The 138,654-nt window shown below is 48.3% G+C and overlaps 1 protein-coding gene across 1 annotated transcript; it reads left to right on the top strand.

The window, feature by feature from the left end:
* Positions 1-65,391: 65,391 nt before the first annotated feature.
* On the top strand, positions 65,392-105,523 carry LOC119448274 (uncharacterized). Its single transcript, XM_049666062.1, has 5 exons — positions 65,392-65,515; positions 71,386-71,525; positions 83,631-83,704; positions 94,401-94,478; positions 105,337-105,523. The coding sequence occupies exons 1-5, from the start codon at positions 65,438-65,440 to the stop codon at positions 105,483-105,485; spliced, it is 519 nt and encodes a 172-aa protein (XP_049522019.1). The 5' UTR covers positions 65,392-65,437; the 3' UTR covers positions 105,486-105,523.
* Positions 105,524-138,654: the final 33,131 nt, after the last annotated feature.

Genomic DNA, 138,654 nt, shown 5'->3' with positions numbered 1-138,654 from the left:
TCTGAATATCCCAAGTTGGCGTCAAAGACGTTCATTGAAGAGCACCACACACCTACAGGCACGTATACCCAGTGACCCAAGTTGGCATCAAAGCGGTGCTTTGGTGACAAGCACAGACCGAGTGGCACTTATGCCCAACACACAAGTCGGCATCAAGGAGTTTCTTCAAACAACGGCACCTACCCATTCCCGCGTCTACAGTCCCCCGTGGCGTGAAGGAGGCTCGTTGAAGATTGGCACGTGTGTACAGACTGCCACATACTCAGCCACCCAAGTTGGTTCCACAATTGGTTTCGAACCCTCTTACCTCAGCACAGCTGCGGGATGCACTACCAATTCGACCACCGACTGCCCAATGACCCAGGTGGGCGGCAAAACGTTAGATTCAAACATTAGACACATAGGTAAATAGATAGTCCCGGAAAGTGCGGGAAATACCTTAAGAATACCTTTCCTTCCTTCCTTCTTTTCCTTCTCCTCCTCCTAAGAATGCTAACGCATTAAAAACGAAGCGATATCTGCGTTGGCGTATTTTCGTTCGACAACATAGCTTATCCGCAAAGTCAAAAGAGACGTTCGTGAAACAAAAATGATCTTCAGTGTCAGATATGCATGCATAAGCTCACCCGACAAGCGACGGACTTGACCGACACCGATCAATGTCGCGTCGCTTGTCGCCGTCGCGCCCTGGATCGCTTACATGGGGTGCATACTTTATTCCAAGATGCGACACTAAACGGACATTCAGGACCTTGAAATATAGCGTTATTTAGGAGAGAAGACCAGTGTATCCCGATAAAATTTCACCAGTAATTTAATATTCAACAGTGCCTGTTCCTTGCGTACTTCAACCAGCGCAGTTTTCAGTACGCGTCTGCGAACTCCAGCGATTTTCAGCGAGAACCAGCGCCGTTAATTACAGCACATACCAGTGCACCCCAGCGTTATAACACTGAAACCAACGTCTCATCCAGCGTGAATTCTTTTCCAGTGACCTCACCGGTGCCCCAGTAACTCCTAAACTGACTCCTAAGGACTCGCCTGTCCAATCCAGTGTCAAAAAACGCGCTGGTTTCACATTAGAAGGCACTCAAGGGTGGGACTTCCCAAAGTCCAATTGGAGCAATTTTTTGAGGAAGTAAATTGGCGCTTTGGAGCAATTTGGAGTAGACACAATTGCATGTTGGAGCATCTTGGAGCCAACTCAATATCATTTTGTAGCACTTGGGAGCAGATAGAATTTAATTTTGAAGCAGTTTGGAACAGTCCAATTTGCATTTTGATGGAATATGCATTTTGATGGAATTTGAATTGATGGAATATGATGCCATATGGAATATGGCGCCGCACTTCGAAACTACGACGAAACACAGAATAAACCGACACGAAGCGCGTAGCAGAAGCGCGCTTTGTAGCTATAGTGTACTAGAATATGGAAGAGTGGGTCGAACACAGAGCATGCTTTCCTGTAAAGCCGAAAACATCGGTGGCACTACGATCGGATTATATATTCCCGCGCCGACGCTCATGATGACAGCAGAAAATGATCTGAAATTATGCGGTCCAATCGACGCGGCAACATAATTTCTGGATCACCATATGTCACCGCAGATCCCGACAGCCGCAATCAACCCTGGGCTGGTATAACGCAAAAATATTTCAATCATCTTTTATTGCGATAGAAATTATATGGACAATCGAGGCGCATTTCTGCCGTCGTCGTCGCCTTGATGTTTCGTATGAAGTCAAGGGGCGATAACATCGTCGCCGCGCGCCGTATGCAATATGTGCGAATGAAAGCATGCGAGGGTGAACCGACGATGGCGGCTCAATCTCTCGCGCGCGCAAGGGAGGAAAGCGGGGAGAAAGCGCGCCGTCTTGCGTTGCGCTTCCTTGGGGGGAGGGGGGGGGGAGCGTTCTACTGCTGCGTATGGCGCACCGCGCGCGGCCGCAGGTGCCCCATCTTGAAAGCGATTTGCACTATCCGCACTCGCACTCTCTGTGCGAGTGCGGATAGCTTCGTATCCGCGGTGTTCTCACCGCTTAGTTCGCGTTGAAGCGATCGAGACAGCATGACGGCCAATTCACTCGCTGCTGCCGCGCGCTTCCTCCCTCCAGCGTTTTGACAGCGAGTTTACGCGGTTATCGAGTGAGTTGAGTTCATGTTTGGTCGTGCGCGCGTGTAGTAATAGTTAGTTAGTAAGCGAATTTTTACAAGCTTATACGGCTGATAAAACTACTATCCTTACTTCGTATAGCTGCGTAGAAGTTTGCTATCAGAATCGATGCTTTACCTGTTGGGTGAAACTGGGACTTTTTATTCTAAATCCGCCATTAGCTCTTCTCGGTAGGCTTGCCTCAGGCCTCACCCACATGGGCATAAAAACAGATTAGAATAGTCTTACGTGATACCAACTCTGGCCACAGAGACGCCCCTGGCTGAACCGGCTGCAGCGCGCGCCTTCCTAATATCGAGTTCACTAGCAGTGCCCTCAGCCTAGTTTTCTTTTTGCGCCTCAGCTAGGGAGCGCCGCGCCGCTCGGCCCACTCAACCGTATTCTAGCACACTCTAAAAAAATCACAGCATATCCACGGGGTGAATGATGATGAGTGGGCGAAGCTCCGGAGGGAATCATCGGATCTCCCGCTTAAGGGGACGCTAGCACAAACGCGTTGGAGACGTGCAGTACTCCCTAGTAAGGGGGAGCGGCCACAGCGTCTTACGCAGCCATTTACACATGCCGGAACGTGCACCGCGTTTGCCGACGCCATCACATGACTGCTGAGAGAGTATACCCCCCGTATTCATAAACGCTCCTCGACTTGAACTTGACTTGCCACCGCCTTGGGCAGCGCGTTCGAAACGCGTTGAAGGTAAGGCGGAGAGGCCACAGCGTCTTACACCAGCTTCTTACACGGGCCGTAACGCGCTAGCACAAACGCGTTAGAAACGCGCTAGAAACGCGGCCTTTCGTTAATGTTGGGTATTTATTGCCATTGTGGTGCTTGTGTCTATGTGTGCTTCGTGGCGTAGTGGGCTAACGCCGCGCGCTCTGAAGCGAGGGGTCCCTGGTTCGATTCGGCGCTACGGACACAACTTCGGAATTTTTTTTCTCATTTTTCTCAGACTGGTTACACACTACTACTACGACGAGGGACGAACGGGTGCCGCCTTAAGGAGCTTCGCCCCTAAAAATTGCTTCTGTTTAGCTCAGCTAACCCTGGATATGTAAAGCGAAAGCTTGGTTTTTTTTTTCCTCCAAAGCCTGCCTCACATCCTTCCTCAGTTTCCGACGCTATAGCTTCAGGCGCTTGGCATTCCAGACCCTCTCCAGGGAGGCAGTTCGCCGGGCGATATCAGCTGGGTGGTCAGACGCCGCTTGTCGACGACGGCTCAAAGGCTCCCGCTCCCGCGCAACGCTCAGTGAACACCTCGTTCTCATCCATGGCCAAGGTCGCGCTGACTTTTTTTTTTTTTTTTGTTGGCGAGCGCGGCGCTCGTTTTAGCCAGGCGCTCGGCGCGTAACGTGGTCAGGTGGCGACCCAGCTGCGGAGAGCGCGTGCGCCAAGCCGGCGGCGGAGCTCGGCGTGGCGAGTCACGTGATGCGTTGCCAAGGCTACGACGCAGCTGCGGTCAAATGAAGGTCAAATTGCTGGCGACGGCGAAACTCGGCTTGACTAGGTTAGTAAAGGTTTTGCTGTAATACAGCCGCCCTGGCTGTTCCGACCCCAGTAACAACAGTGGCCGCGGGCGCGCAGGTTACTTGTAGGAAGCGCCGAAAGGTCCAGTGTTATAAACGTGAAAATTACGAGAAAATGTGAGGGAGGCACCGTCGCACGGTGGGCGGAATGTGAACGGCTGCACTCTTTTTCGGTGAAAGAATCTGCTCGCTGTTCGCGGCCACTGCCGGAGCGCACATGCCGAAGCCGTTCTGGCAAAGCCTGGAGCAATATCAGTCAATTATCTGTGTTTGGCGCAGTTTGTCGCAGTTTGGCGCAGGAATTTGCGTTTGTATCAAAATGGCGCAATTGGCGCAAGTCACATACCCCTGGGCACTGGAAGACGCTGGATTTTGCAATATAGTTCTTTAACACCTTTATTTTTTTTTCGCTCGAGGACATCTTAGGTATAGTGATGGCTTGGGTAAGGTATTAGAAACGAGTAGCTCAGAGGGAGAATTGCTCTTAGTTGCTGCATATGGTATTGCTGTTCGATTTATTCTCACTGAAAAATTCACGCCATGTTTGTGAAGACTTCACACTTTATAGCTGTCTGAGTAAACCTAACTAAAATTAATTACATTCTAGAGTTTCACATGCTAAAACCACGACATGATTATGAGGCACGACGTAATGCGGGGCTGGGGATTAATTTGTACCACCTCTGGTTCTTTAACGACAACGCTCTTTGCGATGCCTGCCTTTGCGAGGAGACACTGGAACACATTCTATGCGACTGTCCTGAATATAATGTTCAGAGACAGTCCCTGGCGTCCGTTCTAGCGCACCTTGACAACAGACCAATGTCAGCTAAAGTGATTTTCACATGTCGTCGACACAAGACATCGCAGCTGAAGGCGACGAAGGGACTACTTCGGTTCTTAAAAGCAACGGGCTTGTACAAGCGGCTGGGACAGTGATGTCAGGTACCACGCAAGAGTGACGGACTGTGACTGACGATGTGTGTTCTGTGCTGTGTGCTCTCTCTCTCTCCTCCCCATCTTACATTCCCCCTCATCCCGCCCCCATGTGTAGGGTAGCAAACCGGTTGTGCTGAACTGGTTAACCCCCCTGCCTTTCCTTCTCCACTTTTTCCTTCCTTCCTTCTGGTTCTTTAACGTGCACCCAGACACGTTACACGGGCGTTTTAAAGCGAAGTATTATATGTCTAAGCAAAACCGTTTATCGCTTGGCGAAATCACCTGTTCGCAGAAAACTATCATCATTAGCATTGGCTCGAGCGTCGTCTTCTTCCGCAGCTGGCTCGTTGGCGTCTCTCGGGTTTCGCATGTGCTCGGCACGCGCTCATGCCACTGCTACCGCGTTCGTCGTCGTCGTCGTCTTCTTCCACAGCTGGCTGCGTTGCTGCTCATCATTCCAGCGTAGAATTTCACTTCTCTGTCGTCGTAACGGGGAGGTCGCGTTTACAGGTGTATGAGCCATTGCTTAAGGGTACGTGTATGAGCCATTCGTTGTCTTATGCATCGGACAGATTTAATTTTGAAGCAATTTAATTTTGAAGAATCGCAAGCGGCAATGGCGGGCGAATGCTGCTAACCACGCCGCCAAGCAAACTCGAGACTTCGAACGCAAGCGACAAGGGTGGTCTGCGGGCGTACCGTCAGTGACGTCGTTCTCTCCGTCGCAGCCGAACGTGTGTGTAACCTCGTAATTGAGAAATACTTTAATGAACCCTCGGGATTTAGCCAGTGATAAAAACCGAGGCCACCTGTTTCAGCTTCGCTGGTTAACCATCTTAACGGAGTGGAATGGCCGACGAATGTTTTGCATTTCACCCTGATCGAAATGCGGCCGCTATGGCTGGCATTCGATCCCGTGCCATCGGGCTTAGTAGCGCAACACCATAGCCGCAACGCCACCACGACGGGTGAGTATACTTATCCTCGCAGAGTGCGTTGTTTGTTTCCCAGCTGAGTGCCTTCCTGCGTGCGCATTTTGTACTTTGAATTCGTTCTTATTACCCTTAGCAGCGTAGGAGTGCAATGCCTGCGTAACAAGAGACTAAACCCGGCCTTGCCGGCATTGCCCACCTGCCTTGGCCAGTGTTGCTCCACATTTAAGTATATCGTGTTGATTCTCTCCTCCGTAATAGTAAAGAAATCCGGCAAAACCCAACCTACGTTGACTGTCGATGGTAATGCGTTTAGCATGTAACCATTATGGCAACACAACGTATTGCCTCCGTCGAAACGTGCCATGTATGACGCGTCTACGCCTTCGCGCTTCTCTAAAAACACTCGACGCCATCTAGTGCCGCGGCCCTGATGCCTGCGCGTGGTCTTCGAAATGAGTGGCGCGCCAGGGAGAACGAACGCTTAGGAACGCGTCATGGAGCAACGGGGCTCCTCCCTCGCCCTTCTTTTTGGACACACTGCGCCCCCTAGTGGCACAGTCAAAAGCCCTTGCGTGGCATCCCAGACCAAAAGCGTGGCACGCAGGTGCTTGCGAACGCTGAGAATTAAAGCATTCCTTGCCCAGACGCAATGGCACATACTCAGTGATCCAAGATGGCAAAAGGTTCATTAAGAGCGGCACATTTCCCACGTAGCCTGCTAAAACGCTGGGTTGCTGCGTTGAGCAACACTTCTGACGTGGGTTCGATTCCACTCAGCGTCATATAAACTTAGGTGACCTTTTTCGACACTGTAGAGAGGCACTTTCCGAGTGGGGCACGCCTACTTTCCCGAGTTGGTGTCAAAGACGTTTATTGAAGAGCAGCACACACGTACCCTACCCAGTGGTCCAGTCGGCGGCAAAGCGTTTCATTGAACCTACCCAGACGGCATCTACGGTGACCCGTGCCGGCGTGAAATAGGTTCGTTGTAGAGCCTATTTCACGCCGACATGGGGTCACCGTATACATGCGGTCTTGCCACATAATTAGCAACCCAAGGTTGCCCGATTATTGGTTTCGAAGCCAGCTCAGTTGCCCGATGCACTGCTCATTCGACCATGGATATCCCAGAGACTCAGGTACGCAGGAAAAGTATCCTAATAAGCTGATGTTTAAATAAAATTCTTCGGCCCTTCTACTCCATGAAGATGGTTAACCAGCGAAGCTGAAACGTGCGGCCTCGGCGTTTATCACTGGGTTAATCCCGAGCGTTCATTAGAGTATTTCTGAATTCTGAGGTTGCACACACGTTCGGCTGCGACAGAGAGAACGATGTCACTGACGGTACGCTAGGAGTCCGCCGTTGTCGTTTGCGTTCGATATCTTGAACTTGCTCAGCGGCGTGGTTAGCAGCATTCGCCCACCATTCCCGTTTGCGATTCGTCGAAATTAAATTGATTCAAAATAAAATATGTCCGTTTCGTGAGACAATGAGTGGCTCATATATCCCCGTAAACGCGGCCTCCCCATCACGACGACAGAAGAGAAGTGAAATTCTGCGCTGGAACGCTGAGCGGCAACGCAGCCAGCTGTGGAAGCAGACGACGACGAACGGGTGGCACGAGCGCGTGCCGAGAACGAGCGCGACCCGAGGGGCGCCATCGTGCCAGCCGCGGAAGAAGACGACCACGCTCGAGGCAATGCTGATGATAGTTTTCTGTGCACAGGCGATTTCGCCTAGACATGTAACGCTTCGCTTTAAGAAACGATAATGCAATAAGAGTGGCACATACCTATAGTTACACAAGTCAACGTGAACCGGGCTGACTCATGAGCGGCCCATGCGCAGTGTAACATACTAGAGACCTAATTTTTCATGACGACTGGCATCTCACCAGCTCGATTGTTTACCCATTAAGCCATAGACAACCCAGTGACCCAAGTTGTCAGGAAAACAGTTAGAGACACAGACAGACTAAAAGTACCGTAATATTGCTGCTCGCATTAATATTCAGTAACACAGTCCCCTAAAAGTGCGCGAAATTCCCAAAGATGCGAATAGCAAGAAAAAGTACCTTCGCTCTTTATTAAGGCAACCAGAAGCCGAAGTAGAAGAGTGCGTTTATTCTCCGAGATCTACGCTTGCTTTTCATGAAAGTGCAATAGTAATACCTATAAACATGCTGCTTAAATTTTTGAATGAAATTTCCCAGCAAACTTATATTGTTGTGCATGAATGCTTAAATAAAACGTGCTTATAGTTGTAATTAGAGCTTTAGCAGTGCTCAGAAAATTCGATTCAGATCATCCTTGACTTGCCGAAGGAGCATTTAGTGAAAAGTTCAATGCAGAAACCTAAATGAAATGTAAATTCTGGGTTTTAAGTGTGAAAACCTCAACATGGTTATGAGGTAGGGTCTAGTCGAGGACTCTGGATTAATTTTTACCTCCTGGGCTTCTCACTGGCGATTGTACGGGGAGGTATATTTTCCTATTATGAAAGCGCTATGAATAGTGCTGCGCATAGTGCCACAATTAAGTGTATTGCTTGTTTTTTCGTCCGTGCTTGGCTTCTAAAATTATCACAGCTATTGCTCTATGTCTATCGCCAAAAAACACGTTTTACGCTCCGAAATCTGCATGAGTGACACGAATCGCTCTCAAGTGTTCAATCGTGCGTTTGAGCACTGTCACTGCATTGGGCGGCAGACAAGCGTGATCACCGCTATCAGTGTTTCATAGCTTCCTTTTGTGTATTCGCACGCTAGAGTTACAATGTCCCATTGATCATTTCTGCTAGTGCTTCTGCATAGTCGCGACAATGTCATAGTAGTCATTCCTTAAGCGCCTTTCCAATTACATTTCAACGTATTTTGCTAACACAAGTTCAGAAGCTACACGAAGCAATATGAATATGCTAACTCGGAAGAGCGCAGGCTTCTGTTGAACTACACTGTACCTGTGTGTGTGTGTGTGTGTGTGTGTGTGTGTGTGTGTGTGTGTGTGTGTGTGTGTGTGTGTGTGTGTGTGTGTGTGTGTGTGTGTGTGTGTGTGTGTGTGTGTGTGTGTGTGTGTGTGTGTGTGTGTGTGTGTGTGTGTGTGTGTGTGTGTGTGTGTGTGTGTGTGTGTGTGTGTGTGTGTGTGTGTGTGTGTGTGTGTGTGTGTGTGTGTGTGTGTGTGTGTGTGTGTGTGTGTGTGTGTGTGTGTGTGTGTGTGTGTGTGTGTGTGTGTGTGTGTGTGTGTGTGTGTGTGTGTGGTGTGTGTGTGTGTGTGTGTGTGTGTGTGTGTGTGTGTGTGTGTGTGTGTGTGTGTGTGTGTGTGTGTGTGTGTGTGTGTGTGTGTGTGTGTGTGTGTGTGTGTGTGTGTGTGTGTGTGTGTGTGTGTGTGTGTGTGTGTGTGTGTGTGTGTGTGTGTGTGTGTGTGTGTGTGTGTGTGTGTGTGTGTGTGTGTGTGTGTGTGTGTGTGTGTGTGTGTGTGTGTGTGTGTGTGTGTGTGTGTGTGTGTGTGTGTGTGTGTGTGTGTGTGTGTGTGTGTGTGTGTGTGTGTGTGTGTGTGTGTGTGTGTGTGTGTGGTGTGTGTGTGTGTGTGTGTGTGTGTGTGTGTGTGTGTGTGTGTGTGTGTGTGTGTGTGTGTGTGTGTGTGTGTGTGTGTGTGGTGTGTGTGTGTGTGTGTGTGTGTGTGTGTGTGTGTGTGTGTGTGTGTGTGTGTGTGTGTGTGTGTGTGTGTGTGTGTGTGTGTGTGTGTGTGTGTGTGTGTGTGTGTGTGTGTGTGTGTGTGTGTGTGTGTGTGTGTGTGTGTGTGTGTGTGTGTGTGTGTGTGTGTGTGTGTGTGTGTGTGTGTGTGTGTGTGTGTGTGTGTGGTGTGTGTGTGTGTGTGTGTGTGTGTGTGTGTGTGTGTGTGTGTGTGTGTGTGTGTGTGTGTGTGTGTGTGTGTGTGTGTGTGTGTGTGTGTGTGTGTGTGTGTGTGTGTGTGTGTGTGTGTGTGTGTGTGTGTGTGTGTGTGTGTGTGTGTGTGTGTGTGTGTGTGTGTGTGTGTGTGTGTGTGTGTCCCACACCCCTACGCACATGCGCTGTAGGGGTGTGGGACGCGGGCGCCGCTCCGTAGAGGATTCCTAGAGGAGAGAAAGGGGGAGCGTAGGAGAGGAGAGGGAGGGGGAGGGGACGCGCATGCGCTGTGGGGGTTTGGGACGCCGCGAGACGGAGGGACTGACAAAGCCCCCGCCATAAGCTGCTTCGCATCTAAAAAATGCAGAGCGCGGCTAGGATACCCTGCTGTGAACATTTAACGCACATTTTGCAGTCATGCGCGGAGCGTGGAGCTCGCAAGCGGAGCGTGAAGTCACCTTTCTCTCAAACCGAAGCCTGCTTGCTCACTCGTTTCGGGCTATAAATTTCACCATATGGCATGTTGGCATACGTGGCCGAAATCAGCCATTAGCTGACATTAATCAACAAGGGTGCTTGGATCAGTGCGCTTCTTCCTAGTGTTACCATGTATGTTTACTGACGACGTTTAATAAACAGGTTGAAGTAAGCGAAAATCTGGTTTGAAATCTTGATAAGAATTACACACTTCTTGAAGAGCCGACTATCGTCTGTTCCCACTCGTCCGTGGCCGCCCGCGTAGGAACTAAACTTTGACCAGACAGCCTATTGGTGTCGTATCCGTCGTATCTCACCAATTTCGATTGGTTTTGATCACTCAACCAGCCTCTAACCATGCGAAACTCAATGTCTGACCACGCACACGCTTGCCAGCGTGCGCTCACTCCAGGCCACTCCCAGCTAGACGCCTTGGCAGACTTCGCTTCGTATTGAGCTATTGACAGCGCTTCAAAATGCGAACGGAGGATGTGGCTACTATCCGTCGGTAAAGCTGGTTCAGCCCAAAGCCGGTCCGCACCACGTAGCACGGTCAGACAGGAGCATATGAGCGCGAGCGTACACTCAAATCCTTTTGTGCCCAAAGCAAACACTGCACATACGCACATACAGTTGCATGTAGCTGCGGCCTGACTACTTAGCGTGGACAACGCAGCCGCCGCCAGGTGCCGCGACGAGTATGCTGCCTGAGCGCACTGCAGCTCGCTGAGGACAGCCGCGTCTAACGCGTCTTAGGCGGCAAAATTGGGAATAGTGGCGTCTAGGTGAACATCCAGAATCAAATTTGAACTGCGCGTCACGATGACGTTCAGTAGGCGGAGCTTTTTGGGCACGCCGATTCCACCGTAGCCTTCGCTGTACACGGCATTGAACAAGGAGCGGGAGTACCCCGAAGGGCAACTTTGATTGCCAATGACATCGCATCTCCAATAAATTAAATCGATAAATAAAATCAAAGCATTCTGCTGAACACACTGAAGTATGTTTTGCGGCAAAGTATTTGCAAATGCTCTATTTTACCTTCGAATGGATTTTTGAGTTCAATAAAGTGTGATTCAGGGCACATTTACTGTGCACCCAGTGAACGGTACAAGGGAGTTTTTTTTTTTTTTTTTTTTTGCATTTTACCCCCCATTGAAATGCGGCCGCCACGACAGGGATGCGATCCCTCCACCTCGGGCTTAGCCGAGCAGCGCTGAAGCCACTACGCCTCCACAGCGGGTTGCTGTGATTCTCCAATATCGGCAGGAAGCTGCTGTCTCTTTTACAGGCGTTGCGTTTACTTGCCGACGTCGGGTTTCCGTACCGGCGAATCTGGGCCATCGTAAAGCAACACAAGTCTCTTTCGGAGGTTTGACGTGAACATACGAGCCACTTAGATCCACTGCGAAGTGATCATCAACGTAAAGGCAACTTGGAGTAGGTTTCGGTTTCAAAGAACTACACCTATTGCGAATGCTCTCTCGATGAGCATCCGAAGGGTGCAGATAAGTTTGCGGTTCTGTAATCGCTGAGAGACGAAGATGATTGTTGCATTTTATACTCTTCAGCAGCCGCACAACGACATGTGGATCCAGCCAGACCATTCAGCTGCACTGTAAAAAATGTTCGCCTAAAAAATATAATTTTTTGGAAGCTGCCTTGCCAGGAATTTTCTGTAAAGGCCTGTTTCATATTTTTTATTTTTCTGTTACTTTATACTTTTTATTGGGATAGCAATTATATGGACACTCCAAGCGCATTTCTGCCGTCTCCACGAGGTTCCGTATAAAGTCCAGCGGCGATAAGACCGTCGCCGCGTGCCATACGTTGTTTGTGCCAGTGAAAGCATATGTCGGTGAGCCGGCTACCGCAGCTTAAACTCGCGCACGCGAAAGAGGAAGGCGGCCGGAAGCACGCGCCTTCCAATTTGTGAACAATTTGGACCATTTATTTCTCATTTTCGCGGTCCGTCCTTCATATATTTACTTATTCTTTGCAAGAGTTAGGAAGTGAGGCTAGCAGACGAAATAGGAGCAATACTTTGTTGTCACGAGCGTGATGGCAGCATGTCTTCGCGGCTCGGGTATTAGCGCGTCCTGCGCTGTGCTTTGAACATGCGCAGATAGTACAACAGGCCACGCAGTCCAGTGTTCAGGTTAGCTATTTTGAAAATAAAACGACGTAGTCAGTGGCCAGGCAAAATACTTTCCCGACATTAACGCACTAAAACACTAGACCCACAGCAAACGAAGCAACAAAACCAGTACTGGAGCCATGTGCCCTCATATTCGGCGCATTTATTTGCCAGCATCCAAACAAATAAAACTAAATAAAATATACAGCAACAGAAACAAGTCGCACTTTCCAGTGACTTCAACACACTATACACATGATCGTCGCTAATAGCTAACGTCTCTCAAGGAGCCATCACGCGCACTTTTTTTTTCTTCTTGCAGCCACGTACAGCATGAACACATTCCGAAAAGACGAGAATAGACAATAAGACATTTGTCAAGCACGCTGGCTTCCCCTTACGTGTGCTATAACAAAATACTGACGATATATTTAAGACCCATAGCACACATGGTATCATAAAGCGGTGCGACCGCTGAAATGTCAGAATACGTAGTTGCTAAATTTGGTTACAGCCTGAAATTCCTTTGCGGGCATTGCAGTCTTTTCCTATGTAATAAACACGTGGAAAGAAACGGGTAAAAAAATACGTCGTGCACTCTTTGTAATCTACTTGAAAAGAGAACCCTTCGCCTCCTAAGATTGGCCTAAGAAGAAGAGGAGCCGTGCAGACATGCGTTGACTCGAAGAGCAGCCATCTTGAATTTGGAGCGGGCTTCAAAGCTGACAGCGCATCGTGCATGTTGTATTAAAAAAATGTCATGCATGAAAAGAAAAAAATCTAAAGTATCATTTCATAGTTCTTTATGCAGTGACAATTATGTAGAATGGTTATATTTTAGTTTTGACTCAATTAGAGGCTAGAGATTAAGAATACCAAAAAAATGTCTGTTTTTTCTTCTTTTACCAGGTTCTCTCAAAGAAATCTCACAGAAATTTCTTTTGCGGTACAGAAAAATTCATTAAATTTTCTCTAAATTTACAGCTACTTTTGCAGTGTACCTTGCAAACACTTCGTAACTAATATGACTTACAGGCCTTAAGGAAGGCATTGGGTAAGGGGGAAACTACGGTTACGTCTACGTCAATCAAGCCTTATTTAACAAAAAAAAATGCATGTGTAAGAAAAGCTTTATTTGGACGCCGTAATAGCGTGCAAAAACAATACAATCAATACAAAATGTACATTTGAAATTAAAACTAAAAACAAGAAAATGTACTCACGGTAAGACACTAGTAAATATTACACGAAGATCACCGCACTCCATAGTAGGCCTACATCGCGGAAATGGCCATATCAACTGCTGAATTATCACAATTCAGCGCCAACAAAGATAGAATGAAACAAAATAAGACCAGAAAAAAAGTAACAAATTCTTCAATCTACGATAAGCTACAGTTTCAGAGACAATGATTGATGTGTGAAACCACATATGATTGGTTTATGAAAATAAATAATTAAACATAAGCACTACAACATCTGTGAACCAAACTGTCGAAAAGTACTAGAAAAAATGAAGGCAATAGAGAACTAGATGGTTGAGACGGCAAAGTGTTCGAGGCAGAGCTCAACAAATGCCTGTGAGATACCCTGTGAGAATCTTCTGCCACACGAGAAAAGAGAAGCAATGCGCACGTTGAGATCGCCCGCGTTCTGCGTTCAACGACCAACTCCGCGTGCGTGGGATGATGATGATCATTTGATGACAATGATTTATTGGCATCCCAATATCAACCATTGGCATCCGTGGTTAATATTGGCACGACTACCTGTTTAACTTTCCTGGTGACATTCTTTCACCGGCTAACAAATGTTGATGGTTATCGCACAGCGCAAGACACGCCTTTCTGTATGTGAAGCTTCTCGAATATTATCACTGGTTAGAACGCGGCCCTTAGGCGCCTGTTCTGGCGGCGAGCGTCGGCATCGGCGTTGTCGCTCGTTGCCGAGCAAACGAACGCAGCGAAGAATGAAAGCAAACGCTGGGCGCAGCGTGAGATGAGTAACGCGAGGAGGAAAGCGGAGGGGGGAGGGTATGGCGAAAGCGTGAGAAGAAAAGCATAGTGCTGTGACGATGGCTGCGAGATTGCGCCAGAATAGTGTGCGTCGTCTGGGAGATCGGTGGGCGGCGGTTGAGGTGAATCGTATCCACGCGTCACCAACGCGCTGGCTCTCGCCATCTCCATATTAGCGAGGCAGTTGCGCCGCACTTCGTTCCGTTTGAAACGTGTCGCACGAGACAGATTGTCCGCGCCAGCCAATGCATCGCGAAATGAAAAACACGTATAGAGCTGCGCTCAACTAATGGATTACGGAGTATCGTAATCATCGTGAATTTTTATGTTGTGTTTAAGTCGTCGCCGATCCTTGTGCATTCAAATTCTGTGTGCAACGAGAATGTAGCTGTACACTTCAGAATTCATGCGAGCCCGAGCGATTACGCTGAAAAATTCAATGATTGAGGAATAAATAGCCTATGCCTATGTTTTGCCCATCATATTTTCGAAGATTCAGGAGCCACTGTGGTTTCTCCCCGTCACTGCAACGTGACAATGTTTATGCATTGCAACGAGGGGGAGGAACGTGTATTGCAGAGGAATCCTGCTAGGCGACACTTTCAGCCGATGGTATCTTGTGCGCTATTGCAATGCCCTCGATAAACAGATTCAATGCCCCCCATATTTTATTGCGATAATAATTATACGGACACTCCAAGCGCATTTCTGCCATCGACGTTGCCGTCGCATGATGTTCCGTATCAAGTCCAATGGCGCTAAAATCATCGCCGCGAGCCGTATGCTGTGTGTGCGAGTGAAAGCGCACAAGGGTGAGCCGGCAATCGCGGCAATCGCGGCTCAATGTAGCGCACTCGAAGGAGGATGGCAGGGAGAAAGCGCGCGGTCTTCTTTCGCGCGCGAGGCAAGGGGGCGAGGCGACGGAGAGGGAGGGGGTTGCGTTTTGCTCCGTCAGCTGCTGCTCACAGCGCGGCCGCGCGGGCGCCGTACCTCGAACGCGATCTGCGATGTGGGCGAAGTGCGCGCCCACGTGGACCTCATCTTCGAAGCGATCTGCGATGGGGACAAAGTGCACGTGCGAGTGCCGGTAGCTTCGTATGCGCTGTGCTTTCAACGTTTAGTTCGCGTTCAAGGGAGACGAGACACAGCGCCAAGGTGAATTTGCCCGCTGCAGCTGGCGCACTATCTCACTCCAGCGTTTTCACATCGAGTTTCCGGGTCATCGAAAGAGACGTGTTCATGTTTACCTGTGCACGCGTGACATCGTGCTTGTCTATTTAGCTAGTAAGCGAAAGTTTACAACTTTATACGGCTCATTAAAGTAGTATCCTTGCTTCGTATAGCTCTCTACTAATTTGCTATCGAAATCGACGCTTCGCCTTTCGGGCGAACCTGCTAAATTTTCTTTGTGATCTTTGGTGTGCAAATGATCTAAAGGATTTCTTCTGCAAATATATTTTGGTTTTGGCGTCAGACGTTTGTGCTGTATGCTGTGCGTCATCGATAAAGCTCAAGAAAAATTTTTATTCCTTGTATCGTTGCTTAACCTACACATTAATTCTTCTAGCTAAGCCGAAGTCCGCGAAAGTTAATGTTCGTAAATAGCAAAAACAAGAAATGTCCTCCTCTGCGCTTGCATCCTGCTATGATGTATTATAGAACATTGTTTTCTGCGTAGCAGGAAGGAGTGGAGGAAGGTTTGGGTATTCATCTGACATTCAAAAGTAAAAAGAAAAGCAATTTGGAGAACGCTAACGCTTCGTGGAATGCGATTGCATTAAAAGATCCCTGACTGTTTCTCGCGAATCCCGGCAGCTGCAGCTTCTGTAACCGTAAAGTTTACCAGGAAACACTGCAGGCGAACTCTATGCACGAAGGCGAGATTTCTGGTAGAAACGTGGCCTCTTCCGTGGTTCGATCCCGGAGTTTGTGCACAGCTGAGCCAAAAAAAAAACATCATTTTCAGGTTTCTGTTATTTTTTCGCACTTTTAATGGTTGAGTCTAAGAAGATGCAACATAAAAGGCATGCCCTGTCGGTGTGTTTTTTTTTTCATGACATTTGTTTGTCGGCTGTAATTTTCAGCATTGCCGAGGAATACACTCTAAAAAAAATTTACACCCTTTAGGTCCTATCTTGTCCCCAAACAAACATGCCTTGCTTACGTTTCCTTTCTTGAAAACTCAGTGCTCGTACTTTCCTGCCGCGAATGCTGTGTCACGCTGAAAACGCGCAAGCCTTTCGTGACTGGGAAGTACCCTGCTCGCAGCCTTAAAAAAGGAAATGCGGTGAAGACAGATGATTATTGTTTGGGTACAAGACACGAGCCAAAGGGTGTAAACGTTTTTTAGAGTGCAGCTTTCTCAAGGATGTAAGACAAGGTGTGAGCAACTTTACTGATAGAATGATGTGGCAATAAAATCCGCATATACCGCATGTCATATAGCAAGGCGGGGCATATACATAAACCTATGCATATACGAAAATTTTAGCTCACGGGAAGTCCGCCGACGCCGGTGACGACGCCGACACCGGACTTTCTACGACACGGGGCCCTTAACGCTATCGTGTTAATACAAATGCGCCTCCCTTGAAAAGTGTCATTAAGCCATCCGACATTCGGCTTAGAAGACACCAAGTATTGGGCCTATTCTACAAAAATTGCGGATAAGGCACGTTCTGATTATTCATTGCACTATTTCATATCACTAAGAGGTCAAAGAAAGCAACATTTTGCGGAAAGTCAATATTGTAAGCATGCTATCCTTAAGCTAGCTATGTTAGATTAATAAAGAAAGCAGATTTTCTTCGCTACCGTGAAACGACGGTTCTTTTAGAATTACGGCTACATTCAAAGGAAGAAATATTGCCGCGTCGGTATTCGTGCAGAAGTGCGCTCTGGCGCCGACAAAGACGACGACCAGGCTGCTCGAGATTCCGGAAGGAATCTAGAGAAGAAGAAGAGATTCTTGTTGTTGGCACCTCTCTGGTTCCTTCTCCCGAGAAGAATTTTTTTAGCTACCTACTGCCGCCAGATTCTTGGCCTATCCCCCTCAGTGGGTGCGAGCCATGATAAAGGATCATCATCATCATCATCATCATCATCATCATCATCATCATCCTTCTCCTGAGTACGGCGCGGTGCTTCTATAATAAAGCTCCTGAGCTTTGTGCATCGCGACACTGGTGGAGGTGCGGGGTACCGTCGCCTCATGATCGGCACTCCTACGAGCAGCCCGGCATCTAGCCCCACAAGACACCCACCCGTCGAGACGCCTGTTCACCGCACGAGCCGCCGCCTACAAGGTTTGAGCCCCGAACTTGGCGTCTTGCAAACATCGTCTTCATCAACGGCCGCCACCCCAGCTCCAGCAATGGCACTTCCAAGCAGCCCAACTCAGGTAACAGTTCAAAACCTTCGGAATCCTGAACCATTTCACGGTGATGAGCATGAAGATGCGGTGGACTGGCTGGAGAAATATGAACGGGTAGCGAGATCGAATCACTGGCGCCCCGACCAGAAGCTTTTCAATGTCTATTTCGCACTCGAAAAAAGTGCAAAGACGTGGTTTGAAAACCGCGAGGGAAGTCTGACAACGTGGGAGGACTTTTCGCGTCGGTTTCTCGACACATTCGGGGACACAAATCGATGTGAAAACACACTGCGCCTTCTCGATACGCGCATCCAAAAGTTAAATGAAGGTGTCGCATTGTTTGCCGAAGACACGGCGCGTTTGTTTCGCCGGGCAGATCCCAACATGCCGGAGGCTAAAAAGCTCAGCCATCTCATGCGTGGTGTCAAGGAGCAGCTGTTCGCTGGCCTTGTGCGCAATCCGCCGACAACAGTGGACGAGTTCATTAAAGAGGCCACAGCAATCGAGCGGGCGCTGCAGCAGCGGTACCAACAGTGCGATCGTCTGATTGCCGGGGCACTGACAGGAACCACAGCACTGGTTACGGGCGATGAAACCTGCTTGCGCCAGTTGATACGCCAGCTATTGTGCGCGAGGAAATTGCGAAGGAGAACGCTAAGCTCGCACCGCCGCACGAGTTCCCGGTTGACTCCGTCGCTGAAGTGGTACGACAGGAACTCCGACAGGTGCTTGCCCCTTCCGAGCCTCGTACCGAGCTGTCATACCAGCCGAATGCATACAGCTACGCAGACGCGGTCCGCCGTCCGTCGCCGTCTGAGCCACCGTACCAGCCGAACACATACAGCCATACAGACGCTGTTTACCGTCCCTTGTCTTCCCTGCCGGCGCCACAATACCGTCAACGGCCTCCGGTCGCAGCCTGGGCCCAACGGGAACCTGTCAGACGGCCCCAGCTCCGTAGGACCGATATATGGCGCACTGAAGATCGGCGACCATTGTGCTACAATTGTGGAGAACCAGGACACATCTATCATTTCTGCCCTCATCGCCCAGTTGGCTACCAGGGCGGCCCATATGCCACTACGCGTCGCCTGGCTGATGAAACTCGTGTCCCCTTCGACGACAGCTGCACTGGCCGGCAAGTGAGCTCTTCGAATCTCCGGTCGCGCTCACCGTCTCCAGTACGTTTCGCCTCGCCGAAAAGCCGCACCTTTGCTGACGTTGTGAGAGGTCGTTCTCCCAGCCCATGACGGGGAAACTGAAAGCAGCGACCTCAAGGGGGAAGGTTGCAAGTCCTCAAATAGCCGAAAATCCCCCCTTGTTGCCGAGAAAGGAAGACGCCGATCAAAACGTAAATAATGCCGACAAAACTGTGACTGCCGACCTCGCTGTTACGATTGACGGGCACGAAGTGACGGCCTTAGTAGACACTGGCGCGGACTTTTCAATTATGAACGAGAAGCTGGCACACAAACTCAAGAAAGTCAGGACAAAATGGACGGGCCCTTATATTCGCAATGCTGGCGGCCAGATTATGACTCCTACAGGCAAATATACTGCAAGGCTCACGATCGGGAATGCAGCTTTTGTCGCCACATTCGTGATTCTGCCGGAGTGCTGCAAATCACTCATTTTAGGCATGGACTTCTTAAGGGAGTATGGCGCCGTTATCAACATACGCGACGGCGTAGTAACGTTTTCCGCTGCTAACGACACGATCAATGGAACAGAGCGACAGCGCCGCACCTTACGTATTATCGACGAGGACGTCTGCATACCGCCACTGTCTTGCAGCCTTGTTTCCGTCAGTTCTGGCACACAGCTCACCGAAGAAGCGGTCGCGGAACATGCAACCGCCCTTCTCGTCCGCCAAGGAGTCGCCATCGCCCGTGGCATCGTCTCCTTAGTCGACGGGCGTACAGAGGTTCTATTGACAAATTTCACAAACGAACGTCGGTATATCAGTAAAGGCACCGCTGTCGCGTATCTCGATGAAATCGACCACACTGAAGACTGTTTTGCTATGCAAGGAGAAGCCAAGGCTCCTACAACGCCATGCACACCCGCCATCGACATTGGACCGAGCTTAACACCTGCAGATCGACACTGGCTTTTGGAACTGCTTGAACAGTTTAAGGACTGCTTCTCGTCTACGTCGCGAGTTGGTCAAACGCCGCTGACAAAGCATCGCATCATCACGGAGGAGACAGCAAGACCCATCCGACAGAACCCGTATCGTGTAGCTCAGAAAGAACGCGAGGCGATACAGCAGCAGGTTGAAAAGATGCTACCGGATGATGTCATCCAGCCTTCGAACAGCCCATGGGCATCACCTGTGGTGCTTGTCAAAAAGAAAGATGGTAGCTTGCGGTTCTGCATTGATTATCGCAAGCTGAATCATGTTACAAAGAAAGATGTGTATCCGCTGCCGCGGATTGACGACTCTTTAGACAGGCTATGGCATGCGCGCTACTTCTACTCTATGGACCTTAAGAGTGGATACTAGCAAATAGAGGTAGACGAGCGTGATTGAGAGAAGACGGCATTCGTGACACCTGATGGGCTTTATGAATTCAAGGTTCTGCCTTTCGGCTTATGCTCGGCCCCAGCCACGTTTCAAAGGCTCATGGATACTGTCTTATCCGGTCTGAAGTGGAAGACATGCCTGGTGTACCTCGACGATGTCATTGTTTTTTCCGCCACGTTCGAAGAACATCTAAAGCGGCTGCTGTCAGTTCTTCAAGCCATACGGTCCGCGGGACTCACATTGAAACCTCAAAAATGTCACTTCGGGTTTGAAGAGCGTCAGTTTCTAGGTCATGTGGTTAGTCAAGAAGGAGTTAAGCCTGACCCCGATAAAACTGCAGCAGTCGCAAAGTTCCCTCGGCCTACGGATAAGAAGGCGGTCAGACGCTTCATGGGTCTCTGCGCTTATTACCGACGATTTATTGCCAATTTTGCGCATCTCGCCTCTCCCCTCACCCGCCTCACAAGAGACGACGTTGCGTTTGTATGGGGAGAGGAGCAAGAAGAGGCATTCAACGAGTTACGGCAGCGTCTACAAACTCCGCCAGTACTCGCTCACCTTGACGAGGATGCGTCAACAGCGATCCACACCGATGCCAGCAACGTGGGCCTCGGAGCTGTCCTTGTTCAGTGGCAAGACGGTGCCGAGAGAGTAGTTGCTTATGCAAGTCGAACTAGAGCACTGCACGGGCCGATTTTCGCGGCCCGGGCCCGGCCCGGGCCCGTTTTCAGATTGGGCGGCCCGGCCGAGCCCGATCAAAACTTTTATGGCGAGACCCGGGCCAGGCCCGGGCCCGGAAATAATCTACGTTACCCGCCCGGCCCGGCCCGCCACCGCTTTACCTTAAGCCCGAGCCCGGCCCGAGCCCGACTCGAAACCGGCCCGAACCCGCCCGAGACCCAAAAATACATGTTTTTCAGAGTTGACAAGCCCGAGAATAACTCGCAAAAAGCCCGAGCCCGGCCCGGGCCCGCGTCAAAAAATCCGAGCCCGACCCGGGCCCGGGTCCAAAAGCACACGCCGTGCCCGAGCCCGGCCCGAGCCCGTGAAAAAACTCCTCTACCCAGCCCGGCCCGGGCTTTCGGGTAAGCCCGAGCCCGTGCAGTGCTCTAAGTCGAACATTGTCACGTGCCGAGTCCAACTACTCAACCACGGAGAAGGAATGTCTGGCCGTCGTATGGGCAGTCACGAAGTTTCGCCCGTATTTATACGGTCGCGCCTTTCAAGTAGTAAGCGACCATCATTCGCTTTGCTGGCTGACCAATATGAAAGACCCGTACGGACGTTTGGGACGCTGGAGCTTACGGCTTCAGGAGTACGATATGACAGGGGTGTGCAAATCGGGAAGACAGCACCTCGATGCCGACTGCCTCTCCTAATCACCTTTTGAATCACCGAGCGCAGATGCGGATGAATGCGCAGACTTTTTAGGTATTGTTGATGCGGCCGCCATCTCTCGGCAACAGCAAGCCGACCGAGAGCTCAACACCTTGATCTAGTTCTTGGAAGCGCGAGCTACGAAGGTGTCGAGATTATTTTCACGGAGTCTACCTTCATTCTGTTTGCGCGATGGCGTTCTCTATAGGAAGAACTTCTCTCCAACAGGGAAGAGCCATCTGCTAGTAGTTCCCGAAGTTCTCCGCCGCGAAAGCTTGCAAGCCTGCCACGACGAAGCCACCTCGGGCCACCTTGGTTACACGTGAACACTAGCACGAATCAAACAAAACTACTATTGGCGTAGGCTCGCAGAAGAGGTGAAGCACTACGTGAGGACATGCCTTGAGTGTCAGCGACGCAACGCACCACCGACTAAACCCGCTGGGCTATTGCACCCCGTTCCAGTACCGGAAACGCCGTTTGCTCAAATTGGCATAGACCTCCTGGGCCCCTTTCCACTATCTGACAGCGGCAACAGATGGGTCATAGTCGCGACGGACTATCTAACCCGATATGCGGAAACCAAGGCAATTCCGAGCGGCACGGCAGCTGAAGCAGCACGATTCTTTATCGAGAACATTGTCCTCAGACACGGTGCTCCCGCGATCATTATAACCGACAAAGGAGCCGCATTCACAGCTGAGCTTCTGCGCATTGTGCGCACGCTGAATGGCACAGCCCATAGGAAGACGACGGCCTATCATCCACAAACAAATGGGCTTACCGAGCGCCTCAACAAGACCATCGCAGACATGCTTTGCATGTATGCAGATGTGGAGCACAAGAACTGGGACACAATCTTACCATACGTCACATTCGCATACAATACGGCACGCCAAGAAACAACGAAAATGACGCCGTTCGCTCTGGTCCATGGTCGAGAAGTCACTACAATGCTTGACGCTATGCTGCCTCATGACTGCAATGGTTCAGATGCAGATGCCACAGATTTAACTGAACGCGCCGAGGAAGCACGTCAGCTCGCCCGCGTCAGGATAACTAGTCAGCAAGAACGCGACGCACGACGCTACAATCTCCGCCACCAATTTGCCGCTTATACGCCCGGGGAAAGAGTATGGATTTGGTCTCCCGTCCAACGCCGAGGGCTCTCGGAGAAACTTCTACGCCGGTAATTCGGACCATACAAGGTTATACGCCGTATTAGCGACGTGACCTACGAGGTGGTTGGTGATGGTTCATGCTGCTCGAAACGCCGTCAAGAGCTGCCTGAGGCAGTGCACGTAGTGCGCATGAAGCCATATCATTCAGAGTGAAGTGGACACCGCCAAGCTGTCAACTACGAGTCTTTCCACCACAATCTGATCAGCATCGGGACGATGCTCGCTCTGGTGGGAGGGTAAATGCGCGTCGGTATTCGTGCACAAGTGCGCCCTGGCGCCGACAAAGACGACGACCAGGCTGCTCGAGATTCCGGAAGGCATCTAGAGAAGAAGAGATTCTTGTTGTTGGTGCCTCTCTGGTTCCTTCTCCCGAGTACGGCGCGGTGCTTCTATAATAAAGCTCCTGAGTTTTGTGCATCCCGACAATATTACTGTTGTTTCTCCCCGTCACTGCAACGTGACAATGTAACAAGGGGGAGCCACAGATGTTGCAGTGGAATCCTGCTAGCCGACGCTTTCAGCCGATCGTATCTAATGCGCTATTGCAATACTCTCTATATATAGACCGGTTCAATGCCTCCCATATATATTTTATGTTCTTTCTTGGACAAATGTCTTAAAGCATTTTTTCTGCAAATATATTTTGGCTTTGGCATCAAAAGGGTCTCCTGTCACTCCATGCCTCATTGACAAAGCTCGAGGCGGAATTTTCTTCCTAGTATCGTTGTTTAAACTACACATTACGTCTTCTAGCTAAGCGGAAGTTATTTTATTAGTTTGCGAAAGCCAATGTTCGTAAGTACCAAATTCAAAAATGTCCTCTGTGTTTGCATCCGGCTATGATGAATTATGGCACATTGTTTTATGCGCCTGTATCAAGGCGTGGAAAAACGTTTTGTATTTGCATCTGACATTTAAAAGTAAATACAAAGACGCTTCACCTCAAGAGCGCGCTCTAGCCATTCCTTATTGTGCTTACAAGTCACCAAATCTTGGTTGTCTGCACAAAAATTACGGAGGAGTGATGCTCGTGTTATTCATTCCACTATTTAATATCAGTAAGAATTGAAAGAAAGCAACATTCCGTGGAATGTCAATCTTGTAAACAGGCTATGCTTAACCCGTTAAGGCCCAAGAAAAATCTAACAGTTATATTTTGATGACTTTTTGTGTCTGATGATATTTCCACACAGGAAATACATCAAGACATGTAGCAGTCAATCAGAAGGCAGGCATGACAGACTTCCCGCGTCACGACGTGTATGCGACGTGCGGCCACGCTGTCTGCACGCACGATCCGCATAGTGCGGCGACATTCTAACGTCTTCACTCTTTAGATGCAGGAGCCCATATAGCGTACCGCAAAATGTCTTACTCTGTGGACCCCTGTGCCATAAGCGCGTTTTCTGGAGCGTGTACCATCAGCGCAGAAGATTCCACTGAGGCACACAGCACTTGAAAGACAAAACTATATTCACCGTCAGGACCTTGTAATCCGAGCTCTCTAGTATCGTCTGCGCTATATATGTCTCGTCTACTCTAACATCGAACAGCGGAAACGAAAAAGATACGAAATTTACTTCAGTACTAAGATATTGACAGCGTTTACCATATACACCACCTACACGACTTTTCCAGTGCAGCATACGTCGCGAACAAGTCAGATTTCAGCTAATTTCCTAACAATATCAAACAATATGGCACAAAGTAGAAAATAGTCATGATAATGTAAAGCGGTGGGCGCATTACGTTAGCTGTATAGCATTAGTTACTTGAAATAATGACACATCCTGCCTTTTCCGTTTCTTTTACTAAACGTTTTGCTGCATTTAAATTTGTGATCAATTTTGACCATTTAGTTCTCATTTTCGCTGTCCGTTAATCATAAATTTAGTTATTCTTTGTCCGAGTCAGGAAGTGAGGCTAGCAGACTAAATACCAGCAATACTTTGTGGTCACGAGCGTGATGGCAGCATATCTTGGCGGCTCGGGTATTAGCACCTTTTGCTCTGTGCTTTGAACATGTGCAGATAGTACAACAGGCCACGCAGTCCTGTGTTCCCGCTAACTATATAGAAAATAAGACGATGTAGTGAGGGGCCAGTGAAAATATTTTCCCGACATTAACGCACTAAAACACTTTAACCGCAGCAAACGACGCAACAAAACCAATAATGGAGCCATGTGCCCCCATATGCGGTGCGTTTATCTGCCAGCATCCAAACAAATAAAACCAAATAAAATTTTCAGCAACAGAAAAAGTCGCACTTTCCAGTGACTTCAAGACACCAAACGCATGGTCGTCGCTAAGAGCTAACGTCGCAGAGGGAGCTTTTTTTTAGAAATGATCATCATCACCATCATCATCAGCCTATTCATGTCCACTGCAGGACGAAAGCCTCTCCCTGTGATATCCACTTATCCCTCTCTTGCGCTAGACGATTCCAACTAGCACCTGCAAATTTTCTAACTTCATCACTCCTCCTAGTTTTCTACCGTCCTCGACTGCGCTTCCCTTCTCTTGATATCCATTCTGTAACTCTAATGGTCCACCGGTTATGCATCCTATTCATTACATGGCCTGCCCAGCTCCATTTATTCCGCTTAATGTCAACTAGAATATCGGCTATCCCCGTTTTTTCCCTGAACCACACTGCTCTCTTCCGGTCTCTTAACGTTAGGCCTAAGATTTTCCGTTCCATCGCTCTTTTTTCTTCTTGCACCCGCAGCAAAAAACATATTCCGAAAGTGCGAGAATATACAATAAGACATTTGTCAAGCAAGCTGGCTAGCCCTTACGTGCTCTGTAACAAAATGCTGACGATATATTTAAGACCCATATCACACATAGTCTCATAAAGCGGAGCGACCGCTGAAATGTCACAATACGTAGTTGCTAAATTTGGTTACAGCCTGAAATTCCTTGGGGGGCATTGCAGTCTTTTTCTATGTAATGAACACGTGGATAGTAACTGGTAAAAAAAACATACGTCGTGCACTCTTTGTCATCTACTTGAAAAGAGAACTATTCACCTCCTAAGATTGACCTAAGAAGAAGAGGAGCCGCGCAGACATGCGTTGACTCGAACAGCAGCCATGTTGAATTTGGAGCGGGGCATCAAAGCAGTACTGCTGCCAGCGCATCGTGGATGTTGTATGCAAAAAACAGCGTGCATGAAAATAAAAAAAATCTAAAGTGTCATTTTATAATGCTTTTATGCAGGTGCAATTATTTAGAACGGTTATATTTTAGTTTTGACTCCCTTTATAAGCTGGGCACGGAGAAGAACAGAAAATGAGTGTTTTTTTTTCTTTTAACAGGTTCTGTCACAGAAATTTCACAGAAATTTGCTTTAGTGGTACAGAGAGAGAGAGAAAAAAACATTTATTTAGACCATCGAGTTGATCTTGAGGACGAGTGGGTGCTTTAGTGGTACAGAAAATTTCGTAGAATTTGCTCTAAATATACAGCTATTTTTTCAGTGTGCCTTGCAACCACTCCATAACTAATATGACGGACGTAGCAAAGTTCAGAAATGATAAAGCAATATAAATATTTCTTACTGCCATTTGTAAAGCACCAAAATGCTTAGGCACGCCCCGTAAGGCGGGGAAAAATGCCTCAAAAATGTGCACATCATGCATATATTTTTCTGTTATTCATTCGCCATAAAACAACGAGACAGGAACTTTCTTTCGAGCAACTTTCTTTCGAGTATTTGATTTGTGGTATATAAAAATACTCATGTTCGCGCAGTTCAAATTATAATAAAACAGAAAGAAGAAATGTCGCAAATGTCTCATTGGGACTACAACAGCGCCAGGCACGGTTTGGATTTAGAGCGTTGTGTTTAAAGGGTGGGACTCTCTCGTTTTGCCCCCATGCAGCGTCTCATTTCGCCCCAATTTGCGGGGTAAAATGAGACGCTGCATGGGGGCAAAACGAGACAGTCCCACCCTTTAAACACCACGCACTGAATCCAAAAAGAGCCTGGCGCTGTGGTGGTCCAAAACTACTTGCAGAAGCACTGCCAGTCCTTTTTTTGAGTTATTGTTGCACATTGTTGAACATTGTGTTTTACTGGCTCATTCAAATAATGAAAGCTCGATTTGTCCGTACGAGACTGCTTTGCCTTTGCCTGTCTTCTGATAGCAGAGCTGCACGGTCATTTCCCGGCTTTTATCATTGTCAATTTGGCTTTGTGAGGTGGTCACGTTAGAACTGTGTTACCGTCAGAGTTATTGCTTTGGCTTTTCTCTAGTTCGGCAATCGAGAAATTTCCTGGAATGTAACACCTGTCACAACAGCTTTCTCGTTGTCCTTGGTGCTAGTCGATGAGGTCAGCGTTAGTGTCTTCATCTTTTTCTACATTCTCTCCTCTACAGCTGGCTGGCGGCGGCTCGTGAAACTAAGGGTAATCTAGAACATCGACGGAAAATGGCCACAGACCACAATGTCAAATCCAGCACTAATGTTGCTGATATTGCCCGATATTCTGTAAGCCTTTGCCACTAATGCGCCAATGTGGTCCATGGTGATCCGTTTCCCTTGGTTGCTAACCAACCATTCGCGGCAGGCATGGTTGTATGCTGCCTTGAATGCCTTCAAAAAGCAGACGTCAAGCGGTTGTCGTACCTGATGTGCACTGTCTGTGCAGGAAGGGGCAGCGTAATCATCCCGTTGTCCCGGAATTATTTAATAGCATCCACATTTATGGTATGGTTCGAATGACCATCGATAAGAATCAGAATTTTTCATCACTTCCACAAAGCGCTTCAAAATGCGAAGAAAAATACCTTCGTTCACTCAGACATTGTCTGACATTCATTGCACTGTGCCAAGGGGGGGGGGGGGGGGGGGGGCGCGTACAAAACTAAACTTTTGGCGTGGTGTAGGTATTGAAAACAGGCAACGATACAAATATTTATCTTGTTGATGTGACGCTGGAGTACCTTTTCGCACAGCTCCGAAAATTTCACCTAGCAGAATTTCACAGCTTTCCGGCGGGTCGCAATCTCACTGACAACCACTGCCCATTTTTTCCCACCCGAGTTCTCCGAGCAATCACGAACTTTTACAGTGAATCTGTCTATGGCTAGGATCGTGGAATCTTTTCATGGCGTAACGCCATCAGAAAACTATAATCATCTATGGCTCATGCTCCCAAAAGGAAAGGCTCGTACCCCCGTAAGGCCGAGGCTACAAGCTGTCAGCAAAGGGAAGCGAACAGTGCGTCGATTCTTTGGAACCAAGCACACAACATACATAACAGTATACGTTTCAATAAAGAACAAGTTGAGAACAAGCATTCGAACCACATAATTGCTGATAAGGCGCTCCTGCGCCTACATGCAATGCGTAAAAACAGCGTTTTGTCACTAGCAGGAATCTCACTGCGCTGAAGAGCACCTAAGCAGCGTTGCAGGCGTCGATTCTGGATTGTGCACTAGAACATACCGGAGAAGGATCGTTAGTGATCACTGACACAGCTGCTCAGCAACGCTAGTGTTTTCGCGAGCAACGTGAGTGTCTAACTTACCTGGAGACGTTTAACCCTCCGTGCTCCACCAGAGTACGGGACGTCTATTCCGTGATGTCTCGAGAGCGGCGGCATCGCAGAAGGCGCAAACGCCCCTCGAGTTTGTGTATAACTGCCACCACAATGAAATTGTGAGGGGACCTTACCAAGAAACAGTATTGCAAGAAAAACCTAGAGGTACAGTTTTTTGCAACGTTCTGGTTGGAAACACTGCGTCCTAAGGTTTCTGGCTAAACGTTGCATAGCGGGCTTAACAAACGCAGGGCGGCAGATGGGCATATATATATATATATATATATATATATATATATATATAGCTGAGAAAGAAGGACCACACGAGTACATACGAGCAATGCTTGTTTACGTGCTTACGTTTTGCCAGTGGCGCGGCCAAACCGGAGTGAGCGCAGGCTCAGTCCTAGGCGTTCCTGGCTAGACGCCTTGGAGGACTTCACTTCGTATTCATCTCTTGTGCAAATGTCCACTTTGGATGGGGCTAGTATCCATTGGTCAAGGTGGTGCAAGACGAAGCTGGTTGGCACCATATTGAACGACAAGACTGAAGCACATGAGCGCGATCGCTCTGCAGATCTGTAGTGCACATAGTCAGCCACTACAGTTCATTGTAGCTGCGTCTGCAGCGTAACGGAGATACCGTAGCCGCCACTGGGGGCCGCAACGGAAGCGCTCGCTGAGCTCCTACGGCTCGCAGAGGACAACAACGCGCTCAGTTGGTATCTGTGGGCTACGTGACTCAAAGCCTCAGGGCCAACATCTGTCAACAGGTCGTCTGCTTCCCGAGGCCATCATCATGGTCGAAACTCGTAAGCTAAGGAATCCTTTCAACGTGAACACCAGAGGCATCCTTGACCAGGCCGATGTGCGCCTGCCGACGTACTCGCACGAGCGAACATGATGTTTCCGCCACCCTTGCAAATTGTGTGATTGTTGTAGAAATAAGTGCGAAAGGAAATGTACTACTCATGGCACTCACGGCAGAATAGTTCACGTTACTGTCTAGCACACTGTATATAGTAAAGCAAAGGTATTAAATTTACACCGTCTACTCAACCGTATGCTAAGGGGCAGCCTCTCAGTTTGGTGCGTCGTAGGCGCCAGAATTGGCAGTGGCGCCAATGTGAACATCGAAAATCAAATTATGGCCTGTGATATTTGCGCGTGCTGGCAGGTTTTGTTCGGGCCGTTTCACTCGCACACAGAGAGTGTATGTTCAGTGGTGGGCGGGGCGGGCTCGTTCTCCGAAATTCGGCACTCGCACCCGAGGGCCTTTCATGCGTCGAGGAGGCTTTCACGCGCTCGGGAACTGTTCCTGCGACTTAGATGAGGCTAAAAAAAACTGAACTTTGCACCGCTGTATGACCCCTTACCGATTACGAAATGACGGTTGAAGATTTACTATGGGAAAATCGCGGACTGGTTTCTGTTTATTCTCAAACGCGTTATTTTTTCGTGCCTACATACTCCTACAATATTCACGTGGGTATGTGGATGTGGTATATCTCTGCAAGAGTTCGCCATGAGGCGGGTAGAAACTATGAAGAGCCACCAACTAGCCCCTTTTATTGACCTTTTGAACTGCGTAGCTGGTGTTGACTTTGTTAGTGAACGAACCAACCTAATTCGGAGAAATAAGTTTGCCAGTTCAAAAGCCAATATTCAAGGTGAAGTGTCACTAAAAGTTCCATCCCACAATGAATGTTTCAGCTAAAGCGCTGCAAGCTTTAACAAAGGTTTAATTGCTGACAGACAGACAGGCAAAGAACTTTTTTTGACACGGTCTCGCTGATTAAAGAAAATGCGTGTGTTCTGATGCGTGCGCGTTTGTGCCATTGCCTGCGGCGTGCCGCAGTTTCACGGGTGGATAAAGCGAAAAATTGTGCGCGAAGCGTGAAATCAGAAATTATGCAATTATTTACTACTTATTAGTAATTATACTTACTGCCCAAGCAGGCATCATCATAATTATGAATATGAACAGTATGATTGCAAAGTTAATGACACTGAACACAAGAAACCGCGTCTCTCTCATTCATGTGTCTGTTTATGGCGTGGTTATATTATTTATTTTTAGAACATACAATACAGACGGTAGTCTTTCTTGGGCTACCTAAACGCGAAAAACTTTGTCTGTCTGTCTGTCTGTCCGTTCGTCCGTCACACCAATTCAACCACCCGGCCAAAACCAACCAAGCTACTAGGACAGGTGGCACAGGGTCATGCAAGTCAACATTATAGAGCGCCAAGGAAACCTCAGGGCTATTTGAGTAAAAATATATGTATATAACCGTGATCCGCCTCGTTCATTTAATTACGAATACGTATAGGACTGGTTTTTACGTTAGTAATGAAAAATCAACGCGTTAGAAATTGTGTCGAGGAGACGCTACGCGTTCAAAAGAAGCCGATTAAAGCCGTGGCTCTGCAGCCAGCTTTAAGCCAACAGTAATAAAAGGTCCCAACAGATGGCGCGAGAGCAGGGCGAACGCGGCAAATTTGAATTGAATTAAACTAAAGCACCATTGCATCCATCATGGGTGGAGTGAGAGGGGAGGGGAAGAGCCTGAGGGGTGGGAGGGGGAGAAGAGAGGGTGTTACGTATCAGGGGCGGCAGAAGACTGTCGTCTTTCGACATCATTTGCAGCGAAGCAAGCAGATATGCGGCCAATTTTTTATTTACGAATTCCTTACAGGCATTAAGGAAGGCATTGGGTAAGGGGGAAACTACGGTTTCGTCTACGTCAATCAAGCGTTATTTAACAAGAGAAGAAATGCATATGTAAGAAAAGCTTTATTGGCGCAACGTAATAGCGTGCGAAATCATAACAGTCAATACAAAATGTACAATTGACATTAAATATAAAAAATTTCGCAGTTTCACCCTAAAAGCGAACCATCAATTGCGATTGTAACTTAGTAGATAGCTATACGGAGTAAGCATAGTAGTTTTATCAGCTGTATAAACTTGGACATGCAGCAGCACCAGCAACATGGAAAATTGTTGTCGACGCCGTGCGTTCGGTCCCCGTGAAAGCACGCGGCCCTCGCGCCCTTTCACTCGCACATACAGCGTCCGGCACGCGGCGACGATTTCATCGCCATTGACGTCATACGGAACCTCACGGCGACGGCGACGCCGACGGCAAGAATCCTCTTTGAGTGTCCGTATAATTGCTATCGCAATAGAACAAGAAAATGTACTCATGCTAAGACAGTATAAATATTACACGAAAATCATCGCACTACACAGTAGGCCAACATCGCGGCAATCGCTTATCAATTACGGAATTATCGCAGTTCAGCGCCAACAAAAATAGAATGAAACAATATAAGACAAAGGAAAACAATTTAATTCTGCGATCTACGATAAGCTACAACTTCAAAGACAATGAATGATGTGTGAACCCACATATAATTGGTTTATGAAAATAAATAAATAAACATAAGCACTAAAACATCTGTGAACAAAACTCTTGAAACGTACCATGAAGAGCCGGCAGATCCCACGCACTGTGGGAATCGATGTTATGCGAAGCAGTGTGCGGAGAGCCTACCAAGTTGACGAAACGACCATGAGAGCACCAAGACGTAGGCGGCTCTTTCATGACCTACATGACACGCATGTCATGACATTCATGTCCTGACTCCTCAGGAGTCCCTTTAGCTACGCCTAAGAGACCTTAAGGCGAAAGCATTAGTCATGCTCCTGAATATGACTTCTACCATCATCCTTTAGTGTTGCCTTGACTTAGTACCCTCGTCCGAACCCATTCCATTGGTTTTTGAGCGTTAATCCTTTTTCGCTGAGCCATTGTCATTTTTGCTGAGTCATGCTCACGGCTATGATTTCTTCAGTGCTTCCTTTACTTAGTACCGACGTCAGAACCGATTTCAGCGGCTTTTTAATGTTACTCTTTTTCGCGGAGTCATTGTCATTTTTGCTGAGTCATGCACATGACTATAATTTCTACCACCATCCTTTAGTATTTCCTTCACTTAGTGCCCACGTCCGAACCCATTTCAGTGGTTTTTGAGGATTATTCCTTCTTCGCAGAGTCATTTTTATTTTTGCTGAGTCATGCTGACGACTGTGACTTCTACCATCATGCTTTAGTGTTTCATTCACGTGGTACCCACGTCCGAACCCATTTCAGTGGTCTTTCAGGGTGAATATTTTTCGCTGGGTCATTGTCATGACCTACATGAAACGCATGTCATGACATTTATATCATGACCTATCACTTATGTTCGTCATACAGTCTTGTCATACTATGCCAATTTTGGTACATGCCAAGTTAACGAAACGACCATGAGAGCACAAAGTTATAGGCGGCTAGATAGATAGATAGATAGATAGATAGATAGATAGATAGATAGATAGATAGATAGATAGATAGATACTGTCAAAGTGGCAAATGTTCGCCAAGAAATGCTTCGCATTTAATAAAGGCACTAGAGAACTTGATGATGGAGACAGCAAAATGTTGGAGGCACAGCTCAACAAATGCCTGGGAGATATCCTGTGAAAATCTTCCGTAACACGTGAAAAGAGAAGCAATGCGCACGTTGAGATCTCCCGCGTTCCGCGTTCAACGGCCGCATCAGCGTGCAGTGGGATGATGATGATGATGACGATAATTTATTGGCATCCCAATATCAACCATTGGCATCCGTGGTTAATATTGCCACGACTACCTGTTTATCTTTCCTGGTGACCGTCTTTCACCGGCTAACTAATGTTGAAGGTTACCGCACAGCGCAAGACACGCATTTCTGTATCTGAAGCTTCTCGAATATTATCACTGGTTTAGATCGCGGCTCTTAGGCGCCCGTTCTGGCGGCGAGCGTCGGCGTTGGTGTTGTCACTCGTCACCGAGCAAACGAACGCAGCGAAGAATGAAAGCAAAAGCTGAGCGCAGCGTGGGATGAAAGACGCGAGGAGGGAAGCGGAGGAAGAGGGTGCAGCGGAACCGAAACTAGGAGGAAGGTATTGCGAAAGCGTGAGAAGAAAAGTGTAGTGCGGCGACGATAGCTATGAGATGGCGCCAGAGTAGCACGCGTCGTCTGGGATATCTGTCTGGGGCGGCTGAGGTGAATCGCACCCACGCGTCACCAACGCGCTGGCTCTCACCATCTCCATATTAGCGAGGCAGGTGCGCCCCACCTCGCTCCGTTTGAAACGTGCTGAACGAGACAGATTGTCCGCGCCAGTCAATGTACAGCAAAATGAAGACACGTATAGAGGTGCACTCAAACCATGCATTAGGGAGTATCGTAATCGCCAGTGAAAATTTTATGTTGGGTTTAAGTTGTCGCCGAGCCTTGTGTAATCAGATTCGGCTTGCGACGAGAATGGTGGTCTACACTGCAGAACTCACGCGAGCCGTAGCGATTACGCTGGAAGGTTCAATGAGTAAGGTGAAAAGAGCGATGCCTCTGATCTGCGCATCAGATTTTCGACGGTCGATGAGTGTGCTCGCAATTATTATGGTGCTGAGTGTTACTTATGGTACTTATGTCACATCCACTGTGGTTTCTCCCCGTCGCTACAACGCGACAATGTTTATGCTTTGTAACGAGAGGGATTCACAGGTGTTGCAGTGGAATCCTGCTAGCCGATGCTTCCATCCAATGGTATTCTGTGCGCTATTGAAATGCCCTTTATAAATATATTCGATGCCTCCCATATTTTTTTATGATCTTTGGGGTGCAAATGACTTAAAGGATTTTTTCTGCAAATATATTTTGGCTTTGGCGGCAGATGCTTCTGCTGTCAGCCCGTGCGTCATTGGCAAAGCTCAAGACAGAATTTTATTCCTTCTACTGTTGTTTAACCTACACATTAGGTCTTCTAGCTAAGCCGAAGTTTATGTATTAGTCCGCGAAAGGTAATATTCGTAAATAGCAAAGGCTAGAAGTATCCTCCTCGGCGCTTGCATCCTGCTATGATCTATTATAGGACATTGTTTCCTGCAGCTGTATCAAGTTGTGGAAGGAAGGTTTGGATTCATCTGACAATAAAAAGTAAAAACAGGAAAACATGAGAGAACCTTAAGCTTCGCCTTTAAGAGTGGAATGCGATAGCGTTCAAAGATCCCTGACATTTTCTTACACTTCTCGGCAGCTGCAGCTTATGTAACCCGTAAAGTTTACCGGGAAATGCTGCAGGCGAATGCTATGCACGAAGGCGAGCTTTCTGGTAGAAACGTGGCTTCTTGCGTGGGCTGATCACGGCAGCCGCGGCAAGAAACTACACCATTTTCAAGTTTCTGTTATGGTTTCGCACTTCTAATATTTCAGTCTGAGAAGATGTAACATAAAAGGCATGCCCTGTCCGTGTCTTTTTTATTTTTGTCATGACATTTGTATGTGGGCTGTCATTTACAGAGTTCTTCCTTTTCTTTCTGGGGTTTTACGTTCCAAAACCAGTTCTGATTATGAGGCACGCCGTAGTAGAGGGCTCAGGAATAATTTTGACCAGCTGGGGTTCTTTAACGTGCACTAGAAAGCAAGCACACGGGCATTTTTGCATTTCGGCTCCATCGAAATGCGGCCGCCGCGGCCGGGATTCGATCCCGCGATCTCGTGCTCAGCAGCGCAACGCCTTAGCTGACTGAGCCACCCCGGCGGGTTCTCAGAGTTCTGAAGAACAGCTTTGTTTGTGAAGAATGTAAGACAAGGTGTGAGCAACTTTAGTTATTATAATATTTCTGGAGTTTTACGTGCCAAAATCAGTTCTGATTATGAGGCACGCCGTAGTGGAGGGCTCCGGATTTATTTTGACCACCTGGGGTTCTTTAAAAAGAACGTGCACAACAACGCAAGCACACATGGGTGTTTTTGCTTTTCGCCTCCGTCGAAATGCGGCCGCCGCAACCGGGATTCCATCCCGCGACCTCGTGCTCAGCTGCGCAACGCCTTCGCTAACTGAGCCACCGCAGCGGGTAACTTCAGTGATAGAATGGTGTGGCAATAAAACCCGCATATAACGCCTGTCATATTACAAAGCGTGGCATATACATATACCTAAGTATATAGGGAAATTTTGGCTCATGGGAAGTCCGCCGACGCTGACACCTTATTTTCTGCGACTGTGGGCCCTTAACGCTGTCGTGCTAATACAAACGCGCCTTTCTTCAAAAACGCCATTTTGCCATCCGATGTTGTGCTTACAAGACACCAAATCCTCGCCTATGGTACAAAAAATACTGGATGAGGCACGTTCGAGTTATTCATTGAACTATTGAATATGTGTACTATTGAATATGTGTAGGTGGACGACGACGAAGTGTTTGTTGTATGGAACGCTGCTTTTCTGTCTCTGCGAATTCCAAGCTACTTTGTGGGAGACGCCGCTCCCATAACTACGGCGATGGATGTGAAGTCACCTGGAGGGGTGCCGGGTCCTTCCACGTCAACAGCGGCCGCGCCCAGGAAGCGGTCTAGTCACCCGAGTGACACTGACAGCGAGGACACTGTGATCTACTCAGCGACCAGTGATGATACCTCGGATGACAGTGACTTCGTGCCCGTAGCAAAGCGCAAAGCAAAGAGAAGACTCATCAGGACATCTCCTTCCGCAAGTAAGGCTACTGTGATCCCGACGCGAAAGTCATCGGAGCACACAATTTTATTCGTGCCTGTGGATGCGAGCGACAATATAAACCGGCTCAACCGTCAGGCTACATCTGTGGCGCTAGAGGCCCTTGCTCCGGGCCAGATCAAAGATGTTAGAATCAACGCCCGTAAGAACATTCTCGCTATAGATGTCGCGGACCGCAGCGCGCTAGACGTTTTGAGTAACGTCAATGTGCTGGAGAACATCAACGTACGCTGCTTCAAACAAGATGAACCTACCTCTACGGCCGGTGTTGTATATGATGTAGACAATTCCATAAGCGATGCCGACCTGCCGATACTCATCAAGCCGGCGACAGAGGGAATTGCCATATTGCAAGCCCGTCGACTAGGGAAATCGAACTGCGTGAAGCTAACTTTCAAAGGAGACAGCCTACCATCACACGTCAAGGTCGGTCACTTTCGACAAGTAGTACGACCTTTTGTGCCAAAGCCGCTTCAGTGCCGGAAGTGTCAAAGGATAGGGCACGTTAGTGCAGTTTGCACAAAGACAGCCGTGTGCTCACGATGCTCTGGGTCACACAGCTCCGACACCTGTCGTGCAGAAAACCAAAAGTGCGCCAATTGCCAAGGCTCTCACGACGCATCTTCCAAGAATTGCCCACGTGTGAAAAAGGAGATGAAAGTCTTGAAGCAAATGGTCAGGGATGGTTCGTCGCACAGGGAGGCTGCCGCTAAGGTGCGACGCCGGCGTTCAGATCGCCGGAGATCTTCGAGGAAACCTACTGCTATTGCTAAGGATGCACCGCGTCCGCCGACAGTCCACATACTTCCACAGACAACTAGCAATACTAGCAGCGAGGATCCTACGCAGAAAACTTCGAATGTCATTGCCTCACGCGAGGAGTGGCCTCCGTTGCCGAGGCTAGACCAACCAGCGGAGAAGCTACATGACGCACGCTCGCCGAATCATGCTTCACCTTCGGACAGCCGCCAAGAAGACGACAAACAAGTTGTCACCATGATGAGGGCCCTTATGAACACGTTCCGTGTTCTCCTGACGTCCATACACACTCCGGCGGCTCGAGGTGCGCTTCAGATACTGGATGCGCTGAATCCGGTACTGACCAGTCTTGAGAAGCACCATGGCTGCTCCTCGGCACTCGTTCCTTAAACAAGTCAAGGAAGCGTCTATCTTCCAGTGGAATGCCCGTGGCCTTAAATCCCGCATTTCGGACTTTCGTCCCTTTGTTTTTAAGAACAAATTTCCAATCATAGTTATTTGTGAGCCAAACATTGAGAGCGCGATCCGTTTATCAGGATATGAAGCTTTCATGTCTGACACCTGTAGCGACCGCAGCAAAGTCATCGTCTATGTCAGATGTGATTTCACTTATGTTTTACACCCAGTGGCACCTGATGACGACAATCAGTACGTATGCTTGACGGTAAAATGCAAGAACGTCACACTCACGCTCGTAGGTGCCTACATTTCACCTTCGAGCCGATTTAACAACGCAAGACTAAGTGCAATTTTAAAAGCGACACCTGGACCATGGATTGTTACCGGCGATTTCAATGCGCATCATCCGCTATGGGGAAGTTTAAAGATGAATTGCCGAGGACGACGTGTACTAACTTTCGCGTCGAACCATGAACTCTGCTGCCTAAATGATGGAAGTCCCACTTTTCTGCGGGGATTGACTTACAGCAGCTGCCTGGACTTAACTTTTGTTTCAAGATCCCTCAGTAGCAGTGTGCAATGGTTCCCAGACAACGAAACGCATGGTAGTGACCATGTTCCAACATATGTTAAGGTCGAAGGCATCGGCAAGTCACACTATACCAGAGTTCAACGCATCGACTGGCCGAAATACACACTCCTCATGGAGCAGATGTGTCAAAATTCTCAGAACTGTATACCTGGAAACATCGAAGAGCTAATTAATGACGCTGCTCAAAAGGCCACAAGCGTCTTTAGGCCTATACCAAAATTTTCTGAATTCGAAGCGGAATTGGAACGCCTCCGAGCAATTCGCCGTCGCGCTGAACGACGCTACCGGCGCACCAAGTCCATATACGACTTAAGGGAGTCGAGACGCATACAGAAGAAGATCCAGCGTCGGATCAACTTACTGCAGTCTCTAAGGTGGAAGACTTTTTGTGATTCCCTTGACCCACATAAACCACTGTCATATATATGGAGGACGGTGCGTGGTCTTCGAACATCGCCGCAACAACGCCACCCCTTCAAATGCCTGGCTCTCTACCAAGGTCGGCGAGAGATCGACGTAGCGGAGGACTTCTGTTTGAGGGTTGCCGGCCAACCATCCTCATTCACCGCACCTGATCCCTATGACGTTCCCATCTCGAAGGATTCTCGTATGGACAATCTGTTCTCCATCGAGGAGTTGCAAGCAGCATTGGCAGCGTGCAGACGTTCCTCATCGCCCGGACCTGACGGGGTGACGTACGCAGCTCTTGCCAACCTCGGTCAAACAGCCCGGCATGCTCTTCTGGACGTCTACAATAATTCGTGGCGTGAAGGAGTGGTTCCTGCTGCATGGAAGTCCAGCCGCCTTGTGCCTCTGCTAAAACCAGGCAAATCACCTCTAGACGTGGCGTCTTATCGTCCCATTGCTCTGGCCAGTTGTCTAGGAAAGGTGATGGAGAGGATGGTGCTGACACGTCTGGAGTGGTACCTAGAGCGGTACGAGATATACCCCGACGCTATGGCAGGCTTCCGACGTGGACGTTCTTCTATAGACAACGTCATAGATCTTGTCTCGTTGGTTCAGCACGAAAAAACCCGAAAGAGACTGTCAGCGGCGATGTTCCTGGACGTCAAAGGCGCTTATGACAACATAACTCATCGAGCCATCCTGGACGCTTTGGGCGATGTCGGCCTAGGTGGCCTTGTTTTTCGATGGATACACAGCTATTTAAAGGACAGGTCGTTCTTTGTGCAAACAGAGGACGGTGTGACATCGCAGCACAACACCTACCGTGGCGTACCGCAAGGTGGAGTCTTGAGCCCCACTCTATTTAATCTAGTGCTCATCGACCTGGTTCATTCCCTTCCGCAATCCGTCCATGTGTCGATCTATGCGGACGATATATGCATTTGGTCATCAGGGGTTACGCGTCCCCAGGTGCGCGCCAGACTCCAAAAAGCGGCCACAATTACATCAGGTTATCTTCGAGTACGAGGTCTGGAGGTGTCATCAGAGAAGTGCTCTATAGGTCGCTTTCACGCGCAAAGCAATGAGACCGTATGTTGTCAAAATTAATGGACAGCCAATCATCTACGAGAAGACGCACCGTTTTCTAGGAGTGACAATCGATCGAGACCTCTCCTGGAGTCCTCATATCTGCTACCTAAAAAAGAAGCTGGCCATGGTAACCCATATTCTCAGTTTTCTCGCGGGAAAGTCATGGGGTGCATCTGTGAGGGCGATGCTCCAGCTCTATAACGCACTTTTCTTGGGTCTCCTACGCTATAGCTTACCTGTACTAAGTGGGACCGGTAAGACCAACCTCCGTGCCCTCCAGTCTGTGCAAGCTCAAGCTCTGAGAATATGTCTTGGCCTTCCCAGGTGTGCATCAACGGCAGCAACAATAGCCATCGCGCATGATCACCCCATCAATACGTACATTCAAGTAGACGCTTTAAGGATGCACATCAGGCACTTCGCCCGACTTCCATCGCATCATCTCGCCTCCCTTCCTGCCACTCGACCTCGTTCAGCGTTTAGCAGGACTATTGCCGCCAGCCATGGAACTTTACCATCGAACTTCACGCCTGCAGCACGACCATCTCTACCTCTGTGGTGCCTGCATCCAATCCAAGCCCTTCTTGTAATTCCCGGTATCAAAAAGAAAACCGAGATGTCGTCATTCGCCCTCAAACAAACCGTGCTTTCATTCATGCATGAAAAGCACAGAGAACGCACCCACGTTTACACGGACGGTTCTGTCTCCTCCAAAAGTTCAGCCGGAGCAGTGGTAATTCCCGTGAAATCTGTCACCATCCTATTCAAGACGTCTCACATTACATCATCGACGGCTGCAGAACTCGCAGCTATCCGTGCTGCTCTGGAATTTATTGGTCCCAAATCACCACAGTCATGGTCCATCTTTTGTGACTCGAAGGCAGCTCTCCAGTGCCTGCTGTCCCCTTTCAACCACGGACCTAACACACAATTAGTCGCAGACATCCGACTACTTCACCATCACGCTACCGACAAGGGGCACAACATCATCTACCAGTGGATACCGGGTCACTGCGGAATTTCGGGAAATCACAGTGCGGATGACGCTGCCCGATCGGCCCACGATGGTGCCCCTATTGTATCGATACCACTGTCGAGAACAGACGCAGCCACAAAACTTCGTTCCCTCGCACGCGAGCTTACGCAGACTCTGTGGAACACCAGTGACTTCAGCAACGCACGCCTCCACAGACTGGATCCACGTCTGCAACTCCGTCTTCCACCAGGGTTACCACGAGCGGAAGCAACACTTCTGTGCCGCCTGTGGCTCGGCGTGGCATTCACGAACGCCTATTCCTTCCGCATTGGAATGGCCGACAGCCCCGCTTGCAACAACTGTGACTGCGAGGAGACAATCAAGCACCTCCTCTGTGAATGTCCCCGCTACAATGTGGCAAGAAAAGCGCTCGCGACTGCGCTTGAAAAACTGGACAATCGCCCCTTCACAGAGGAAAAAGTTTTAGGACACTGGTCTAGACGGGCTTCGGCACTCAAGTCCTTAAGGGCTCTGCTGAAGTTCTTAAGGACTTGTGAATTGTGCGACCGGCTTTGAACGTTGTAGCGCGTAGGGTAGCGTTATTGCGCGAATTTTATTTTATTTATTTATTTATTTTATTTTATTTCTTATTTTTTATTATTATTGTTTTTTTTGTTTTTTTTTGTTTCTTCTATCACCTTTCATTCCCTTTACCCCTTTCCCCAGTACAGGGTAGCAAGCCGGTATTTACACTGGCTAACCTCCTTGTCTTTCCTTCCCTTTCTTTCTCTCTCTCTCTTGAATATGTGTAAAAGGTAAAGGAAAACAAAAAAATTGCGGAAGGTCAATATTGTAAGCAGGTTCAGCATGTTCAGTTAGCTATGTTATAATAATATAGAAGGCAGTTTTTCTTCCCTACCATGAAACGACGGTTCTTTTGTAATTACGGGCACACTGGAAGGAAAATATTACTGTTCTTTCTCCCCGTCTCTACAACGTGACAATGTTTATACATTGTAACAAGGGGCAGCCACAGGTGAGGCAGCGGTATCCTGCTAGCCTACACTTTCAGCCGATGGTATCTCGCGCACTTCGCAGTGCCCTCTAAACAGAGGTTCAAGCCCTCCCATATTTATTTTATGGTCTTACTTGTGGCGCAAGCTTTACTATTTTTACCTTTACTATTTACGAGCTTATGCTCGTAAATAGTAAAGGCAAAAATGTCCTCTGCGCTTGCATTCTGCTATGAATTATGGCTCATTGCTTTATGCGCATGTATCAAGGTGTGGAAGGACGTTTTGTATATGCATCTGACAGTTAAAAGTAAATACAAATACGCTTCATCTCAAGAGCACCATCCGGCCATTATATGTTGTGCTGGCAAGACACCAAATCTTGGTCTACTGTACGAAAATTGCGAAGGAGCCATGTTCGGGTTATTCATTCCACTATTTAATATCGGTAAGAAGTCAAAGAAAGCAATATTGTGTGGAATGTCAATCTTGTAAACAGGCTATGCTTAACCTATTAAGGCCCTAGAAATATCTACCAGTTATACTTTGTTGATTGGTTGCTTCAGATGACATTTCCACACTGAAAATTCATTGTGAAGATTTTATGAGCGGCGTTTTATTCTTTGAAACGCGACAATAGTGTAATTTATAAAGTATGCTGGGCCCTTGTGGGAGCAAAACCTGATGTAGGTCACCAAAGATATATGCTATATTTTGGAGCTTTCTAAAACAAAATGTCTTTTAGCGAAGGGTCAAACAAAACTTTGCGCAAGCCCGCGCAAAGTTTCTTGCTGTGAAGTGCTTTTACTGTTGAAGTGTGTAGCATGACTCCACCAAGTAACGGGGACGGACTTTAATGATGCTTTCGGAGCCGCGTGTGTTGAAAATACATTATTGACCCAGATCTAGACGTGATATTTTAGAAGGAATGCACGCTTTCAAGACTAAAACATTCAGCACTTGGTTGAATGGTAGTTGAAACCTGTTGTATTATTTTCTCGGCGATGTTTTCGTTAGAAATTTCTCACTTTCAAGTCTACGTCTGGTTCTCCAATGTGGGTTACCCTACTCTCGCTGCATAACTCATCTCGATTGGCAAAGGAACACATATCGTCTTTGTTGTCTTCTGTTTCCTCTCACCTATTTAGCAGTTTGTAATAAAATTCTGCATAAAGTATCTGTCTGTATAAGTAATGTTCATATATTATATAAATGGTTTTTCATTTGTCTAAGTCTACTGTAACTGCTCGCTATTTTATTTACTGAGGAGATAAGAGTGTCTTCATCTTTGTCGGCAGCAAGAACAAAACCAGGAGGAATAATAACAATGTTGATGTAATCCTTCATATATTTTTTTTACCTGCTATGGTCTCTGAAGTTCTTGTAATTAGCAAAAAATATTCTGTCACAACACAGGTAAAAATACTTCGAGAACCAGCACACCTCTCTAGCATGCACATTGGCCAAGTGTACTTTACAAAGTACACCTGCAATAATTTTATTTCGATGCAATACATATGTTTAGTATATGGAATGTCATGCATTCATCCTTTACGCCTGTACTTTCTAAAACTTCGACACAAACTTCAGCTTCGAGAAGCATATGGTATCATTGACAAAAATAAAGGTGCATATACAGCAGCACCTCCTATGTTCAGCACATCTTCAAGTTGGACGACGAGTACATCAGATACGTCACGCAGCTGACACAAAACTACAATGTGGTGGTCGTAGCAGGACCATTGTTAGCAAAATGGCGCACTGAGAAACACAGTATGTTTATTATTTATTATTTACAAATGAAAAAGGTACGGCACTTTTAAAAGCAAAATAGTCGTAATGGTTTAAGCTAGCTCTGTTTGAGTAATATAGAACGCAGTATTTCTTCCCTACAATGACACGATGGTTCTTTTATAGTTACAGCTTCATTCGAAGGAAAAATATTACTTTTTTCAGACTTAACAAAACGTATGTCCGGTTTTTATTCTGTGAACTGGCCCACAAGGCACATGTCGTGCAAAGTGAACGCAGGGACATGAAATAAACGCATGCCGTCCTGTGGGATGCCTGTATTGCAGCAGTAGTGTTCCTACCTCTGTTGTCCGTCATCGAACGGCTAAAGTCATTTAGAACCTGATGTTTCCTCCCTGATCATCTTGAGTCGAATGCCCGGAGCACCAGGAAATGTCGACAGAAGGGTATGAATGTCCGCCGTAGAAGCAACAGCTGTGCATGCAAGACGTGTTCAAGGGTTGTCAGCTATATATTTACAGACCCAGGCCACAGCATGGTGTGGGTTACCCCAGCCAAAAATCTACAAATACATACATCTACAATATGTGCATCCGGGCATGTAACATGCAAGGACGAATACATTCGGGTAACAATGACCGCACGCAACACTATATTGGCCAATCAGAACAACTTATCAGGTCGTAGAAAATCCCACAGCAATCACAGCTTGGCTGACAAGATGCAAGCACTTTTTTGGCACAGAGGGAAGGACAGAAACCGCATACTATCAGCGGGCCTTTGCACTGCGGCCTTTGAAAAACTTTCGTTTTTGAGAAATACGCACGTCGCATTCAAACGAGTGAACAATGAAACCGTGGTCATGATGACATTACCGCTTATAACTCGACAACTTTGAACTTGTAGCACTAGGCTTGGAAAAACAAAAAGAAAACATTATAAATCTTTCTCTTTGCGGTCATGGGGAGAGACAGGGAATTTTTGTGGTCATGTGCTATGCTACGCTATACAATGCTATGTGATGCGACGCTGTGCTATGAATGGTCATGTGCTACACGGAGATTTTTTTCACGGTCATGTGCTATGAAAATGTCTATGGTGTGGCAGGGACACTCACGGATCGTACAGCAAGGAATTAAAGTTCGTGAAGCGTCGAAATGCGCTCGCGACCACGTGCAACGACACGACTCTCAGCTCCGAATTCCGGAATGCAGCCAACAACGGCGATGCTTGCAGCGGCACCGGTGCCAGCGTCCACCAGAGGCTTGGTGCCAACAGAACACAATCTACAGAGTTCAGCAAATAATCTGGTTCACAGATTACTAGCTGCAACAGCATTATCTACCATCCGACACCTCCATCTGCTCACGAACTACTTCATTCTGATAAACACATAATTGTCCCCGAGGTCTACAATATTGCATCTTTTGGCCTTCGAAGTAGACATAGAAACATTACCGTTTTGCTATTGTTTATTTGTCCGCGAAATTGTGCGCACATTGCTAAACGCCAAATTTCGTAGTAATCACCAAAATGACTGGTTTGTGCACTTGCCGAGACGGAAAACGGCATTTTGTTGACTATCTAAGTAGGTGCTGAATGATTTTACAATATCGATCCTACGAGCGCTGATAATAGAAAACTAAAAGGGCAAAAAGGAGAAGACGTCACGCCATGCCTCATTCGTTTCTGTTCGTGGTCAATCGTATGACACTCTCATGCTGCTTCGTTTACGACTCCTGGAGACCTGAAATATGTTTGAGTAACTTGAGCTGAGAAATCCCGCGGTTGACTGCATAAGTTTTTTCGTTAAACTGCAGTGTTATCATCATCATCGGCGTATTTTGCTGTCCACTGCAAGACGAAGGCCTCTCCTACCATCTTTAATTACCCCTTTCTTGAGCTAGCTGATTTCAAGCTCCACCTGCAATTTTCCTAATTTCATCACCCCACCTAGTTTTCTGCCATCCTCGACTCCGCTTCCCATCTCTTGGCACCCATTCTGTAACTCTAATGGCCCACCGGTGATCTACCCTACGCATTTGATGGCCTACCCAGCTCCATTTCATTCTCTTAATATGAAATAGAATAACTGCTATGCCCGTCTGCTTTCTGATGCACACCGCTCTCTTTCTGTCTCTTAACGTTACGCCTACCATTTTTCAATCCATCGCTATTTGCGCGGTCCTTAACTTGTTCTCGAGCTTCTTTGTTATCCTCCAAGTTCCTGCTCCATATGTCGGCACGGGTAGAATGCAATGATTGTCCACTTTCCTTTTTAACAACAGTGGTAAGTTCCCAGTCAGCAATTGGCAATGTCTGCCGTATTCACTCCAACCCAATTTTATTCTTCTATAAGTTTCCTTCTCATGATCAGGATCCCCTGTGAGTAATTGACCTAGACAAACGTACTCCTTTACAGACTCTAGAAGCTGACTGGCGATCCTGAATTCTTGTTCCCTTGCCAGGCTATTGAACATAATCTTTGTCTTCTGCATATGAGTCTTTAGCCCCACTATTACATTTTCTTGGTTAAGGTCCTCAATGATATGTTGTAATTCGTCCTCAGTGTTGTTGAACAAGACAATGTCATCGGCAGTTTATTGATGCATATTACTTGGATATAAGCTTAGTTGGAAATCAGCTGGAACAGTTCGAATCATGCGTCTTCTGCTACTTCATTTCACGTCTATATTATAATGGTGACTTTAATGGTGACAATGACTCTTTTTTCTCACGTGTCACTGTTATCGACTTAGCACTCCGCAAAAGACGCGCACGGTGTATTCGACATTCTTATGTGCTCCCCGGTTCCATAGCGAGAAAATTCTGTCTCATCAAATTGTCTACGCAACGGCAATATCGGTGTAGTTTCGAAAATGTACGTCAGCACGAGGAATGGCTGGAAGTTACGGTGATACATGTTAAACAGCAGCCTGATAGAACGGAAACAAACCACAGAGTTAAGCAACCAATGCGGTACTTAGACCACTTACTGCGAAAATAACAGACGGTACTAGATCCGCAAGTTCAGATTCGACAAACGAGGAGTGTGCTGCTTCCTATTTTGTGATTTGCATGTTGCTCATTTTTCTGTTTTGAAGTTCATATATTGAAGTGTCAGATTCTTACTTCACGCAATTGGCAGCAGTTACAATGATTCACTTTCACTTCAGCGTCACGATTGGTGAAACTTCCTCGTCACTCACTTGCAGGACATTCCCAGCAATCCGTGGGCCAAGCCAAAACCGTGAAGATGATGTCAACGTCGCCTCGGACCAGCGAGTAAGCCTTAGCCAGAAAGGACTGTTTCATCGATAGAGGGATCGACCTATCTTCTGTAGATCTTATTCTCATGACCCCAAGACCCGGCTGTACGCATTTTACAGCCTCGCTACTTCAAAGAACGGGAACTCTGCACATAAGCTCCACTATATATGCATCTCTTTGGAGGAAGCCGCTAAGACATCTATCGAGCATCGAGAGTCCAAGACACCGCCAACCAATCTAGCGGGCACCAAAAGCTAATAAATGGCGCTCACACCCGTTCCAGCAAATCCAGAAGGACCATCATGGCTCCCTCCCCACATCAAAATGCTGGTGCAAGTGGATCGACGAAGGTACGTAACCCATTACGCTAAAATAAAGGTCCTGCCCAAATGCAGTGTGGCCTAAATGAGTAAATATTTTGCCGAGAACGTCCTGCTACGATTTAGTTCCGTAGAACTTATCACCGACAGATGAACGGCGTTTACGGCAGAGCTTACACAAACGAGCAAATTATCGGCATCGTGTTGATTTTGCGTGAAAATGAGTGCGTGACGACGTACGTACATGGAACAGATTTTTTGTGCAAGAAGGCATAAAACGCTTTCTTGTTAAAAACACAGACATTCATCTGCTCGAAATCTGGTCTGCCTACCGAATTTGGTTCTAAATCACTTCAGTCTGCTCAGCATTGCTACACGGGACCGCTTCCTGACGACACTACAATGATTAACAGGATCTTTGACGCGCCACGTTCCTTCAGCAATGAAGGAATTATATTTTTTTTTCTCAGACTGTGCGCATCACATATTTATCTTGTGCATATGTACCTGGAGCCTGTGATTAAATTCTTTTCGTTTTCAACTCGATTTGTATCACTGTATAATAATCGAAAGGTGTACTCACTCCGTAATTCTGACGGCTCACTTCGAAATGCCCGAAATAATTTGCGTAATTTTCACGCTTGTATTGTCAGTCACCCATAATTTAAATCGAAGCATCACTTTGCACTCGTGTTTATTTTTTTTTTCTGAATTAGGCCACTGTGCATATAATCCCCCACAAATATAGGCGGCATTGATAGCTCAATTCCCGCCTACAATCTAACCGCAGTTGTTGGTGCTGAAAACTTTGTAGAAAAATTCATCGGCCCTTCCCCTCCGTGAAGATGGTAAACCAGCGAAGCTGAAACGTGCTGCCCCGGTGTTTATCACTGAGTTAACCCCGAGGGTTCATTAATGTATTTCAATTATGAGGCTACACACACGTTTGGCTGCGACTGAGAGAACGACGTCTTTGACGGTATGCATGCAGTTCACCATTGTCGCTTGCGTTCGATGTCTTCAGTTGGTCGGCGGCGTGGTTAGCAGCATTCGGCCGCCATTGCCGCCATTGCCGCTTGTGATTCTTCGACATTAAATTGCTTTACAATTAAATTTGTCCGTTACGTAAGACAATGAATGGCTCATACCCCCGTAAGCACGACAGCCTCATTACGATGAAAGAAGTGAAATTCTACGCTATAATGTTGAGCGGCTGCGTAGAAGACGACCCCGACGGACGCGGAAGCAGTGGCATGAGCACGAGCGCGAGCGCCACCCGAGGGGTGCCAACGAGCCAGCTGAGGAGGATGACAAGGTTCAAGTGAATGCTGATGCTGATAGTTTTCTGTACACACGATAGTTTTGTGCTCGAATAGCCATGTACGATTTCGCCTAGACATATAAAGCTTCGCGTTAAAGCGGTCAAGGCAATTCAGCTACTTTCTGATCTTCGACAGCACCTGTCTAAAGAACATCTTGCAGTGCAGTAGGAGGCTGAGAACTTTAGCTTGGCAGCTTTAATGCATGTAGCAATGCAGCCGTGGAACTTATCGCGGAGGTAAACGTCTCCTAATGGCAGGAAAGCAATTGCGCCCATAGTGAAGACGTCAGTCATTTTCAGGTGCCCGGCTGGACGAACTTCTGCGAGTGGATCATCTGCCCCAATTACTGAACGACTTCATGACTGGATAAGCCAAAACTTTATTCTTTTAGGCACATTTTACAGTTGGATTTATTAGCTCGCCAGATTCTACCAATTTTCTAAGGTTTCCCAGAGTATTCTTTTAGTTCTCTCAACATTCTAGGCTATTATGCCGAAACTCCATATATTGTTTAGAAAAATTCGCATTGCAGCCGGAAGAGAAAAGAATGGAATATTCTAGCGCGGCTTAGCGTTGCGCTGGAGCTTCTTGGACGGTGTACAACAGCGCGTGAAACGACATGTTGGCATGACACAGCACGCAAGGCACTTGCTGCAGCGCAGCAGAAACAGGGCCTTGTGTGGTACACGGCGTCTCAAAACACTGGCGTGATGAAGAGCGCCTCCGGTGGGGTTGCAGGCATCACTCCTCGTTGCTGCCCGATATGATGCCAGAGGAGAACCATCTGCGTTCGTAGCTTCATGCTTATTCTCTATTCCGCTCGGGACACTGTATGCACACAGCTACTCAACTGGAACGCTGGTGTTACTATGAACAACGTTCATGCGAGCAGTGGAAGGCAGAAGGCTGCCCTGTCTCTAATCGTAACTTGTGTACCTGGAAACGTTTTCACCATTCATGTGTGAGCGGAGAATACGGCATCGAATACCATGAGCCCGTGATATTACGACGCAGGCGCTGGCACCGCCGAACGCGTCTTCGCTGTCCGTATAGCTTTATCCCAATACAAGTGTCGGAAGGCCTTACCCAGCAGCGAATTAGCACTGAAACCCTAGAGGTAGGGTAAGTACCATAACGATAAAAGTGCTGCGTCCCACGTTTCCTCGGCGGTTGCATAGTACTGTAGCGAAATTTGTCGCTGATGGAATTGCTTACTGGTACTGTGAGTAGAATAAAACCTGTAACTGTTACAGGTACTGCGAGCAGAATAAAATCTGTTATTTGGCCGCAGGCAGTGGAAGCAGTGAGCCTTTAATCGCGCTTAGGAATTACCGAGCCATGACATCGCCACGGCAGTACACCCGGTGATCGCGAGACAAAGGTGATCGTTGATAGTCAAGAAGAGTGATTGTCGCATGACTGAAGAAACAAAACTTCATAAAATGGCTTGTACCGCATCTGCAGGAAGCAAACGCTTCAGGCAACAGCTGCTTGTCACTGATAAATGATTATCGCGAGGGCAAGAACGCTACCCTAGCGCCGTCGGAAAAGCCACGGCTGTTGTCAAAAGCGTATGGCGCGATCGCTGCAAATGTGTGTTTCGGGCATTTTCCAAGGTCGATCTAACAAGGGGTATTCAAGTATGCAGCCATTCCAAACTTTTCTATTCTATTTGTGCAATCAGCCCTCCATGATTGTTGAATATTTTTTTTCGGATCGCGCCCACTTCACTTGTGTATAGCACGTCCACGTATTCAGTGCCAGTTGATCGCTATGGCACTGCCTACTCGGAGCCACACACACACACACACACACACACATACACACACACACACACACACACACACACACACACACACACACACACACACACACACACACACACACACACACACACACACACACACACACACACACACGCACGCACGCACGCACGCACGCACGCACGCACGCACGCACGCACACACACACGCACACACGCACGCACGCACGCACGCACGCACGCACAAAAAGAAACAAGTGCGAACAACATTTCAGAAAAGGTCAACCAGGGTACTGGCAAATAAAGTAACCATTTTGCGTGAATAAATTTGGCTGATGAAAATTTTCTTATTTTGTATAAGTTGATTTTATTGACCGCTACTAAACAGTGCTTCTGGCGGAAGAGATAGATGGCAGGCGCACGCTTCAGTGCAGCTATTTTGCCGAGTGCAATGACGATGCTCACTTGAGCGCGGTGGTTTCGTCAGAGAGCATTTATTTGCGTCTTTGTTCAAGTCGTCGCTTCACTTGAAGTTTTGCGTGAGCTAGCACAAGACATTTATTGGCAATACGTGTGAGTGCAGACTCTTCCTTATCGTGCGTGTACATGTTGCTGCACCCGACGCGTTGTATCGCGCCAATTATGATGAATCCGTAGCACACGGAGTCAAAATATCGCGCTGCGTTCTTTCATTGTCGACAACACAGGTTCTGCGTGCACTACAGGCAGAGAAATGAGCATGCTGAAATACTTCGTAATATGGCACAATGCAGTCTTCTTTGATGACGGTTAAATATGAGTGCGTGGTATCGCACAGAATTTCGACTGCTTCCAGAATTTTGTGGGACGGTATGGCAAATATTGCAATATTGTGACTTTGAGATGGTCCTAATACTCTTTGCGCATTCAAACACATTTTTTTGCTTGCTCATGTATACTGGGTGCAGAATTATATGCGAATAAAAGTGAAGTTGCTTTTCAAACCTCTCTTACTTGGTCATTCATTCCCATTCTATTTTCTCACGTTCTTAAGGAACGTGAGGAAATAGTGCCGATTAGAAATTTCATTGTGGTATATAGGATACATCCAGCGCTCATAGGCTTACGCACAAAGCTGTCTTGTACTTAAACGTGAATGCCTCACGAATTCTCAAATTTAAAATAAAAAGGTTAGCTTCTCAACCTGTTGTGTTCTAGTTGCGCGCATGTCTGAATGATTTTCAGAGTAACTACCCGTAATTGAAAGAAGGAAGTTATGTGTTCGGGCATTTTAGACATGAGTGCACGTTAAAGAACAGTTGCAAAAGCTCTTCCGCTCAAACGGTCAAGCACGGCGGTGTACTGTCAGGTAAGAATCTGGGCGCACGTGCCTCAAAAGGAGCGTTGAATTGCTAACGCGCAATCGCAGCATGTGCCGCTACGACTGCATCGTCCACTCGCTATACTCTGTGTGTCGAGGCAATCGTTTTCGTACGCGAAGCTCCGGCGGTGGGTGCTAATAGAATTGCCGAAAAAATAAGGAAATTTCGAACAAAGTAGGCGAGTCTATTGCCACGCGATAACTTCGCGACAGTGATAATGCGGTGAAAAGCAGTGACCAAGAAAAAAAAATACAACGTACGTTTGACAGTATTTATAACGGGATGTATATACCTGGAAAGTGCGCATCTGTTGCGTATAGTGTCGATTGTGTGTACTGAAGAGCAACAGCAACACGGTCTATAGCACCAGCCAGCACAAACCAGATAGCCCGGCCTACCGCAGTAGACCATAGGCTATGCCACTCCGCTGCTGAGCTCGAGGTCCTGGGTTCGATGTCGGAGGGGGCGGCCGCATTTCCATGGGTGCGAAATACAAAATCGCTCACGAACATCGATTCAGGTGCACGGTAAATAGCGCCAGTGGACCTTAATTATGTTAATCGTAGTTCGCCACTATGGCGGGCCTCATAGTCATATTCTGGTTTTGCCAGGTGAAACCCAAAAATTTAGATATTTACAGCGGAGCTTTCTGTGGAAACTCTGCCGCACTTCCCTGACATTGGCTGCTGGTTGAGTGGGTGATGCTGCTGTCTTGACAGGTATCACGCAGCACAGCATTCCCATTTTTACTACCCTCACAGATGTGTAGTCTGCTGGCCTTATTTCGTACAGCATGAATGAGTGGTACTCAATGATACATTACTCCGCTGCGCCGCATGTATATCACCACAAGGACTTGGGGTCTGGCAATCGAGAAAACGGAGACTGTCCGAGCGCGTCTAAGTTAGTGACACGTAACGCAGGGCAACTGCTTATTATGAGCCTTGCATTTGGACCTGTGGTTTCATTCTGCTTTTTCAATGCACTTATTAGGTTCAATGACCGCATGTTTGCTTACACTTTTGACGCGAGGAAGCAATAAAAGGATTTTTTTTTTTTTTTGCGGCGCACGTGTCGGCTTTCACGCGGTACCTTCACGGCATCACATCGCGCGTTGCTCTCAAGGATCAGGCCAGCATGTTCAATTCCCGGGAGCTTTGTTCATTCTTCACATGAAGCCTCCTACACAATTCATTTAATACGTCAGCAGGAGCACATGTTTGCGCGAAAAGCAAGGATTGAAATATATTCTTTGCGTTTAGGAGAAAGCGCTCCGAAGCGTTATGAGTGTTTGTTTACGAGTGGCGCAGAGCGCCACTGAATTATTTATAGGAAAATGTGTTGGGGGAGGTGATATATGGATAATCTGTGAAAAAAATAAAATGCGTGTAGATGAGATAGCGTGTTTTTAAAGATGTTTCTCTACCAAGTGCTCGGAACGGTGTAAGGTGATCTCACGCTATTTCGCAGTGTTCCTGAAAACTTTATGCTACACCAAGCTCACGTTTAGTAGAAAAGGGGGGAATTTTATGTGTAATGTGTAGACACACATTCCTTTTTCTGGCTTAATTTATAGCTTTTTGAAGTAATTAGTCAACTATCGTTTTTACAGCGAAGCTGTTAAGGGCTCAGTCTTCGGTGGTCGTGCGGCCGTGCCCGCGTGTAGAAAAAACTATCATTGGCGTATGCTGTATGTGCGAGTGAAAGCGCACTCGCACTATTTTCATTTTCATTTAGAAGTGCGTTTCATGCATGTGTGTTCTATGATTGATCCTTCATAATATATTCACAAGTACCCACCCACAGCTCTCTTCGTCCGCTGAGTGGCACATACGTGTTCTCCCGGAGCATCTGCATTGACATCAACTAATAATAAACAGAAATGGGTAGACATGAGACATGGTAGTGCAAACAAAATGTGACAAAGCATACATTTCATGCAACACTTTTTCAGCAGGCGATGGGCTGGGCCAACTGCATATAAGATTTTTCTCTGCTGAATGAATATTTGTGAGAGTACCACATGCAGGTCCAAGTACGTAAAGAGAAAGAAACAAAATACCAATCGCCTGCAGCACTACTGGTTGAGAGTGCCTCTTCAGCCTGCTGTAGGTGTCTGTGAGGGCAGAAATCATTGTGTAAACACCTAATTTAAGCCTTCAAGAATATCGGTAACTATAGGATTACCACCTACCCATTTTGTAGCAGTGGGATATTCGTGGTTAATATGGAAAACAACCACACATGGAGTCAATATTGTATTCCACGATACACGCACATAGGTTAACATTTCTCAATTATGTGGCTATACGCAAACAATAAACGCTGTTGTGCATCGTACCGTAAGACCCCCAAGCAACAAAACAAGGAAACGAAAAAGTGAAAGTAATTTATTAGTTTTATAATAACTGCTTCGATAATGTCGGCTATGCAAGAGCAGCGAAATAGGAGTTTGCAAGCACGGGATATCGCAGCCATCAGACGAGGGCAGGAAAATATAGGAAATTGGAGTGGTACGTATGTGGCTACAAATGCAGTCACTAAATGCAGCAACATGGAGAAAGGCTGCGGGTACGGCGGGCAGAAAACAAAACCTCGAGCTGTTATTTAACCGCGTTTAATTTTTCTACCTGAAAATGACACGTATGAATGTGTTCTAGGACCAAAACTCTCTATTCAACGAAGAAATACAGAAATACGTCCGGTCGTGCGACGCATGAATGCGCCTCGTGCACGGTGCGCGTCGGACACATGCCTCTTCGAAGTATTGACCAACACAGCACCATTCTTGAGCATGATAAGAGAGTGGCCGTATTCAGAAATTAATTTCGCGACTGGGCTTGGTCAACATAATATTAAGAATTGCCTGCAATGAACATGCCCGAGAGGGTCATTTCGTTTCCTTTGGTGCGTCAGCCGTTCACGTGAGCCACGGCAAACTAAACCGCATTTCTGAACACGGTAGTAAATGTACCCATATAATAGCGAGCATACATTTACCCAGTGAGCAAATATTCCAATATATGCACCAGATCAGTTCCCCGTACGAGCAGGAACAGAGGTGAACGACACTTCACAAGTGCATCTTACTTTTCCGCGTAGCACGGTGTGTTCCACAGTATGCTGTCGACAATGTCATAGCATGTCCACTCAGTTTTCACTTTCCCGTCGTTTGCCAACCCAAATGGTGGGCGAACTTCCCGGCCCATAGTAGTGACGATATCATCGCACGACTTCGTTACTTAATAACTCAAACCTACATTCCTTTAAGCATGTACTCTCAGTTTCAGCGACTACGCCGCTGGCAAGGTTCCGTGCATTTCCTATGGTTTCCCAAGGTTTCCTGTGGAGTTTCCAAAACGTCCAGGGCTATGATGAAGAAACCGTAAATTTCACATGAAAAAATGGCGTTTTTTTGCGTTCACCAGTGAAAGTGATAGCGATGCCAAGCGTTGCGCAGCACATTTTCCGATGGTGTGCAACAATACGGGGAGGGGGGGGGGGGTAGTGTGACGTCGCCAATACGCAGCACTTGAGGGAACTGCTGTCACGGCGACACAGAAACAGGTCCTTGTCCGCTACAAGGCGTCTCGCAACGATGGGTTAGTGTCCCCGTACATGCTCCCTTTGCGAGCAGAGTTGCTCAAATATCCACCATTTTGATCCAATGCTATGTAGTAAAGCGACTCCATACGCCCGCAGAGGCGAAAGCTAGCACGGTGTCAGAAGCCTAAAGTCGCTTATTCATTCTTTTTTCGTTTTTATGTTGTAAGTGCGATCAACAAATGCACGGTACTTGTTTGCACGCAGCGTGCAAGTGTGCGCTGATGAGTGCAAAATGCGCTTCAGCCGTTGAACTCTTCGTGTGTCCAGTTGCAATGTTACCAAATGGCGAATCTTTTATCTGGCACGCATGCAAAATTTTCACACCGTGCCGCAATGCACGATATATTTCTTATTAAAAAAAACTTCAATAAGGCAGCGGGGTCAACGTGTTCGTGTTTGTTCCGTGGCATCATTGCCGACAGAAGTTAGAAAATCGGTTCGCGCATTTGGCCCCCTGCTGCATCTGGCCGAATGAAAACCATTGCCAGAAGTAAAGCGAGATTCAGGTAAGATAGCGAGCGTTGGTTCACAATCAGTTATCGCTAACCGTCGTTCACAAATAATAATGATGATGATGATGATAATATAATGTCCATCCCATTGTTAGGCTTCTTCAGCCATTTTCAGCCTATCTATATTTCTCTCTGTTTATCTAGTCTCTTACGCCGACCCAGAGGGCCAAGTTGCCTACCTGCTTGGGCCACAAGGTATGTGCTCCTGGTCATGATGAGTTCTGGTAGTTTCATTGTCGTCATTCCAACTTCGGGATTAGTTGCTCTTTTCACGACGTCATCGTCATGCCTTCTGCCCCGACCCAGTGGCCCAAGTTGTCTAATAGTTTTGGTCACTAGGTGTGGGCTCGTGGTCCTGATGCCGTCATCCGACACTTACCCTGTCGTCATTGTCGTCACGCCGTAGTCGTCATAGAGTCGCCGTGAATTCGTTGTCACACCGCCATAGTGATACCATCGTGGTTGTTCAATCGTCGTCATTACAGTTTCGGGATCTGACTTTTGTCATTCTGCCGTCATCATGCCTTCAAATACGACCTAATGGTTCAAGTTGCTAATAGCTTGGGCCACTAGGTATATGTTCAGTCGTGATGCCGTCGTGGCTCTTGCATGGTCGTCATTTCAGCTTTACCATCAGAGTGTCATTATACCATCGTCATCCCGCTGTCGTTTTATCATTGTCATCACTTCAGGTACGTCATCATCATTGTTTTATCATTGTCATCATACCGCCGTTGTCGTACTTGCAGACACGATTATCAGCGCGTCATATGTAGCTACTTGTTTGTATAAAAGGGTCAAACATTGTAAGGGGCCATTTAAGACTGATTCCCTGTTACACCTTTACTTTCGTGTCCGCTCATTAGTAATATGCTCCTCCCCCCCCCCCCCCCCCGTACTATATAAGTAGACTGAACTAAACAGTGAAAATGTTTAGATCCATTAGTGTCCTGGTCTGCCCCATTAATAACATCCTTACCATTAAAGCTTTAGAGTTATTTTGTGATACACGACCCCGAGCTTGAATTCTCAATGAGAAAAGCTGTAGTTGAAGATTGTATTCTGGCCACCTCGTGGACACCGAAATATTTGGCACGAAAGGTTCACGGTGCTTCCTATCAAAGTTTATTTCATGCAGTTTTCTTCTTTCCTAGAAAACGTTGCCATTAAAAGAAAACCTAAATTGTCTCCATCGACGACTCGATATTACGCTTTAAGCGTAAAGTTGTTAGACATATGGCGCACCTAGCAAGCTTTAGACACCCGTAAATGTAGTAAAATGTTTAGTGCGTAAACAAATAAAAATGCACCGATGTGATGGTACAGGAGAAATATCAGAAAAGTTTGGTCAATGATGGCAAATACAGCACGGAAAAAAGGATAAAAAAGAGCAGCCACGAAAAGGCGCTTACTACCAACTAAGGCATTTTTGTGTGAGCAGAGTTTATGCACCGAGGGTTACGAATTATCCAGTTTTCTATCCTGTAACTGTCGTCATGACACCGCACAAACTTGCTCAGTTTCAGACACTACATCCTACATATGCAAAGCTATATGCCCCTTCACTTGGCATCACACATCACTTAAAGCTGCATGAAATAACATGATGTAAAACTATCAGTTAGGCCATGCATGCTGTTTCAAGATATTTCTGCAAATAAGTACCTCCTTCAAACTTTCCTTGTTATGGTTTTTGAGATATTAACCTCAATATAAATGGTTATTTGTGTGACTATTCCAAAAAATTTGAGTAGCTTTGACCCTATTAGTAGGATAGATCTCTTGTGCTGCTTCTTATCTTTTTTATAGAAGCATCACTTCAATTTTGATGTGAGCCTTCGTGTCTCCTAGAGGGACGCACGAAGCCCGCAACACTTCCACCGTTTGATCGGAGGCGTTCTCCAAAAAAAGGGGGAAAAAACTTAATGGGGCTTTATGTGCAAAACCACGATATGATTATGAGGCACGCCGTAGTGGGGGACTCCGGAAAAATGTGCACCACCTGGGGTCCTGTGACGTGCACCTAAATCTAAGTACACGGATGCTTTCCCATTTCGCCCCCATCCAAATGAGGTCGCCGTGGCTGGTGTTTGATCCCGCGACCTCGTCCTTAACAGCCCAACACCATAGCCACTAAGCAACCACGGCAGGTTGGGAGGCGTTCTCTCCTGGAGCCGTAGATTAAAGACCAAGCATCAACTTATAATTCGAGCAGCATTTTTTCATATACATACTCCTAAGTTCTTTTATAGCGTCGGTATCTCTGTAGAGTGCGAAGTGAATCTGCATTTGTGGCTGCTATCAGCAAGTGATTGGTCGTGATAAAAAAATATAGATGACAACTTTGCTTATTTTTTATTATTGATTTTACGTGGCATCTTCTGCTCTCTTAACTAATAGTGTAGAAGCCTTGAGCAGGTGGGGGCTCACTATTGCTCCGAAACGCACTTTTGCATGTCATATTTCTTGAATTGTATTGAATTCTAGGATCTTACGTGCACAACCCCGATTTGATTAGGAGGCATACATTAGTGGTGGATTATGAAATAATTTTGGCCACCAGGCCGTGGCCCCAATGCACGGGACACAGGCGTTCTTCCATTTCCACCACATCGAAAGGCGGCCGCCATCGCCAGGATTTGATCACGCGACCTTGTATTGAGCGGCGCAACAAAATAACCGCTAAGCCACCGCTGCGGTAACGAACTTTAAGCCTTTAAATCAAGCGAATCTGAGCGCATATTTATCTTCAATTTGGACGTTATTTCAGATAAATGCTTTCTCACCGTGGATCATCAAAGCAACGTGATTCAAATGAAAACGTATCAGAAGAGTGACCAATTTTGTAAGAAGCTTTAGTATTTTCTCTAAATTTTAACTGAGAGACGTGGAGTCAAGTTCAGGCGACGATACGTCAAATTCTACAAGTACTCGAGTAATTGGTTTCTTATTTTGCAAAATAGAGTTATGCGTCCTGTGTAGCTTATATTTCTTAAAATCATTCTCTTTGATGCTTGTTCGGAGTGTCCAGCATCATGCTACGATGCTTTGATGTTGCACTCAGTGTGAGGCGGCCCGGTTCCCCTGAAGCTGTAAAATTTGTTTGTTTTACGTGTTTCGCAAGCATATTCGTTGCCGAATAAAGGTGATTATATTCAATTTCAAGAGTTTCCGATGGTGGTTTCATATTATATTGTTGCGGTGAAGGGAAAGAATACGGGGATACTAAAGAGAGGAAGACGAAGACTCTGGTCGTTGCCTGAACGCCATATACATCGCTTGTAAATATAAATTCTCTACAATCGTGGGCCTGCTTTCATCCTGTAACATTTTGGTGGAGGTGCGGGGTACCATAACGAAACTTCGCAGGGACGTCATCTCCCTGACGCCACAATGGCAGATCAACCGCCGACACAACCGACAACGCCTCAGCAGTCAATGCCAACGGTCATGCTCACTCATCCGCAGGACCCGTCCGAGGGTCCGCGGGATCCGAGGACTGCCTTGCGATGTACGAGCAAGTGTGCGACAACAACAGGTGGGATCCTACATTGATGCTAGCAAACCTGATGTTTTATTTGAGAGGAACTGCGAAGCAATGGTACGATACGCATGAAGCTAACCTAACGAGCGGGGATGTCTGCAAAGAAAAGATGCGAGACCTGTTTGGAAGACCTGTCGGTCGTCAGTTGGCAGCAAGAAAAGAACTTGCATGCCGCGCTCACACGTCCACACAATCCCATGTCGTTTACATACAGGATGTGCTGGCCCTCTGCCGCAAGGCTGATAACAACATGACCGAGGGAGACAAGATTGGTCACATAGTAAAAGTTATTGCAGACGATGCCTTCAACCTCCTGATGTGTAAGGATTGTGCCACTGTGGATGCAATTATAAAGGAGTGTCGGCGCTCCGAACAAGCGAAAGGCCGCCGCGTCCCTCAAAATTTCGACAGATTGCCCAATACCGCTGCGAAATCTTCGTGCGAAGACCCACCGCGGTTCGTTCAGCAGACAGGACCGGAAGATATAACGCGTATCGTTCGCCGTGAGCTTGAGGCCATGGCTCCGGCTCCAGTTCATTCCGACTGTCGGGAAAGCTTGCCCGCTATCTCGCTAATACAAGCGGTCGTTCGGGAGGAAATAGCGAGTTTGGGCATTCCATCTCTCTGCTCGGTCCGCCATACGAACACCTACCAGATTTCTCCGGCCGCTCGCTCCCAGACGCAAAGTTTTCCGCCACTCCGTCGCAACCCAGCTGACTGGCGCACAGAGGATGACAGACCAATCTGTTTTAATTGTTCCGGTATTGGACACATCAGCCGTCATTGCCGTAACCACTGGTCATCGCCTCCTCGGTGGTTGTCTCCGAGTCACTACCGCCAAGTACCAGACAATCGCACTTTCTCGCCCTACACGCCGCCTAGAAACATCAACGCCGACAGTGCTCCACCAAGATCCAGCCGCTCCCCGTCCCCTCAAGGCCATCGGTCCCGTTCGCCTCTAGTTCACCGTTCCTCGTCCCCGTCTGCCACCGGTCGCTTCCCTTCGGTAAACTAGGTGGTGCAGCTCCAGGAGGTGAAGCTGCAACTCCGACCCGGCCCACAAATCCTCTGTTGACGCTGCCTACACGTGGAAACCTACTGGACATTGAAGTTGATGGTGTTCCTCTAACATCTCTCGTTGACACAGGAGCGCAGCTTTCAGTTATGAGCGCTGCTCTCCGCCGAAGGCTCAAAAAGGTTCTGACGCCCGCCGTACCATGCACTGTGCGAGTCGCTGATGGGAGTACTTCACCTGTTCTTGGAATGTGCACAGCACGTTTGATCATTGCGGGCCATTATAGTGTTGTTTTATTTATCGTCCTTGAGCAATGTCCACACAACCTGATTCTCGGCCTCGACTTCCTTTCGAAACACTCTGCCGAAATTGACTGCTCCGCAGGTGTTGTACAGCTGGATCTGCCGCTTCCTGCCGATGCAGCAACTTGTGCGTCACCCCGCTTATGTTCTGCTGAGTTTGCAAGGCTGTCTCCACAGGCGGCTATAAATGTCCTCCTGACACCCTGTCATCCCGTACCTGATGGCGAGTACGTCGTGTCGCCACTTACTGACTTGGTTTTGTCACGCAATATTGCCCTACCGAGCACCTTAATCCGGATCCTCGAAAACTGCGCTCGCGTGCCCATCCTCAATTTTAGATTTTCGGCGCATGTGCTGCCACACGGTATTGCCATAGCACGTTTGGTATTGCTGTTGCAAACGTTTGCGTTTGCGTGCTATTGCCATAGCACGGTAATACCATAACACGGTATTGCCATAGCATTCCTTTGGACGAATTTGAGATTTCTTCTTTGGCCTCTGAATCCTTCCTCAGTACCAACGGACCATTGTCACCCACTCCTTCGTGCTCGACGCCTCGGGACGATGTTTGTAAGATGATTGCCCCTGACCTTCCTTCCAAGCAAATAACAGCTCTTCATCACCTCCTGTCATCTTATCGGGATACCTTTGATTTGGACGACCGTCCACTTGGTCAGACATCTGTTGTCATGCATCGCATCAACGCCGGTGACGCCAGCCCCATTCATAGGCGGCCATATCATGTCTTCGCAACAGAAAGGGCCATCATACAGAAAGAGGTCGACAAGATGATAGACAAGGACATCATTGAACCTTCCAGTAGCCCGTGGCCATCACCGGTTGTCTTAGTAAAGAAAAAAGACAACTCGTGGCGCTTCTGCGTTGACTACCGTCACCTCAACAAGATAACAAAGAAGGATGTTTATCCCCTGCCTCGCATTGACGACGCTCTTGACTGTCTTCACGGATCCCAATACTTCTCATCAATTGACCTCCGCTCCGGCTATTGGCAGATTAGCGTTGATGAGATGGACCGCGGGAAAACCGCCTTCGTCACACCGGACGGTCTGTACCAATTTAAGGTCATGCCTTTTGGATTATGCAATGCGCCAGCTACATTCGAGCGCATGATGGACTCTCTCCTGCGCGGCTTGAAGTTGTCTACATGCCTCTGTTGCCTCGACGATGCGATTGTGTTTTCGCCGAACTTTGATAGCCACCTGAGGCGCTTCACGACCATACTCTCCGTGTTTCCCAGCGCTGGCCTTCAACTAAACTCCTCCAAGTGCCATTTTGGTCGCCGCAAAATTACCATGCTCGGCCATCTCGTAAACGCCGCCGGCGTCCAACCTGATCCACAGAAAGTTCACGCCATGCGAAATTTTCCTGTACCTTGTTCAACAAACGATGTCCGTAGTTTTCTGGGCTTATGCTCTTATTTCCGGCGATTTGTGAAAAATTTTGCCGACATCGCTCGCCCTCTCACTGACCTTCTTAAGAAAGATATCTCTTTCTCTTGGGGACCACTGCAGGCGAAAGCCTTCTCTACCCTGATCGAGCGGCTTACAACTTCTCCGATTCTGTCACACTTTGACCCTTCTGCGCCCACTGAAGTACGAAATGACGCAAGTTGTTATGGCATCGGCGCTGTCCTCGCTCAACGTCAACGGGGCCAAGACCGTGTCATCGCTTACGCCAGCCGCCTTCTTTCCACGCCCGAGCGAAATTACTCCATTACTGAGAGGGAATGCGCTGGTATGGGCGGTCGCGAAATTTCGGCCGTACCTTTTTGGTCGGAGCTTCTGCATCGTAACCGATCATCACGCCTTCTGCTGGCTCTCCTCTTTGAAGGACCCTACTGGACGACTTGCACGTTGGACATTGCGTCTACAAGAATATATATTTTCTATTATGTATAAGTCAGGACGCCTACATAAAGACGCTGACTGCCTGTCCCGCAATCCCGTGGATCAACCGGACCATACCGATGCAAACTCGGACATCAGTATTCTATCCCTCTCCGACTTTCTCCATATTGGCGACGAGCAACGCCAAGATCCTCTTCTTCGCACACTTATGGAACGCCTAAACTCCTCGCCTAATGACCCGTCCCTGCGGATGTTCACCTTGCGCGATGGAACATTATGCCGTCGTAGCGTTCGTCCTGATGGCCCGGAGCTCCTCGTAATCGTTCCAAAGCACCTTCGACTGGCCGTGCTCCAGCAACTTCACGATGCTCCTACTGCTGGACATCTAGGCATCACTCGTACTTATGACAGCCTGCGACGCCGCTTCTTCTGGCGCGGCATTTATCGCTCTGTGCGCCGTTATGTCGCTTCTTGCGACCTGTGTTAGCGCCGGAAGACGCCTGCTATGCCTCCTGCTGGTTTGCTTCAACCAATTGATATCCCTACAGAGCCCTTCTTCCGTGTGGGCCTCGACCTCCTTGGCCCCTTTCCGATTTCCATGAAAGGAAACAAATGAATTGCTGTAGCAACACATTGTGCCACGAGATATGCCATCGCACGAGCGATGCCAACCAGCTGCGCTACAGATGTCGCCGACTTCTTACTATACGACGTCATCCTGCACCACCGTGCCCCTCGCCAGTTACTCACGGATCGCGGCCGCTACTTTCTATCGAAGGTTTTCGATGATCTGCTCCGCTCCTGTTCTACAGAACACCAACTTGCTACCGCATACCACCCTCAAACAAACGGCCTCACCGAACGACTCAACCGCACACTAACTGAAATGCTTGCCATGTACGTTTCCGACGATCACCGCGACTGGGACGTCGCTTTACCATTCATCACTTTCGCATACAACTCGTCCCGTCACGACACAGCCGGATTCTCACCATTTTACCTTTTGTATGGCCGCGACCCTACCTTGCCCTTCGATCGACACGTTGCTACCTTCCGCAGTACAATCACCCAGCACTGGTTACGCTCGCGATGCTATTGCCTTAGCCGCCCAGGCCCGAGAGGTCGCCCGTCATCGCCTCACAGTCTCGCAAGGTTCTCAAAAGCGACGCTACGACCTTCGGCACCGAGACCAGCATTTTTCACCTGGTTCCCTTGTCCTTCTCTGGACGCCTTCAAGTCGCGTCGGCTTGTCGGAGAAACTTCTTTCCCGTTATTCTGGTCCATACTAGATCTTCCGACAACAGTCCGACGTGACATACGAGATCGCCCCAGTCGGTCAGCCTTCAGTGCCTCCCAACGTCACCAGCGATGTTGCTCACGTCGCCAGGCTCAGGCCCTATGTCCCCCCATTAAGCGACGCTCCATAACCTGCACCGGGACGGAGCTAACCCCACCGGGAGGGTGATGTTACGGTGAAGGGAAAGAAGAAGGGGACACTAAAGAGACAGGGAGACGAAGACTCTGGCCGTTGCCTGAACGCCATATACATCGCTTGTAAATATACCTTCTCTACACTCGTGGGCCTGCTTTCTTCCTGTAACAATATGATGAACGAGAAATTGTGCTTTATTTTCGGTATGCGTGAGATCAGTTGCTTCAGTGCTTGCTACCGGTTATGGCCTAGATGTTCGCAGTTTCCTTCCAGCGAAGGTCGAAATGGAAGCGACTGCCAGCAAAGGCAGCACTTATGCTGAAGTGCCTGCCGTCTACTAGCAGACTTCCGATACCCTTTAAATTCGATAACGGCAGCAGAATCTTCTGGGTAGGGTTAGAGTGTACTTGATTGTGGGAGTGGGTCCAGCGGACGCCTTGGCAAGCGCCGAGGCGAAGGAAAAAACATTGAAATTCTGGCGGTGCTGCCGTCGCCTTATTCTGAATCTCCGGCCAGTAAACTCTGGCTCCGGCTGTTTCGGTAGCGCTAATTGGCTGAGGCGAGCTCACGGGCTTAGTAGCTGTCATCTGCTCGATGCAACGTCGTTGTTGCTCCGTTTGCAATCTTTCCGCCGCTTTTTTCCCATTTTATTTACAAAAGATCGGTGAGGAATAAAAATTGAAGGACACTTTGTAAATTCCAAAGTGTGTTCGGATAAAGCCTGTGGCCATTCGACTGACTATGCCACGTCTTCTTTTTTGTCGTCAGTGTGACCAACTGTAACGCTAGTGAACTTTATAGACAACTGACAAATGTATGTCTGTTCCAAGCGTCTTGGTTGAAATCCCTGACAACGACAATCGGGCGATGCCTCACACTTGTTGTTAGGATGCGATTCACATAGGCAATGGATGCTTCTTGTCCGAGGTTTGGGGCCAAGTACACACAAGCCACAAAGAGCCCAGCCGACAACCTGACTGCACACGCTTCTCCAGGCCACAGCTGGCACCGTTCCAGGGCACGGATGGACGGGCGGTCGGACGCCGCCACTGTGCCATCACCTGATTGCTGAGAGAGTGTGAGGGGGAGAGGCCAGAGCTGACACCGTTCCAGGGCAAGGACAGACGGACGGTCGGACGCCGCGAGTATGAGCCATTAAAGGTTTTCGCCTTAATACCAGTGTTGCCGCCACCGAGTATCCGCCTGTCAGAGCTCCATGCAGCTGCGGTATGGTCTCCGACGCGACAAGCGTCTGGCCGGCGCGCGGGGCCGCTCATTCGGGAGAAAGGGACGGTGGCGCCGCCAACTTTTCAATAAAAAAAGCCTCAGTGGGGAGCCTTCGTCGGACCCACTCCCCCAATCTAGTACGCTCTAGTAGGGTCGAAAGCGGCACTTATTTGCGAGATGTCCGCGTTGAGTGCTGTATTAGCCGAAGTGTTAGGATAAAATGGGCCATGTAAAATCCAGGTCAAAGGTGGAACCCGGAGCCACTAAGTCCGTGCTGATATTGTAAAGTTGTATCTCACCGGGTATAAACTGCAATAGTTCATCTGCACCATTCAAAAAGCTTATCCGATGAAGTGAAGCAAGCGAGGCAACAACGGCTTATCAGCAAGGAAGTCACAGTTAATTTGAGTGATTTTACCGAAGTAATCCTCCATGGGTATTTTAACACCCTTTCACATGAATGATATTTCGGTTATCAGTGCAATGTACACGCGAGTGTAATATCGGCTGTGCAGTTTTATCCCGAGAAGGCGGTCCTCACAAGCTACAGACAAAAAACTATGCAGCTGAAGTTCCGAGTATAAGGCACTGCATGTGATCGACTAAGCGATGGAATGAGCTACACTAATAAAGTTTTTTAAAGATTTCGAGCTCGACAAAATCAGCGCGCAAGAGCCAATCGTGCGTACGGTGTTGAAGCCATTTCCTCCGATGTAAATAAATAGCGCATAATTATTATGTCAGGAAACGTAAATGAAAAGAAACCTTATAGAAGAATGGTGATGCTGCCAACGCTTTTTTTTTTTTTGCGTCTAGTACATTTGACGACAAAGCCTTCACACGCATGCTTTCATAAATAAGAGCCCCGTTAAGCGGAAAGCGTTCGCATAGAAGCTGGGTGACCTTTTGCAAGGAGGTAATGACTGCTTAGAGATAATATATGTACCTATATTGTTTTCGATCAGAATGACAGAGGGGACTGCTCGTCAAGGGGACTCTGAAGTGACTGCGATTACCGTAAGCAAGTGCGTCAGCTGCCCTTTTGACGAAATTGTCATTGAAATGCTGTCGCGAAATCTTTTAAAAAACCAACAACAAATTCTCTTGTGAGCTTTCGTACCTTGTATAAAAGCGCCTCATTCCCTCACGTTTTGCTATCAGACCAGTTACTGGAAGTCCAGCGCAGGCTCTCTAAGGCATCATGCAGCACTTTGGGTTTCTAGTCCTTTTCGGACTTTTCATCGGCACACAAGCAGTCTCCTTTGAGGACCTTCTTGAAGTGAGCGGATTTCGCTTTTATATAGTGGTCACATAGTTATTCCTCTTACTGTCTCTCATCAATTCAATTGAGAAAAAGAATTGATACTATCATTGGTTATCTCCCAATTTCAAATTTGCTTAAAGGTTGTTAGGCTGAGCACAATGAGTAATGGGTTTGTTATAATGAGATCGACCGAGCTTTCTCGGTGGCCGCTTTTCTTTCGATGAAAAACTTCCTCACTAAATGACAATGCTTTCCTAGGTGCTAAATTATTTGAAGAATACAGTGTCGAGCAAATTCCTCTGGTCGGGGATATGATCACGCCACAGTGGCGTAGTAACACTGACACCTACCACATAAGTCAACTATACAGTAGAAAAGCTTAACGAAAGGAACAAATAGATGATTGGGCTGCCGTATCACTAAATTCGAAAGCAGCGCCGAATTACCTGAGAAGGCTTCTTTCTGGTAATGTTCTGCGAATGCAAGTTTAGCGAAGTAACACATAAAAGTATTCAAATTTGTTACTTTCGTGCTAACCCTAGTAACCTCCAGGAAGTGTGGCGCCCATTCCCTATCACAGCGCCCACCATACTGCGAGCTCCAGACAGTATAGGTCTATCGTATTCTTCTTCTCAAACCCTAAATCATCTACTTTGCTGGTGAACTAAGATTGTTACACCAGTATAAGTGGATCATTGAAAATCGGGCAGTCTAATGCTACTATAGGTGCGCGTGCTTAAGGAGATATATAAATGTAGCTATGGAGGTAAGAGTCAAGCAAGGAGCCACTGCAGGCAAATATCAGTCCTGCGCTGTTAACGCGCGCCCTGCAACTGCTTTCCTTGGCTTCGCCGTGCAGTGCTAGGACATTTTCCCCGGGGACAGACTAAGCTCGCCGAGTGAGCTAGAGCGGCCTGTGATTGTAATGCTTAAAACGTGGCCTTGCGAGGAAAATGTCGTAAGACATATCAGTCGGCGTAGCTTGAAGCACGGCGCAAAGTCAGAGTAATTGAAGGGTCTTCTTGACCAGAGAAATGTAGAATAGTCTCCAGAAAAAGAAAACTCTGGGAGTGCTGACTTAGTCAAGCGCTACGGATCTCACTAGGTCATTACAGGAAATGCAGGATGCTTTTCCCCGGAACAACGCTTCCACATTTCGCAACACTCATTGTCGGAAGGCGCAGGCGTTCGCCCTATGCTAAGTGAGGTCTCGCTGAAAGACCCCAACACAGACAATGCGGTTGATGTCATCATTACCAAAGACTTGCCCGTGCAGCCCAAGTCTCTGTAAATAGACACGCGAGACACCTCAAGTTGTGGTGTTGACACAGCTGTCTCCTGTTGCAAGCACTGAAAAGCTCGCATCTGCACTTTACCGGCTGAACATAGCAAGCACTTCGCCTGTGATTGATGTCTCGGCTCTTTGCCAGGAAATGCGGTCTTTTCAACCTTCCTACGGCATTTCGTCCAGCTTGGCCGATTATAGCGCATCGGCGACCCTTAATTCGTCAGCGGAAGTGCTGCGAAGACGCAAGCGACGATTCAGCACGCCGGCGCACTGCGTATCAGTGCGGGTCAGTTACTTTCGAAAGCAAATGCGACGGGATAATCGCCTTCGAGACCTGCGACCAGCACGCAACAGTCAGTACCGCGCGCAAGGGCCGCTGGTTGGGTGCTGAACGGTTCACCAACGATGACCTGGCTGCCTGAACCAGTCGACTCCCCATGCTAAGCTGCATATTTGCAAGCCACGCCGGAAACATGCATCGTGGCTGAGTGTAAAGAATGAAGGGCTATCTCAAGATAACGTGTACACACTGGTTATGCACGATTAGGCCAAAAAAAAGGAAAATGGTTTTCCGATTCTACGCCTTTTTCCGGATTAACCTTCCACGATTATTAAACACATATTCGGGCCACGCATACTTCACATGTCTGACGCGCGATGTCATAAAACCGCGGATACTCAGCGCGTCAAAGTGATGTGTAAGCACTGAAGATGAGTTAATACATAGAGGAAAACTAAACTTTCTTACAACGTAAGCTGTTATGGGCTACTTCCAATAACCATTTCAGTTGGCGATGTTGGCCAGCGCCACCGTTGTCCGTTGCAGCTATCGCCAGGCTCCTACCCACTATGGGGGATTGGCCAAGAAGAAGAACGTAAACTTTATCATCAAATCAATCAGATTCGAGTCCGACGTCTTTTTAGTGGGTCTGAGCACCCGCCGCGGACGCGGTTCCGAGACCTTGTCTAGAAATGATTGGATTGTCTTCAGGACGAAAAAGAAGATTAAGTAGATGTATAAAAGGATATGGTTTACCCCTCTTTCATAGTAATAGGTAGAACAGGAAAGTGAAACTTGCCTTCTAGAAGCTGTTGCATGTGTGCTTCGTGAACTCACGGTCCGCTGCAGCGAAAAGCTCACGATTTACTGGTAGACGACGGCGTTGCAGGTTTGCTTGGCTGGCGGCGTCCTGCTGTCGAGCGGCGGTTAGCTGCCGATTTGCTGCGGCGAAAGTAAGAGCATTTTAGTCCGGCTACGTAGTATCTTGGGAAGCCAGTTGTGTTCTGACGCGCTCACCTTTTGGAATGCGAGTAGCAGAGTTTGCAGCGTGCGCCGCGAACGTACGAAGGCGTTCTGCTTCACGCTGGTGTTTCTCTCGCTGGACCAAAGCGAAATTCGCCCGTCGACGTTGTTGCCTTTCTGCAGCAGTTTTCTTAGTTGGTGCCATCGCAAGCGAAGCAGTAGGTGGCGTGTAAGCCCTGCTGATGCATGCTGAAGCTGCACTCCGTAGCGACGGGGCGTCGCAGACTAATCGGACGCGAAAGACAAACCATGTGCGGAAATTGCGTCGTCACCTCAGAAGAAGGCCTGCACCGCCCACACCAGCCTACAACACGTTGGAGTCTCCGCTCCGCTGAGACGGATTAGACTGCCGAAACACTCACTGTCGGCGCTCGTTACTGTCATGATGCAGTACTTCGTTTAACCGCTCCTAGATTGCGGTGCCCTCCCTGTCAAGACAGAACATATTTTACGCGTTCGCGCTGACGTCAGATTCGCTACAGGAAGTTGATGGTGGACCCCAGCATAAAACACTTTCGTGTTAAATACGCTAGAATGAAAAATCCGGCCGAACCCACGCCCTTTGGGAACCAGGTTAACGAAACGACCATGAAAGCACCAAGACTTCGGCGGCTGTTTCATGACCTACATGACACCCATGTAATGACAGTCATGTCATGAGTCCTTAGGAGTCGCTTTAGCTAGGCCTAAGAGACCTTAAGGCGAAAGCCTTAGTCATGCTCATGACTATGACTTCGACCATCAGCCTTTTGGTTCACTTAGTACCACATCCGGACCCATTACTTTGGTTTTTGAGTATATCTTTTTTCGCGGTCATTGTCATTTTCGCTAAGTCATGCTGATGACAATGACTTCTACTGTCGTTCTTTAGTGTTTCCTTCCCTTAGTGCCCACGTCCGAACCCACTTCAGTGGTTTTTGAGTGTTAATATTTTTTTTCGGTGGAACATTGTCATTTTAGGCGGCTGTTTCATGACCTATGTGACACGCATGTCATGAAAGTCATGTCATGCCCTATCATTTATGCTCGTGATACACTGTTGTCATACTATGTCAATTTTGGTGCCTACCAAGTTAACGCAACGACCATGAGAGCACCAAGACGTCGGCAGCTGTTTCATGACCTACATGACACACATTTCATGATATTCATGTCATAACCTATCATTTATGTTCGTCATACACTATTGTAATGCTATGCCAATTTTGGTAAATACCAAGTTAATGATTCGACCATGAGAGCACGAAGACGTAGGCGGATAGATAGATAAATAGATACTGTCAAAGTGGCAAGTGTTCGTCAAGAAATGCTCCCCATTCAAAAACATGTATGGCATACCTGATTAAATCAAACAGGCTAGGTGGCTGTTTGTCACCACGCCATTTCAAATGGATGCCAATAAATCATCATAATCATTCTGTTCATCATCATTAGCATCGTATTGTGCCACTTGTCACCCGATGTGAGATGCGTGCCGCGTAGCTTCGATACGTGTTAACTTTGCATTGCAGTTGCATTGTATTCCACCAGGTGTCTAGCGGTAGCACGCAGCCGTTGCATGTAACTAGGTCTAGTTAACTCAAGCAGGCTAGATGACTATTATACTTACCGCTGACGGGCTTGCGTCAGCAGTTACGTACACTTGACGCCATGAGATTGGAATAAAAACAGAATGGGGCATAACTTTACGTTATAGCGCCCCAGTTTTCACACTAGAGCTTTTACGAGCAGGTGTTAGCCAATACTCACGTCAGGCATATTGTGAGACGAAGTGGCCGACCAAAAGCAAACAGCACTTACTTACAAAATGTTTTTTTTTTTCGAATTTAGCCCTGTGTTTTAACACTACGTTTCCGCCAGAGCTCGCGACAGCGTCAACATAGTAGATATTCATATTGGTTAAAAAAAGTGCGCCCTTTTAAGATAGAAGTTGATGTGGTACTTTGTGCTCCCTAAAAATTGTCATGAATTTCTAAAGCTACAGATTAACTTGTAAAGACGCACCGCGGATGTGTCAAGAAGCACCAATCTCCTTTCCTGCCCGGCGTACAAGGGGTGGTTTATCGCTTTCCGTTCTCGTGCGGTAAATGATACGCGTACATAGGCTAGACCGGGAGAGGCCTAAACGATTGATTAAGGGACCATAGAAAAAAATTGAACCGATATCGGGATGGGTATGTATCATTGCACTGGGTGAATGTGGCGGTGAACGCTTGTTTAAAGAATGTTCCGGCCTCTGCAGAAATGCGGATAACGCTATGCGGGAAACTGTTGGAGCTAGTGTGATTGTAAAAGCAGGTGCCAGCTCCGTCAGCCCCGTCTGTAGTTCTGAGTAGAGCACTGCACCGGCCGATTTTTTCAGCCCGGGCCCGGCCCGGGCCCGTTTTTACGTTGGGCTGCCCGCCTGAGCCCGACCAAAAGTTTTATGGCAAAACCTGGGCCCGGCCCGGGCCCGGAAAATAATCTACGTTACCCGCCCGGCCCGGCCCGCCACCCCTTTACCTTAGGCTCGTGCCCGGCCCGAGCCCGGCTCGAAACCAGCCCGAACGCGGCCCGAGACCGAAAAAGACATGTTTTTCAGGGTCGAGACGCGCGAGGATAACGCGTTCCACGTTACATCACACCACCATAAAGTCCGAGCCCGGCCCGGGCCCGCGTCAGAAAACCCGAGCCCGGCCCGGGCCCGGGTCAAAAGGCACATGGCGTGCCCGAGCGCGGCCCGAGCCCGCAAAAAAACTGCGCTACCCGGCCCGGCCCGGGCTTTCGGGTAAGCCCAAGCCCGTGCAGTGCACTAGTTCTAAGTGAAAGGGAAATGGCCTATCTCGGCAATGCTGCACGTTAAAAACGTGGGGTTTTACGGTGCCAAAACCACGATATGGTTATGAGGCACGCCGTATTGGGAGGGGGGGGGGAGCTCTGGAATAATTTGGACCACCTGGGGTTCTTTAACGCCCACCTAAATCTAAGTACAGGGCTGTTTTCGCATTTCGCCCCCTTCCCGATCGGCCGCCGTGGCCTGCTGTCATTGGTACTCTCTCGGTGCGCTTGGTGCTATGTTGTCGATAGAAATATATCACTTCTGGAACGACATATCAGTTAAAGCCAGCGCCAGTCTTTGTCGTTTTTAAGCATCACTTAAGCGTTATGGTCACAATAACAGTTTATCTAAGTCGATCAACCTTTCTATTATAACCTACCAGCAACAAAGGATTTTTAAAGAGTGAAGAAAAGTGCATGAGAAGTATGCTGATTTTTTAATTAAATTCAAGCTGGATTATGAATATTTCCTCCCAGGCACTGAACACAACTGAGAAGAGTTGGCTGACGAAGCGAACATATAGTTTGCAAGGTCATAGCTGCGTCTACGCCCAAAAACTATCGCTCACTCGAGAGCATTACACATTTGAACAAGGGTACAAGCAAGATGGTAAAGAGTAAGTATACCTTTTTTCAGCATCAATAATCAAGGCCATGTACACAATTCTTCTAATTTGCAAATAAAGGCAGCAATGATTGCTTTCCAGTTGAGTTGAGGGACAAGGTCCCTGTGAAGTGGCTTGACGGAGGTGAAGTAGTAGGCTGGAAACGTTGAACAAGTACGTTGAACTGTATTTACAGGTGAACGATTTACATTCACAGAGAGTGCAATGAGCGTTAGCACGCCCTCATTATTCTACACCTTGCTGGGTGCTAGAGCATAGGATAATGCTTGGACGTACGTAGTACGGATTCTCCCCGTTTTGCAGCTGCGTGGTTACAATCCGGACTGCTATGAGTGATCCGTACTGCGGTTATGAAGGCAATGTGAAAAAAAATGAATGAAAACAGTACAGCGCAGCACGGATACGAATACGGTCTCGCAGATAGCGCTGGTTGCCTAAACGACATTCCCCTTTCTCAACTCAAGGCTGTCGCATTCCGCCTCACCCCTGTCGATGCTCATCTGCACTGACCCCATCTCTTATTGTTTCACGAATATAGTTGCCAGTAGGTGCCGAGGCCATCACAGACAACGGCGACTGCTATTTGGGGGAAGCGGGCAATCGGTTTTGCAGTGCGTGCTCTTTCCCGTAGAACAACAGAAGAAAGTATTCATTCAAATTCACTCAACCTGGGGGCCATGTCATTCAACTGAGTGAGCCGTTCTTTCTGAGTCATTGACGAATGTTCGGCCTTACATGCTAACTGAGCTTCTTTTTTTTTATTTCGAAAGCTTGCCCTTAGACATAATACAAAATAAATCAAAAATACATGAACAGACTTGATTCATGCAAAAAATCTAGAAGTGAACAATGATACGGTCCATGAATCCAACGTTCAAGGTCGGGTGGGCGGCCAGGCCGAAGGCCTGTTGCTCGAAGGTGGCGGAGATGACTTAGGTGAAGTCCTGGGCACGTCCATAATAGGTGTGTCACTGTCACATTTTGAATCGTAGTGTCACAAAATGGGCACGATGTGTCATAGGGACCGTGGTACTGTTGTGCCCAGAGAGCGGTCACAGACGGGGTGAGTGCGACCCCGACACGCAGCCTCCGTAACGTAACCTCCTCTCGGCGGGTTAACCCACCAGGGAGGTCTGACCCACACGGAGGTATAAGAGCTCGTGTGGTACGTCGGAGGTTTTCTTTTTCCCGGAGCAGTTGTCCGCAGGCGTCTTCAGGGAAATGCGGAAGTGGTTACGTTATGTTCTCAGGGTGGGTTGCCAAATCTGCTTCAAGTAGACCCGGCAGGGCTTCTCGAGGCACCCACTGAACGCGTATCACTAAATTCGTAGTGTCAGCAATACGGTGAATGCTATCCGAGAGAAGAGAGGACCGAGATACCCTACGTATGTCGTGGATGGCTTGAGTCGAGTCCGTGCGAACGACGAGCTGAGAATATCGAGCAGCTTGAACAAAAGAAAGCAACGCGGCCAAGGCGTCCTGTATGGCGGCAAGCTCGGCAAGATAAGCCGGCGGTGCCGGATCGGCAGCATACGAGCACGTCTGGCCTGCCTCTGGTATCAATGGGCACACGAGAGTTGTGTGAATCGTTGTACCATTAACACTGGCGTCAGTGTATGCCTACGAGAGTCGAATCGTCTTGATTATCATCGGTGCGACGAAGTCGGGAAACTTGAGCGTTAGCCTGGCGAGGAACCGGGCTATGCAGACGACCAAGAGGCTTATTGTCACTTAATTGTACCCTGTTCCAAGGAGCTACATCGGGTGTCGTAGAATCTGGGTTGTCTATTTCATGTCCCATGTACCGGGCAAGTGCAGCAGCCGAGCATAGCTTCGATGGCTTAAGGGCGTGCGCACATCGACGCTGGTGCACCAGTTCATCAAGAGTGTTGAGTTGGGACTTGGCCTGTAAGGTTGGCAGCGGAGTTAGACGTGGCAGTCCAGTTATGGCACGCATTGCTTCATGATTAATGGCCTCAAGGCGAGCCCATTCTGTTTTCGTGAAGTTTTGAAACTGGGCTCCGTAGACGAGTCGTGGTTGCAGTACGGAACGGACAAGAAGGCGAGCCATGTCAGTGCGCGCTCCGCCAGATTTCTTCGCAATCCGATGTATCAACTGTATCGTTTCTGCGGTTTGTTGCTTTGCCTTCTTGACCCATGGTCCCGCAGATCCGGAGGCATCCATTTCAAGGCCGAGTACACGGAGAGTTGAAGCCTCGTGTAGTGGCTGCTTATCCAGATTTAACAGAAGAGGCCGGAGTACCAGTAGACGGCGCCCATACTTGTTCGCTACTGACATGTACGTTGTCTTGTCCTTGGAAATTTGAAGCCCTATCTGAGCACACCAGTTGTGTGTTACGTTCAGGGCCTCTTGAAGCCCTTGTTCTTGGCGGCAGATTTCAGGATGAACTGACCAAACGGTGATGTCATCTGCATACATTACGTATTGTGCGTTACGTATCGTCGCTAGCTTCCAAGCTAGAGGAAGGAGGGAGATGTTGAAAAGGACTGGTGCGAGCACAGATCCCTGTGGGACACCCCGATGTGCGACAAAATGACCAGCTGCGTGGCCAGCCAGGCGAATGGAGAAGGTGCGAGGGGGCAGGAAGGCTTGGACGAATGAGCAGACACGGCTGGGGAATTAAAGCCAATGGAGAATTCGAACAATTGCTTCGTGACTCACATGGTCATACGCTTTGCGGATGTCCATTGCCAGGATAGTGCGAATTCTTCGGGAGCGGCCTACGATGAGAACCATAGAAGAAAGGTACTCAAGGCCATCCTCGGTGCCCAGATGAGGACGGAACCCAATTTGGCCAGGATGGTACCAAGAGTATTGCTCGAGCCACCATGTAATACGTGTCGCAAGCAAACGCTCTATCAGCTTGCCTAACGTTGAGGTTAGCGCCATTGGGCGCATATAAGCGATATTGTCCGGGGGCTTTCCGGGTTTAGGAATAGGGTCCATTTCTGCATGACGCCAAGAATCAGGAATGGCTCCTGTAGCCCAAGCTTCGTTTATGGCACCTAACAGCACATCGAGAACCTTGCCTTCCGTGTTGTTATACAGTTCATACGGTATGCCATCCGGCCCTGGTGCCTTGCCTGGCTTCGACAGGTCTATTGCCGCTAAACATTCCGCCATAGTGAAGTCAGCTTGTATACCCTCGATGTCGGCGAGAGTAGGGGGCGTGGCTGCGTCCGTGGGAAGGCTGTTTTGAGCAACGAAAGGAGGCGGTGATGTGTCCAAAGCCGGAAAAAAGGTGTGGGCGACCGTTTCGGCGAATACTGCTGGTGTCTGGCCAGATGCTAACAGCGCGCAGGCTGCAGGTTCTGGAGGCCGCCGGCCGCGTTCCATTTCACGGAAGGTGCGGCAAATAGAGGCATTGGACGACGAAGGGCCGAGGGAAGAGCACCAGTCTATCCAGCGGCCACGTTCTAAGCGGTGTTCATGGCGCCGAGCTACTGCAGTAAGACGTTGGGCCTCCAACCGGAGGGAATTTGATGAAGGGTCACCTTCTGATGCAAGTTCTGCTTGGCGGCGCGAGGCCCAGAGACGCAGAAGTTGCAAATCTGGAGTGGTTCGCGATTCATCCATCCACGATGTACGGGTTGCTTCAACTAATGCCTCACTAAGACAATGGGACGGGTCCTGCATGAAGCTGGATACAGTGCTTTCCGATATCGCCCTGTATCGATCCCAGTCCACCACTCGGCACAGCCGGCGAAGGCGGCCTGTTCCGCCCGAAGGTAAGCCAAGGTGAATCGGATGGTGGTCACTTCCCCAGCAGTAGGGTTCACATGACCTTGAGACGGTCGTCCTTCCTAGCCATCAAGACAGGTCCGGTGAGTGTGGCGGCGCGCGAGGGTGGTCCCACCGACGAGTAGGCACTGACACATTATTAAGCAGCGTGAATTGGGCGTCCATAAATGTGTCCAGCGCATACGTACCACGCGCACTGGAAATGGCGTAACCCCATATGGGTGTGAAGCGCGTTAAAATCCCATGCTACTATAATGGGGCAACCAGGATGTTTCTGTCGTAGGTGCGCCAACCAGCCGAGACACAACCGAGCCGCACGACCACTGTAGGGGCGTGCACAGTACTAAACGATGATAACGTCTGTGGGTTGGAGACGAACCAATACGGCCACGACTTCTTGCCATAAAGTGTACCACCGTGAAAGATCAACACGGATCTGATAAAGGGCGGATCGTACATAAACGGCAGCCTTTCCTGGAGGGACATCAGGCGTAGCACTCCTACGGTCCAGCATTGAAGGCGATGAGTACGCCACAAATCCTGAAATTGGTGGCAGGGCGCTAGTTTCTTGAAGCAGGAGCCCAAACACGCAGTTTCCCATATCTGAGACGCTGGCGCAGCTCTCCGACCTTCCCGGCGATGCCGCGGCAGTTCCACTGTAAAATGCCTTCTGGAGCACTCGAAGACGTAGCAGCCATCACAGGTTGAGGTTGGCCACTAGAACCGAGGTGAGATGCTGGAGCTGCTGCGCAACGAAGCGCAAAAGTTCTTGGGGTGAAAGAGACAGTGGCATAGATGCTGGGTTAACCACGTGAGCAGGAATGGATGTCGACGGCGATTGTGGTGTCCGCGCTCCGTCATGACGACGCCGGAGCAGTGTACGGCGTTCCCTGAGACGCTGGATTTCCATTTCGAGAGTGGCGAGGCGAGCGTCGATCTGGAATTCTTCATTCGCCAAGGGAGGCGGCGTCTCTTCTATCGATTGTGACGCCCGTTGCCGTTGTGATCGCGAAACGGACGCCCTAACGGCTGCGCTATATGTAGGTTTGGCCACATCACTTGTCGCTGTACTTGCTGTTGTCACCTGGCTAGCGTCTTCTTCAAGCGATGCTAGAACGGCGTAACGGTTGTACACAGGGACTTGTTTCATCGATGAGCCTTGAGAGGTGCTTGGTTGCTGCCCAGAGCGGCGTTGTCGAGCTTTCTTAGTAGCTTTCAACTTCGTAGGGCATGTCGGTGAAGTGATGTCAAGATATTTGTTTGGCATAGGCCGCATTGAAAGGATGCTGATGGGTCAGGCTCCATCTTGTCGTCCTTAGGTGGAAAGGGGCACGATGGCTTCATGTGTCCCTGTTTAAAGCAGGAGTAGCAGTACACAACGGAGGGTTTGAATGGGCGCGGGCGCAATACGCAACCGTAGTACAGGATACGTTCAGGTGGAGAATTAAGACCCTGAAGCCTGATTAGGCACGTACGACCGCTACCTAGGTAGCGAGCAGCGACGAACCTGTGCGTAGGACATGATAGTTCCTGCAGGAGCTTTTCCGGTTCTTCGTCATGGCCAACACCATTAACCACATAGCGCCTTAAATTAGTACCACTGGCGAGGTATGCCTGGACTGGAAGGACACATTCTTCTGAGACTTGTATCTGTTGCAGTTCTTGGAGCTTATAAACTAGGGCCATAGCAGGCACCCATACTGAGACGGTATTGGTAGGTTTGTGTAGGGCGAAACCTTGAAATCTGGACTTCTCGAGGCGCCAGTAGTGATTATGACTAGGCGCCAGTAGAAGAGGCGCCTAGTCATAATAAGCGCAGTCAGAATAGGCGCCAGTAGTGATTATGACCGCCAAAACTGTCCACAAAAACAGCGTTCCAGTGGCAGGAAAAACACCAACAACCAACTGAGCTTCTAGATTCACGGCGACGAAGACACTTTCCGGAACACGATAGAGTGCCTCTTTATTCTTAAAAAGCGCTGCTCAGGTCACAGTCAATCTTCACAAGGATAGCAATCTCTAAAAAAAATTCGATTCTTTCATATAAATCTTTCAGTTGTACAATCATTTGAATAGAATGAGTTGCTGATTTCATTCATGCAATAAGTATGTCTGGCCTTTCGATGAACGTCTTACACGCCAACGCTATAGCGCGCTGCGCCGTGAATGCGCTAGGTGGGTGCCGCTCTTCAGAGAACATCTCTGAAACCTGGGTCACTGAACGTGTGCTACTGGGCGTGCGGCAAGCGAGGGAACAATTCTCAGTGGGGAACAACCAGCGTGCCAAGCTTGTTGTCTTGGAGACCAGGCACGGACTTCTCCGCAGCACCACCAGACGGCGCAGTGCGTCCAAAAAGAAGCGCGACAAGGAAGCCGGGTTGCCGCATTACGCATTTATCAGCATTCGCAGGCACCGGCGTACCATGCGTTTCGGACGTCACACGCAGGTTTCGCAGTGGCTCCGCTAGACGGCGCTGAGAGTTCATTTGGAAGCACGAAAGACGAGTCCCGCTGCAGTACATGCCTCATACACAACTGGTTTTGACTGTGACAATACGTTGCGTCGCTATGTTGATTTAATGCTAAACGCATTACCGGCGACCGTCATTCTTAGATGAGGTCTGATGATTTTTTTTGTCTGGGTCGAATTTTTTTTAGGACATGGTAAGTTGTTTGAAGAAAAATACATTTACTTTCCGATTGCGATGGTTTGAGCAGCGATAGTCCTAAGTGCGTTCATGTTTTTTCTTCCAGATCCTGCACTGTCTACAGATTATTAAAAGTGTATCTAAAGGCTCACCAACGTGCTTTTTAATTTAGTAATCTGAGTGGCGCTTTGTGTTTATGCTTGTCAGCATTAAGCAAGTGCAATGTTAAGAATGCAGTGCCGATTAACTTCAAAATTCACTCGGGAATGATGGCATTTCATGTTTAAGATTGGTATCGCATCGGTGACACTGAGTTTTGTTGTTTAGTCATATGCACACTGCGTTTGAGACACATGCGTAAATCCTTAGTCTATCACCCGTTTCAAGGTTGCCGTAAGGCGTACTTACGAGCGGAACCAAAGCCACTGAACAGCGAAAAGGACAGTAATGCATTTTGGTTACATTACAGCATAAATTACGTTAATGCTTGTTCAAGGAGCGACTAGCATAGCGATAACTTTTGGTTGTCACCATTATGTTGTAAGGAAACGGCAACGATGCCAAAATCACTTGCATACGTAAGAACCGCCGTTGGTGCTGAATGACTGAAGTGCCAGAGAATAGGTCGGGAGGTCAGCAACAACTTGAGTTGGCGAAAAGACGCGCCTCACTGAGGACTCCTGTTGAATGGAACACTATGTGTAGCAGACATGTCAAAGGATGGATGATGTGGGCGAATCCCGGTATGCAACGGCGGACGTGGAAACAAAGTCCCAAGAAACTACAGAGCTCTTTCAGAGATCTTGGCACTTTAAGTTCTTCAACGGCCGTCCCCTTCTGGGAATGTGGCCGCAAGCCATCTTTGCTCACAAGGTGACATAACACGAATGTTTGCCGTTCTCAAAAGTACCACTTCCTTGAATTCTTCACTACGCCAGCGTTGTTGAGACATTTCAAGGCAACATAAAGACGCTGATTAGCGTCACTAAATGTTCAGCTAAATATTACAACGTCGTCAATGTAGCAGATGCAAATTTCCCAGATTAGGCTCCGCTGAACTGTGCTCATATATCGCTTAGATGTTGTAAGGGCATTGCACAACCCAAATACCATGGCATTGAAATTCAAAAGGTTATCTAGAGCAACGAGCGCAATTATTTCTTTGTCTGCTGGGTACATCGGAATTTGACAGTAATCCAAGCGCAGTTCAATTGCAGAAAACTAAGAGGCCGAATGGGGAAAGTCGATGGCAGGATCATCAGGTAAGGAGGCGTCGATGATCCGGTACTGACAGTGGTGCCACGCAAGTAGTTTAGAAGACAGGCCGGGGTTGTGAGGTGGTATCCATAGCCAAACAAGCTAACCGGCAGGGAAGGTGGCCGTGGTCTGATGACTGTCACGTCTTGTCTTCTGACACCCCTGATCCTCGCTGGTCAACGAAAGAGCCAGCTGGCGGCAATCTTCGGCGTATCGGCCGACTTCTGAAATAATTGTGCACTCGGAGGCAGGTCAGTATCCAGAGGACCAAAAGGCACACGTCCATACAAGAGAAAAAAAGGTGAGAAACCGGCGGTCCCTTGAGTCGCGGTGTTATAAGCGAAAGTAACGAGTGGGAGTAGGTGTCCCAATTGGTGTGGTCGGACGAGACGTACATCCTCAACATGTCGCCCAGTGTGCGGTTGAAGCGCTCCGCGAGACCATTCGTTTGGGGGTGATACGCTGTGGACTTCCGGTGAATGATCTGGCACTCGTGAAGGAGGGATTGTATCGTTTCTGACAAGAAGACACGACCCCTATCGCTGAGTAGTTCTCGAGGAGCACCGTGGCGAAGAATGAAGTTGCGAAGAATGAACATGGCAACGTCGCGCGCGGTCGCGGCTGGAAGAGCCGCGGTCTCAGCGTAGCGCGGCAGGTGATCGACGCCAACAATAATCCAGCGTTTTCCACATCTCCGCTCTATGGAAGCGGGCCATAGACGTCGATGCCTACGCAGTCGAACGGTCGAGCAGGACGCGGTAGCGACTGTAGTGGGCCAGTAGGGCGCAGTGGGGGAGTTTTGCTTTGTTAGCAGGTGGTGCATGATCGAACGTACTGCTGGACAAACCGGTACATTCCACGCTAGTAATATCATTGACGCACCCTTGTGAAGGTTTTTAGGATGCCGGCGGTAGAGGGTGCTGTCTCGCACGCCAAAGTGGGCTGCTTGACGGCGTAGCGTCCGCGTTGAAGCAACGACCGATGGAGCGGCAGGGTAGTCTAGCAGCAGGGCAAGCGATGGGTCCTTGCGTTTCTCGGAGGGCATGTCAATAGCGGTCAGTAGTGACAGATCTGAGGTCGGAGAAGGATCGGAAAGAGAAGCCACATCAGGTGTCATCGGCGAGTGGGAGAGCGCGTGAGCGTCGTAATGCTTTCGACCAGAGAGGTATACGACACGAATGTCATATTCCTGCAGGCGAAGCACCCAAAGGCCGAGGCGGCCCAGCGGGTCTTTCAAGGAGGAGAGCCAACAAAGGGCGTGATGGTCAGTGATGATGCTGAAAGGACGGCCGTAGAGATAAGGACGAAACTTGCCCAATGCCCTAATGACGGCTAAGCATTCCTTCATGGCTTTCCGTTGGGCCAAGACCCAACGGAAAGCCATGGAAGGCAACACCACTGGCGTCGGTGGGAACATCTGTCGCGCAGTTCAGTCATAATGGCGAAGAATCGGCGGTGAAATCAGCAGCCCGCGTAACTTGTCGCTGATGATGACCACGTGGAAATGCCTTTGCTTGCGCTAAGCAGCTACATCAAGGGTGCGATGATAAAGGTCAAGTTCCGGAGGAAGCGATGAAAATAAGAGCACAGGCCTATGAAACGTCGCAGGGCCTTGACAGATGTGGGCTTCGGAAACTCGGCGACTGTGCAAAGCTTGTCGGGATGAGGAAGGATGCCGTCTTTCGAGACAATGTGACCCAAGACAGCGAATTTTCGGGCAGCGAAATGGCACTTCTTGAGGTTGAGCTGTAGGCCAGCTGAAGTGAGAGAGGTCAGGATGTCATCCAGGCGGGCGAGATGTGTCGGAAAATTCTGTGACAAAACAACTATGTCATCCAGGTAACATAAACAAGTCTTCCACTTGTGTCCGGGAAGGTTGGTATCAATCATGTGCTCGAAGGTAGCGGGAGCATTGCAGAGCTCGAAAGGCATAACGTTGAACTTGTACAGGCCATCGGAAGTGATGAAATCCGTCTTTGGGTAGTAAGCCTCAGCCATGGGAACCTGCCAATAGTCAGAGAGGATATATAAAGACGAGAAGTATTCGGCACCTTGCCGACAATCAGGAGCATCGTCGATCCGAGGCAGTGGGTAGACGTCTTTTCTCGTAATCCTGTTGAGGCGGCGATAATCTACACAAAACCGAATGGTGCCATCTTTTTTGCGCAATAGAACGGCTGGTGACGACCATGGGCTTTGAGAAGACTGAATGACGCCGCGCTGCACATGTTGTGCACTTGTTCCGTGATAACTCGGCGCTCTTCTGCGGAGAAGCGATACGCACGCTGTCGCAAGGGGGCATGGGAGCCGGTGTCGATAGTATGAGAGGCATTTGTCGTGTGACCCGAGGATGGTTGCTTGCAGTCGAACGAAGAGACGAACTCGTTCAGTAGAGAAAGAAGTTGGGTGCGATGAGGCGCCGAAAGGTCTGCGACGATGGCATTGTCGAAAACTGCTGAAGGCGGTGTTGATGAGACGGAAGTTATGGCGTCCAGAGGTAAACGGGTGGCGCACGAGGTCTTCAATACACATGACCGCTTGCATAAATCCTAAGGTCTCACCGCGCAGTATGGTCACTGGATACCGGTGCAGATTACAGATGGGTATCAAAGCGGATTCAGGCCTAACAGTGAGGACGGCGAACGGGAGAAATAAGTCCTTGCGATCAGCAAGCATGTCAGATGGCGTAAACGCCGAAGTTGAGTCTGGCACGGCAGCACACAATAAGGTCACACGCACCGACGTCTACGGAGGTAGATCAGTATCATCACCAACGAAGACTTTGAGAACACTGACGTCGGCGCCGACCGATAGCGAGTCACATAGGGGCGAAAGGGCCAGTTGCGCGCGGGAACAATCGATGGTGGCACTATGACGTGACAGCAAGTCCCACCCGAGGATGAGATCATGTGAACAGGATGGCAACAGAAAAAACTCGATGATGTACAAAACGTCTTGGATGACTGCGCGAGCGGTGCATACGGCTGTAGGGCGAATGCGTTGCGCGCTAGCAGTGCAGAGTGCCATGCCGGAAAGCGTCGTGACTTTTTTCAGCTAGGTCGTGAGGTCGTGACTTTTTTTCAGCTTGCGACAAAGGTTTTCATACATGACGGAAACGGCGGCCCTGGTATCGATAAGCGCTTGGGCGGAGGCTCCCTCGACATGGACGTCAATGGCATTCTGCGGTGAAAATTGAGGCCTTAGAAAGTTCTATGAGCTTGCAGTTGTAGCCTCCGGAACTGTGCTACTCAGTTTCTCTCGGCAGTAGGTGGCCGACGACGCATAGGTGACAGCGACCGTCGACTCGGAGAAGGAGAACGACGACTGTTTGAACGGCGGTCGCGATCGAAGGGTCTCAGCGGCGAGTCGGTGGCATCTCGGCAGTGCATCTCGGCGGTATGTTGTGGCCCTTAGGGAAACTGGTCGAAGGCGTCACGGTTCGAAGACATGTTACGACGACAAAAGCGCACAAACTGACCAGCAATGCCGCAGGAGAAGCAACTAGGTCTGTTGTCTGGCGTGCTCCACGTGTCGGCTCGATGAAGAAGCTGGAGTGACTGCCGTGTAACGGCAGCAGGAGGCACCCGGTGCGTTGGTGGTGGGACAGAATATGAGGGTGGGGGGAACTTCCAATAGCGGCAGCATAGTCGAGTGGCGGAGGTGTGACCCGTGAGGGTTAGTCGACATAAAAGAGTGGACTCCGCGGCTACAATCTGTAATATGCAATACGGGCCCTCAGGTAATTAGTTCAAAACCTAAAACAAAATTTTTGTTCATTAGTCGATTGTGCATTTCAATTTTGTGTGCAAGTAATGTCCGCCTCTTCGACTACACCAGCTCATTAACTAGAATTGTGTTATCTGCCACAGGCAACCTGTAAAAAAATTTGAAAGTGTTCGCTCAAACACCCTGTATATAAACAATCTTTTTATATGTATGAAAAATGTTCCTTTCTCCTTAATTAGCAAAAATGTTTATCTTGTACATTTTTTTTCTGTTAGACAGGTTTTGTGACCACTTGCAAACTTAAGATGGTGGCCACGGCGAGAAAACTTTTTTTTCGCCAACACCAAGCTGGGTTAATGTTTATCACAGTAACGCAATAAGCCGTGATATTTTTTAAAGAAATCGAAGATGGTAGAGCGCAAAGTCTGGATCAGTTGGCTTGGAATGACCCTGCACCGATTGTAAATAATCTATTTCGTTCTGATATGTCATTCAAGTAATGTCTGTGCATTCAAATAAGTGCTGAAGTGGCAAAATAGAACAGTTTGTTAATGGTTTCTTCCAAAAATATGTCTGTCATACAATAGACCGGACACTTCAATATTGAATCACTCAACCGCTCGCAAAAAAAAAAAACGAATCCTTGTCTTATTTCGGAGTGTGCACCAAGTGTATTCCTTGTCTTCATCAATGTCATTCCAGAAAAAAGCACACGCTGTACTCAAACCTAGGAAATGATGGGAGTGGCCCTTGGATGACAGTCAGCAGAACGCCAGGTGAGAGATAATTTTCGTATTGACAGAACGGATTTACACCTGCACTAAAATAGTTTTATTGTGAAAATGCTTCAAGTGAGAAGCAGTGTTGCAAACTGACTGACTGAATAAACTTTATTAAAACCAGCAAGAGGTGGTGGCTAGGCCTAGCCCTCCCACGTGGGGACGTCGATGTGTTGCCTCTTCGCCGCCTCGCAGGATTTGTGGGTCGCCCAGAGTTGGTCGTCGAGGTTGGAGCTACGCAGCGCAGCGTGCCATCTCGACGAGAGGGTCGTGGGGTGTTTAATGTTTGTGACGCGCTTTGCCAGGGCGAGAAGGGCGTGTTGTATGGATTCGACTGCGTTCTGGAGTGTTTCCATCGTGCTTTGTAGTGAGACTAGCATGGCCTTAACCTCTGAGCGCACTTGGCCCGTGCCTCCCTCTTGAAGCGCCCGCTTTTTGGGGGCCGGTGTCAGTGGGGCGTCGTGGCTGGAGGAGGCGGACGCTTCGGCGGGTGGTGTAGGAGCGGGTGTTTTGGGTTGTTCGAGGTCGCGAAACTCTTGCGAGGGCTTGTGAATTCGGTCGCACACAATCGCGTTTTCTTTTTTGAGGTTAGCTATTTCTGTGTTATAATTAGTTTTAGTGGGCGGTGGGGAAGCTGTGTTGTGACCCTCTCGAGAGGCGCCCGTAAGGGCTTCTGCGAAGCTGACCTTGTTAGTCGGAGGCTTTGCGGGTGGCATAGAAGTAGATCTGGATGGGGAACGGCGCTTACTCGAACGTGAAGGGGTCCGGGAACAATGTGGCCTCGAGCGTGATGGAGACCAGGATCTGGAGCGGGGCTTGGAGTTCGTGGGCTGGAAGTCACTTTCTTGAAAGGTTACTTGCATTGCAGTTCGGCGTTCCCCGATGCGTTTACGAATAATGTACGGTGTCTTGTAGCGAGCCGTATGCGATTTGTCCGCCGTGATATGAGGGCCGCCGCACAGCGAGCATTTGGGGTTACACGTGTGGTCTGGAGGTGGGTTGCGCATCCGCAACCTCGGCAGATCTTGTTATTGGGAAAAGGGCAGACATCTATGCGGCGTCAGAGGCGGCCGCATTGGTAGCAAATTTCTATTTGCTTGCGATATAATGAGCATGGGATTAAGGTGGCTCCGTAACGGACCAGATATGGCACGTCGGGGCTGCTGAAGGCAATGACAACGGTGGTTGTCGTTCCAATGCGTTTCGCGGCTAGTGCGAGCAGGTTGCGGGTATTGACGATATTGGCGTTGATTTGCTGTGAGGTATCGGAGAGGGGGATTCCGCGGATGACTCCCTTCGTGGTGTCTTCTGCGGCCGTCTCATACGCGTTAACATCGTGCGTGACCCCATTGACTTGAATTGATTTTATGCAGATGTACCGATCAGCGTTCTGTGGGCTTGGCATACTGACAACGACAATGTTTTGTTGGGTCTTGGGGCACACGGTGTCTTGTTGAATATCTGCTGAGCTCAGCTGTGCGGCTTGGAATACGGCTGTAGTCACGGTAGGACTACCAATTTTGGCGATGTTGAGGGCTCCCTTGGGGAGGAATGATAATCTTTATTTCGTGGGAAGGTAGCGGAGGCATGTGTCCAGCCTTGAGAACTTGCTCTTTGACTGGTGGCCTGGTCTTGGAGCGAGAGCGAGTGCTTGAGGCTTGGGTGGAGTCACCTTGGGGTGAAGAGTCGACACTCAGCTTCGCCGGTTGGCGAAGGCGAGTTGTTCGCCAGCCCATCTCGGTGGTTACTTCGAAATCCATGCTGGTTGATGGGGCCGAGAACTCGATCGGCTATATGGAGCTCGCGCGAGTGCGCGCCATGTATCCGGCACCCAGCCGGTGCACCTGGGAGCCCGGTGCACGCGCGGCGGCGACGTGGTCGATCCACAAAGATGTTCATACTACAGGAAAAAGGAACGTTCCACCTAAAAATGAGGTGTCCACCGAGTCCTGGTAGCTTCACGGATTGATTTGTGTAGAAATTAGGCCACAAGACGCAAGAAAATGCTGCAAAATCATTTCACGAACATGGAGCCGACGTGAGCACGTCTGCACTCCTCGGCGATCGCAGCGCCCTCAGTACTGCAAAGTGAAGAAAATTTTTAACTAGCGTTGGCCATATCAGAATCGCAACATTTACAAAATGTAAGTTGCCAGGAGTGATCACGCAAGACAACGTGGTTACTAAATTACTTAATCAAATTTTGCAGCTCTACTCAATTGGAGAAAGTATGACATGAGGTACGGCGTATGGAAGTATGGTCATACGACTAACATTAGCGGAATACAAAAGGGAGCCTAATATCGATGTCCTTGAGAATAAGATATTGCGTCAGAAACCTTGTACGTGGTCCTGGCCTAAAGATGTGTTATATGCGCAGATGACACGAACGTTTCCTTTAGAGAAAAAACAAATCGTTGCTTGCAGAAATAAGTGGATGCATATTTAGTGAAATTGTTTTCGTGTATGAAAAGAGACTCTTAGAAGCGTCCTGAGCTATCTCTCGGGCTTAGTGAAAGAACGCAGTCCTCGGATAGCATACGCTATTACGAACGTCTGAGCAAAATTTCGCAGTGATGCGCAGTCCATGTAACTCGCAAACGGAGCGCGAAGTCACCTTTTTCTCAAACGCTCTCGTTTCAAAAGAAGCCTGCTCCTCACTCTTTTTTAGACGCGTTATTTCCTAATATAGCAGATTTCCATACGCGGCTGCTAATGTCCAACAGCTGATATCAGTCAAGAACGGTGTTTAGGTCAATGCGCTTATTGTTGCTGTTACTGTATGTATTTATTGACGCACTTCATAAAACAGGCAGAAGTACGCGAAAATCTGGTTTCACATTTTGATAAGAATTGCGTACATCCGGCAGAAGCCGGCTATCATCTGCTCACGCTCGGCCGCGGCCACCCACATAGGAATTAAACTTTGGCCACTCTACTTTTCGGTATCGTAGCCATCGGGACTCTTTTTTCGTTTAGTTTTGAACAATCGAATGGCCTCGAACCACGTAACACTTGAGAGCAGACCACACGCACGATTGCCAGCGCGCGATCATTCTTTGCCGCTCCCCGTTTGACGCCTTGGCAGACTTGGCTTCGCATTGAGCTATTGATAGCGCTTCAAAATGTGCAAGTTGGATGTTACTACTACCTGTCAGTCAAGCTGGTGCAGGACAAAGCTGGTGTGCACTGCGCAGCACGGCCAGACTGGAGCACATGAGCGGGAGCGCGCACTCAAACCCTGCCGTGCACAAAGCAAACTCCACGCATACGCACTACAGTTGCATGTAACTGCGGTCTGCTATGCAGCGAAGATACCGCGGCCGGTGCGGTGTGCCGTGAGGAGTCCGCTCGCTGAACGCACTCCGGCTCGCTAAGGACAACCGCGAAAATCAGCAATACTGGCATCTACGTGATAATCCAAAACTAAATTCGAACTGCGCGCCACGTTGACCTTCAGAAGGTAGTGTTGTGGCCTCGCCCCGCTCCGCCGTAGCCTTCGCAGTGAAAGGCATTGATGAAGGAGCGGAAGCACCGCGAAGGGGGACCTTAGATTGTCGATAACTCTGCTTGTGCTAAACGCGTTCAAGTACTTCTTGCGGCAAAGTAATTCTGAATAAGTCTACTTTAACTTCAAATGTATTTCCCCTTTAAGGGAAATGATAATCAAAAGCAGACATATGAAAGAGAAGAATAAGTGTCCCTGGAGGAATGCAAAAGTGAAAATAAAACAGGGCTAACCACAACCAGAAGAAAGAAAAAAGAACAAAAAAGGAATGTGGTAAGATGGTAGAGAGTGGTGTGGCATTCGTCTCCAGCTCTTGCTCTAGAGACGGCAGCGGGCGGCTCACAAAATTTGGCTAGGTAGTAGCCTCACCGGCAACGCACCAGGCCGACGTCCCCCAAAGTACCCAGGTAGTCTCCCGCAGTTGGAATTATTTACGGGAAATTGCCACAGTGGACACTGTCGTGTGCCACTGCGGCCAGCCCATGCTAAACCCGCTATCACTCACCGGGCGCCGTCGTGTGCGGCAGTGGCCACCTACACGTGGGGCCCCGTCTCGCGCAACAGTGGTTATCTAATGACACAGCGCCGTCCTGCGGCTGGTAGAGCAAGCTGGCTCTACCAAAGTTGCCAGGAACTACAGCATGTACCCTGATATGTCAGCCATTACCTTATGTATATTTCACAACAGAAGTGTTCTGACGCTGTATTATAGATGCCACTTCTGTTGTGAAATATCTCTTCCAAGCTCATTACATGAACCAAGTCATTCGGCTCGCACGCACCAAAGCAGGTCGCACCACGCTAGAAGCACTGGGCATCAATCCACCCACTCAGGTCGCCAGCAAACGATCACTACCACCAGAATGGCAGCAGGATATTATCACTCGCCCGTTGCCACGTAATATGCACCCCGTCCACCATGAAAACAGGAGAACTGCCAGAGCCAAAGCCTACGACAAATATTCGGATCACGCAGGTGCCTTCTTTGTAGATGCCGCCGGACCCCTGCACAACCGCTTCACGGCAACCGTTGTACACAGGGGACAGGTGGTAGACTGCATCTCGGCCACCGGAATGGACATCACAGCCATGGAAGAGGCCGGTATAGCCTTAGCAATGCGTAATCCAAGAGCCACCTTTGTTCTCACGGATTCCCAGGCGGCGTATCGCAATTTCGCAAGAGGTCAAGTCGGCCACCTCGCACACTCAATACTGCAACAGGCTGCGGCCAATCGTCAAGACGGTCAGTGGAAACAGCTGCTGTGGGTACCAGGGCACGCGGGAGTTCGAGGCAATGAGATTGCTGATGCCTCCGCCCGAGAACTTCTACACCGGGGCTCCGCCGATTCCTCCACAGCACAACTTCTCGCTGACCAGGACGATCCTCAGCCCCTTCTTTCATATTCTGAGATCCTACAACACCTCCGGCTGAGTAGACGCACCCCCCGCCTGATCCCAAATTAGATAAGGCAACGCAGGTAGCATGGAGACGCTTACAGACATTGTCCTTTCCAAATCGTTATGTATTATCAAAGATAGATTCCATGACATACAATCCGCAATGCAAATTCTGTACCCAGACGGCCACGTTATACCACATGGTCTGGGCGTGCCAACAGAATCCGCAAATATCGGCCAAACATAATCCGACGACAGTCGAGTGTGAGGCGACCCTGTCCAGCTCGGACCCAGAACAGCAACAAGCCCTGGTCAACCGAGCCCGGACGGCGGCAAAAGCCAATGGTCTTCCGGACTAGGAGGTCCGACCACAAAACGGCTAATAATTTTCAATAATAAATGTTTTATTCTCTCTCTCACAACAGAAGTGCCTGTGTACAAATCATCATCATAATCATCATCATCAGCCTATATTTATGTTCACTGCAGGACGGAGGCCTCGCCCTACGATCTCCAATTAACCCTGTCTTGAACTAGCTGATTCCAAGTTGCGCCTGCAAATTTCCCAACTTCATCACCCCACCTAGGTTTCTGCCGTCCTCGACCGCGCTTCCCGTTTCTTGGTATCTATTCTGTAACTCTAATGGTCCACCTGTTATCCATTCTACGCATCTATAACGAACATAAAAGTGAGATAAATTACTTTACATGCACACGTGTAATAGTACACAAATATTTGGAGATATCTGCCTCCAGTGCTAACATACGTGTACAAATATTTATGTAATAAAACATGTGAGCATGTAAAGTAATTTATCTCACCTTTGTGTTCGTTATAGATGCCAGTCGTAAGCATGTTTTGTTGTCAAGCTGTCTGTTGCTGCCAAAGGTTGCAGCCTTCTCCGTAGAGCAGATCAGTGCAGTAGCTTTGGCATTTTGCACACCAACTTTAGTTTATATTTGTCCTATTCTATATTACCCGATGATTGGCCCGTCGCGCAGGTGATTGCTGTTCACGAGAAAGACAATCGTCTGCACGCGGAAAACTACACTCTAAAAACAGTTGCACCCTTTGGGGTGCATTTTTGCCACACAACAATAATCGTCATCTATGTTGCTTGCGTTTCCTATCTTGAAAACTCTGCACTTGCTACTTTCCTGTCGAGAACGCTGTGTGACGCTGATAACGCTCTTGTCGTTCGCGACCGAGAAGTGCCGGGCGCACAGCGTTAAAGAAAGGAAAGCCACGCAAGTCAGATGACGATTATTGTTCTGTGGCAAAAATACGCCCCAAAGGGTGCAACTGTTTTTAGAGTGTACAGACCCATTTCTCTATCTATAACTTGCTGCAACATACTAGAATACGTTGCCGTTAGGGGTATATTATGGGGTTTTACGTGCCAAAAATCGGTCTGACTATGAGGCACGCCATAATGGAGAACTCCGGAAGAGCCCGCACTGCTTGGGGTGGTTTAACTTGCACCTAAATTTAAGTTCACGGCTGTTTTCGCATTTCGCCTCCGTCGAAGTGCGGCGGTCGTGGCGGAGAGTTCATACCGCGACTTCATGCTCAGCAGCCCAGCACTATAGCCACTAAGCAACCGTGGCGGTTGAAATACCTAATAAAAGAAACACCGCCCAAGCACTCCGTACAGATGGTTAACCAGTGAAGCTGAAACGTGCGGCCCCGGTGTTTAGCAGTGGGTTGATCCCGACGCTGTATTGAAGCGTTTCTCAATTATTCGTTACAGGTTTGTGTTTCTAGTGGAACGCAAGCGCCAATGGCGGGCGGCTGCTGCTAACCACGACGCCGAGCTAACTCGAGATACCGAACGCATGCGACAACGGCGAGCCGAGGAGGCGGCGTTGCGGGAAGAGCAGCGTCAACGTGGCAATGGCGGGAACACGTTCGCCCGGGTCAACGCCCGCTTTCGACGGGAGTTTCTCGAGTGGCACTTTGGCTTCGGCTGTGACGAAACGTCTACGTTGAAATCGCGAAGTGGAACGCAAGCGCCACTGGCGGGCGGATGCTGCTAACGACGACGCCGAGCTAACTCGAGATATCGAACGCATGCGACAACGGCGAGCCGAGGAGCCGACGTTGCGGGCAGAGCAGGCACGACGCAGAGAACGACGTCCCTAACCGCGCTGCCAATGGCGCGCGCTTGGGTGCGACGTAGAGAACGACGTAACTGACGGCGCAGCCAATGGAGACGTTTATCGAAACATGTGGCGAACGGTTTTTCGTTTCGCCTAGCCATATACAGCTTTCGCTGTAAAAAACGTGGGCAGCTTGCACAAGTGGTGCAAGGCTGGAGTAAACAGCAGAGCTGGTGACCAACGTAGTTTCTTCAAGGTTTTACTAGGCTTGGCTAAGTTTTGCTAGGAAATGCTAAGTGGTGCTAGGCACGGTATTCCGAATCGGCTCGCCGCCGAAGCGCAGATTTTCGTTTGGCCACGCGAAGCGCTTCATGATGAGCGGCTTGTTCGGGTGTTCGGATCTTCGTTGGGCGTCCCATGTCCAGGCTACATGTACTCGCCACAGAGTCAACGACAGTTATGCCGCCACCACGGCGGCTCCGAGCTTTATCTCCTCGGTGACGTCATGGCCAAGCTGCACCTCCACACTTGCCGGGGTGTGGCTGATCCAAACCTGCCGAGCCGCCGGCAGAGGCGCCAGCTGCAGTCACGGGCACCGCGCACGTTCGGCGCGAACGCGGGGAAACGGAGAAACGCGAATGGCGTCGGCAGCAGTAGCTCTGCGCGTTGCATCGCTGATGCGGCTACAATTTCTTTCTCTATCTCTCTCTCACTCGCTCTCATTTTCTTTTTCTCTGTCTCTCCCGAGCATAGCGCTCGCCGCGCGCATGCTCTCCTTCCCTGTCGTTAAGGTCCCATGTCAAGTCAACATGTGAACGGCACGGAGAGGAGGCCAAGCACACGCCGCTCCGCGAGGTGGTTGCTAGGCAACGCGCGGTGACGTCATCATTCAGCGAGGTTTTTTGTACACGCTCCAGGCACTGACGGTCTGGTTAAACCGTTCCGCTGTTAAAATTAGTGGCCTTTCCCCCGTCGAGGAAATGGGGGTAAGCGAAGCTTGTCGTGTGTTTATTGGGTGTTTCCCCGAGCGAATTGCACTGACGAGTACCACGTTTCGTTAGAACCACAACTGGTCACACGCACTGGAGCTGGCTCAGAAGTTTCGGTTGAGAAACTCGCGTTGAAACCTGGCCGTCGCCCCGGGGAAGTCGGCGCTAGCGTCGCCGAGGCGTGCACCACCGTTGTCGGGTTCCTGCAGGGATAGATCACGCTGACGTTTGGCCTCAACATCGCGATCCTGCAACTCGGTGTCGGCGGCTCTTCGCTGACGTTTGGCATCAACATCGTGGTCCCTGAACTCGGGGTCCGCGGCTCTTCGCTGACGTTTCGACTGGGCTTCGGAAGCCCTCACGCTAGAATCAGCACGTCGACGATGAGCCTTTGCCGAGCGCATTCATTCTTAATAGATTTCCAGGATATTTCTTCAAAATAAATATGTCCGCTACCTAATGCAATAAATGGCTCATGCCCCCTTAAGCAATGGCTCATACCCCCGTAAGCGCGGACTCTCCATTACGAGGACAGAAAAGAAGTGAAATTGTACGCTGAAATGAGCTATGGAAGCGCACGACGACGACGAACGCGGGAGCTGTGGCACGAGCGCGTACCGAGCACGAGCAAGTGCCGACCACCTGCGCAGTTCTGAGAGCAGCTGTTTTGTGTAGCGGTACGTCGCCGCCGCAGGCTAGCGTATACAAGTTCCGCTTGAAAAAAAAAAAAAAAAACAGGAAGCTCGCCTTCGTGCATAGCGTTCGCCGCCAGCGTTTCCAAGTAAACATTACGGTTACGTAAGCTGCTGTTGCCGGGAAGCATGAGAAGCAGTCAGGGATCTTTGAATGCTATCGCCTTCCACTGTTAGAGGGGAAGCTGAAGCGTCCTTCAAGCTTTTCTTTTTTTGTTTATCTAGCCAATGTTCCTGCGATTCATATTTTCCCAAGTGTTAAATTATTCCCACAATAATAGCTACGTACTCTTGTGGTTTAATGTCCAAGAGCTTCTGTCACTAGGAAGTCAAGAGTGTTTTTTAGCCAAGCCAATTGTTCTCTAAAATGAAACGACGTTTTTATACGTGATACGCTGTTCACACGCGTTGCAGTAGCCAAGCACGCGCTTTTTGATTTCCGATGCATGTCGTCTCTCGAAAAACTGAGCGAGCTCGAACAAAGGGTGTTGGTTCGCTCACGTGCTCAGAAGTAAAAAAAAAAAGTAAGTTTTACGTGCCAAAACCACAACCTGATTATGAGGCAGGCCGTAGTGGGGGACTCCGGAATAATATGGACCAGCTGGGGTTCTTTGCCATGCACCAAATTTCGCACGCCCAAAAACACAATCATGTGTGCCGTCACGCATTAAGGAACGCGAGTGCCGTTCGTACGGCACTCCCTTTATTTCGTAATAGGCATACACTAAAGTGCGAAAGCTTAATAACTTACTAACTGCAAATTTAAGGAATAAGTATTCGGCACCTAATAACAGCCGACTTCTTCATAGTAATCTCATATACTATAGATGCGAAGTACCGAGGCTTTACCGCCAGTTCGCGCCACTTACTGTCTTTTGAGACTTTCATTGCCAATTTAAAATTATAAATTCTACCTAAGTCAAGAACAGCGTGCTTGATTATATCACTATAAATTATGATCATTTCATTTCCATCAACTTCTGACAACACATTCTGACCAGTTGTCAGTCTCTTTAAGTAAACATGTCGCACCTAGAAACAATACACTACCATGTAACACCAACACACTGGAGCGTCATTGGATAGGTAACAATTCCACAAGTCATGCACCATTAAAAAGGCCCTGAACCAATTTTATTGATGTCCAGAAATGTATGTGTAGTTAAATTGGACGTATTCCAAAATAATTTGCCGCAAGATGTACGTCAATGCGTTCAGCAGAAGCGGAGTTATTGGCAATCAAACACCCCCGTCGCGGTGCTCCCGCTCCTTCATCAATGCCTTTCACTGCGAAGGCTACGGCGGAGCAGGGCGTGCCCACAACCCTCCGCCTTCTGAACGTCACCGTGGCGTTCCGCCGTGTGGCCATGCTACGTGATGCGGACTGGCTTTGTGCTGCACCAGCTTTACCGACGGTTGGTAGCTACATCCAACTTGCGCATTTTTGAAGCGCTATCGATACCCCAAAACGAAGCGATGCCTGCCGAGGCATCTGACCTTGAAAAGGCGAAGAGTGAACGCGTGCTGGAAAGCGTCCGTGTAGTCTGACCATAAATTTCGCCTTGTCCCACGCTAGAGAGGCGTTCAAAACTAGTCGAAATTAGCGATACCCGACGGCAACGACAGCAATGAGCAGGATGGACAAAATTTATTTCCTACGCGGACGGCCGCAACCGAGCGTGAGCAGACGATACTCAGCTTCTTCCGGAATTACATAATTATTATCGAAATTCGTGAGCAGATTTTCGCTTACTGCAAAAGACAGCGTTTGAGAAAAAGGTGACTTCGCGCTGCGCTTGCAGCTCGCAAGCGGAGCGCGAAGTCACCTTATTCTCAAACGCTCGAGGGGTGGTTCAGGACCCCTTTAAAATAAATGAGGGAGCAAAGATGCTCCAACAGATCACAAATGCGCCTGCATAAGTTTATATTTACGGATGCCAGAGCTTAATTTCCCTTACTCTGCCGATTTTTTTCTTGCGTAACTTCTATCCTATTTTCTTTCCTAGATGGACATGGCTTAAAATACTATCTAGAGTACTTGAATAAAAATGAAGAGTGTGGTATCCTCAAAGTGCACCTATCAGGTAAGCTCCTTATAGTTAAATCTTTGTCTTCCCTTCCTGTGTGCGTTTTCTTCTTGTTGCACAAATATTCCTCATCAGCGAAGCTTCGCATATTGTGCGAACTTCCACATTTCACTTAAAACTTCTAATCTGTCATTTGCTTGGCACAACCCTCTTTGCCGGATGGTTCACTGGTATTTATGGCAACCACAACCTCCGTAGAAATATTTGAGTGGTAGTGCCTAAATATGTTCTTAGTAATTAGTCTGCAATGACACCACTTGCAATTTTTTTGCGAGCGAAGCTTTTAAATTTGCACATTACATTGCGAAGGAAGCAAAATTCTGCATTAAACACGTGTTTGGTAGACGATAATTTTTGGACTCAGGGTACGGTGGTTTGCCACTTTCGAGCGCTGCTGAAGTCACACAAGGTCAAGCTGTTAAGAAGTGTTACGATGCATATTTATTCGTTTGATGCTCAGCAACTGAGAGTCTTGTCCTCTCAAAAATTATTTTATCAAGAGAAAAAGGGAGCCTATAAAAAAGCATTCATTTTTCGCATCCTGACTGACACGTATCGGTTCTGGTACGTATCCATGTCACCTGCTTCTAGAAGGCCTGTAAAGGTGTACTTCTAGAAGATTTACTTAATTTTCAGGACTCACAACTAATTAGTTATCATACGTCACTAGAATTGAAGTTCACTGCACGAGCAAGGCCTCTCCTTGCGATGTGGGAATACACCAAGCATTGAAACAGCTCTTTTCTTTATACGCCTGTAAACTTGCGAAATTCTTCGCACTGCATGGTTGTTTCGCCGTTCGTCGATGGTGCTTCCATTCCGTTTCCGCCTATTCAGCAACTGTTATATAGGCCCCGTTTTATTTGCTCGTCGCCATACGTTGATTGCTTGATTTTTCGTTCCCGTTTTCATTTTAATCAGTACACGGCTACCCCGTTTGCTGTCTATTATCGTCGTGTACCTTAACATCACGCCGAACATATTATGTTATATCGTTCGTTGCAAGCTACTGAGCCGAGTCTCGAGTTTCTGCATAATTATTCATGCGTCAGCTACTTTAAACGGCAATTTCAGAAGACACTGATAAGATACGCCCCGGTATGCAAAGAAAAGCAGAAGAAATTAAAAAAGGCAAGAACTCTCAAGCTTTTTGCTCGGGCCGCATATAACATTCCCTCCGAGCTCACTACATCGATGCCTCTCACCTCATAACGTTCTCCCGCACGGCCATTTAAATGGAAACAACGTGTTGTGTCATGCGCTAGTGCCCCCAGCACAGCTTACAGAGACCATCCCTCTCCGTGGTGCTTCATTAGTTCAACGACCATCCTCCGTCGGAAGCAATCGTTATACAGCGCGAGATTTATCATCGCATCATAGGGTCGTGCAAGCGCACTGCTCTTCTTGCGATGTACTGTACCATGTTAACGCTTCTTATGAAAATGTCCTTCCTGTTCTTATTTCCATCTCTCTCTTTTCGCTCTCTTTCATACCCCTATACTCCGCCCTCCTCATGCACGCATTCAGGGTAGCAAACTGCAAACTCACCTGGTTAACCACCCTGCCTTTACTCTGTTTCTGTCTCTCTACACCAAATTTTGCAGTTCTTCTGTACGGTAAACGGAAAGGTTTACCGTGCAGAAGTGACACAACTTCTTCGATTTAAAAAAAAAACCTTGGAAATCTCGAAGTCAGTCGACAATATCTTAAGTCCCCATTTTTGTACAGACTGTTATTGTTGATTAATACCCGAAAACATTGCCCTGTACATATGCCATTTGGCAGAAGAAGAAAATCAAGTCATACATAAGGGTTTTCTGCAGGCAAGGATGTGCAAAATCCCAGAAAACCAGTCGCCATAAATGGTTTTGGTTAAAAGTGATGCACAGGGAATGTCGCCCAAGCCAACGTTTCGACAACAGGACATGCGTTAGTGAAGGAAGGACTACGAAACCATGAAGCCTAAACGAGCTTAAAACTACTGCTTAAAAAATCGCACAAGCTATAACAAGAAAGTATAAAACCATGCAGACGCGGTTTAAAACAAATTGACCATGGACAGCAAACTGTGCTTCTGCTGAGCGGGCCAGAAGAAGAAGAATTTTTATTATTCTAAATAATATACGTGATTTTATTTCGTTAAGATAAAGGTAATCAGAAATGGCGACTTCGTTAGCCCTAATAGCCAAGACAAATCTGGCTGCACAAATTAAAGCAGAAAAAAACGACAGATATTGAGACATCTTCAGTAAGGTATCTGCAGAATCTGGCTTCAGCTATATTCAGTCAACTTTATTTTATTATAGCTAGTGGCACGTGCTTCTTTGGTATCTTATTCAGGCTAGCGGCACCTCTTTGATAGGCTGTACTGAAAACCTTCCTAAAGAAGCTATAAGGAATCGTAAAAGAGCTATCAAAATATGTTAATGTCGTTGGTATGAGAGAATATCATGCGCGTTTCACAAAATCGTCTATGAAATAGCTATGAGTGCACACACACATCGCACTCATTTTCAAGAGCTGTAAAAAGCAGAAGTCCAAAGCATGTTGAGGCGTAGAAAATGAAGGACTGGAACATGAAAGCAGTCTTTGTGTTTCCCAGTATTCAGAATACGTGGTTGACTATCCACATAATGACCACACCTTCTCGCGCGTTTTACAAAACGAAGTCAATAAGAAATCAACAGTTGTAATTTGCTCTCGTGGTAGTATGCCGAGAAATTAACTGAAAACGAATTCCATCATACCGTTAATCAAAGCTTTGTTATTGTTTTTCTTTGCAACACCAACAAGCACTGTTAACATTTCATTGCTCGGTACGATAGACTCAAAGATCACAGACTCTGCATAATTTCCATACTTATCGCATTTGCGCCACACCGAGTTATTTGCTACTTCTTAGTGCGACGATCATTCGATAACGTCATACAACTGCGGAATGCACTGCGGCCTCGTTAGAACAGCTAGCTGCACGCCGGTGCTGTGCTGATATTAATCAATGACGTCAGATGACAATGCCCCTGTGCAGGTTTCGAAGCCCGCGAGCACGCACATCTGTAATGGCACTTCGTTTTAAAGACGATAGTCTTTCTTGGGCTATCTAAACACGAAAAAATGTCTCTCTCTCTCTCTGTCTGTCTGTCTGTCACTCGATTCAACCGCCCAGCCAAACCCGATTCAACCGCATGGCCAAAACCAACCCAGCTACTAGCACTGGTGGCACTGGGTCATACACGTCAACATTATACAGCGCAAAGGAAACCGCGGGCCTATTTGAGGCTAAATATATGCGCATAACCGTGATCCGCAGCGCTCGTTTAATTATGAATGCACATTGTACTCATTTTTACATCAGTAAATCAAACATCAACACGTTAGAAATTGTGTCGAAGAGACGCTACGCGTTAAAAACAAGCAGACTGTAGCAGCGGCTCTGCAGCCGGCTTTAAGCCAACAGTAATAAAATGTCCCAACAGTTGGCGCGAGAGCAGGGCGAACGCGGGAAATTTGAAGCAAAACATCCATTGGATCCATCATGGGAGGAGTGAGAGGTGAGGGGAAGAGCGTGAGGGGTGGGAAGGAGGAGAAGAGAGTGTGTTACGTATCAGGGGCGGCAGAAGACTATCGTCTTTCGACGTCATTTGTAGCGAAGCAAGCAGATATGCAGCGATTTTTTTTGGTAGTATCAATCTTCACCGGCGCACAGAATCAACGTGCGGCGCATTGTTGGTACTATATTGCAACCTATTGGAACTATATCGAATGTTGTCCCCGATTCTATAGGCAAGGCAACCTCAGTCATGCAGCGCTACTACACCTTGCAAAAAGTGCCCCTTGTTGGAAAACATTTCCTCGACGGCCGCACATGGCGCTCAGTCAATATAAACTAAGTTAAGACCTAGCAGAAACCAAGTTAATACCTAGCAGTAACAGCCAGTATGACTTGAGGATCGACAGTTTCGCTGTGCCTAAGCTTTGCACGACTGAGTGCAAACTTGCCCGTTTTTTCTTTCTGCTTTTCTACCTCAGAAAAATGGGTACGATATGTTGTGCAGCCAATTTCAATGGCTTAGTACACATTATCCACGATATGTCACCTCGCCAAATCACTCTAAGAAGGGAACGGCATCATAGAAATTCTTGTCGCGTGATTATAACGTCGTTACGCGTTTAAAAAAAATGAAACGTTAGCTCGTACTCCCGATCCTGCATAGTTCGAAAAACATTAGGCATCCCTCATTAGGTGAGCTGCATATCTGAAATAATAGTAAATTGTCATTGTTTTAGCGACGGGGACGTGCAATTATTAGGTCAAATTTTTCTAAAGGTTATGACAAAGAGTATATTATGAGCTTATTAATAAACAGTGTGTAATTGCCAAATGTGCAATCTACTACAGCTGTCGTACTGTCCCGCGGCTGCCTCAAAGGCTCGAATTTGGTGCGTAGAATTCCCGAATATACACCCATGATATTAGCCCTTTTCATTGCGGCAAAAATATTGAATCACAATTATAGTGTTTAGAAAAGTCTGCATTGTGCCCTTACCCACGGCAATGTTTCCCATTAGCTGGTCCTGCAGCGCGCTTCTACCTGGAAGGGGTCGATCAGCACTGAGTGAACACACCTGCATGCACGAAGCTTACTAAATTTTATTACTCTGTACGTAAGGGTCACTTAGTTTACCATACAACAGAGATCGAAAGAAGACATGCGAACAGAAAAATGCACCACTTGACCCTGCATACAGCTCCACGCTGACACTGAACGACACTAAAATAATGGATCAAGATTGCGGTTTTATAATGCCATGCTTGCCATCATGTAAACGCAACCACCGGTGCCACGCTCTCCAACGCAAACAGGCGGAGGTTCATTTCGGCAGGACGAGAGACGACCCTCGACGTTCGAATCTGTCCGCTAGGGGAGCAATTGGTGCTGGCGTCACTGGCGGAAACTTGTGGTTGTCTCTTATACAGAGAGTAACACGCGTTTCACGTGGTCATTTGGAAGACCTTCCAACCAATAGTCCGTTAACTCAAAAGTCAGTTGGAGCTTCTACGTGGGCAGTTTCGAAGGCCCCCGAGTCAATAGTCCATCGAGTCTACGGAGCACCCTACAACTCTATGAAAACGCCGATGGCTTTTGAGCAATGGCAGCCGTATCGAGCGGCTCAAACCTTGCAACAGTTTCCCTACTCAACAACGTAAAAACTAAACATATATATATATATATATATATATAGGCTTCTTATGATACGATATATATATATATATATATATATATATATATAACAATGTACAAACAATTTCTTAAAACGTTTTAACAAAAACAAAGGATGTTTTGCTTTTACTTGGATTTATTATTATTTAACTTTTGGTGACATAAAAACGAAAATAATGATCCGCAGCCCCACACAATTTTAACACGAAAGTGTTTTATTCCGGGGTCCACCAAGACTTCACTGAAGTATTTCCGTCACGGAAATACGTCATAGAACATAATACAAAGAAAGAAACCAGAAGAAAAAGTTCCACAAACATGCAAAATTTAGGAATCGAACCCACGACCTCTCGGTCCGCGACGATAGATCGCCGAGCGTTTAACCCATTGCGCCACAAACGCATTTGCAGAGAGCTACACAGACGCGCCTTATATATCTAACACTCCTCCGTGTACCCGCGCTCTTGCTCGGGGCGGTGCCGCCGCCTACGAGCAGAAAAGAGAAGTACTGCATTATGACACTAAAGCCCGGGATACATGGAGCGAACTTTCTCGACGAACTTCACGCGTCAAGTAACGACGCGGCGACACGACGCAGGATGTTTGCTGTGTTGCAATACATGCGGCGAACGCCGCCGCGCGTTGGCCGCCGTGTTGGCGGCGGTCCCGGCCGCCCGCTTCGAACTGAATTTGGCGTTGTCCTTGTAGAATTCACTTAGTTGGAAGCAAATGACTGCGTAAACGGCTTTCGCTTAGTCTCAGGCCGCTTCGACGACAGAGTATTATGGATAACCTTGAGTAGTTTTCGAGATCGCTTCTCGTTTCGAACGCGTCTAAGCCTAGCGAAAGAAATATCCGATGCCAGCGCCATCTATCGGGGAAGTCGGGAGATAGGCATGACGACAGCATGTGGCCTCTGAGATCAAAAGATTTCTGTTGAAGGTTGTTGTAGAGAGCTTACACTGCTTGTCTGTTTCCTCGCAGATCAGCGGATATGGGATGTACAAATACAACGCGATTCCTGAGAGATCATACTAGGAACTACTCAATCGGTGCAGAGACATGCAGACACGGCAACACCAACGCGATTGCAGACGACGCGAAAAGGCGCGCGCGCGCGAAACACCAGCATGCATTGCGACCGGAACTAGTGCCTCCTGATTGGCTGTCGTCCACCGCTGCGCGCTAGACGCTTCCGGCGGCGGCGTTCACCCGACGAAAATGTTTGGACAGGCAGATCGGCTGCGGACGGCAAATTTCTTGACGCCGGCCGTCGGACGTTCGCCGCCCGACGAAGTTCTTCGCTCGGACGCCGGTTATTCGCTTCATGTATTCCGGCCTTAACGCGCACCGACAGTGAACGCTTCGGTGGTCTCAGCCCTACGACGCCTCGATGCCAGCATTCGAAGGGACGCTGGCATCAAGAAGCACTACCAACGCCACCTAGGTGGCGTTCACCGTACTCAGCACAGCGGAGCGTGGCCTCCGCAATTAGCTCTGAAAATGTTTCTGAAGTTGATCGCGGAGGCTGCAATTACGACGCGCTGTACGCGCTGATTTGACTCGGTGACGATTCAGTTACGTGCTTTGTCTTGCGCGTTGTATTAGTGTGTCAGTTACGTGCTTCGTCTTTCGCGTTGTGCTAGCGTGTGCAGCGTAGTGCAGCTTCCATATGCACGACGGTTGCTCATGGTCATCGACGTTGGTAGTCGTGATGGAGGAGACGTGCCACCAGGCGTCAGCGTGGGTGCATCAACGCCTAAGGGCGCTTTAGCCACAAAACACCAATAGACATTATATATCAATGTGCAATAAACATTACACTACTTCTGTGAAGACACGTTTCACTTTCGTGTTCTATACCGATTCCTATATAAGAGGGATCAACCACATTTTTTTTTCGAGAAACGCCTGAACCACTCAACGGCCTTTCAAAAGCAAGAAAAGAAAAGTTATGTGGTTTTATGTGCCAAAACCACCATCTGATTATGAGGCACGCCGTGGAGGGGGACTCCGGAATAATTCGGATCACCTGGGGTTCTAAATCACCTGGGTGCACCTAAATCTAAGTTCACGGGTGTTTTCTCCATGAATTCGCCGCCATCGAAATGCGGCCGCGCTCGCCGGGATTTGATCCCGCGACCTCGTGCTTCGAAGCCCAACACCATAACCACTAAGCAACCATGACGAGCCTCTCAAAAGTACCGTGTAACAGCGACAACTCCTTTGAGTCGATAGAGTTGTGGCGTTTCGAAGGCCGTCGACAAGAAGGCCTTCCAAGTGTGCCCGTGTGACAGGGGTATCAATCTTGTCAAATCGTATTGCATGAGTGACACAAATAGTGTTGTACATTCTGGAACGCACGTGAGCACCAGCTATTAAGCTGTAATAGACAACGACTCATGCATAACTAGCAGCGCCACGTGACTCGTAGATCAGATTTTGACGACCGATGATACTGCTCGGCGCTATCGTTGTGTTTTGAGCGTTGCTTGTTCTTCGGGGCACATGTTCGCCCAATAATGAGCAAGCTTTCGTGTCTTGCAAGTGTGCCACAATCTTGTTCTTCACTAAAAAATCACAATGTGAGACTAGTCGTTTGGGAGCACTCTGGCGGTGCTAATTATGACATCGTTATAACCGGCTTCGTTCCCGCAGTATGAGCCCCTTTATCCGCTAATAAGCATTGTTTCTACCTTTCGTGACTTTGATGCCGTGTACGAGGCAATATAATATGACTGGTCGCATATGCTAGTACGTTTCTGAGCCTAAGTAGATCCTTTGGCATGTAATGGGCGTGTCAAGATGGCGTGCGTTTACGTGCATTGGCGTTTACCTATGCGCGTAGATTGTTGCAGATTTATTTCGTTATTTCTCTGTCCAGAGCGATCGCTTGAACATTGCAGACATCACTCTATAATTGGCACATGGCGTCATTTTCCCAAAAAATGTCTATAATGTTTATTTTTTTCTATGTTTATCCCAGTTGATCTACGCCAGTAGTTCCTCCATAAATTTCATTTCATCTGCGCAAAATTCACCCATTTATTTTAACACATTTGCCTCAAATGCTAGTGTAAATGCAAAAAAATGACTGTTACGAAGTCTCTCATTGGGCAAGTCTAACAATATTATGGCTGCTTTTTTTTATGGTTATCTCAACTCAGTTTTACAACGCATTAAGTTCTTACACAACATGCATATCATTTTTTCAGCTCCGTATCGAAATTAAGCTGTCTTTGAAAATAGGTTGAAATGACCTAGCATGTACTGGAAGCAGTACGGACGCTGACACGATAAATATCTTTTAATCCTCCAAAGATGCAGGCGGTGCTTCAACATCAGTCACAAAGTTCACTATCAACGTTCTTCCGCTCTTCCCGGGATAAATGCGGTTACATTGACAAAGGACAATATCGGAAGATCATTTACCAAAACGATATATATCGGGGACAGCTACGGAATAATACACTTCCTGCCTTCGCGCTGCGTCACAGAGCTGTCCACATTTCTAACGCCCCTTCTCCTGTAACAGGTTATGGTTGCAATCAGTTACAACAAGACAAATATAACTAAATGAAATGCGCACATCTTCTGTAACCACGTGCATCTTTAGAGGATTGAAAGATATCATTCGTGTCAGCGTCCATACTGCTTCCAGTGCCTCCTCGATGCTTTTGCTCCACTGGGGTACCCAGTGTTGATTCAACAGCGAGAATTTACGACAGATTCATGCTCCCATATTATACTATCTTTCATATTGGCTGACATCTGTCGAGGAGACACCCGTATCACCTGCGACATTTGCTTAAAAATAACTAAGTAATGCCATAGAAGACAAGACCGCTTTGAACTATATGAGCGACTACAGCATTACTGGAGATTTGTTGAAAGTGATGAATCAAAGGGCACACAGTGTACAGCAACGACTACTCAGGAGGCAGTCGTTATATGCATGGCAACCCTTGACCGCAACCTGGGCAAATACTAGCGTTAGCATCTAACACAGCATAAATGATTCCCACTCAACTGTTATCGCACCTTCCCCGCAATTTCCATACCGCAACTTTCTGGAACAGTTCCTCGTTCCAGTTCCTGACCGCGTCGCGAAATGCTGTGCGGACTGGAGAAATGTACACTCACTTAGAATAAGACTACGAGCCTAAAAACCAACTACCCCACTGATTCAGCGATTCTAACTGTGAACTCTGCTGCCATAACGTGACAAACTATATATTCTTTCCATCAAAATGTGTTAGATTTTCTAGATGGATGCGACGAAGCCCAGCGAGGTCAACTGCGAAGTGCACGCAGGGTGCTCGACAAGTTGCTTTGTTTAAGATGTACAGGGTCGACCACATCTAAGGTGAACACCTCATTAGTATTCAAGCCGGTAAAACTACAGCATTTATTCTACTTCATCAGTGAAATGTTCGTTATACGATGTGTAATCATAGTGTCGATAAACACATTAATAATTTTTAGAATTATGTACTGAACATCAGCTTCTATGATGTATTGAATACTAATGAGGTGTTCACCTTAGATGTGGTCGAGCCTGTACGTTGGGCTTCACTACTGCGTTCGGCGAGAATACAGTTGTAGGAAAAATTACGCCCGTTCCTGCGCCGTAAGAAATTCTAACCACGCTCCTCCGCAAGATGACCCATAAGTAAACACCACTCTACAATACAGTCAACTAAAGTACTTTAACTGATATTTTTGATAACGTAGTATGGTAACTGTCTAGTATGGTGTTTCATTGCCGTTCTTTCACATTGTATTGCGTCTATAATTTTTAGTTGTCCTTGCGGTGGTACCCAAGGATCTGCTGCTCGCCAAAAATAAATAAATTCAATAATGCATAATTAATTATTTCACTGGGTGCTTCTGAACATTTGCCGCTGTCTCACTGAGCAGCATGCGCAATGATGTCATGTCTGCCGCTTCTGCTGATTCTGACAATCTGAACCTCATTCTTGTGTCTAAAATGAAATGTTATTAGTGCAGAGGCTGTTGCGTTACATCGTCTAGAAAATAGCAATAAAGTTAGACCAATATGGCGATGCGAGATAGGTGGTTCCTGACCATCGGCAATAATTTATACTATTGCAGGCCACACGCCTTATTTTTTTTCAATGTCACATTGTAGGAAGTGCGTTCTTTGGCGTCTTGAAGTGAAGATAATGCCGAAACAAAAATATTTTCCGATTGTGGCAAATGCTTTGGCACGGGTACGGAAAACTTGTTGCAGCGTATCTAAGGCTCGGTTTGTTTATATTTATTTTTTGCGGAGTGCTACCTCCTTATGTAGATGGCAACGTGGTTGTACGCAGCGCTTTTGTGGTCACTGCATGGAACAAACTGAACCGACGTTCTCTCCACTCAAAGTTGTCTAGCACGTTTCAAGCCGCCCTTTGGGCTTCTTCGACGACGATATCTAGAGAGTTCCCACCAAGAGACAAAAATAAAACTCATGTTCTCGACCGAAGTGTGTGCGATGGCAACACATTCATTTAGTTACCTTAGCATAGTTACCTTAGCATAGGCATAAATAGCTGGACAGCTTTTTTCAAATGTAGAATGCTTGCTCTTGTATATAATGTATCCTGTTTTCTCTTTGTTTCTTCCAGGCCAGGATCACTACGAAATGCACCAATGGGACAATAAAGTTGGAGAGGGAGCAGCACAGTGCAATAACCAATACATGACTTTACTTGCCGCAAGAACATCATACAATGTTTATTCAGAAAGCTGCAAGTCAGACGCCCAAAGCAAATGATGTGAAAACGTTCCCGAAGATGAGACTCCTGAGCAAAAAAAAAAAATAATAATTGTAATCTTCAACGTATATTTTGTAGAATGCATCAGTAAAACGGAGAATGCCGTAAAATCAAAAACACGTCTCTTTACATATTTTTACATTAACTCAAAGGCTCCAGTGAAGGGGTTTTAAATGAGGGGTGGGCGATTACAGGTGTGTTAAATGCTATACAATTTCTCTATAGTTGACATTTAAGTCGGTGCTACTGGAGTAGAGCACAACATCACGAATTCGCAATTAAGTAACTGTGCTGAATACTCTAGAACAACTGCTCGCAGTCCCTCCAAGCACACTGCTTACACCAATCCAGCCCATACAGAAGTATTTAACCCAGAATAATAGAAATAACTAGAAGGGAACATCATAGCAGAAAATTAAAGCCAGGGAAAGTCGACCTTACACGTGACCATGTCACGGTAAGAATTAGTCTCATCCGCCGCCGCGCTAACAAGCTGAGCGCTCGAACAGCAGCGCGCGATCAACTTAAGCACTAGCACATTGCAACGAAGACGGTAACTGAATGCGTTGCAGTTGTGATAAACGCCATAAGTTGCACAAGCATATCGCGAGAAAATGTGCACGTGCACAGAGCAGCTGGTAAACTACACGAACGAGCGCACGCAGAATAAAACTAGGGTGCTTCGATCACGCCCATCGCTCCATTCAGGATGGGGACATTTTAGAGCGCAGCTCTTAGGCTCCCGTTCCTGGGTTGAGCATTGACGTCCCTCGGCGTAACCGCGCGAACGCGCTCATGCCACTGCTCGCGCGTTACTCGTCGTCTTCTTCCACAGCTGGCTCTGATGCCGCTCATCATGCCAGCGTTCCCATACTGTCCTCTCGCGCTCGTGCCACTGCTCGCGCATGCGTCGTCTTCTTCCATAGCTGGCTCTGATGGCGCTCATCATACCAGCGTTCATATGCTGCCTACTCGAAGGCCTTGCTGAGCATGACAGAACGGCACGGCCATCTTCAGGCGGCCGCCGAGCGAAGTGTTATGCGGTGGCCCCCGGCCGGATCGTAGTCAAACCAGACTACCCAGCCCGTCGGCGTTACCTGCACGAGTTAGTCCGATTATGTGACAGATACATACAGCACAGACTCTTGCGAGCAATTATATGACCTCAAGGTTTCTGCCGTCGCGTCGCCGTCGCCGTCGCGTCGCCGTTTCCGTATGACTGAATGAATGAATCGTCGCCGCCCGCGACGCTGTATTGCGGAAAGGGCGAGGACGGCTCTTCAGGGGAGTGACGCACGCGACAACGCGCGTCCGCCGTGCTCGCTAGGTTCTTTACGCCTCATCATATATTTAGAGCAAAGCCTTCTTCCGAGGCGAAGAGCCTGGGGAGGGGGAGGGGGAGGAGGGAGGCCTTTAGCTGGGCCCAGGCCTATTTATTCAGAGGCTCCGAACAGTTCACCAACCGCAGGCATTGGCGAACGCGGGCAAACCGACGCTCGACAACAGTTTGTGCGTTGCGGTATGTGCATTCAAAGTTTATACACTGTAAAGCTAATATCATACCCGATCGCTCTCTCCAAATTGCTAACAATGAGCTTCGCCTTTCAGGTGAAATGCGACAACTTTTCTAGAGAAAGTATTTGTATGTGCAGACTCATCTGCGCTGTTTAACTAACAGTAAAGGAAGACGTTATTTACCCTTGCGTATGGATGAAAGCCTGTGCTACATTTGCCAAATAGTTGCACGGCAATATATATCGAAGGAATAGGGCACTACTCATGTACAAAATCTCTAACAAAATCTGAATATTGTATTTCAAAAAAAAAAGAAAACATAGGAACGTGACATTGCCAGAACTCGATCGAATAAACTTGGCTTGAAGTTTATCGCTTTATAAAATATAAATTGATGACACGCAATTTATATCCACTTTACTAGATTGCAATGGCTCATGAATGTTTACAGCGAAGCTGTATTATTATTATTATTATTTGATTTGAAAACATATACACAGAAAAGAGAAAGCGAGAAGCAAGGCTGGCAACTGCCACCAGAAGGGGCACAGCGCCTGCCTACTCTTCGGAAAGGACGAGAGAAACATAGAAGGAAAGATAGGAAGGAGGGGAGGAAGGAGGAAAGGAAGAGCGAGATGACAAATCTCAAAGAATAAAGTAAAACATACAGTAGGGCCCGTCCCTGCAGGTCATGCTACTAAAGAATGTAAAATCATAGCACAAATCATAGCGAAGCTGTATATGCCTAGGCGAAACACTCCTGGTCCGACAACAGAAACCCTCCGGCGGATATAAAGCTATCGAAAACCTATCGAAAACAAGCGTCTCTTTCACTTTGCAAGTACTAAATCTGGCATGGAAAGGTACGAATATATGACTCACAAGACTCATTGGTCATGACATCAATAACATCATATGCACGTCAGTTACGTCACGATTAACAATAATAAAATCACATGTGGCAACTATCCGCATTGGATATGCGGCTATGAGCCAGGGACAAGTAAGAAAGGAAGGTAGGAAAGAGGAAGGAAGGACGGAAGAAAGAAAGAAAGAAAGAAAGAAAGAAAGAAAGAACGAAATCACTTGTGGCTCAGACCCGCATTGGATATGTGGATATGAGCCGTCGAGAGCAGGAGCGGGAGACATCTCGTCAGCGTCACGCCAACGCCTCGCCGAAGAATCGGGACCGCGGCTGCCGAGCGCAAGCGGCATTGTCGGGCCGATCCGGCGGCTCATGCGGTCGAGCCAAAAACATAACCAATAACTGACGAAGACTAATGAACCGTCGGGATTAACCCAGTGATAAACACCAGGGCCGCATATTTCATCTTCGCTGGTTTACCATCTGTACGGGGAGAATGGGCGGTGGAATATTTCTAGCGAGAAATATAGCTACATTGGCCTATTCTCGCCGTTTCGCTGTGGCCGGTGGGCGCACCGCGAGATGAGCCGTTGCCTAACAAGCGCCGGCGTTGCATCGGCGTTGCCGGTGTTGCATCGCCGGAGGAGCCGGCGTTGCATCGTATATATAAATAGAAGGAGCGGCTCGGTGGGATTTGTCAGCAGATATCAAAAGTGAGTCGGAGAGACTGAAAGAAGCCAGGCTTCGTCGTCGAAACGGAATCCAAGAGAAGGCAGCGAACCGAGGAGATGGGGGAAGAACGAGCCGCACGCCTCGAGAAGCGTTCTAAGTACAAAGCGGCCAGTCGAGTGCATTCAGATGAGGATGGTTCGTCGTCTAGTTCAGCATCTCGTGCCTGGTCCGCGGATCAACGACGGAATTAAACCAGGAGGAGGCAACGAGCTGCGGGGACAGAAGAAGAACGTGCTCGGCGTATCGAAGAGAGACGGCAGAGTTATGCAGCTCAAAGAGCGGCGCGCCGAGCCACCGATACAACGCAGTTGGAGGACGTGAACCGTACCTCTCGCTAGGAACACCCAGGTATAACTGAGTTGAGCCACATTTTTTAACAGCGGGGCTGTTTAAGCCGGCAGTAATGTGTGCTGCCTTCCATTGCGTTGTCTAGCAACCACTTGGCGGAGCTTCGCGCGCTATGCTCGGGAGAGAGAAAGAGGAAGTGAGAGCAAGAGAGAAACAAATTGTAGCAGCACTAACGAGTCAACGCGCAAAGGTGCTGCCGACGCCATCCGCGCTTCTCCGTTTCCCCGCATTAGCGCCGAACGCTCGCGGTGTCTGTGACTGCAGCCGGCACCTCTGGCGGCGCCTCGGCCGAGCTCCCACCAGCTGTGCGCATGCGCCGTGACGTCATGTCGGCGTGTCGTCTGCTGCGTGCCGCCCGCACTGCATAGCTTTCGCTCCACTTCCCATACGTGTGTTCGGACTGCAAGTGCTTAACGAGGCGTTCGCCGATGCCATGGACCACTAGGAAATGCTTATACACTTCGTATAACTTTATATCACTTAGCATTACTTTGTATAACTTAGCATCACTTCGTATTGCGAGGACCATGTAGGAACCGATCAGCTCCGCTGTGTCTTTAGCCTTGCGCCACTAGTGCAAGCTATCCCGATTTTGGTTATTCACAACGAACGTCTCTCAGGCAACTAAAATAAAGGTAGGTGGAGGTTTCAGAATAAACCATAAAAATATTCAAATGGAAGCGGTAGGCCCGCCCTTAGCTTTTGTCGACGTATACCGGCTGCCGGCGTACGTATGTACAGTCTGTTTCACACTTACAGAAAAACTCGGAGCACCTTGCAATGCGCTCCGAGTTTTCCCCTAAGTGTGAAACAGACTGTACATGATGCAGCGCTGCTAACATCACCGCAACCATACTACGGTGGCTAGATGGGTAGGTGTGCCGTCCGCCGGGCGTGAAGAGTAGTTCAGCGCTTCTCCGCATCATGACGAGAAAATTGGCGCTGCGGTCGTTTTGTAGTGGAACTTCGGCGCACTTATCCGTGTAATTAAACTGGAAGCTGTCTTCAAGTGACATCAGATACAGTTACGAATTATATCAATGCATGTCAGTTATTTGAATGGCGAAAGTATCGTATTTGAGTCGTCCGTCGGCTGCCTCTTCCCGGGATTGAGAGGCAAAATATATTGCTTTGTTGACAATTCTAAAGATCTTTCACGTAAGACTATTAATAAAGACACTAATTGTGAGTCAAAGTAATAGCTTTGCGGAAGTTCTAAAGGCGAGAGAGACAAAAATTCATATTTCGGAACAGCACATATTCAGGAGCCCTAGAGCGGCGTGTGGCGGCGTCACTCGCGCACTAAGTGTGCTTTCTCGAGACGGCGTCGGAGGATTTTTTTTAATGAACGTAGAACGCCGTCGAATAAATATTAAGATTCAAACAACCAGAGTTTCTTGTGTAATTTCTTTGCACTGTTGTATGTCATTGCACGAGGTAGGTATACGAGTTCAATAAAACACTATGTCAGGAGTAGACTAGCTGTCGTTTATAGAATGCAAAAAAATACTTATGCCTCTTGATCATCATATACGTATATTTTAATGTATTACTCATACTTCTAGCACAAAACGCACCAACAACACTAAAAAAAAGCTATTAAAGCAAACAAGGTTTAGACAGTACAGCACTGCATCGTTGCGGTCCCAAGACATGTTGCAATTTCACGTGCTTTTTCTTTTCCCGTGTGCGTCCAGAAGTCAAGTTCCTGCTCTTTACAAGAAAGCGAAGGCACGTTATCGAATAAAATTTAATAAGTTTGCTTGTAAGCTGAAATTTGTGTTGCTTGCAGCCGACCATTCCTTGAGGCTTCAACTGCCGTCACTCTTTGTATTTGCTGTCGTTCTTGCCAGCACATCTTCAAGCTTCCCACTTGCTTTAATCCCTTGAAACGGGACTGTTTTGTCAACGTTCATCCTGAGTACGCTCATTTCCTCAAGTGTGTGCAAACTCTTGTTCATTCCCACTGTTCCTTGAACACAGACACTATCGAGAATTTCGCTGCCACAAAACTCTACAAGGACAACCTTTACTATGGTGATGATGTGGCCATCCTTTGAGCAAACTGAAAACGCCACAATTTCTGGGCTATCATTCTCTGAATGCAGCGTCCATGAACTGATTGGTAAAGTGCAGGCCGTCACATCAATGTTTTCTTGTGTGGTTACAACAGGCGGATCACAACAAGCACTGCTTTCATCGGCAAATGATTCAGTGGAAATCTGTCGAAATTCAGGCGCACTTTCTTTTTTTGGCGTATTTTACCGGCCGACATCCCGTCGAAGTCTTGCTTCTTCCCTTCGCGTGAATGGTCTTTGATAGGTAAGCAGGCGCGCCGGCCACTATTGATGGAACAGCTTCGCTTAGTCGCGGATATGCCCTCGGAATCTGTAGAACCTCCTGCCCGCCTATCACATGAGTGTAGTGACGCTCAACGAACTGGTCCTCAAAGTGGCGTTCGCACATTACCGAATGTGGTGGAAGTTCTTTGTCAGCGCGGTGAAGTGCACACTTTCGTTTTTTGAACAGTTCTGGGTCACGCGGCGTTGCAAAAAGCGATCTTCTGCCCTGGACTCGCATGCTGGTAGCTGGACTTACAATAGGGAGCAAAGCACGTTGTGTCCCTCCTGGTTTTTTTCGGCGTAGCGACATTGTAACTCGGTCCTGGATACTGAGGAGCTTGACACTGACGAGTGTTATCCACGGTATTCATTCCACTGCCTAAACATTGAGTTAAATGATAAAATAACGGTGCAATATCACGGCTGCGAGTGCAGCTCAGCGTGCCATCTACCACATAGTCTACGACCTAATGACCATTTTTGAGGTTGGCTGATTAAAACAAGAAACATCACACGTTTATAGTGTCTTTCAGCGTATATTTTCCACTTTATTTCAAGATTTAGTTAAAGACAACAAAGTAATTCAAATCTTACAGGCCCGCAATAACAGTAGTCTAAGTAGCAGACGACACGTGTTTCGCGACAGACCTCCGACCGCAGCGCCACTCCTGCTGTCATGACGCGGAGAAGCAGTGAACTACGCCGGTCGGCCCACCTACCAATCTAGCCACCGTAACCATACGGGAAAATAAAGGGCACAGTGTTTGCCACAGTGACAACCAGACAGAATACGCTCAACGGTGTGAGAGAAATCAAAATGGGGCTGAGCTGGCCGGTACAATATTTTGTGACAATTCTGTGCCATCGAGTCATGTGTAAGTATCCCTTCATGAGGCGACTATGCGCTCACTGTGGAAGACACAACCGCAAGGCGATGGTATGTACAACGCGTTACTCTACGTGGTGCGGAATGGTTGGCCACAACCAGACTTGTACCTAACAAGTTAAATGTGAACAATTACGTGTGTAGTGAAGAAGAGGAAGAAGTGCTCTTGCGTCTGTCGCTGTGCGCACCATCAGCGTTCATGGACTGCCTCGATTGCGTGAGACGTCTAATAAATCGTCATATCACATTTGGTGGAAGGTGCTGCAATCCCCGACCTCACCCTGGAACTTCGCAGCCGAACGTTGCCGCCTGCTTCAGCCGCTACCATACTCGAGCCTACCGACAATCCGCCTGCAGCTTCCGCTGCGCCCATCATTTGCGGCGCCGTCCAGCGGCAGCGGGACCCCCCCCCCCCCCCGTCTTCAGCGGAGCCGGTGAGACTGATGCGGAAGAATGGCTCTCTACCTATGAGCGCGTCAGTGATCACAACAAGTGGGTTGACCCGACGAAGTTACGTTCCATCATCTTCTATCTTGCTGACGTTGCGAACCTCTGGTTCCACAATCGTGAGCTGGAACTCCAAACCTGGTCCATTTTCAAGGCAGCATTCACGGAAGTCTTCGGCCGCCCTGCCTTACGTAAGCTCCGTGCTGAACAGCGTCTACGCCAGCGCGCTCAACAGTCCGGCGAGACGTACACCAGCTACACAGAGGATGTCGTGGATATTTGCGCCCGCGTCGATTCCACCATGAGTGAAGAGGACAAGGTGAAGCACATGCTCAAGGGCATCGAGGAAAACGCATTTCAAATGCTCTCGCGCGAAACCCTTCATCTGTCGCATCTGTCGTCACTCTTTGCCAGAGCTTCGATGAGCTGCGTCGCCAGAGGGTCCTTGCGCGCAGCGCTGTTGCACCCGGCCACTCTCTCTCGGGCCTCACGCTTCCCTCCAACTCCTCGCCAGAATCCTCACTCTCCGTTCAGATTAAGGATTTTATTCGTGAGGAGGTGGCGTGCCAACTGTCTATGCTGCCTCTCAGCGATCGACCCCTACAGCCTGACACATCTCTGGCTGCCCCCATTAGGAGAGCCATTCGCGAGGAACTTGCCGGCTCGCTACCTTTGGCTCAACCATGTCCTCCCGTGGCGGCACCTCTGACCTATGCCGCAGTCGCAGCGCGACCTGCGCCGCCGACATTCGCATTTCCTGCGACAGTGCGACCTCAAGCAGTGCCTACTCCCGTGTCGCCTCCTATTCCGCCTCGAAGTCAAGTTCGGAACCATTGGCGCACACGCGACAACCGACCCATATGTTTCGCTTGCGGTTTCGCCGGCCATGTCGCGCGCTTCTGCCATCGTCGTATGCCACCTACTAACCATGCTGCCTCAACGCCTGGGTATGGATATTCCCACGATGCTACCGGCCATTTCATGCATCCCGATCCAGAGTATCTGCCGTCTTCTCGACGCCCATTCGGCAACCATCGTTCTCCGTCACCACATCGTCGCTCGCTTTCCCCCTTACGTCGTCGCCAGTCACCTAGCGAGGGAAACTAGTTGCTGCAGTTCTGCAGGCACGAACTGCCAGCTTCACGACTTCTACAAGGCCTGCACAGTCGCCACGCAATTTACTGGACGTTTTGGTCGAAGGAACCGCCACAATTGCGCTTATTGATACTGGGGCTGAAGTTTCTGTTATGGACGAAAAGCTTTGTCGTAAGCTCCGCAAAGTCCCCACGCCGTTGTCTGGTTTGCACTGCGTACCACGAGTGCGCAGCATATAGCACCGCTTGCTCAATGTGCCGCAAGAGTGCTCATTGCCGACGTTGCTTATGTTGTTGAATTTTTCGTGCTTCCTTCATGTTCACATGACATTATTCTCGGCTGGGACTTCTTGTCTCACCATCGTGCCATCATCGACTGTGCTCGGGCCGAAGTGGCGCTTTTCCCGCTTTCCGAAGCCCCGCTGCCTGACCTTTCTGGAAGTAAAGCCGCCAAGCTCACCGTTGTCTCCGATACGAACATACCACCCGAAATGTCGGTTCTTGTGCCCGTATGTTGCTCCGCCGCGCCAGACGCTACGGTACTTTTTACACCATCGCCTATTTTTCTACGTCGCAAGGCTCTACCTCTACCGTTTGCCGTCCTCAACACTGTATCTGGATTATCCACTATGCTTGTGTGTAACCCGCTTCAATCCCCTGTGACCTTACTGCGTGGAGAATCCCTTGGTCGTGTTCAGCCCCTTGACCCGCTTCACATTCTCGATACTTCCGACGACACGGCCTGTTATGAGCTCGACGCCCTCACTTCTCCATTGCTGTGCGCATCATCATCATCATCATTGTCGTCGTCGTCGTCGTCAGACGTTCTTGAATCTGCCTTGGACGCCGATCTGCCACCTCCGTACCGCCAGCAAGTCCTCGCGCTTATTCAGAATTTTCGCTCGTCGTTTCATTGCGACCAACCATCCCTGGGACGTACGGCGACCGTCACTCACAGCATCCACTCTGGTTCCCATCCACCATTACGCCAGCGGCCATACCGCTTGTCGGCAGCCGAGCGACAGATAATTACCGAGCAAGTCGACGATATGCTGCATCGTGCGTCATTCGGCCTTCCCAGAGTCCTTGGGTGTCTCCTGTAGTATTAGTACGCAAGAAGGACGGCTCAATACGCTTCTGTGTGGATTATCGTCGGCTCAATAAGATAACTCGTAAAGATGTCTATCCGCTGCCTCGGATAGATGACGCCCTCGACTCCCTACAAGGCGCGGAGTAATTCTCATCTTTGGATCTTCGCTCCGGCTATTGGCAAGTGCCGATGGCTGAAGATGACTGTGAGAAGACCGCTTTCGTCAAGCCCGACGGCTTGTATGAATTTACCGTAATGCCATTCGGGCTCTGCAACGCGCCCGCTACTTTCGAGCGTATGATGGACACTATCCTTCGTAACTACAAGTGGAAAACATGTGTATGCTACCTTGATGATATTGTGGTGTTTTCGCCCGATTTCCCGACGCACCTCGTTCGCTTGCGTGAGATCCTGACGTGTCTCACCTCTGCCGGCCTCCAGCTCAACATCAAAAAGTGCCGTTTTGCTGCCCGCAAGTTCACAATATTGGGACACGTTGTTTCGAAGGATGGTGTACTTCATGACCTAGCCAAGCTTCGCGTGGTCGCAGAGTTTCCGATGCCCACTACTCTTAAGGCTCTCCGCAGCTTTATAGGGCTCTGCTCTTACTTTCGGCGTTTTGTGCGCAATTTTGCCACTATTATCGCACCACTGACCAATTTGCTTACAGCTAGCAGCGGCATCTCCGCGTGGTCAAGTTCGTGGGACGACGCCTTCAAGCAACTACGCCGTATACTTACTTCGCCGCCGATACTTCGACATTACGATCCGACAGCGCCCACAGAGCTACACACGGACGCCAGTGGCATCGGACTTGGTGCAGCCCTAGCGCAACGGAAAGACGGCTACGACGAGTACGTCGTCGCATATGCGAGTCGCACTTTAAAGAAGGCAGAAGCCAACTACTCTGTCACAGAGAAAGAGTGCTTGGCAATTATTTGGGCTCTTGTCAAATTTCGTCCATACCTATATGGTCGCCCTTTTGATATTGTTACCGACCACCACGCCCTTTGCTGGCTGTCCTCGTTGAAAGATCCGTCAGGTCGCCTCGGCCGCTAGGCACTTCGCTTACAAGAATATAACATCCGCGTTGTCTACCGATCGGGCAGAAAGCACTCTGACGCCGATGCGCTTTCCCGATCACCGCTACCTTCCGATGTGGCTTCAGTGTCAACGCCCTTCGCATCCATGTCGACGATCAACGTCGCTGATATGCCGGCCGAGCAACGTATGGATACCCTGCTTTCAACTATGCTGAATTTCCTCCACGATCCATCCGTCACACCCTCTTCTCGAACATTTCGTCGCCAAGCCGCTCACTTTGCTGTCCACGACAACGTCCTTTACCGCAGAAATTATTTGCCTGATGGTCGCAAATGGCTGCTTGTGATACCACGACACATGCGTACTGACATACTGCGCTTATTTCAATGCCGCTCCTCATAATGGTCACGCCGGCGTTCTGAAAACGTACACTCGGCTGAGGCAGCGTTTCTACTGGCACGGCATGTATGACTTCGTGCGCCAGTACGTACGCGCTAGCACGGCGTGCCAAAGGCGTAAAATTCAACAGCGCCCTCCTGGCGAGTTACAGCCGCTCCCCTGCCCGGCCCGGCCCGGCCGTTTGATCGCGTCGGCATAGACCTATACGGCCCACTTCCCTGCAGTTCCTCGGGTAACCGATGGATAATTGTAGGCGTCGACCACTTGACGCGCTACGCCGAGACTGCCGCACTTCCGGCGGCTTCTGCGCGTGACGTTGCCTTCTTCATCCTGCGGAACTTCGTTCTTCGACATGGAGCACCACGCGAACTGCTCAGCGACCGGGGGCGTGTGTTCCTGTCCGAAGTAATACAAGCCCTTCTCGCTGCATGCAGCATCCTTCACCGCAAGTCTACCGCCTACCACCCGCAAACGAACGGCTTGACAGAGAGGTTCAACCGCACACTCGGTGACATGTTGACTATGTACGTTGCCTCGGACCACAGTAACTGGGACACTGTTTTGCCGTTCGCAACGTATGCCTATAATACCGCCACACAAGCTACCACTGGCTTTTCGCCATTCTTTCTGTTATATGGCTGCGAGCCCTCGTGTACAATGGACACCCTGCTCCCATACCGACCCGACGCTTCTGAATGCACTCCAGTGTCTGAAGCCGCCAAATACGCAGAGGACTGTAGGCAGCTCGCCCGTACCCTTACGACCGCCGCCCAAGGTCGCCAAAAGCTGCGGCATGACAGTAACGTGCCTACACTACATTTTCCGACTGGTTCCCTTGTTTGGTTGTGGATCCCACCTCAAAGCCCTGGCCTTTCAACCAAACTTCTTGCACGCTATGATGGTCCCTACCGCGTCATCGACCGTACCTCGGCTGTCATCTACGTTGTCGAGCCTGTGACGCCATCACACGACCTTAGACATCGCGGACGTGACACGGTTCATGTCGGCCGACTTAAGCCATACTATGACCCCCGGATCCTACCTACGCCGTAGGTCGCCAGTATGGCTCATCTTCTCTCCCGGGGGCCATTTTAGCGAAGAGGAAGAAGTGCTCTTGCGTCTGTCGCTGTGCGCACCATCAGCGTTCGTGGACTGCCTCGATTGCGTGAGACGTCTAATAAATTGTCATATCACATGTGTAATTAGGTGCGGTTCTTATTTTGTAATTTAAATATTATTTTGTTTACTCGGTGACGCTCATATTAATTCAATTATTTCTTTCATAGCCAATTACAGTAACCAGTTACATTTTTGACAAAACACGCGACAACATGCAACGGAGCTTTCAGAAGTTAAACTTGACGGAACTACAATGTAGGGTAGCAGTGTTCGTAATAAAGCTGAATAGGAGGCATAGAAAAAAAAGGTATAGTACAAGCGTACGCTGCAACCTCCAGTAGTGATGATGAAGAAATAGAAATGTTTTATGAAGATGTTCAATCAGCAATGAGCAAGGTGCAAACTCAGTACACTGTAGTCATGGGAGACGTCAGTGCAAAAGTGGGGAAAAACGAAGGCTGGGGAACAAGCAATTGGTAACTACGGCATCGATTCTTGGAACCCTAGAGGAAAGTTGTTAGTAGAATTCGCTTAAAGGAATGGGCTACAAATAATGGATGTCTTCTTCAGTGAGCGCAGTGACAGGAAATATACCTGAAAAAGCGCTAAGTCGGTATAACGTAAAACTGTCCCAAACTGTTTCAAATGCGTAAACGTTTCTATGGTTACCCAACGAGAAAACTGTCCGAGCGTCCGTTCGTCCTCCACGTAAGACGTTCGCTTTCAAGATAGAGCCAGCTGTGGGAAAAGACGACGACGAACGCGCGAGCAGTGGCACGAGCGCATCTCTATGACCACGTCACGTGTGCAATCAGGCACGCACTAGGCACACCTTTAGTAAGCCAGAACTGCGGAGTAGCCGTGGCTTTGGATCGGAACGTCATCATCGCACCTGGCGCCACCTCCTGCAGTTTGCTTGCCTCAGCTGTTGACGTTGCGCCGCCTTACGCAGTATTTCGTGTCACCGCAGCGCTGTAGATTTTACCATAATGGTGCCAAGACTACCGCAGCCGCTGAGCACTGCCAGGATTGCCAGCAGTGTGGAGTTTGAGCACTGAACACCACGTCGTTACTACGAAGTGTTAACAAATTGCTCAAATAACTCCCTGAGGAGATACTACGTATTTCTTTATTCCACATGCGCCGTAGCCCCTCCATAATTGGCCCAAATTTCTCATGACGCGTCCATTTTGCCTGTCTGTCAAGCGACGTCAGGAAACATAAAAAACCGACCCTTCGAAGTGCCGTTTACGCACTAATTATGCCTAATTATGCCGAAGAAACCCGGCAATATCGCGGAATAACCGGCGACTGACCCGTTCAGCATGGGATCGAAAATGGCTGCCTTTGTGATAGCGTAGGCGGCGGCGGCTCGTCAGCTCGGGCGTGGGATGAGGGACCCCGTGGACGCGTTCTACATGCCAGACGACATATTTCGAAGGGCACGTTCGCCTGAAGAAGGAAAGTGGGTGGTTGCTGTGCAACGAAGTGGCGGAGCAACTCGGAGGCGTGAAAGCAACAGCGGTATTGGTGGAGGGACAAGTGTTGTGCGCGTTGCGTTTCTTCGCCACGGGCAGTTTTCAACGCTCGGTGGGAAACGATGAGACGATTGTCGTGACCCAGCCTGCGGTCAGCAAGTGCCTACGTAACGTGGCGGAGGCAGTCATCCACGCCGAGGCCCGCAACAAGTGGGTCCACTGTCCGAGGCCGTCGGAGGAAAAGGCAGCCGTGAAAAAAAGCATTTCTTCAACGCGACACCATTCCCGGTGTCATCGGATGCGTGGACGGCAGCCTTATCAGCATCATCGCACCGAAGGGCGAGAAGAAGGCGGCGTTAATGTCAAAGGCTACTATGTCTTCAATACTATGTTCGTAAGTATCTTCATTTTTCTCTAATTTGCCCGTCATAGTAACATGTGGCTGATGCTGTGCATACTTTCGTCAGATCTCTGACACAGCCATGCGGATTCTCGCCATGGACGCTTTGTGACCGGGGCCAGACAACGACGCCTACGTCTGAAGGACAATGTGATTGCGTCATTCGTTCCAGAAGGAAGGGAGTCACCTTGCCAAAGCCGGCGAGCCCCTCCTCCGTGAGCAGAGGGCACAATTGATACAGTTGCCTGTAAGCATGCAGTAAAATGTGCTCCCACCATAATACAATGTCGAAGCCCGGGCCGTTTATGTTGTAGTAGCTTGTTAAGTATAGGTCACATAGGCGGGACTGTTAAAATTTTTGAAAGAGTATCTGCGCGAAACAAAGTGAACACGCCTGTGCTGTACTTCAATCTAATTTTTATCATGTATGTACAGTTTGAAACACAGCGCATGTGTCTTGCTACATTCATGTTTACACTGATATTCGTTCAAGAATGCAGACCACATTTCGCCCGTGCAGCTAACTTGCTGGATGCTACAAACTGGAATATTACTGCGTACTATATATTGTTAGCTGTGCTGATCACAGCAGCGTCAGGTTTTCAGCCAGTACATTCTTTTATTACAGCCTCTCTATAACAGGTGTATGTTACATGACCCATGATTCACTCACTCAACCATATGCAGATGATTTAACACCATTTTAATGACCATGCAGGTGACAACGGCTACCGCCTGGAACCATGGCGCCTTACTCCGCTCCCAGGCTATCCTGCCACTTACATTGCAGAAGGTGGGTACAACACTGTACGCTCTGCCATGTAGTCCGTAGTGGATTGCTTGCACTGGGTTTCTGAAGAGCCGCTTACGCGGCCTTAAGCGGTACCGTGCCCTCCACTATGAACCGGACCGTGCAGTCAACATTGTTGCAGCATGTGCAGTGTTGCAGAATTTGTGTCTTGATCAAGGTGACAGCCTTTTTGATGATGTGAGTGATGGCAGCAGCAACAGCAGCAGTCACGATAACATGGTGACTCCCTCCCACAGGGAGTTTCCTGAGTGAGGCCAGCACGCATAATGTATATAAAATGCTGTACTGCCAGGGGCAATGTTATTAGATTATTCGATACTACTCGGCAGCAGCACCAGCACTACCTTCGAAGGGAACGAAGCTGGCTGCACCGGTAGCAGCACCGAAAGCAGCAATAAACACGTGCCTGCAGTGCCAGGCACATACGCCTAATAGAGAGAAGGAACCAACTTGATGAAGTGTCGGCAATTAGTGGATAGCCTCATCTTTTTTTATCGAATCTGCTAAATTATGAACAGTGCTTTCACATAGGCTGCGCCAATGAGCTGTCATTAGTGAACATGATTGTATAATTCCACTGTGACACTACATGAGAGCTTTTCATTTAGTAGCTGTGGCTAGAACAGCTTGTGCTCATTAGCATAATGTCGTGGCCACTTCTCTTGCCACCAGTAGATTGCCGGTTGCATTGCTGTTGCTGCTGTTCCTACTGTCATCGTGATGCATAACGCTACTGTCATCACCGACACTGTCACCGCCATCTGTACTGTGCATGGGAAGATATTGGTCTTCATCTCCTCGCTTCCTGTTTGGGCTGCGGCAAAGCACACTTTTCGCTCCGCCATATGTACTGTTCTCGCGCACCTTGTAGGCCCTGCACAGTTTTGCCACACAGCCACCGCACAGTTCCTCTTCAAAAGGCCAAGTCATGCTGAAAGCGATCGCCTGGCATGTCAAGCACATTATTCTCCCTTGGAAGAGCGTTCGTTTCTAAATAGTAAAAATGGAGAAATAGGAATTGTACGTTTCCTTGTAAATGTTCATTTAAACTACCAGTAACATTGTTGAAATTCATTTATTCATGTCCGCAGTGTAAACAAAAATAACACATCTTCAGTGCCATCTTTAAGACATTCATTGCGGTGCACAGCTGTAAATACACAGGGCATGATTTCATGGTGACAAAATACCAGTATGATATCCACTACATGAAATCCAATACACTGTATATGGGCTTTTGGCACGTATTAAATCCCAGAAACACCTGACGTGTGTCTAATGATGTTTTTAAGGTCATGCACAACCATTCAGCTTCACCCAGCAACTTCACAGCACAAAATATGTAAGTCTTGCCTGCTATGCATTCAACATATTTGTAGCATGAAACAGAATTTCTTTTCAATGACTACTGCCACAATAAAACCACCAGTAAAAAACAGCTAGCAGGCACATGCTTTTAAAGAATTACACAAGTGAGAAAAACATAGAACTTCGATGATAATTCATATAAGAATGGCTACAATAGCAGCCTGGCCGTGAATGTCATAAAATAGTGGCCACATCGATGGCAACGTTAAGTATAACACAAACTGTGCTCAGCAACAATGTGGACTACATTGTATGGACTTGATTGTATTGCTGTCGCCAGGCAAGGACTCGTGAACTATCACAATAACTATCAGAAGTAACAGGCACTTGCTGTTAAAAGAAATTTCTAATATGGCCACTTGTGGCTTCCATAAGTACAAAATATTTGAAATTGCAAACATGGCATACATATAGCATGAAAATCCTAACAGGCGATTTCAATACAAGTTATCACCGCATTCTAGACAAATGCATCAACAGCAGATGTGTGTGAAACACTGTCCTGGTTAAAATAAGAACGATCACATAGTGTACATTTTCTTTGAAAACCAGTACATACTGAAATATCGCAGGAGCAGCAAAATGAAAGCACACACCTAACCAAAATGGTGAAAAATTATACATGCAGTTTGTACTATCTCACTGGGCGAAACTTGCACGACAAGTAAAACTACACTTGAAAAAATTACTTGTAAAAGGTTACGAGTTAGCAACACACATTTTTCAACCTTTTGTGTTGCCGTAGGCCAAGTAATCAGATTGTGTCCCCATGTTTCCCCTGTTTGCGGAAATCACTCATGTCATTCTTTAGTGCGACCTACAAAAAAACTGCCATGTGTGCTCGTGGTTCAAGCGACATCTTGGCACTGTCAATTTTCGCTGCCACGGTCATGCATGACCTGCACATCATTTCACAAGGCTGGCTAGCACTTGTCACAACTGCTTGTGAGGACTCATGAGCACCACTACCAAATGCCGCAGCGTCAATTTGAACAGAAAGATAGGCTACACTTGTAGCCTGGTTGCACTAAAGGATGATATGAAAAAAATAAAAAAGCCGGCAGATCCCACACCCTGTGGGACTCGATGTTATGTAACAAAATGACCATGAGAGAACCAAGACGTAGGCGGCTGTTTCATGACCTACATAACACGCATGTCATGACATTCATGTCATAACCTATCAATAATGTTCGTCATACGCTTTTGTAATACTATGCCAATTTTCATACCGACCAAGTTAACGGAACGACCATGAGAGCACCAAGACGTAGGTAGCTCTTTCGTGAACTACATGACACACATGTCATGATATCCATGTCATGACCTATCATTTCTGTTCGTCATGCACTCTTGTCATACTATGCCAGTTTTCATACCTACCAAGTTAAAAAACGACCACGAGAGCACCAAGACCTAGGCAGCTGTATCGTGATTTATATGACCCACAAGTCATGACATTCATGTTATTTATTTATTTATTTATTTAGACATATTGCAATCACCTTTCGGTGATTTTAGCGGGGTGAGGGCACATAATTATATAAAAAGAAAAATGGCGAATACATTAACATTTACTACATACAGATTATACAATAGAAACGATATATACAAGCTATCATAGGCACAGAAATATCAATAAAAGTAAAAAGGTTGCAAGGTTTACGTTATGTGGGTTCCGTTTGAGAGGTTTTTTTTTTTTTCACCGGAAAGTAATGACGTAATGACAATAGGAAGCAAGACGGTACAGTTCACTTCAACATAATTGAATTAGTAAGTTCATGTTCTAATTGCGAGGAAAACAATGACAATGAGGGTTCTGAAACAATTGCATTAGTTAGCTAATTCCAGTCGACTATGGTGCGAGGAAAGAATGAGCACTTAAATCGGTTATTTCGTTTGCGAAAAGGCGTCATAGTAAGGTCGTGTTTCTGCCTAGTAGGGTAGCCAGAAGAAAAAAAACAAATTATCAGCTGTGTTAATTTTATAATTGCCATTAACCCACTGATATAAGAACTTAAGCCCTCAACAACGGTATCTTACCGACAAGAGAGAAAGTTCCGTAGCTGAAGATCCGTAGCTAAAAGGCCCGTAGCTGAAGTCCTTGAAAAGTGTTGTATATAAAAATCGACGCTCTTCTTTCACTTTTTCTAGTTTGGTAATAGTACATTTAGTAAAAGGGTCCCATGTGATCGCGGAATAATATAACATCGGTAAGACAAATTATTTGTACGTTAAAAGGCGGACAAATAGAGGGAAAGCTTCAGAGCATGCCGAAGAAAAAAAGTTTATATTTTCCAGTTGTTCTGACATGTGTTATGTGCTTGTTCCAGCTCAGATCATGATCATTTGAGATATAAAGTCCCTGCTTCTTATAATTAGATAGTTCAGAAATAAACATATTTTTAACGTTGTAGCTAAAATTCAAAGGAATTTACTTATGAGTAATCTTCATAAGGACATTTTATCAAATTTAATAACCAGTGGCGATTCATCGCACCAGGAGGAGGCTATTTTATGAAATGCCTGATTCAACAGCAATTGATCGGATGTACTATCAACTTGAGAGTATAAAATACAATCATATATAAAGCTTGACCTTGACAGGAATTTGTGCCACGATATCATTAATGAACAAAAGAAACAACTAAGGACCACGTACTGAGCCTTGGGGAACACCACAATCAACCTTCATATGTGTTCAACAAGAATCGCGAAAAGAAATTAATTCTTCTCTTTATTAGGTATGAAGAAAGCCAGCCCACCAACATTTTGTTGTTAAACACCTTTTCTAATTTGAAGAGTAATTTTTTTGCGCGAAACCCAATCAAAGGATTTGGAGAAATCCATAAAAATAGCATCTATCTATTGGCCATGGTTAATATATTTTGCAAAATGCTGTACCGTTTCAGTGAGCTATGTGCAGGTTGAGAATCCTCTTTTGAATCTGTATGATATACAGTTAGGAAGTTGTATTCATCAAGAAATGCAAGGATATGATTGTGTATTATATGTTCCATTACTTTGTAAGAGGTCGAAGTTAATGAAACTGATCTATAGTTCGCAAAGTGGTTTATGTTTTGTTTTTCATGTATTGGCCTAATTCTGGCTGTTACCCAATCGTGTGGTAGCTCACCTTCACGTAATTATTTACGAAAGTTAACGCAAAAATACTCAGAGGCCCATTCTGAATATCTTTTTGAAAAGGGATTAGCGATGCCATCAGGCCCACGCGATTTTTTCGTATTAAGTTTTAAAAACCTGTTTAATATGCCACTCTCTGAGATAGCGAAATTTGACATAGGGGTAAGGAGACACTGAGAGTTAGCAAAGTACCATTGTCTCTTGTGTAACCAGTGTTCATTAAGAAGGTTCGCATTGAACTCAGGATCACTGATCACTCTAACATTATCATCAAAGATTTCGCATTCACTGGAATTTGCGGTAATTGTTCTCCAAAACTTCTCTGGTGATATGAAATTGGGTAATGCCTCACCAATGTATAACGTCGTTTATCTGAAGTCACCTGCATTTTTATTTGAGATGTTAATTATGAATTTTTTTCTTGATATGTCGAATCACTAGAACAAGTCTTTTTCTTTTTTAATGTTTTTACCTGCCTTTTCAATTTCAAGGTCTCCCTAGATATCCACGGGTTCTGAGTTCTAGGTTTCGTAAATGTAGCTGGTACAAAACGGGCGATGCCTTTATTAACAATGCCCTTAAACTTATTCCACAGAATGGTCACACTATCAGTGCTATCAGCAAGATCATCAAAGTGAAAAGAAAGCATATGAAGTATTGATTCATCTTGAGCTTTACAAAAGTGGCGAAAAGTAGAGTTTGGGTTTTTCATTGACAGAAACGTTTGATGGGGTTAAAAGAACAGCGAAGTGATCGGAAATACCGGGGACCACGTCGCAAAAACATTTAAGAGCAATATTTTCAGAAATAAAGAAAATATCTAGAATTGATTTGGAACTGCGCTAGCTTCTTGTAGAACTGAACTTGTAGAACTGAACTCCGACACCAGCTACCTTCACTTTTGAACCGGTTACAACAAAAAAAATGGTGTTGAAATTGCAAACATAACATGGCAAGAGCTTCGTGACTTGTTCTTGTAATTACAGTCAATGTAGCCGCATGACTAGAAGAGGAGGAGTGTTAGCGGAGAAGAAGAAGAAGAGAACGCTTCTTGCTCGTCGAAGGCTCGCCCTGAGGCCTGTTCAATAAACACCGTTTGTCGCGCGTCGTGACAGTTTTTGGTGGAAGGTGCTGGGTACTTGAAGTAACGACGGACCCGGAGCCATTTATTCTTCGCCGGAGTCGTCGCCTCGCCGGACTTCCCCCTGCGCCTGTTAACATGACCAACGAAGGAGACGCTCGGGGACCGATACCTGCCGCTCCGGGATCAATGCCTGCTGGTACGTGGCGCTACTACCGAAAACCTCGGGTTTTCGCCGGGAGAGCAGGTGAAGATGTAGAAGAATGGCTCAGACATTACCAACGGGTAAGCAAGTCCAACGACTGGAACACCACCGACCAACTAACCAACATTGTCTTCGCTCTCACTGACACTGCCCTGATGTGGTTTGAGAACCACGAAGAATTATTAACAACGTGGGAACGTTTCGTTCATGACCTAAAGGAATGCTTTGGCGACTCGGACGCAAAAAAGAAACGCACGGAGCACACCCTGGCACAGAGAGCACAGCTACCAGGGGAGACTTGCACTGCCTACATCGAAGAGATCTTGAAATTTTGCAAGCAAGCCAACGCAAGAATGTCCGAGGAAGACAAGGTCGGACACCTGCTCAAGGGCATAGCAGAGGATGCGTACAATTTTCTGATCGGCAAGGACAGTCTCGCTTCAGTGTCTGATGTCATGAAGCACTGCCGTACGTTCGAGGCGCTGAAGATGCGCCGAATAACGCCAAAGTTTGGCCGATTGGCCAATGTTACCACTGTGGCCAGCATCGATATGAGCTCTTCATTTGACTTGGCGTCGACCATACGACAGATCGTCCGCGAAGAGCTGGACAGGCACACCGAGACGACACGTCGCGTGCCTGATGTCTCTGCTGCCCCCTTTTCGCAAGCCCCGGCGACTTCACCACCTTTGAATGGATGGCAACCGTCGGTCAGCGTCGCGAATGTATCAGAGTACCGCCACGCACCGGCATCGAGAGGCCACTACTCTTCGGATACCCGATTTGAACCTCACCCTCGTTACGCACGTTCCTCTGGACGCCCCACCACTGGCAATGCTCCGCGTTACGACCCAGTCGTTCGTCCTAGGCGTGCAGACGTGTCTGACAGCTCTGAAGACTACCGCAGAAGCCGTCCGCTTCCGACATGCTACGTCTGCGGCGTTCTTGGCCATACATCCCGTTTTTGTCCTCAACGCCAAAGGTCTCCGTACGATCAACTTGCTGCCCCAGCGCCCAACGCCCAATGGCCTTCTACGGCGCAATCGCCTTCTAGCAGCAACTTTTGGCAAGGAAACTTACGGAACCGCTCACCTGCCTCCGATCGTAGCGTGACGCCACCTCCTGTTCCTCTATTGCACCCGTCTCCTTTACCACAGCGTCGTTCAAGATCACCACCGCCGGAAAACTAGAGAGCGCGGCCAATGGAGGTGAGGTCGCTGGAGATTCGCTGCTGAAAGATATGCCTCCGCCTGTGTTTATGTTGAAGAACAAAGTGAAAGTCCTCGTTGATGGTGTGTCTGCATTGGCGTTAGTGGACACAGGTGCTGTTGTCTCTGTGATGAGTCTCGCTTTCCAAAGGTTATTAGGACGCAAAGTGGTATTTCAATGGAACCAAGTGGCAACATTCTGTGGCGTGAGCGGGGATTCGTTGCGGCCTGTTGGTTTTTGCACTGCACAAGTGTAACAGGGTGGTAGAGTTTTCACGACTGAATTTACAATCCTCCCCCGTTACTCACATGATGTTATATTAGGTATTGATTTCCTACAGATGTGCGGTGCCACCGTTGATTGCCGAACAGGGTAGATGTTTGTGAGTGGTGACATTTCTTACGAGCTCATGCAGGATGCTCCAAACGAGGATGGCGCATTTCATGCCTGTGAGGACACTCTCGTGCCTGCTTTGTCAGCTGTGTGTGTGCCGATGGGCTGCGCTACTCCCACTCATCGGGCCTTCGACGCCACAGTAGAGCCGGCGTATTTACCGTGCATGAAGAAGAATATCTTTCTGCCACATTGTCTTGTGTCTGTTGCTCAGCGGCGCTCCAAATTATGGGTTGTCCGCCCTTCAGGCGAAAACGCAGTTGTACCTGCTGGCATGAAGCTTGCTTCCTTCAAAGAGCACAGATCGATGCCAGTCGCCGTGCTCGCAGATGCTCCACATACACGAGTTGACATCTGCTCGGAAGACTCGAAGATTCTGCGAATGATCAGCAAGTCGATCAGCATGGACGAGCGCCGTACATTAGTGAACGTCCTGACTAAACACTTAAGCATCTTCGACTTCGCCCAGGGCGATAACGCGCCGTCCATTCCTGCGTCTCCAACCAAGCACAGAATTAACACGGGGTCGGCGCAGCCTGTTCGACAGAAACCCTATAGAGTGTCACCGTCAGAGCGCCAGGTTATCGACGAACAGGTTCACGAAATGCTACAGAAAGGAGTCATTCAGGAGTCATCTAGTCCGTGGGTTGCTCCAGTTATACTTGTGAAAAAGAAAGACGATACTTGGAGATTTTGTGTGGACTACCGCCGTCTCAATTCCATTACCAAGAAAGACGTTTACCAACTTGGAAGGATTGATGACGCATTGGATTGCCTTCATTCAGCATCCTACTTTTCTTCTGTAGATTTGCGATCGGGGTACTGGCAAATCCCAATGCACCCGGCGGATAAAGAAAAAACGGCCTTTATAACCCCGGATGGCCTTTTTGAGTTTAACGTCATGCCGTTTGGGCTTTGCAATGCATCCGCGACTTTCGAACGATTTATGGACACCATTCTTCGAGGCCTCAAATGGGATATCTGCATGTGTTACCTAGACGACGTTGTCATCTTTGGAAGCACTTTTGAAGAGCACAACAGGCGCCTGGAAGTCGTCTTAGACTGCATCGAAAACGCCGGCCTAGTACTCAATTCTAAGAAATGTCACTTCGGTGAGCAGCAGACATTGGTGCTTGGCCATCTTGTAGACAAGGATGGTATCAGGCCTGATCCACAAAAGACAGCAGCTGTTGAAGCGTTTAAGCCTCCTCGGTCTGTTAAAGAGCTTCGTAGTTTTCTAGGCCTCTGCTCTTATTTCCGCCGATTTATACCTGCTTTTGCCGATGTCGCATAACCCCTGACTTGTCTTCTGCATAAGGACGCCGTTTTTGAGTGGACTCACGAGTGCGACGCATCTTTTCGTCAACTGAAGTTCTTACTGACGACGGGTCCCATGCTTCGGCACTTCGACCCAGCTGCACCAACAGAAATCCACACCGATGCGAGTGGCGTGGGGGTCGGTGGAGTCCTCGTTCAGCGATGCGGCCGGAACGAGCATGTCATTGCTTATGCGAGTCGTACGTTAAGTAAGCCTGAACGCAATTACACCGTTACGGAGCAGGAATGCCTAGCGGTCATTTTTGCTGTGCAACGTTTTCGCTCGTACGTGTATGGACGCCCATTCACAATCGTCACAGATCATCATTCGTTGTGTTCGCTTGTCAATCTTCGTGATCCCTCTGGTCGACTCGCGCGCTGGGCTCTACGTCTCCAGGAGTACAACTTCACAGTTTCATATAAGAGTGGTCGCCGACACGCTGATGCTGACTGCCTTTCGCGAATGCCGATAAACACCACTCTTTGTGATGCCGATAACTTTGATCATTTGATTGCTTCTTTGGCACCTGCATTCCCTGATACCTTCGAGAAGGAGCAGCGAGAAGACTTCAGCTTAGAGCCACTTTTCAACGCGCATGACTCCACAACAAGCCGAGGATATTGTGTTCGTGATGGCCTCCTCTACAAGAGCAATTTCGCAACCACTGGTACCCGCTTCCTTCTTGTAGTTCCGGAGAAGCTACGCTCCTCTATTCTGCAGGTTATGCACGACGATCCTACCTCCGGACATCTCGGAGCAGCGCGTACATTTCATCGTGCCCAAGAACGGTTTTACTGGCCCCGAATGCGTCGGTCGACTGAAATGTATGTGGCCCGTTGTGCTCAGTGTCAGGCCCACAAACACCTAACTACGACGCCAGCCGGCCTCCTACAACCACTGACGCCTCCGAGCTCTTCTTTCGAGCAAGTTGGAATTGATCTCATGGGTCCCTTTCCCCGCTCATCGAAAGGGAACCGTTGGATCATCGCATGTGCCGACCATCTGACCCGGTACTGCGAGACGGCTGCTTTGCCATCTGCCACCGCCAGCCAAGTTTCCTTTTTCCTCCTGCATTCGATCATTCTCCGCCACGGCCCTCCTCGAGTAATCATCAGTGACCGCGGCCGCCAGTTTACTGCAGATGTCGTGGAAGAGCTTCTTCGATTATGCGCTTCCAGCTTTCGCCACTCGACACCGTATCACCCGCAAACAAATGGGCTGACCGAGCGTACCAACCGCACACTGGTGAACATGTTGTCCATGTACGTCGCATCGGGCCATAAAAACTGGGACATTTTGCCATTCATTACATACGCTTTTAACACAGCAAAGCACGAGACTACTGGCTACAGCCCGTTTTTCCTACTCTACGCTCGTCCGCCGCGTCACACACTGGACACCATATTTTCTTTCTCCACCCACGACGATCTCACCATCGCCGAGACTCTGTGTCTCGCTGAAGAAGCTCGACGCTTGGCCCGCATACGTACTTTGGCTTCGCCAGAGCGGTCAAAAGCACGGTACGACAGGCACCATCGGGATGTCACCTATTCTCCAGGGGATCTAGTCTGGCTATGGCGTCCGGTGCGCAAACGTGGCCTGTGTCAGAAACTTCTTGCCAACTATACTGGCCCGTACGTTATTGTTGACCAGCTCAGTGAAGTGAATTATCGACTGGCGCGTCTCACTGCAACTGGACGGCGCTCCGCCAAGACTGAGGTTGTGCATGTCGCTCGTCTCAAGCCCTTCACACCGAGAACTTAGCTGACTTGCCCGGCGGGCTTCGTCTAGGAGGGGAAGACTATTACAGTCAATGTAGCCACATGAGTAGAAGAGGAGGAGTGTTGGCGGAGAAGACGAAGAAGAGAACGCTTCTTGCTCGTCGGAGGCTAGCCCTGAGGCCTGTTCAATAAACACCGTTTGTCGCGCGTCGTAACAATATTCTATAACATTACTTGATTTTATTCGACTGTGTATTTGCACCAATCCTTCTAATGTTCCCGCTGTTTCTCTATGTTGCCTTATTTCATCATTTGTTTAATGTAGCTAAAACTGTTTACATCAGGTTCTTGTTATCCTAATGTTTAACAATCTTCTACCAACATGTATAATTATTCCTGTGTATATATTGTTTTTCATATTGTCCGATATTATTCATTTCTTATATTTTTTGTCCTACGCACTGTCCGTTGCTGTCATTCTAAGGGGGCTGTCACCCCATCAAGCTACTCATTGCAGTAGCTTTTTGTGACTGCTCCTTTCCTTCTTGGAAAGCTAAATAAAGCAAATCTAATCAAATCAAACTGTCACCTGTCTATGATAAGTCGTACGGAAACGATGTGTCACACTGACTAATGTGCGGCATCGTTGACCAGTTAACGTTTGGTAGATTAAAATATCCTGCCCGTAAGATCCGATCACCCGGCATCACATTTGTTGCCATACAATTTTTCAAATCATAAGTTATATCGACGGATGAACCGGAGGTCTGTATATGGTACCCAAAACATAATGTTACACTGCGCTGATTAACATCGAGGAAGAAGAACACTAACTTGGGGGCTGAATAAGACGACACTTGAGTGAATGACTGGTTGGGTCAATCCTGTCAATTGTGTACATATTGTAAATACATTTTCCCGTCTTGCTTCTTCCCTCCGTCACATATTTGGTGGAAGTGCTGGGTACTACTGTGTACGACGGAGCTCCGCAGCGGACGTAGCCTGGCCACTAACAACATGACGACCACTTAGCCGTCATGGCGACAGGAGCTACCACTACCCCAACGTCGACAGTCATCTTGTCCCAGCCACGCGACCCAGGCACGTTTTCCGGGACCGACAATCTTGACGTCGATGAGTAGCTCCACATGTAAGAACTTGTGAACGCCCATAACAGGTGGGATCCAACTGTTATGCTGGCAAACATAATTTTCTACCTGCAAGGAACGGCACGGGTCTGGTTTGGAAACCACGAGGAAGAATTGACTAGCTGGGAGCAATGCAAGCAAAAGCTCCGTGAGTTTTTCGGCAAGCCTGTTGGCCGTCAGCGAGCTGCACAAGGGGAACTTGGGTCTCGCGTCCAGACGTCGACCGAATCATACCTGACATACATCCAGGATGTTCTCGCCCTTTGCCGCAAGGTTGACGAGCGGATGTCGGAAGAAGACAAAGTAAACCACACACTGAAGAACAGCGGATAACGCTTTTAATCTTCTGGTATATAAGAATTTTTCCACCATCGGCAACGTCTATAATGAACGTCGACGCTTCGAAAAAACAAAAAGTAGTCGCATCGCACACCAGTTCACGCGTCTTCCAAATACAGCTGCTACGTCATCGTGCGAAGATCTTCACTCTCCGCATCAGCCGCCAACGTCCGAGAGCCTTGTTCGTGTCGTTCGGCGAGAGATCAAAGCAGCGGCACCGGTTGGCTTCCAGACCTATGCTACCGATTCTCGACCGACAATTTCCCCCGTGCAGTCTGTCGTACGCGAAGAGTTGGCGAACCTTGGCATTCAGTCTGTCTGTTTCGTCAACCGATCGGATACCTACGCCTTTCCTACGATCCCTTCTTCGTGACGCCAGTACCCCTCTCGGTCTTTGCGCTACCCAGCGAAATCGCGAACATCCGAGGACAGGCCGATTTGCTTCAACTGCCGACGCGTTGGCCACATTTCCCGTCACTGCCACAATACTTGGACGTCATCGCAATATCAGCCTGCGTCCCCACCTTACCGCCGCTGCCATACTACTCTAATCAGGCATCCACATCTACACGGCTGAGTCGTTCACCCTCACCCCGACGTCCCCTGTCTCGCTCACCCACTATTCGCCGTTCTCCGTCCCCCATGTACCGGCGCTCTACAGGAAACTGACGGGCGCAGCTCCGAGGGGTGGCGCTGCTAGAACGACCCGGAGTGCACTACCTCTACTGACCTTACCAACGGATAGGAATTTACTTGATGTGTATGTGGATGGTGTCCCTGTTACTTCTCTGCTTGATACCAGTGCGCACATCTCTGTGATGAGCGACAAAGTTCGTCGACGGCTCACTAAAGTCCTGACACTTGCGGCATCCTATGTTGTGCGAGTCGCTGATGGTAGAACACTGGCCGCCAAACAACTGTATTTTTTACTGTAACTCAAGAGTGTCCCCATGACGTTATTCTAGGCCTTGATTTTCTATCAGCTCACTCTGCACTTATAGACTCCTCCGCTGACTTTTTTCAACTCCACCAGCCTTCCTCTCGTAGACTTCGGAATTGGGGAACACGTCCTACCGCAAGGCATAGCCTTGGGTACGCCGTCCTCCTCCCAAGACTGCCAGTCATCAGCCTTGACTGCTGATATTACGTCGTCTCCCGTTGACTCAACTTCTTTGCCGGCTGTCTTTCCGGAGTTCACAAACATGATTGCTCCCGATCTTCCACCTCACCACGCCGACCAGCTACACCATCTGCTTGCCTCGTTCAGCGACATTCTCGAACTGAATGGTCGCCCTTTAGGCCAGACCTCTCTCGCGACACACCGTATTGACACCGGTGACGCACACCCTATTCACAGGCGCCCATACAGCGTGTCTTTGCATGAACGACAAGTCATTTACATGGACGTCGAGAAGATGCTCTCTCGAGGTATCGTCGAACCGTCATCCAGTCCTTGGGCGCCCCTGTCGTTCTAGTTAAAAAGGACGACAGCTGGCGCTTCTGCGTGGATTACCGGCACCTGAACAAAATCACCAAGAAGACGTTTATCCTCTACCACGCATTGATGACGCCCTCGACTGCCTCCACGGTGCGAAGTAATTTTCTTCCATCGACCTTCGTTCCGGCAGATTGCCGTCGACGACATGGAGCGCGAGAAGGCTGCCTTTATAACGCCCGACGGCTTATACCAGTTCAAAGTCATGCCGTTCGGCTCATGTAATGCTCCAGCTACATTTGAGTGCATGATGGACGCACTCCTGCATGGTCTGAAATGGTCCATCTGTCTTTGTTACTTAGACGACGTCATCGTTTTTGCTCCTACATTTGCCACGCACCTGGAGCACCTCTCTCTCGTTCTTTCTGCTTTTCACACTGCTAGCCTTCAACTTATTTCATTTAAATGCCAATTCGGCCGCCGAAAAATTGCTATACTCGGTCATCTTGTTGACTCATCTGGTGTGCGCCCGTACCCGGACAAAGTTTGTGCCGTACAGAAGTTTCCCGTGCCAACCTGTACTAAAGATGTCCGCAGCTTCGTGGGTCTGTGCTCATACTTCCGCCGCTTCGTGCACAATTTTGTGGAAGTCGCCCGTCCTCTTACTGCTCTTCTGAAGGCAGACGTTTCCTTTTCTTGGGGCCCTGGGCACGCAACCGCCTTCTCGAAGCTTATCTCCCTCCTAACGTCTCCACCTATCCTGGCGCTCTTCGACCCGTCTGCTCGAACAGAAGTCCGCACTGATGCAAGTGGTCATGGAATCAGTGCCATTTTATGCCAACATCAGCGAGGTCATGACCGTGTGATTGCATACGCCAGCCGTCTGCTTTCTCTCTGAGCGGAATTATTCCATCACTGAACGTCAGTGTCTTGTGCTTGTCTGGGTAGTGGCGAAATTTTGCCCTTATATATATAGTCGGCCATTTAAAGTCACCACAGACCACCATGCACTCTGCTGGCTTTCGTCCCTGGAAGACCCTACCGGTCGCTTAGGGCGCTGGGCGCTACGCTTACATTAATACTCGTACACAGTTGCCTGCAAGTTCGGCCGTATACGCCAAGATGCTTACTGCTTGTCCCGCCATCCAGTCGACCCTCCTGATGTCCCTGCGACCGATGCTTCTACTTCTGTATTTTCGCTATCTGCTTTCGCTGACTTCGCTACCAAACAGTGCCAAGATTCAAACACACGTGGTATCATGGACAAGCTCATATCTGGGTCAAGTGATCCCTCCCTTCGCTTGTTCGTACTCCAGGACGGCATTTTACATCGGCGCAGCATACACCCTAGCGGACCTGAAATGCTGCTTGTCATTCCCCGGCATCTTCGTACCACTGTTCTGTCCCAGCTGCACGATGTACCAACTTCTGGTCACCTTGGAGAATCTCGTACATACGACCATGGCCGGCGACGATTCTTTTGACCTGGTCTGTACCGATCTGTCCACCACTATATCGCTTCGTGTGAGTTATGTCAGCGCCGGAAGAAGCCGTCTGTGCTCCCTGCTGGTCAACTCCAACCTCTTGACGTTCCTCCCGAGCCCTTATCTCGCTTTGGTGTACACCTCCTCCCCACATCTACCTCCGGCAACAAGTGAACTGCCGTCGCAACCGACTATACAACTCGGTTTGCGATCACCAGAGCTCTTTCAACCTCCTGTGCAACAGACGTAGCCGACTTCCTGTTGCACAACATCATTCTTCACGACGGCGCTCCTCGTCAACTTTTAACCGACCGGGGTCGCTACTCCCTCTCTACACTTGTGGACGACTTGCTCCGCTCCTCAAGTACTTTGAAGTATTATTACATAATGTATATATTATTAGTATATATTATTATAATGTACATTAACATTATTTCTAACTAATCATTTCTAATAATAATAAATAATAATGTTATTATTATTAACAAAATAAACTTAACAAAATAAAAAGATAATTTTGTTAATTTGTATTGTTAAAATAAACAAAATGTTAGTTGTTAATAATAATAATAATAAATAATAGTAATAATAAAGAAGTGCCTACCACTCACTTGCTCCGCTCCTCAAGTACAGCAACCCGATACATTAGCAGGCTACGCCACAACTGCACTGGGTATGTGGTCTTTTCAACGGACACCTTTCAAGTTAAAAACACGTTGCTGACGAAGACTTCTTGCAGCGTCGGTACTAGTGCTCGCGTGCGTCTAAATGTCGTACAAAAATCCCTCACGTGACTCGATCCTAGGCACCTAGGGACACGATCATTTAGGGACTTTTGAGAAGGCGCGATGGTGGCGCCAAGCGACGACGGCATGCGACGTCGTGTTCGTTCTCGGCGTGATCGTTCTCTGGCCCGCGCCGACCGCGCGTTGTTCAACATTGCGTGTGTGATTGTGCTTGCGTTGCTTGTGTATTGGTTGTGTGTTCTGTGTTACTTGGCGGAAAGCCGTGAGTAGTGCTTGTGTGGCAGTGCGGTTTTGCCCTCGGTGAGCTCTGGCAATACAGAACCTGCGTTGTGTGATCCGTGTTCCTTGACAATGCGGAGGTGGTGACGATTGAAATGTCGAAGTGGCGTAGCGCCTCGGCAGCGCAGTTCAGCGAACCACGATGTGGCGTCGCCGTGTCCGCCTTTGCATAACGGACGTCGAGGGATGTGCTGCTCTCTACAAGTCACAAAAATGCGACTGCGTCGACCGCCCACGGTTCAGCGCTGAATGTGTGGTTTGAGTACTGTGCTTGAAACGAGTGGTGCAGCTTTGGTGGCCTAATTTCGCACAATTGAGACGCGTGCTTTTGTGCAAAAAGGTCCCGCAGGGGCGTCTGCGAAAGCAGGCGTTTGGTGTGTTGCGACACCACGGACCCGAGCACATGGGGGTTGGACCCTCCCACGTTTAACCGTGCGTGGCTTAGCCGTGTCCGGGGAAAAGGGGATCCTGGGGGTTGAGCCGAAGCCGGGTGTTTGGACCTTTAAGGCCCCTCGGCGGAGGCAACACACCCCTTTGGCCTCTGCTTCACATAGACGGCACCCCCGGACTGACCCGCCCGGGGGAAACCGGTAGTCGTCTTTTCCTATCTCTCTCTACCATCACCTTCGTCTTTCCCTTCCACTTTTAATCTGTCCTGTCCTCTCATCTTTTCCATTCACTTCGACTTTTCCTGGCGGCAAGGGTTAACCTGGTGTGGCTGTCCTACCTTGGGTATACCATATTGGGTTATAGCAACGGCATACTGCTGGCGCTGTGCAGACTTGTCTTATGTTCTGCCACGTCCCCTTGTTGGGCTCCGCGGTGGGTGGCAGACGCCGTTGCCGAACAAGTAGTTTCTCTCCATGGGATCCCCGAACCCTTTCTCAACCGATCGTGCCTCGAAAAGGGTACGCACCGATGCGACATCACTATTCTTGAACAAACACAACGAACGTTTCCCGAAATTCCACGTCCTCCACTGCGAACAATCATCTACAAAAGCTAGAACAATTTCACCATTTCTTGTGGCCAAGTGCCTAAGAGAGACCATAGGAACTGGTTATAAGGTAACAAAGATGGCAAGTGGAGATTTGCTCCTGGAACTAAAAGACAAGGAACAATACAACAGACTAGCACACCTCGTAGCCTTTGGTAATATCCCTGTTTCTGTGAGCGCGCATCGAACTATGAACACAGTCAAAGGCGTAGTATCAGATGAAGACTTAATGACACTGAATGAAGAAGAACTCCTGGATGGATGGAAGGACCAAGGCGTAATCCACGTGCAGCGCATCACAATCAGAAGGAATGACAACGAAATCCCAACAAAGCATTTAATACTCACTTTCAGTTCAACCACATTACCCGACACTCTTGAAACCGGCTATGTAAAACTTCATGTTCGACCTTATATTCCGAACCCGCGACGTTGCTTCAAATGCCAAAGATTTGGTCACGCATCCCAAAGCTGCCGAGGGCAGCTTATGTGCGCAAAGTGCGGCACAACTGGTCACTCTTCTGAAGATTGCAAAAATGACGAGGTACATTGTGCGAACTGCGACGGTAGTCACCCGGCATACTCCAGAGCTTGTCCAGCCTGGAAGAAAGAAAAAGAAATAATTACTGTAAAAGTGAAGGAGAATATCACATTCCGCGAAGCACGTCAACGCATCTCCTCGTTGTTCTTGCTTAAAACATCTTTCGCCGAAGTGGTGCAACGGGGGGCGGCACCACAACGGCCTCTGGCGGTAGCCCGGACCACGCCTAGCGTGCCGAGGCTAACGCCACCCGCCCCTAAGGTGGGAGCAGCCAACGCTGCCCTGCCATCTCTCAAAGTGTCCACACCAGTGGCCTCTACAAGCTCCGGCAGCAGCCAGGCCACCGCAGAGGCCACAGGAGTCCTGTCGACCTCCGGTACGGTGGGGACGAAGACTTCGTCGCTCGAGACGAAGTCTACGCGACGCACACATCGCTCTCTGGAGCGGGTGTTCAGTGCCTCGCAAGAGGCTATGGACACCAGTCCAATCCAAACGGCGCAGGTAGCGTCGAAGGAGCGGCGAGGTTCTCTCGACCGCTCCAAAAAAGACAAAACACCAATTACAGGGCCTGACAAAGGCCTTGTAAAGTAAAGTCACTCTCCTCCCTTTTGAGACACACAGCGCCTTTTATTTTCCTCCAACATGAACACAATAATGCAGTGGAATGTTAGAGGACTAATCCACAACCTAGACGACATCCAAGAACTTATCAATAAATTTAATCCAAAGGTGCTGTGTGTTCAAGAAACACACCTAAACTCCAGAAACACCAACTTCCTACGTCAGAATATTGTTTTCCGAAGAGACCGCGAGGATTCTGCCGCATCATCTGGTGGTGTGGCCATCATACTCGACAGAAGTGTAGCCTGTCAGCAACTTCCACTCAATACGGCACTTGAGGCAGTAGCCGTTCGTGCTGTACTTCTGGGTAAGCTGATAACCATTTGCTCGCTCTACATACCCCCACATTACCCTTTACACAAGCATGAATTTCAGTCATTTATAGATGAATTACCAGAACCTTACCTCGTTCTTGGCGATTTCAATGCACACAGCAGCTTGTGGGGCGACACACGTATCGATGTGCGAGGACGCCTAATCGAACAATTTCTTTTCTCTTCTGGTGCGTGTCTCCTGAATAAGAAGGAACCCACCTACTACAATCTCGCAAACAAAACATTTTCTTCCAT

This window comes from Dermacentor silvarum, chromosome 4 (genome assembly GCF_013339745.2).
Source record: "Dermacentor silvarum isolate Dsil-2018 chromosome 4, BIME_Dsil_1.4, whole genome shotgun sequence".
In the NCBI taxonomy this organism is placed as follows: Eukaryota; Metazoa; Arthropoda; class Arachnida; order Ixodida; family Ixodidae; genus Dermacentor; species Dermacentor silvarum.
Note: the sequence above shows the minus strand (reverse complement) of the source record. Positions and strands in the feature narration are given on the sequence as shown.

Coding starts and splice junctions, on each gene's coding strand:
- LOC119448274 (XM_049666062.1), top strand. CDS start 65,438: ATGCAGCACTTTGGGTTTCTAGTCCTTTTCGGACTTTTCATCGGCACA. Junction 71,526..83,630: donor TACAAGCAAGATGGTAAAGA/GTAAGTATACCT, acceptor ATGTCATTCCAG/AAAAAAGCACACGCTGTACT. Junction 83,705..94,400: donor GACAGTCAGCAGAACGCCAG/GTGAGAGATAAT, acceptor TTTCTTTCCTAG/ATGGACATGGCTTAAAATAC.